This window comes from Uloborus diversus, chromosome 6 (assembly GCF_026930045.1).
Source record: "Uloborus diversus isolate 005 chromosome 6, Udiv.v.3.1, whole genome shotgun sequence".
Classification (NCBI taxonomy): Eukaryota; Metazoa; Arthropoda; class Arachnida; order Araneae; family Uloboridae; genus Uloborus; species Uloborus diversus.
The window spans coordinates 122,285,178-122,429,356 of NC_072736.1; the positions used below are offsets into that span (position 1 = coordinate 122,285,178).

Sequence of the window (144,179 nt, forward strand, 5' to 3'; positions counted from 1 at the left end):
TTTCCCTTTGAAAAAAAACGTGGTTTTTCATAAGAAAAAAATCCTGTTTTTTAATGTAAAATCTGCTTGAATTAAGCCTTGAATGTTTCGCGATGGAAACGAAAATTAATCTCTCTAAATATATAGTAAAAACAACAAGCTAGATTTATTCTCGTCGTCATGGTAATCTGAAAAATCAGAGCAACATCAAAAACGGTCAGATGAGGTAAATAAGCAATCCTCACTATTCTATTTAAAAAATCTAATCACAGTAACAAAATAATAACTGTAATAATAATAAAAAACAATGATGGAATTATGGGGGAGGGGATAGCTTAAATTAACACATTTCCCTAATTTTAATTGTGCATGCGGTCTTACTTATTGTTACATGTTTGTCTCCCTCACTTCTATCTTTCAACTGAATGAAAATTAATCGTCGAATTTTCGATTTTCCGGACGATACTTCAATTACGTTATCTGCCCATAACCAGGCACAGAATATTTATTTTGTCCCTATCAATTGACAGCGAGTAAAAACAGAAATGTATATTCCCAGATCCCTTCAATTGACTTCTCTTGTCGCGATGAATGATTACTATTGCAAGAAGTAGCAAATCAATATTTATCTAAGATGGATCTTTTTTCTCCTTCTGAATGGGATGTTGTTAGTCTACTGCATTCAAGATCTTTTACCTTTGTTTTCCCCCCATCAGCAGACTACATGATACTTTGTCGCAATCCAACCTCAGTTACGAAAGCAAAAGAAGGCAAAACATTTTCGCACATTCAAATTTATGAATAAAGAAAATAACATATTGCGTATCCCCAAATAACCGCAATGATCGGGATAGGATTGTCTTTGGTTAATTGAAATTTCTCGATAAAAGATGAATACTTACAAGCAAAGACAAAATTAAAAATTTTAAAAACTCCCGACTGAGTTGCAACTGTAGAATCAAGAGGAAAATTGAAAATCCTTAAGCCTTATATTATTAAAAAATGTCAAGTATTTTATTTGCTATTAAATAGAAACTTGCAACAGATGAAAATTTTAAATAATTGCTTTTAATTTCCTTGTCGGCCAACAATGAATTCGGTTACCAATTGCGTGAATAAAGGCGTAGCCGTTATTAAAATCTGCTTTAAAAAAAGTATAATTCGAATTGTATGAAACATGGAAGATCCAAACACATTCTATCAGACGCGAAAAAAAATTATCATTATTTTGGTATTAAATTTAAAAAATTTTATTTATGTCTTCACTGCAAAAATCGCGAAAAACCTTTTAGAGGTTTTTAATTAATACCTTCGTTAATTAATGTCATCCAAAGATGCAACCTAGCTAAGAAACCTCTCAATCAACTCTCCTTTCGAACATTTTTTTTTTTTTTTCGATTTCAACTTGTGTTGTTATTTTTTTGAGCGTATCTTTACTAATAGCATCTCTAGATGGTAAATCGCATTGCGTCAGAGAGCTCATAACCTAACTTTGCCCCCGAACCTTGAGGTCCTTTTGGTTCAGTGGTTAAAGCGCTGGGTTTGCATCACGAAGGTCCGTCGTTCTAATCCCGACCACGGACCAATCATCGTCCACGTCATGATAATCCATACGCCACAGCAGTAAGTACATTATACATAATTTCTCAATGGTGTCTTTTGTGGGTACACCGTAACTTCCAAAATACTTCGTCAAATTTCATAACTAAAAGAATCATTTTTAAGTTTTTTCCTCCGCTGTCAGTGAAAAACAAACAAACTAGTCCCTGGTGTTTGAAAAATGACAATGAAAAAATTTGATTTTTGAATTCTAAAAATGAAGCGCGAATGCTCCTCGCGGGTCATTTGTTCAATAAATGTCACGCAAATCAAAAAATGCAGTGTACATTTAATAGATATATTATAGTTAACTTAGACATATAATCTTTATTGTGGCATCAAGACCGCAGTTTTTTGGTCTTTGATTTCAAGAAGAAATAATCACTGAATGCAGCAATACTTTACTTATAAATTCGAATTTCATTGAATTTTACAGCATTTTAAACTTTTTTTTTTTAAATTATGCCCACCATCGTTCTTTCAAACATAAGGCGTCTTGCTGTCCAGTATAACAATGAAGTGGCCTCAAAGGGTGTTAGGGCCTGGAAGTCATCACAATTATGAATATCATGAAAAGAGGAGCAACTATAAATATGCTCCCCTGTCATTGGAGAAGTCCCCTCACAGAGCACACAGAGAGGTGAATCTGCCAGGATGATTTTATGTAAATGGGCCTGTAGATAGTCATGTCCAGTAATGGTTCAGAAAGAGGCAACTCCCAGGGCTCTGGGAAGGAGAGAAAGGAACGTACGCTGTTCATCATCCAGAAGGCAAGCCCAGGGCTTTCCGTCAGCTTTATTCCTCAGGGCAGAGACTGTAACATGTTGGATTTTGCTTGCGAGAAGTTGCTTAGCGTTTCTAAGTGGAACCGAGCGAGAAGGCGGATGCAGGGACGCAGCCTCTTTAGCCAAGATGTCCGCTCGTTAATTTCCATAGATGCCACAATAGCCTGGAATCCACTGGAAGACAACCTCTCTTCCGGAACGCAAAAGAGAGTCGATGGATTTTTTAGACTTAAGCTCAAGTTCTGAAGGATATAGATTGTAATCAGTAATGGTCTGAATCGCAGCCTGAGAATCAACAAAGAGAACAATATTTTGTTCAGCTGGTTCTCCAATAGATCTGATGGCCATAAATTGCGTTCATTTCTCCATCGAAGTTATCCGCCCAAGTGTCAAGAGGCTCCTGAAGACTAAAATGTTTGGAGTAGGCACCGGCACCTGCTCCACCAGCTGAAGGAGTGGCCGATCCGGCATTTTAAAAACCAGAATTATTTATTGTTCAAGAAATTTACTAGTGGGCTTGGTAAAAGGTAGGGAGGGGGTAGAGAAGTTATTTACAGAAATTCGGTTTATTTAATAGAAATGTTCACCTCAGGCGACATTGAAGTGATATTGTTTACTTACGAAAAAATAAATTTAAAACTGAATTCTGTTAAACGATGCTTCGTTTTAAAGAGTTTCAGTTAATTTTAGGACCTTCAGTGCTTTCTTTTGGGACATAAGCTCTGATAGGACTAGATATAAGTATTAGGATAATTGTAGAAATATTTCCTTTTTTCTTTTATTCATTAAGTTAAAAAATAGCAGTTATATACTATGTAAAATAATCAGTGAAAAGCTTTGTACAATGAAATGAATAAAAATATGACAACGTGTGTACATGTACAAATAAAAGCATTTAAAAATAGTTAAAAAAGACTCCGCAAACAGCTGTTTCGAGGTTATTATAAGAAACCCCTTTATCAGTGCATAAAAGAACGATGGTACATTAAGTCCGACAACGGATAAGTGAACCCACGTATACATACAACTACAAGTGATCCCATGTATATAAACGATGGACAGGTTGGTTCACATGTCCGTCGTCGACTTGTGTACCATTGTTTTTTTATGCACTGATGAAGGGGTATGTTTTTATAACCTCGAAACAGCTGTTTGCGGAGGTTTTTTTTTTTTAAACTCTTTTTAAACGTTTTTAGTTGTACATGTATACACGTTGTCCTATTTTTACTCAATTATATCTCTACAAAGTATAAAATGAAGTCTCCAAAAAGCGTCTGTGTGTTTGAACTCGCAAAACTCGAGAACTACCCGGCCGATTTTGCTGAAATTTTCACAGTTTGTTCCTTTAAGTAAGAGAAGGTTTGCAAACCAGTTCGATAACAATTCGATAAATAGTTCTTTTTTTATTCCAATTTAGACCCGATTTTCACATGAATTCCCGAATATGGGGGTGAAAAATTACTCACAAATAGTAATATTATTTATCGTTGTAAAGGGAAGAATTTTCTGTGTTCTACGCAATTTGTTCCAATGCTGTAACTTAATTGCGACGGGAGTTTTTTACGTTTTTAGCTCCAATTTTTTTTAGGCTTAGCTGAAATTTAGGCACTACTTTCTTCATTAAATCCATTAATAAAAAGTGAAGGAATTGTCCCACAGTTTTCTTTTTGACAGCATTGGAAAGATCTGGTTTTTTTTACTCCAGATCTAACTCGACCTAAGGTCTCAAGTTTAACCCTCTATCTCTATTAGAAAAAAAGTTACAAGCATATTAAATGAAGCTTAAAAATCTGTTCTCTATTCAAGTTTTTAACCATTTTATTTTGCGTTTCCACGGTAACGCTTTCTGAATAAATTGTTTATTTCCATCTTTCTCATTTTCAATTCTTAAACTTATTTTATTTTGTGTTTACATGGTTACGCCTTTTAAATCCATCTTTCTCATTTTATTTTAATTTCTTAAAAGTATTTTAGTATCTGTCGTCATTGTTTTGCAAAAAAAAATTTGCATGATGGTTTTTTTTTTCTTTCATTTAATCCTGGTTATTGAAGATACTTCACTTGACGCAATGGTTTTTTTCAAGGTCGACCGGGCAAAGCCGGGCAACGCAGCTAGTGCTAGTTAAATGTGCAATTGGGCTAGATGACTCAAGTTTTGATTGAAATGAAGTTCTTAATAGAGCTATATATTAATATTAAGTTCGCCACATTTTATTTATGTTTAACATCGCTACAAACGAGCTTCACGGTTTGAAAATTGAAAATTACTTTAAAAAAATCAGTAGAGAGCGTTTAAAAAAAATATCTAGCACATGTAAATTGGGGAGAAAAGCAATTGGAATTTCAAAACACATTGCATTTGGCTGTTTTTATTTCCCTTTTCCCCCTAATTTAATATGTCAAACATCATAAACATTAAAAATTAAGATCGGACATATCTTCTTGCCCTACCATCTTCTACTTATATATATGTATGTATACATATTATTTTAATCACATATATTTCTGCTATCATATTTAATTTTTGCAAATCCTTCACTCCTGCAAAATATATTACACAGCTATAAAAAAAAATGTCAAGTATTATTTTCAAGTCTTAAAAAATTCTTAGCTCAATATCTGCTTATACTATGTCCCAAATCAAACTCTTCTATGGTTCAATATGTATCAGTATTTTAATTGGACATCTGTTGATGTTTCTGAATTATTCACATGTCTTTTAAAATAAAAGGAACCCACATATTGTAATAAAGTTTCATCTGAAAATCGTTTCAAAGTCCTTTAATTTAAAAAACACTTATAACTACGAATGATACTTAATTCAACAAATCTCATCATCAATTGAAAAGAATTTATACATTGAAGATGTTTAAATAATACCATACAAAATGAATTTATTCCGATTTTATTTTGCACTGAACTTCAAATAACTGATCTTGAATTAAAGTTTTAAAATGATACGAAGTGAATTCAATCTACTTTAATGAGTTTCGCAACAGATGTTTCTCAATATTGAAGGTTGTGAAACAGCGACTTTATGTTTCTTTGAAAATTATTAATATGCTTTTCTTCCAAGAACGTGTATGTAATATATTATTTAATAAGAATTTGATTTCGTAATTTAAAAAAGAATTAAACAATATAATGCATTTTTTCAGCGAAATGATTTATTTACGTAGTGCAAAACCGATTTGATATTACTGAATAACAACTTAAGTTGTTTTTGACTATCCCATTCGTTTAGTTTTAGTAACAGGAAACTTTTAACTTGTTCTTGCTTTTTTTTTTTTTTTTAATACTAGGGAGTTCCATCTATTACTTACTACCGTTCGTTTCCCACGAAAGATAGAACGTCTGTTAGAAAGCTTATAAGCGTAAAGAATTTAAATTGTGGATTTAGTTTGGCCTAGGACTTTTGCTAAATTCGAAACGATAACTCTTGTTATAACGAACTTGGTTGGCAATGTGAACGATTGGGGACACCGTGCCTACGAAAGAAGTTCATGTAAAAACTCTTTTGACAGTAAAATATGTCTAAAGTTTTGTTCGAATAGAGTAACCAGTTGTACCGGTCAGTTGAAATGATGACGTCCGTGTTAGCACGATGTAGAACCACTATGTAAATAGGATAGCAACTAATACAGGGTAACCAGTAATCAACGCGTTGAAAATAAATGTCAAATTTTCGAAAACTGTTTCAATCTCGTATCAAGTCCGAACTTGGTGGTTAGATTCGGTGCGTTGACGGATTTTTTTTTTTTTTTTTTTTTTTTCGCAATTTCATTCAGTTGGTTTTTGTTGTTTATTTTTCAGTGAAAATGTCGATACATAGTTTTTTCTCAGAGCATTTTCATAGTTCGAACGCATTATTCGAACAACAGTAGCCCAAATTTGTCTCAAAGAAAGTTTTCGACAGAGTTTAAGCTTAAGACAAACAGACTCACTTCTGAACGATACGTGGAGCTGTTGAGAAATCAGTTCATCCCAGCAAGTCAAAGTTAGCCGGATTTCGATTGCACTTTGTCCATGCAAAACGGCGCACCACCTCATCGTACTAATGAAGTGTTTGATCTTCTTGAAGAACACTTTAATGAGAGGATTTTGGCTTGAGAGTACTCAAAATCGAAAAATATGGGATCTATTGAGCAACATTGTCCTGACCTGAACCCCTGCGATTAATTTTTGTTGGGCTATATCAAAGACAACGTTTATCCAGGAACCACCAAGAGCATCGAAGACCTGAAAACTGCGATTCAAGCAGTTATTGAAAGCATTCAAACTTCGACCCTTCAGCGAGTTATAATTTAAATATTTTTTTTAAACAGTAGTTTTCGAGAAATTAATTTTTAATATCAACGCGTTAATTACTGGTCACCCTGTATATATGTGATCCTTAGTGCGATGTTTTCATTAGTTTTCATTATCTAATTGAACGCGTTTGGTTAGCCACCGGTTAACCACATTTAACCAGTTACTCTATTCGAACATACCCCTAGATGACCAATTATGCCCACTCATGGTGTTTTTTCCATTACATTTCAAAAACTTCAATGACTTTCTTCGGAAAGGTTGAAACCCGATAAACCAATAAAATTGTAGATGCGAGGGCTAATAGTATGCCACATCATGTCTTTCTCATAGTAAAAAAATAAGGATTTAAGACCTTGGTATATTCAGTAAATTACCGCCCAACTGGCTTCCTTAAGAGGTTTTCCATCTCTAGCTCAGTCACTTTCCTATGTCGGGCTGATGGGTGCTAATAAGCACGAAACTGCAGTCCTCGGCTGGAAATGACTCAGCTGGCGGTGTATTTCATGTATTTAAGAACTTGCTCTGCTTCATTCAGGGTTAAGGGAATGTTGCTGACGCGTGGATGACTTATGCAACGCGTTTGCTTATATATTTCAGTAACATTTTACATTGCTTTCAATCATGTTTTTTGCTTTCACAAACACCAAATGCCTTTAAGAGCAAACGATGGAAGTTCCTCTAAAGTATCTATAAAACAGCAGTGCAAAATTTAAATGATTTTTTTTTCTCAAAGTAGAATAGTACTTTTAAACATATTCTATTCGTATGAATAGGCATAAAAAGAAAAGATAAAAGAGGAATACATATGAGGACGCATAATATTTAACTGAAAAACCCTATTAACCTAATTCCATCAGTACTTAATTTCAAAGAAAAAAACTGGTGTCTAATATATATTTAAAAGGGGAGGGGACAACCGTAAATAAAGAAAAGTAACGGTCCTTTTTTTAGGTTTTATTATAAACAAATATATAAATACATATTAAACTTCAAAAACTTTTTTTGGCATTTCTCATTCAATAATATGCTAATGACGCTTGTTCTAGGATAATGTTATTGCGATTATTATCCAAAGCAGCCATTCTGTCATCTGCGGATGGGAACCTGCAAGAAGCATGAATTATAACTATTTTTAGCAGAAATTAAATTAGAAAATCATAAATTATTTTAGTAACACAACGATAAATCTTTGAGGGAAAATACATGCATACGTAACTATAGAATATACAAGAACGTATCCATCTCAAAATGGAAGTTGGGTCTTTTGGCGGATCTGGGAACTTTACCCCAGATGGTACTGCATGGTAAAACATTTATTATGATTATTCGTGTTTCTTCAACCACATTTATTTTTATTCACTTTTGCTCTGATAAATTTAACGGATTAATTATTTTTTTGTCATGGATATGGGGGCCATATGCGAATGTAGTAGAAAATATTTGGTGCTCCACTGTATTATTTTATTTTTTAACATTGCATATTATTCTGGTATCATTTTTTAAAGAGCATTCTAGAACAAGTGAAGCAATGACAGCTTAGCATCGAAAAAATGTGTATTGTAATTTGTTTTTCTTTGTAGTTTACTCAGGGTCCGACTAACTAGAAGTGAGGCCGAAGGCCCATAATAATTTTTAGGCCTCCCTATCTAGTCCACCACTTGAAATTTTACGCAGTGTTGGTGAAAAGCCCCTGCGGGGGCCCTTATATGTACGGCCTCGAGGCCCTGTACAGTTGTACTGTTTCACACGCCTAGCACCTCCACTGCGTTTTTATATCTATTTCACAACTTGATACTGTTGTAGCACAGTTAAATAGGAAAGAGTATATTTCCCCTCCCTCCACACTCTCTCATTCATGTATTCAAAAGAAAAAATAGGCCATTTACCAAATAATTCCTTTTTCAGAGTTTTTTTAGATTCATTAGTCAGTTTATTTATGGAAAAAAATAGTAACTATACCTAATTTTGCTTGAACTCTCAATAAATAAGACTTTTTTACTCGGAAAAAATCATCTAAATAAGAAAAGTATTGATAAACTATCAACGGAATCTTTTGTAGTTAATAACTCATTGATCTTTGATTATTTTCTTGAAAATGCATGATTTTTTAAAACTATTCAGTTTTTTAAAATTAGTAGCCCCTTAGAAAGGTAGGACCCAGACCTAGTTGGCCTGTGTGGTAATCAGGCCCTGAGTTTACTTGTAATTAAATCGTGCCTTACGATTGAACTTTGCATTGCTCCTTTAGTTGTCGATATTTTCTTTGCACATTTTAAATGTGATTTCAACATACCCTTAGGATCACTATGCTCCAAAATCACAATCTCATATCACAAGCTACAATTTTGAAATTTTAAAGCCATACAAAGAGTTAAATTTTTTGTTATAAAAATTTTACTTAATGTGTACTACAAATAAAAGTAAAGTACAAAATTTTAAAAAAGCAACCAGAAAATTTTTAAATATCGTCAAAGCTTAACTATGGCTGCCTTAGCTCACTTCACTTACCCTATGCCTTCACAATTACTCTGCATTACTTGTTTCACTTTTTAAATTTTTTTTGCTAAATCTAAGTGAATATGGTATAACTTTTTAGATTTTATATTTCAATACATGAAGGGTACAGGTAGAAAACGCCGTCAGTTGGTTTTTACAAGGAAACGAAATAATGATGCTGTCTATTGGTAGCTACAGTGCACTTTTCGAATCGTCTATCATCTTTTGGCGAAACTCTGTAAGTCAATTGAAATATTTGGTCTAAAATAGGTGACATAAGGGGAAAAGCCCATCAATGGGTAAAAGGCCCTTTGGCTCAAATGAGTTTTTGTCAAAAGTAGCTTTTATTGACTGACCGGGGTTTTACCCCATACCCTTCGCATATTTTAAGGTCATTTTGAACTTAGAGGCATATCACACAGTCAAGTCTGATATTAATTAGACAACAATTAATAAGCTAAAGATGAGTAATCATAAAACGTAAGTACAATACCCAGTGATATTTTTTAAAAAAATGAAATAAAAAAGCGTAACAACTAACAAGGGACGAGTGTGAACATAGTCCAGTGTTGGCAATTTTCGAAAACAAATTACGAATTCTAAATCGTAAAATAGCATTGAAATTTCGTCCAAAAACTTTTTTTTTCATTTATTTTTTAATTTAATCCAAATACTTTTCATTAACTTCAATACATTTCATTCACGACAAGTAAAAATGCGAGGCGCGTTAAAGTTTTCAGAAGACTGTTGTGCGGTTTGCCGGAACAATGGTTTAGAAAATTCTCGTTAGTTACTGTCTGTCTATCACGAGAAAAGTTCCCGCCGTCAAGTCTGAGCCAGTCTACTGCCATAGAAATGAACTTCGTTCATTTTCTGAAAGGGTTAGCAGGAAGGCTTTTTGGAGCCATTTCGCCACTTGTCTGCTCGCTTTTGTGCAGTCGTACGGTTTTCCCAACACTAAGCTTCCCTTGGAAAAATGACTCACCTCGTTGCTATAGCAGTAGACAGGCGCAGACATTTCGGCGGTGGTTTTTCTCGTGATGGTCGGACAGTACTTACAATTTCAAGGAATTGTCACGATAATAAAAACTCTTGTCTAGTCAGAAAACTTGCAAAATAGTTCGGAAAAATTTTATGGGAAAGTATGACAGCATAAAAAGCGCAAGGAAAGCAAAAACAAAAATTTAAAAGGAGGAATTATGGAAACCCATATGATAGCTGAAAGAATGAAATCAAATAAATATATATTTTTTAGAAAACACACACACACAAGTAAATATTACCAGCGGCTCTAATTTCTTTGATTGTAACTGCATGCATGTGATTAATTGTGGCAACACACTTTAGAGTCACTTTTCCATCATGAAGAACTTCTGGCTTCAGCCTAAATCGCAATGCTAAACTTGTACTTTCTAGCTGGTCAGGATAAACAATTGTTTCTTGATCTGATAATTCGGAATGGGCCTACAAAACAGGAAAGTAAAACATATTATCATTTCATAACCACTAAACTCTAACGGCATTTCTTACTATCAGAAATACAACCAAATACAATTTATCTGTCTATAAATGGTCTAACAAAATTTGATGGTTATGGTTTCATAAAATACTAAAGATGTATTTAAATTAATAACAGTTATGTAAGTAAAAGTATAAGCAAAGCTGAACTTTTATTTTCCAGTTTATCAGGATAAACATTTGTTAATTGATTTGATTATTTGGAATTGAATTAAGAAGTAAAAGCTGTTATTTCAGAATGATCCAAACACTTGCCTCGCTTATTAGTATCTAAAAAATATAAGGATATCTGTAAATTGTTTAGCAGAATGAAATATAAAACTGCAGAATAGAAAATTACGAAAATACAAAATACGTCAAACAAAAACAGATTAGTGTGCTAATTCGCCTTTTATTTATACAGTACGTCCATCTAACTGGCTGTCTGGGTTAAATGAAATCCGGTTTAATAAGGTTCTGATCAATAAAATTTGCTGTGTTACCATTGAAAACTATGTACCTAGTTCAAAGGGATTCTGCCAAGTTGGGTCGCAGTGGGTAACTTTACCTCAGTGTTTGCACCATTTAAATACAAAACTTATTTTTTCTACATTTGACAAACGCTCAGTCACTAATTTGGCTTCTTTTCCCTCTGTTTTATTTACTTTTCGTGCTATATTTCTTTCTTTCTTTCTGGTTTTTTTTTTTTTTTTTTTTTTTTTTTGGAAAGACGCGATCCTCAAGCAATTGCGTAATCAATTATTTCCAATAAAAGATCTCCCTATCTTTGACTTGAAATGCATATTGCTGTCAAAAACTCGATAAAAATTACTGAAATAAGGGACAGCAAATGCATTACACGTTGGACAGGTCTCCGATAAAAGACAACGATTTGTTTGCTCTCTTAAGGGATGTGGAACGTGTTTCTCAAGATAACATGCTATTGATTCGTAATGGACTCCCCCAAGAAGCTTAATTTTTGCTCTGAATCAATAAGCAGTATAGATTTCGTTTTTCTTAACCGCACTTTATTTCACAAGAAAATGTACGGCGCTCGAACGACTATGGAGGCATCAGGCAGTTTGATGACGTTAATATTTGTTTGTACATTTTTACTTCCTTTTACAAAAAAAGGAAGTATTGTATTCGCGGAAAAATTTTCACTCAAAAATCGACCTTAATTTCCATTTTGCTCACCCCCGAATGAATACTGAGTTTTTTTTTTTTTTTTCGACTCGACCACACGTGGATAAGTGCCTAAGAACGTATAGACGCGCGAAATATCCATTTTGACGATTCCTGAGTTAAATACAACGAGTTTTCACGTGACGTCTGTATGTGCGATTGTGCGTATGTGTGTCGCATAACTCAAGAATGAAATGTTGTAGAAAGTTCAAACTTGGTACTTAAACTCCTAGTGGGGTCTGGTTGTGCACCTTCTTTTTTGGTTGCATTCGGATGTTTCTAAAGGGATCTTTTGCCCCTTTTGGGGGGGGGGGGAATCATTGTTAATTTCAATGTAAACTCAAGTGGTATAATTTGGCGGACACTTGGTGATATTTCGCCAGTCTTTTGGTTCTTTTAATCTGATTTCAATTTGGCTACTGTTGGTGATATTTAGAGAGTAAACAATTGAATCACATTAAAATTGCCAATAATTGGGAAAGGACATTAAACTGGAGTAAAAGGAAGTCATGTAATGCACACATTCAGATCGTTGAATTTGCATTCAAAACAGAATGTTTTGTGAAACCAAATGCAGCTTTTAAGGTATTTAAATGTAGTGTTAACTGTTTCAATGAATGTATTTCGAGATTGATGATGCTTTCACAAGTTTAATAAAATTATTTCAGATTAAATGACTGGAATATGATTTTTACTTTCTTCTATATCTAATATATAGCAGAAAGTATTGGATTCGTGCAAATTTTCGAATTTCGAATTTTGACGGATTCGATTGTTTTGAGGTGTGCTGAGTCCATTTCGACTATTTTTGGAAAATGTCTGTCTGTCTGTGTGTGTGTGTATGTGTGTGTGTATGTGTGTGTGTATGTGTGTGTGTCACGTCTGTGTGTCACGTCTGTGTGTGACCAGTTTTTTGTGGCCGCTCTACAGCAAAAACTACCGCATGAAATCGAACGAAATTTGCTACACATATGTGCCGCTATGTGAACTTGTGCCCATTGGTTTTTGGCGCGAATTCCTCCAAGGGGGGTGGAGCAATGGGACGTTTTTTGAGTTACGAGTGCTTGCTATTCCTCAGGAAGTAACTGGCAGAATCAAACAAAATTTGGTCCATATGTTGCCATTAACAGGAACAGATGCTGATTCAATTTTGGTGTCAATAACTCAAACGGGGGTTGAGCTATAGAACGTTTTTTTGTCGTCAATTGTGACTGCTGTATCGCAAGAAATAATGAACGGAATGAAAGAAAAATTTATCGGCAAGTAGCCCTTAGTGGGTATAAGAGCTGATTTTATTTTGGTGTCAACAGCTAAAAAGGGAGTAGCGCAATCGCCCGTTCTTTTTTTCCATTGTGAGTGCCCTATCTCAAGAAGTAATGCTACGCTCTGGTTGAAATTTGGAATATATGTGAATCCATACGTAAACAGGCTTTGGTTCAATTTTGACGCCAATCACTCTAAGAGGTGCTGATTCTTTTTTTTTTTTTTTGCGAATAAAAATAGCTTTATTAATGCAACAATAAGAAAGATAAATCGTAATAGATTGTCGTCTGCGTATTTCTCGTGATTTTAATAGTATGGAAATGATCGGAAATATTATCTCAATGATTTAAAATTTTTAACTGTTGCCATCTTATGTTTGTTAACAAATAAAATATTTGTAATTAATTCAAGCAAGGCTTTTAAAATAACTTTCAATTTTCGCTCTTTGCTTTGCTTTTGCAATAATTCAGACATCGGGATGGTCGTCAAGTTTTTGCATATGTAATTTTGTTTTTTTTTTGGAATATTGCTTCCTCATCAAGCATGGGGAGGGATCAGATAAAAAAAGAAAAATATAGAAGAAAGTTTCGTGATGGCCACAACATACTAGTTATTTTTGCTTTCAGTTAATGAATATTTCATTGATGTTTTCTTGCTCGTATTGCTGTTTCACTTACTAGACCTAAAATATTGTTATAAGCACTTTAGATTTAGCTAGATATTGTTTGTAAAGGAACTATCATTTGGTAGGACTAAAAACCAATTTTAAAAGAAAGCGAAGTATGCAAAATAAGATACTGCAGACACGTGTTTCGGCGTTACTAGGAACGTCTTGCTCAATGCAAAAAAAAAATGAGCATATGGATGAAAAGACATCCGACAAAAGATTGGATTTTGCTTGGCTAGTTACTCTTTGATTAAGAGCCAAACACATCTAGAAATATACAGAAGACAAAAGGGCAATGCACATTTACAGATTCCTTGATTAAAGAGAATTTTACAATCGGCTATTCCTAAATTAAAGAGCAACGTTTATCTAAATATTCCTGAGTTAAAGAGCAACGCAAATATCTTTATTCTTATATTAAAGAGCATGAAACATTATTTTCTAGAATTAAAAATAATGCACAATTAGCTTTTACTATATTAAAATGCTTAGGACATATATTCAAATGTTAAAAAGCTATGCGCATCTTCTTCCTACACTAAAGAGCATAAAACAACTATTCCTAGATTAAAAAACATTGCACAACTAGCTATATTCTTAGTTTAAAGAGCATGAAACACCTATTACAGGATCTAAGAGCAATGCTCATCTAGCCATTCCTACATTAAAGAGCAACGCACTTCTTGTTGAACCTACATTAAAGAGCAATGAGCATTTAGTTATTCCTAAGTTTACATCTTTCCCTAGATTTAAACGAGCTGATCTGTGCTTCACACGACTTTTACTCCAATTTAATGTCATTTTCCCATTATTGGTAATTTTAATGTCATTCAATAGTTTACTTTCTAAATATCACCAGCAGTGGTCAAATTAAAACCAGATTTTCATTTAAAAAAAATCGCCAAATTTGTCGCTAATTTGGCGACAAAACTTGGCGACCAAAGACATCGCCAAGTGTCCGCCAAATTGTAACACCATTTAATTTTACATCGAAATTAACAATAATCCCCCCCCCCAAAAAAAAGGGACAAAAGACCCCCTTAAAAACACCCGAATGCAACCAAAAGGGGAGGCGCACAACTAGATCCCACTAGGAATCTACGTACAAAATTTCAACTTTCTAGCACATACAGTTCTTGAGTTATGCGACATACATACGCACATACATACAGACGTCACGAGAAAACTCGTTGTAATTAACTCGGGAATTGTCAAAATGGATATTTCGCGTGTCTATACATTATTAGGCACTTATCCACGTGTGGTCGAGTCGAAAAAAGAAACTCAACATTCATTCGGGGGGTAAGCAAAATGGAAATTATGGTCGATTTTTAAGTGAAAAGTTTTTCGCGAATACAGTACTTCCTTTTTTGTAAAAGGAAGTAAAAATGTGCACAATTAGCTTTTTCTACATTTAAAATTTTAAATATGTATTCCCATATTAAAAAGCTTCGTGCATCTCATTGTTCCTAAATTAAAGAACATGAAACAACTATTCCTAGATTAAAAAGCAACGAACAGTTAGCTGTCCCTACTTCCAAGATCGTGAAAGGCTTATTTCTTGATGAAACAGCAATGCTCATCTAATCATTCCAATATTAAAGAGCAACACACTTCTTGTTGCTTCTAGATTAAAGAGCAATGAACATTTAGTTATTCCTTAGTTAAAGAGCATGAAAATTTATATTCCTAGATTAAAGAGCATACACACTGAAAAAAAAGAAATTATCTAGTTACATTCTTGCATATACATGCTTATAATATTTGTACATATGCTTTGTGGATGTTTCTGTGCTCATTTTAATGCTAAAACCCCTATAGGTATTTCTTCACTTGAACAAAACTTATAAGAAGATGACCTTTTTTAACTTCTTTTCTAATTTTATTTGCAGTTCCATTTGTCTTTTGGCAAGTTCCTTAATTTTTTATAAAGATCTTGAGGGAAATAAAGTAGCTGAATCCTCTTTTGAAATGTATCCAAAAAAAAAAAAGGTTTAATGTTCTCAGTATTATGTGCAGTAAAGCGCGTAAGCGCGAGTTCGCGTTAATCCTCAGCATTTACCTTAACAAAATAACAAAATAAATCCCGCACTTCATCAGATACCCAGAGAACAGAGCGGAAACTTCTTTCTCAGATGTTAATTTTATTCGTCTTCCTGTTTTAATTAGTCGAAAGCCAATTAAGCGAGCCAAAATGTAGCTTAAGCCAAGAATGAAAAAGATTAAATAAATCAAAAGGGAAAAAGTTAACCGAAATTGCAAATTTGTGAGTTAATTAAGAAACGCTTATGAGTCGCATTTTAAGCAGTTTGGTATAAAATTCATGTTCTTGTTTATTTTTTTCGAGCTCCCTGAAATTAAACACGAGGTATGTAGTGCAAGGTAAAATGGCATTATGTTTTAAGTATATTATTTCGCTAAAATTAGTTAAATCTTTCCAAATTTTAATTAAAATATTTGTTTCGATTTCAAATGTTTCGCTTCTCTAATTGCATTTTATGTGAGAACTGATATTTGTTTTCGTTCATGTGTGTAATTTTGTAAAGAGTAAAAGAGCATAAATAGAAAATATTAATGTATAGTGATTATTGCATATCTGAAGATATTTTTAATTTGAACTTTTTAGTTGTTTAACAAATAATTAATGATTTAAAAAGAATATTTTGCTACAAAAAAGTGTTAAAGTAAAAATCATTTAACGTGCAACTGATACTTGAGAGTGATGTACTAAACTCTAACGGCATTTCTTACTATCGGAAATACAACCTGTCTGTCTATAAATGGTCTAACAAAATTTGATAGTTATGGTTTCATAAAATACGAAAGATGTATTTAAATTATTAACAGTTATGTCAGTAAAAGTACAAGCAAAGCAAAACTTTTATTTTGCAGTTTATCAGGATAAACATTTGTTCCTTGATTTGACAATTCGGAATTGAATTAAGAAGTAAAAGCTGTTGTTTCAGAATGATCCAAACACTTGCCTTATTTATTAGTATCTAAACGAGCTGATGTGTGCATCACATGACTTCCTTTTACTCCAATTTAATGTCATTTCCCTATCATTGGCAATTTTAATGTGATTCAGTTGTTTACTCTCTAAATATCACCAACAGTGGCCAAATTAAAATCAAATTTAAAATTTAAAAAAAGTCGCCAAATTTGTCGCCGTTGGCGACAAAGCTTGGCGACCTAAATGGCGATATATCGCCAAGTGTCTGACAAATTATAACAGCACTTGAGTTTACATCGAAATTAACAATGATTTCCCCCCAAAAAGGAGCAAAAGACCCCCTTAGAAGCATCCGAATGCAACTAAAATTGAAGGTGCACAGCTAGGTCCCACTAGGAGTCTACGTACCCAATTTCAACTTTCTAGGACATACCGTTTTTGAGTTATGCGAGATACATACACACATACGCACATACATACGTACATACGGACGTCACGAGAAAATTCGTTGTAATTAACTCGGGGGTTGTCAAAACGGATATTTCAGGTGTCTGTAGGTTCCTAGGCATTTATCTACGTGTGATCGGGTCGAAAAAAAAAACTCAACATTCATTCGGGAGTGAGAAAAATGGAAGTTAAGGCCGATTTTTCAGTGAAAAATTTTTCACGAATACAATACTTTCTTTTTTGGAAAAGGAAGTAAAAATATAAGGATATCGGTAAATTGTTTAGCAGAATGAAATATAAAACTGCAGAAGAGAAAATTACGAAAATACAAAATACGTCAAACAAAAAACATTGGTGTGCTAACTCCCCTTTTATTTATACAGTACGTGCCTCTAACTGGCTGCTTGGATTAAATGAAATCCGGTTTAATAGGGTTCAGATCAATGAGGGTTTGCTGTGTTGTAAAGTTCATGAGATTTTGTGATGTTAATTTCATGAGATTAATGAGCGTACACTGGAGATAGAGCGCTGTAGGTAATGTTATTTTCATGTTTTGTTATATCAGTTAATGTTTAAGCTCATGGGAGTAAAGAACATACAGCATAGATGGAGCACCAAATTTTATCAATTAATGTTTAAGATCATGGGAGTAAAGAACATACAGTACGGATGGAGTACAAAATTTTATCAGTTAATGTTTAAGCTCATGGGAGTAAAGAACATACAGTACAGATGGAGCACAAAATTTTATCAGTTAATGTTTAAGCTCATGGGAGTAAAGAACATACTGTACAGATGGAGCACAAAATTTTATCAGTTAATGTGTTAAGTTTATTCTAATGAGTGGCAGCGATTTGGAGAGGCGAGGAGGCAATCCCCCTATCCACTTTTTATGGAAAATACATTTATTTTATTTTTCAATTTAGGAAAAAAACTAGAAATTTTAAAAAAACAAAAATGCCAAAATTCTCAGAACAAAATTATTTGCTTTACTTTGTATATCTGTTTACAAAACCTTATTAAGCACAAGCAATAACTTTTAGTTTATGTATTCATTGTTTAGACAATACGTTATCAAATGTTTTACTTAAACAAGCCATACTTTTTTAATAAAATTATTACCAAGTGTTTGTGACAACTCAAAATACTTCAGGGTAAAAAATGCAAGTCTAATTCATTTCTATTTTTTTTTTTTTTTTTTTTTTTTTTTTTTTTTTTTGCGAAAGTTATTGCGTACAAAATTGATCAAAATTTTAAGAAAAACGTAAGCTAAATTGTTACACTTACATCAATTTCCACTTAACTGTTTCAATGTTCTCAAATCTCAAAACCAGCCCTGACAAAATGTTGTACTTTTTTTTTTTCATTTTTTACCGCCGCTAAAATTCCCACGGCTTTTAATTGTCTTCCCCCCCCCTCACACACCCATTTATAAGAACGAATCGCTACCACTGATGCTAATTTGTATCAGTTAAAGTTACGTTTCATCTTATATCTTTAAACGAGCAATTCTTGTGGGTATGTATATATATTTATGTTTCTTATCTCGGAAACGGCTCTAACGATTTGGATAAAATTTTGGACTTAATTGTATTTTTGCATTCCAAGTTCATCTACATCAGTTTTTTCTGTAAAAACGCGATTTTTTACAAAAAAAAACAGTTTTTTTAATATAAAGTCTAATTAAGTTAAGCCTTGAAAAAAAAACTGAATTGACACATCAGGCAGACGATTTGCAACCATAACAATGAAAATTTGTCTCTTCTCGCATTAAAATTTTAAACTTGCTTAGGGTTGCCAGGTTTGGCTGATATTAGCCACTTTGGCTAATTTCAATCATACTTGGCTAAAAACAAATTCAAAGGCATTATGTAAGTCGATGTAAGGCTTTTCTTTCCAGCAAAACTATTGCTTGACCGTCTTATTTTATTTTATTTACTTATTTTCTTTTTTACTCTTCAAGCAGTTTTATATGTTTTTTAAAAATCATGCATCTAAATTTTGTTTCGGAAAAACATATGACTTGAGAGTGAATAAAATATGACAACGTATATAAAGTACAAATTCAAAATGAAAAAAGGTTAAAAAACCAGCAAACAGCTGTTTCGGCACTCTAAAATACAAGTGCCATCATCAGTGCAATTAAAAACGAAGACAGGTTCAACCCGACTAAAACACAGTCGAGGCGAACATTGGAATGAGAGACGAGTTGTAAAAGATATGAGAGCAGTACCGGAAACGATGACGTCAAGGTTACGTCAGAACTACAGAGGACAGTTGCACTCAGGAGAAAACGTCAGGGACAAAAAATAAATCAAATAACAGACTTCCAAACATTAGGAAAAGGGGGAGTGCTAGACAAATCATTGACGATTAAATTAGCATTTTTCCATATGTAATATGACTCCCAAAAATCTAAATCATGAATGGACGAACACTCGTGACGTCATTCTTTCCGGTACTGCTCTCATATCTTTTACAACTCGTCTCTCATTCCAATGTTCGCCTCGACTGTATTTTAGTCGGGTTGAACCTGTCTTCGTTTTTAATTACACTGATGATGGCACTTGTATTTTAGAGTGCCGAAACAGCTGTTTGCTGGTTTTTTAACCTTTTTTCATTTTGAATTTGTACTTTATATACGTTGTCATATTTTATTCACTATGCAGTACAAAGTTTTCGACTACTTTTTATGTATATGACGTGAGACTTTATATTTTGTTGTTATAATTTGTTGGAATGGTTTGTGGATCATCGGTTTTTATGGATAGCATGCTTTATGTAGCATTTTCTGGCGTAAAGTGACCAACTACTCTAAAAGTACTTATTCCGAATGAAAATCTCGATTGGGATAAAATCGTTATTCGCAACTCTTTTGATAAATGACAAGAAAATTGTATAGTGGAAACGAAAAAGTAACAGATAGTTTAAAGCAAAATGTTGATTTAATTGCATTCAGAATCTTTTTTGTTTGGTACTTTAATGTTATAAGAAGGTCGCGGCACATTTTCAATCCAATTTTTCATATTTGTTGTCGCCATGTTTGGTCTTAGAAACTGCTTTTTTGTCAATACCGTGCGTTAAATATTTATACGCAACCAGCTCAGAAATTCCCTTGGTGGGTGTCTGTGGGAGAGAGGAGGCCTATATTTAGCTGAAATGATTATAATGCTGATGAAGTGTTTACATGTATATCTCTCATTTCTCGGAAGCATATCCAACGACTGGCGAGAGCCTTAATATTTCGTTAAAGTGATGCTTTTCAAGTATATTTGAAAAAGTATCGAACCTTAAAAAAAAAAACAAGCTAACAAAAAATAATTTTTTTAGGACGAACGAGCGAGGTTTGGTCGTCCAGGTACTGTTAATTTATGTCAGTTAATATTATTTCATGTTAATTTACATCAGTTAATGTTGAAGTTCATGGGAATAAGGAGCATACGCTACAGGTAGAGCATAAAGTTTTATTAATTAATGTTATGTTCTTGTTATGTTACATCAGTTAATGTTAAAGTTCATGGGGGCGCATACGCTGCAGATAGAGAGTATAATTATCAGTTAATGTTGTGCACAAATTGAATAGATACACGACACCAATCGATAAACTGTCATCAGTCATTATAACAGCCCTCATGAAATGTGAAGCATAATATGCTTGAAAGCAGTGGCAGACTCACCATTTCAAAAATTTCGTACTTACGAGGGACCCCCGTGACATAAAGGCCCCCAAAAGGACTCCAAAATGGCACTTGAAAAAAAATTTCACAGTTAAGTTCATCTCTAAGATGAGCCTCAAAACCTCTAAATCTCCTACTGCTGGCAGTAATGGGGGTACTCAGGAGAGAATTTTAGTGTAGTAATGGCTTGAGTTCAAATGTCCTCAGAAATATTTCCCACCCTTACCATATACACATAAAGTGATAGGGAGAGATTTTCAGAAAATAGTCCGACTGTGTTAGTACCCTATAAAATGTATAAATTTGCCACAATTCAAAAACTTTCCCGTTTCCATTTCTTTCTTCAGTATAATTCAGGGGTGCCCACAGGGGGGTATTATGGCGCAAGTTGCGCCATCAAAATTTTTGGGGGGGGGGATTTTTTTCCAGAAGTTTTTTTTTTTTTCTTTAGAAAATGAATTTTTGAACTTTGGAATGAAAAAATGTTTTAACTCATTCAGCAAGAAATAGATGCATTAATAATACTTTTTTCACGTACTCTTCAGGGCCATCGCCGTAGCACCCCCCCCCCCCCCCCCATTTTTTCAGAAGTGGGGCCGCAAATTTCATTTTAGCGATGCAACTAACGAAAAAAAAGAAAAACTCTTCGTTGTTTTTTAAAATTAAAATAGTTATTATAAATGAACAATCGAAATAATAGTGACAAAAAGTATTTTTGTAAAATTTGAATAGAAAATGTAATCTTAAAATACAATTTAGGAACATCCATGATTCTCTTTTATTAAGAGTATCTAAGTAAGGACCGCGGAAATGTAAGCTTCAAAAACTTTTACTAACGCAAAAAAAAAAAAAAAAATTCTGTGCAGTACACTTGACTACGCCGCAGAGTGGGTATGTCTGTCTAGTCGGAAAGTATGGGCTCGACTCAAAGTATTGTACATAGAGTAAAATTAGCAAAATGGGAGGGAGGACCGGTGACAAAACTAACATGGTGCACGCCTTGTCTCTCGGCGGCCCTGGTTATACAAAACCATGCTTCATATAGTTCTTCAGCTTAAAGAGAGAGACAGAGGGGAAAAAAACCATAAATAGGGCAGCTTCATTAGGGCAGCCCATAGGATAGGGGTCGCCGAAACATTCCCATATGTTTTTTTTTTTCTTTTGAAGAAAAATGTTGTCCGGAAAATAATTGCTAAGTGGAGAAAAATGTATAGGTCGCCGAAATAAATTTGAAATAAAGAGAGAGAGAAACAGTTAAATGCAAAGAGAGAGATTCAAGGTATTATAATGAATACTCACACACACCAAAAATTCTAAATGTTTGAATGTAAAAATCGTAAGTAAATCAAAGCTTGATCAAGAGATGCAGGAGGCACATTTAAAATAAGATGAAGTGGAATAGAGACCTAAGGTATTGCTGAAAATTACCACTTCCGTTCAAAACGTTAAAAGTCCTTTTTCTAAGGTCACAAACGTTTGTATTGCAGGTAAACAAAAATATTAGGCGAGAAATTGAAAACTTTATTATGGAAAATCCAAGCAAATAACCATGTTTGGCAAAGAAAAATTGGATCAATAATTAATATTTACAATGAAGATAGGAGGGACGTAGCCAAACTGAAAGGAAAAGTGGGGAACTCCAAACCCTTCTTTTTACGTCCCCAAAGCTGGGCTGGAAGTGAGTTTTTAAAACTTAGGCTTTAAAAAAATCCCGGGAAAACGTTCTCAAACCCCATCTCTTACCATAACGTCATTAAAGATGGCCTCCACCTGAGTATTTAGGACTGCAATTTCGAAAAACCGTGAGAGTGCTTGCTCCCAACTTAACCTTCGAGAAACACACTCTCATTAATCATTAATCATCATTCAAGGCCGAATAAATTTCGTCTTTTGGGCAGTAATGTTAAAAAAAACTCCCTTAGGTTTCTCACAACTATCGTCCTCCAAATATTACCGAAGATCCTCAAAAATTTCATTGTTAAGGTTTCAATTCAGAAAATTTTTCGGAGGAGATCTCCAAAACCTTCTACAGTATTTAAAATCGTCTACGATTGCGTTAATTGAATTTCAATTTTTTGAACATTTGACAGGGGAGGACACCGAATCTCTCCACCCATTAACATTACCTAAAATTTTTAAAACTGCGGTTTCAACAGATCGAAAATTTTTCGAGATAATGCCCCCACCCCCCTCTCTCCCTTCAACATCATCGAAAAACATCTTAAATCTCGCTTTTAGTGCTTCAATCACGAAACATTTCCGATCGCGAGCCCTTTCAACCCCCCCCCCCCTTTCCTTTCATCGATGGTTAGCTTAAATTACGTTTTCGGAGCTTTACTTTTCGGGGGGGGGGCATCTCTCTTTTCCTTAATATCACCATAGATGGTCTAAAATTGCATTTTTTGAACTACAATTTTCAAATTTTTCCCGGAAATGAGCCCCCGGCCCCCCTTTACTTGTCATAATCAGAAATAATTCACAATTGGGAATGCGTCATTGAAGTTTACATTTTGAAAAATTATTGAACGATGACCCGATCTTCCTTCCTTAACATCACCATAGACTGTCTAAAACTGTTTTTCAAATAAGAATCTTGAAAATTCGAGGGGGGCAGCCCCCCGGACTCCCTCTTATGAACATAAATATAACGTGCGATTGTGTTGGGAACTTAAATCTGGAAAAAATTTCGGGAGAGGCTATCCTGGACCTCCTCTCCCCTTCCCCCCAAACTTAAAATATAGTCTAAAACTGCGTTTTTATGTCTTCAATTTCAAAATAATGCAAGAAGGTAGCGCTCCAACACCCCCTAATTCTGACTGAATATTATTCTTACGATTAAATTTTTATTGCTAGCACTAAAAGGTCTAGTAATATGACTATATCTGCTAAACCAGAAGCCAAATCATCTCTCTCTGCGTATTGGAAAATGCGTTGGAAACAAGGGGCCGCCAAAATCGTATCCCCCCTCCAGTTTTTTTTTTTTTTTTTTTTTTTTTTTTTTTTTTTTTGACTAGCGACGACTCTGGTACTCTTTCCAAAATTTAATGACCGTGTCTCTTTTTCAATGAGGGGAACATCACAGACGATATGGAGTTGGTGTCCGTTTCAAAACTGAATCAGACAATTTGATTTCTTTTCAGTTTTTCATAAATTTTCTGGAAGAAGCACAATTTTGCATGATGAATACGTGTGACAGTGATGAGCGGGAGAATGGTCTAAAATGTTTTATTGTTTGTAATAATTCTAACCAGTATGCTCTAGTCTTTCATTGATTCATTTAACAATTGTTATGAACTAGTTTTGAAGTTTGCGGAAAACACATTTTTTCTCCCTCCAATCGACAATTAATATATTTTCTTCATTAACTAGCTTAAGCTTATGAAGAATTTTTCACACACACATTTCACTTTTACTCCCATCTTCTCTACCATTTTTAAACTGACTGTTTCAATTTATCATTAGATGATTTTTATTAAAACTTTCAGTGATGTTGGTTTTTGTTGATAGAAGTAGAACAGTCTGTTCCTAAGGTGTTTAAATTATTTTTCGTAATTCATATTTACTTTCTTCTATATCTAATACGTGTAGAAGGATATTGGATTCGTTAAAACTCTCGAGCTCTGGTTTTCGATGTGTGCTCAATAGCTGAATCCATTTTTGAGGATTTCCGAAAAATATCTGTCACGGTGTGTGTGATCCATCTTTTTTGGCTATGCGACTTCAATTTTGGAAAACTGTAACAGCCCGTACTGTAATGCCAGAATAACACCCTCTTTATCATCAGTCATCTAAAACTGAGTTTTTAGTACTGCAATTTTGAAAAATTTATAGGAGAGAGCCCCTGATTCCCCCCTCTTTCTTTAACACGATCAAACACTAGCCTAGAAATGCGTTTTTGGAGTATCAATTTCAAAAAATTGCCGGGGGAATGGCACCGAAATGCTATTTCCACTAACATTATCAAGATTTATCAAAACTGCGTTTTTAAAGTGGAGCACCCCTCTCCCGACCCCCCTCCCCCACTTTCATCAACATTATTGAAAAATCGTCTTAAAATTGGTTTTCAGGGCTTCAATTTCGAGAAAATTTCGGCAGAGCTTCCGAAAACTTTTTTTTTTTTAACATCACAAAGGTCGGCTATGATTGCGATTTTAGAGCTTCAATTTCAGAAAACCGCTTTTCCCCCAACCATAGATAGCGTTTTTAAGACTTTTAATTTTAAAAATTTCCCTGGGGCAAGCCCTAGGATATCTTCTTTCCTTAACATTACCACAGATAGTCTAAAACTGCGTTCGTAGAACTAAAACTTTAAAACAAAGTAGAGCCCTCCTTAACACAACGTTGACTATCTACAGTTGCGCTTTTAAAGTTTCAATATTGGAAAATTACTGGGAAGGGAACACCAAACCACATATCCCCCTAACATCACCAGAGATCGTCTAAAACTAGTTTTAAAACTACAATTTCGAAAATTTTCCGGGGGAGAAACCTCCGGACCTCCTATCAAAGTGGCAATAAATTTCCGTTTCAAGATTCATATTGTATAATGCTAGTAATGACTCCATCCCAAGCCAGCAAATTGAATCCACTCTCCCTGTAACGATTCATACGTTAAAAAAAAAAAAAAAAAGGTGTAGCAAAATTCAAGGGTACCTAAAATTTGTTTACACAAGGACTACGTTGTAAAATTTGGGAAGGCAAGGTGGGTCACACAATCCAACAATATTTCAGTTTGTTAGCGCTCCCCCCCCCCCCTGAATTTGACTACAAATTACACAATCTAAAAACTGTTATGTATCACCCCATTCGAAAGCGGGAAAATTTTTGGTGGGGGGGGGGAATTTGCGCCATTGAGCTTGGGGGGGATGGGCACCCCTGGTATAATTTAAATAGAAGAACATTAAAATTAACATGGACTTGCTCATAAGCAAACTTTTATGTGCAAAAGTATTTAATTTCTAAACGGGTTTTTAAAAATTCACCGATTTTTTTTTCTTTTTTATAAGTGCACACGCATTTTTTACCTTCTGTACCAAAAAAAAAAAGGAAATTCCAGGAAGCTATTAAACTTATTAGATCCAAGTTTCTAAGAGCACTTATACAAAATAATCAATAAGTATTCGATAAAAAAAATCTTTAAAATAATCTTAAATAATTTTGAAATATCAATTGCTAGAAGTATTAAAAATGCAAAATACTATTGAAGGACAATACAAAATATGTTGTTAACTAGAGAATAAAATGTTCTTAAAACCTTTTGAATAGTCTCCTATACGTATAACTAATATCATTTGAAGCTCATAAGCTAACAACAGCATGTAAAATAATTTGTTGCAAATAAATAAATATCATTTACCAGTTGATCGTTGATGTACCACTTCAGCTCTGGCGCTGGCTTAGACTTTCCAGAGTTACAAAGTATTGAAACGTTGTCTCCAAGCTCGTAGTCAGATTTTTCTTCCATCAACACCGGGCCGTCTGATGGAGGAACTGCGGGAACATTTTTCATTACTTTTAACGAAAAATACAGTATACATTTTTGGTGAATCAACGAAAAAAATGCATGAACAATAAATATTTCAACTCAAGGGAAAAAAATAGCGGATTCAGTAAGGTTTGGAACCAAGTGCTTTACTACGTTCTAAGAATAACTATTAAATGGATTGTCATTAAAAAAAATGAATGAAAATTAAAACTCCATGCTCGTAGCGCAATTTTGATAAGCTACCTTAATAAAGATAATAAAAACTAAACTCTTGAGCGGATTCAATCCAAATTTGTTTATTACTTGTGTTACAGAACTGATGATCACGATTTTTATGACTTATTCTTAGTCTTATCTATACTGATATGTAAAGAGAAAGAGCAGATTTTTGATTTTTGTATGTTTATATGTTCGAACTAATTTCCGAAACCACTACAACTATTTGAAAAATTCCTTCACCACATGACAGGTGCATTCTTACTCAGTGACATAGGCTATAAATTATGCATATATGTCTTTAGACTATTTTTTAAAACTAATAAGTTCTCTTCGCTACCAGTTTATGTTTTGTACTGTTTTTTTCTTATATACCTAAAAACGAACCCAGATAGCTACGTAACCGCAATAACAAATGATTAAAGAGTTTTCCTTCAAACTGAATGCTGAGGGATGGGCACATGTGAAATGTAAAAATATCACAATGCCAGCAGGAGAATCGCCAAAATTTATTCATGTATTTGAGACTGCAGAAGATAGGGTACACTGTTAAAACTACAAGTTGCATTTGGCTCCTTTCAAAGGTGAGAAGCTTGTTCACCAGCGGCACCCTATACGGTTCCGAAATTGCACCCTTATGACGTGTGAAAAACTGGCACCCTTCACCCAGCGTGCACGGCGGTGAAAAATGGAACCGTATGGCAGAACATTGGCACCCTTTTTGTTTCCTGTTACTGACCATCCCCCCCCCCTCGTGCTGTGTGCATTTTAGGATACGATTGTGTAAATTATTATTTATCGTTTTGAGTAATAAAAAATAGTGTTTGTACATTTTCCACATTAAATAACTCTGAAAATGATTAAAACTTGTAATTTAAGGCATTTGATCACATTTCAACTTTCAACATAGTTTAGAAGTGTCCATCACTTTAATTTGTCTGTTCGTGCATTAATTTTCATACATCCACTTGGATTTCTCAGTAATTTTAATATGTTGTTGACTTTAACTGCAGCACGAAATGAAGAGCGTAGGTATTTGTAAATCATTTACAGGAACAACCAAGAAATGTTCAATTGTATTGCAATCATGGAAAAATAAAATCGTTTCATAAACGTTCAAAATTTTAATCAAGAGCCACATATCAAGATCCGTACGAAAACATGATTCGACATTTGAATATCCGTACAGATGATAAATAAGCACTTTTTTTCAATGTGAAGTTTTTCGACAGATTAAAAATCCAAACAAATTCTAACGATCTATTTACTCTTACTAGAGTAAATAGAGTAACTACTTACTAGAGTAAAAGCTCAGCCATTCGCTTCATGAAATAACGCCAACGGAAGATAGTTACCTTATTACACACGAGATAATAAATTTAAAAAAAATTGAAACGGAGAAGGAATTTCTTTTTCAACCCGCTTTTTTTTTTTTTTTTTTTTTTTTTTTTTTTGTGCTTTCTGTTTTGTTATATGCTGCACCGTTAGAATTTCAGTTCACTTACTGATTGCATCACACTGTTAACAATAAATATCTTAGTTAAAATCCAGAAGCAAGTAAAACCATATATTCAAAATTAATGGTTGAATTAACTTTTCAAATATCATCTAATTTAAGCGTTTTGATTATTAAATGTTACTTATCCAGTACTGATAGCTATTTTAGGTAAAATTTATGCATGATAGAAATAGAAAATGTACATAACGGCAAACTGAACAATCAACGTACCTTTGAAACACTTGTAAATATGTTCGAATGCCTTAAAAGCTACATTATGATCAAATGCCTGTACTTACGCAAAATTTTGAAGAGTAAATCGCAGAAACTTTTGAGTTTTAATCCAATTTCGTACTTCATTCAATGGGAAAGTGCATCTACGTAGTTACTTCCTATGTCCGCCATTGATTGTGGTTGAACGATGTCAAAGAGCGCATGCGCCAACGTTTCACTCTTATTTTTAGGAGGTCTGTCTTCCCATTGATTAGCTTCATTGACCTTGATCACATTTCCTAGCCTCCATTGAATCCTGAAACACCGTGTTTTCACCCCAGGGAACCAAATAGCTTTCCAAAGGTACCCGTAGTTTTGACAGTGTATGTAGCATTCCATTAGCCTATTACACTGAAAACCATATATAATGTTCACGCTTCAAAATTTAATTAAATGAAATGCAATTGCTATTCGTTTCTGGAAAATTAGTTTTTGATTTTAACCAGGATATATAGACGATAATAATCAAATAATCAGTATTTCTGAAAATTGCATGCATCCAATTAAGTTCGTTTATTTTAGAAAATTCTTAACTGAAAGAGTAATGTCACACAATTACCATATTCCAAAATTAAAAGTTAAAACTACAACGAACAAAAAACAGTGGATAGGAAAGAATTTGACAAAGAGGAAAAATTAATTAAAAAATTTTTGCGGAACCATTCCTCATGATGACCATGTTAAGGCACTTTAAAACGATATAATAAACTAATATAGCTCACAAATATCCTATCAAAAGGAAATTGCAAAAAAAAGTTGGTATTTGAAAAAAGCAAGTTTCCCGAAGAAAACGAGTACAACACGTTAAAAAGCATCCCGGGATTAAGAAAGATTCACCTCTTAGTAGAATAAGCAATATTCGTTCGAATAGCTAATCTGAATTCGGTCACATAAGAATTCATTTAGAACATTTTCGTGGTCTTACATATTTACAAAGTCGATTAACAGTTAAAGATCCTGCCAACCTATCAAGCAACATTTAATGAGCTTGGTCTTATAGACGGCGACATACCTTGGAAAATAACCTTAGTTTATACATGTAACTTTCTGACTCCGCTCCTATACTCAGATAATTGTTTACAACTATTTCAACATTTCTTTTAAACCCTATTGCTTTGTGGCCAATATTATAAAAAGATCTTTTAGACGACATATTGCAAGGAGAGCGGCAGCCAAAATACTATGATTGTCGTTCAATGTCAAGCGATATAAATATTGAAGGCAAAATTTGTGAATGCAGCGGGCACTCTACAGGGAACTTTTGTTTGCCATCACAGCAGAGAATCAACGAAAAAATTCTGTTAAAACATAATTGGTACATGAAAACCAGGAACGTAAATTAATGTTGATCAGCTTACCCGGTGGAACTGGAAAAAAATTAATCAATTCAACTCTAAAACATCAAATCACTTCAAAAATCAACCAATAGGCTTTGGCGATGTTTTTTTGCGGAACTGCTGGGACTTCACAGGTATAAAACGGACCATTCCACAATTAAACTACTTTGAATGTCTCCTCGAGAAAGACTCCGTATGTTTAACAAGAAAAAACGGGCAGTTGGGAGAATTTCTTCAATAGGGTACTCCCATGGACCCTATTGAAGCTTCATGCTTCTAAAACTAAATGCGATATCCCAATAATGTTATTGCACAACTTTAATTTGTCCAATAAATTCAATGGAATTGGACACCAATTCAATTCACTGCAGAATAATATGTTTTCGAGTATTGGTCTTACAGCACCAGAAGCATATCAGTTGGCTCTTAATCCTCGCATCCACATGGCCCCTGTATATTTAATTTTCCGATTTAAGTGATTATAATATCCAATGAAAATTTCTCATGCCATCACCATCATCAAACGTGTAACTGTACGATACGTAGTGCAACCTTACATACGGGAAAATTGTATTGTTCAGTGGGAATTATATGTTGGTCTGTCTGTCTTGATATGAAAATGAGGTAAATCAATATGCTTCAATCCTCATAAAAGCGAAACAAAAAAAAAATATTGCTTAGAATAAATTTTCAAATTAAAAAGTAGGGGAGACCGGGGCAAGATGACTATGCTAACAGTTTTTGTTGTTTATTAATTTATTTTTAAGGATAGTAAAATTTCCTTTACATAAGCTGTTAGAGTGATCCTTTGTAGTATTAAATATAGTACCAATTCATTTTTCAAATGAAATAAATGAAGGATATTTTTATTTTTTCATAACCTTAACAAATCGTCATCTTGCCCCAGTACTGGGGCAAGATGACTTTGGCCTCGGGGCAAGATGACAACATTGAAAAAGGTTGAACACAATTTATTTTTTGAATATATTACATATTTTAAAATTTTTTTACTGTATTTTTACATCTCACAAAGCATTAAATTAAGCGTAATGAATTGCAAAGTTACGTTGAAGTGCTTAATTGTGCAGTTAACAATAGTCACAAATAAAAAGGCAATTTTCATAATTGGAACATTCTTCACACCACCACTTCTGGCATTGCAGCACTAGAACCATTCTTCCATTGGAGTGTCAAAATTTTCCTCTTTATAAAAAGAACTTGTAAAGAAGAACTATTGTCATCTTGCCCCGTGTTTCGGCCCGTCATCGTGCCCCGGATTGCCTGTTTGAAAGGATTCGTCTTCATTGCCATAAAGGAAGGCGATTCATTGACGTTTATTCATGGCAATAAGCAGTATATAACCTAATTTACTTATAAATACTAAAGAGAAACAATCTATCGTTCCTGTATCTTTAGCAGAGCTTATTTACACATGCATAAAAGTTATAACGTAGCAGCGGTAAACAATCAGAGCTTCAGAACTAACACAAATATGATAATTTCAGTGTCTATATACTACTGCTGAACGACCAGCCGATAAAAGAACCAGTAGTATCCAGTAAAGTAAGACAAAACAACGTTAGAAGAAGCACAAATTTGTAAATTACAGCCATTCATTCATTTTCCCATTCATTTTTATCGATCTTCCTTTGTTTCTTTTTACCTTTTTGTCTTGATTGACACTCCCCCCTCCCCCCCCAATTTTCTTCTATTTATCTTTATTTTTCCTTTTTTCGAATATTTTTTGTTTCTGTTTATTTTATTTCATGGTTTTCCATTCAGCTTTTCCTTTCTTGCGGTTCACGGTTACTGACAATTTCTTTTCTTTTTGTTTAAGCTTCGGCTTAATCTTTGTCCAATTGAATTCTTTCTTTCTGGGTTCGTACCTATGAGAAAGCTCTTGGCCTTTTCTTGCATTCCTATTGGTTCCTGATCGGTTTATAACTTTGTCATTGGTGTTTGGCTAATCCGCTGTTTTTATCTTTTAAGCTGCATGCTTATCTGCTCTTGGCTTTTGTCGGATGTCTTTTCATCCATAAGCTCATTATTTTTTGCATTGAAAAAGGCGTTCCCTGTAACGCCGAAACACGTGTCTGCTGTAATTTACAAATTTGTGCTTCTTCTAACGTTGTTTTGTCTTACTTTACTGTTCAGCACAAAGGTATTTATTTATCTCAGTAGTATCCAGTTGATGCTGTTTCCTAGAAGAAAACGCAAAAATTAAGACATTCGTCATCTTGCCTGGCTCGTCATCTTGCCCCGGTCTCCCCTACCTTTATAATATTTATTTAAGATAGGTATTTTTTTTTATCCCTAAGTAGGACGGGCTTCTAGTTCATGTAATATTTATAATGTTCCCAGTCTTAAATCACGCCGTGAACTTTTGTGTCTTCTTTTTTTTCGATAAGGTACTAAATAATTTAATGAACTGCTCTGATATTGTTAATTCGATCCAAATTGCTGGCCCAAATAGGACTCTAAAGGAGTCGTTCTTGTTTTAAAAATTGTTTTACCAGACTTAACTATGTTAATAATTTTTGTCTTTTTAAATTTTACAAAATTTTTAACATTCATTGTCGTAATTTAGACATTTTTGACAAGTCATTTTACAATTTTAAATCCACATGTTTTAATGTTTTAAAAGTATGATTTGTTTTAATTGCTATTTTTATACTATTTTTGCCACTGTAATTTGATTTTTTCTGTAGTGTGCAATACTTTTAATAAATAAAATAAAATAAAATAAAAAACAAAGGAGAACGAAAAATTATGTGAAATTAGAAGGCAACTTCAATTTGAATACATTTCCCTCTGCTTCACAAATAACATTGTGAAAAGTTTACTATTTGGCACCAAGACCAATCAACGCATGTTTATCTAATAAATGTTTGATAATATTAAGGTTTAATAAAACTAATAGTATAAATGATTTTTATTCATTGCATGCTAAATGAGATTGAACTTCCAACATTTCTGTTGGCAAAAGTTAATCTAGAAGAATACTCTTCTTTTTATGTAAAATTAGTACGCATTCGGTTGCATTTAAATGAGTAAAAACCGTAGCAAAAGCATTGTAATTCTTGAAACACATGCATCTGAAACGAAGTAAGACATATTATACAAAAATTGTTGGGGAATGTAATTTTTTTATAGGACAAAGGGCGAAAAAAAATTTTTTTCCTCCTGAAGTATTTTCTATTTGTTATTAAAATATTTTTTATTACGTGGATGAAGAATGAATAAATGAATGGAAAATAAAACAATAAAATTCATAAATAGCTTAGTAAGGAATAAATTCATTAATAACTTAATATGTGAGACATAATAAATAGAAAATAATACATGAGTAAACAAATCAAAAAATAAGTTAATGAAAGATGATGAAATTTTGAAATTTATTAACAAACAAAATACACATACATAACAGTAAGCAAAATTAAAAAAAGTAAAATTAAAAAAAAACTTACAAATTATAAAACATAAATTACAAACTTCATAACAAAACATTAAGAAAATCTTGACTATAGTTCAACACGAATTAGTATTAAATTCAACACTAAAGAACGCCAAAGGCACTGTCCGCAGTGTTTTTTAATTGGTTTATATGAAGTACAAACACAAATATGTATTGACAGAAATATTTACAAATTAATTTTACACAAGTAGTAAAAATTTTACACAGAACAATTATTGGACTGTTTGACTCCAGAAAAAAAAAAAACACAATAACTCGCATTGAAACATTCAATAGTATAAAAATTACAATCCAAATCGAATGAATAGAAACGAATGAATAAGTACATTAACAAATGAAGGAATGTAAATTAGCTAATTAATGAATAAATGCATCACAGTGATTTAATAAATGAATAAATAAGTAGACGATATGAACCATTTCCTTTTACCCTTCCACTTTATCCCGCATGCACTTGACTAATTGTACAGAATATTTAACACAAAAATTAATTTAATATTAAATAAATTAACAATGCACCGAATCTTAGTGAGTTGCAATTTATATTTAAAACGTTGAAAATAAGAAATTTATTATTTTATAATAGCCAAAATAATTTTGGACTTGCAACAAGATAATTCAATATGAGCATTGCAAAACTGCTTGTATTGTTACGTGCTATTATCTTTTGAGGTAAAATTTTCACGACTTGAATAAACTACATTCGTTACTACTAGGGATTGCAATACCGGGCCGAAAATTCAATACCAGTATTCGGTATTTTTAAAGCGTAATACCGGAATGCCGGTATTAATACCGGTACTTGAAATTTTTTCAATGCTTGAAAACATATTGTTTTGTTGCCACACTTCATAATTTTGTACAAAAATTGTAATATTTATGAAAACGTATTGTGAACAAATATGAAATGAAGGAACTAATGTCATAATAAAAAAAATCAATAACAATAAAAAAAACGATAATGCATTCATTGAATTTTCTAAACCTTGAACTCATTTTAGTGCTCAACTTTCCTACAGTTGAAAGTACTCTTTCTGAATTCACGCAGGTGGGTGATACTGTTAACAATGTGCGATTCATCTCCTCCAGTTGTCTAGCATTCCTTCACCTTCAAATAATTCAATATTTTGCCTGTTAGTTTTGGATAAATGCCTTTGTTTGTGTGTATTTTTCTTTTGTATTGTGTGTATTATTATTATTTAAATATATAGAGCTAGTTGTAGTTTCTTTCCGAGAGACGATACGTTATCAATATTAACATCATTATCTCTTGAACAGGAGAAGTTTGTGTTTGCTTTTTATTAGCAGTTTGGTTTTGAAATTTGCGATAAAATTGACTAAATTTGATCTGATTAGTTTCTCTTATTCGTTTTCCCTTTTTTTCCATCAACATTCTTTAACCATTATAATTGTGTAAACATCTCAAAGTATGTTTCAATTGATTAAGCATTACCCCTATGCAAAATTTAAGGCACTATATAATTTCAAAATATTATCTTTCAAGTGTAAAGCCAAACAGCGAGACAGGACAACAAACCAATACTGATGACAACAAATTATAATTTTCTATGCTTTCAAGAAAAGTTTTTGTTAAAATTTAGTAGAGTTAAGACAAATATATTTTTAAAAAATCAAAGTATTACTTCAATATGGATGGAATAAATTTTTTACAGGACAAATGCATTCAAAACTGCACTCGAATTTAACTTTCACAAAAGGGAAAGTGAGTGATCAGGGAAATGAAAAAAAAAAAAAAAAAACTTGGTGCTCAAAAGCGCACGAAAATACGATTCATTCACCATCTAGTAATGACAACATCATTTTGCAATCTTTCCGCTACTTTTGTTTAATGATATTCTATTAGTTCGTGCTTTTGAAGCAAAATTTTTACATCAATAGATTGCTTTTGGTTCTGTATCATGGAAAAAGAAATATACATTTAAAATACAAGTAGATATTTAGTAAATTTAAATGAAAAATCTTTAATTTAAACAATTTATTATTTTCAGCTAATACCGAAAATACCGGTATTTTGCCTCAACAAATACCGGTATTACGAAATTGCAAAGTTGCTCAAAATACCGGTATTCGGTAAAACCAGTATACCGGAATTGCAATCCCTAGTTACTACATAGTGAAAATATTAACAGATATGCGACACGACAGAGTAAATATTTCACCATTTCACTTTTCCTTACTATTTCAAACCCCCCCCCCCCCCCATTTCCCTACTTTGTTATCTTTTTTTTTATAGTTTTTTCTGAGTGAAAAACTAATAGTTCAAATTTTATTTTTATTTTTAATTCAGGTGAGTAATTCAGAATACAAACCAACAACTTCAAGCTGCTTCGTAGTTTGGACACATCTGAAAAAGGGTTTATCTGTAGATACTTGACATGTGTAATTTCCAAAACTTTCAAGGCTGAGATTTCGCAAATATACAGTACTTTTGTCCGATTTTGACATCTGAAAATTAAAAAAAAATGAATTAAAATGCACTTATTTGGTTAAGAAATAATGTAGAAATATTTCTTAAAAAGTAACAATGAAAAAATCTTCCTGTTTATTAGAAATGTATTACCTTTAGCAATTATATAGTGTAACATTGCAGAAACCCGTCAGCGTAAGAAATGTCGCCAGGGGGAGAGAAAGAGCTAGAGATATTGCTGCTACATGTGGCGCAGTATACAAAGTGTTTACAGCCTGAGTAAAAAGTTTAAGGCCAGTATAGTTTTCTTTGAAAAAAAGGAAAATGAAATTAAAGGGATTTTAATATTATTGTATTATAAATTATTAATGTTCATTGGTAAGAAATAACGCAACAGACAGGATTTGTAAAGCATGCAATAACCAGAAAAGCAGTGATTTATTCAAAGTTAGCATTTCAGCTTAAGTAAAAACTTTAAGGCTACTAGTATTTTTAAAGAAACTGCAAGTACTTATCTTTACTAATATTATAAAGAGAGAGGGCGGATTTTTGTGTGTTTATATGTTCGAGGTAATCTCCGGAACCACTGCACCTATTTGAAAAATTCTTTCACTATATGAAAGGTGCTTTCTTACTGAGTAACATAGGCTATAATTCGAAAAAATCCGATAAATAGTTCTTTTTTTAAATTCAAATTCAGGTCCAAATTTCACGTAAATTGCCTATTATTGGCTATTAAAGGGGTAAAAAATTACTTGCACATATTAATATTATATATCGTTAAAAAGGGTAGATTTTTCTGCGTTCTAAACAATTTATTTCAATGCTCTAACTTAATTACGGCGGGAGTAATAATCGTTTTTAGCTCGAACTTTTTTAGGCTTAGCTGAAATTTATGTACTACTTTCTTCATTAAATCTGTCAATAAAAAGTGAAGGAATTGTCCCACAGTTTTCTTTTTGGCAGCATTGGAAAAAGCGAGATTTTTTACTCCAGATCTTTCTCGACCTGTGGTCGAAAAAATTAGCTTCTATCTTCAAAGGAAAAAAGTTACAAGCGTTTTTAAATCAATTTCGAAATATGTCATTTTCATTCAGGTTGTCAACCATTTTATTTTCGCGTTTCCATGGTTACGCTTTTTGAATCCAAATCCATTTTGCATCTGATTTCTTAAACTTATTTTATTTCATGTTTCCATGGTTACGCTTTTAAAATCCATCGTTCGCATTTTAATTTCTTAAAAGTATTTTAATATCCGTCGTCATTGTTTAAAAGGGTAATTTTGCATGGTGTTTTTTTTCTTTTATTTTAGTTGTTCTTTAAGTTATTAAATTATTCTTTTAATTAATTGTTGAATATATGTCACTTACCACAATTTTTGTTCTCAAGGTAGACCGAGCAACGCAGCTCTTAATATATAAAGATTTGAAAGCTATTGTTAATGTAATTTTATACCCTTTTGTTTGTTTGGCAAAACATTTAGGTATATTTCGATAATTGGGAATCTAGTCCGATCGTCTCATTTTTGGCGTAAATAATTTTATTTTGGTAACCCTGCTGATTTATAGTAACCCTACATGAATAGATGTTTCCGATCTCTTTGTTTTGATTTGTAAAGAAAAATACAATATAACTTTGATAACCCCCCCCCCCCCCAAAAAAAAAAATTACACGCCAAATCTGGCACTCCCTACGGACTTTTTAGGGTTGCTGATTCTTATTTTGCTGTTGCCAAATTTAGTATTTTCTTGCATTTTGTACCATTTTTTGAGTTTTTTTCTTAAAGTTTTGTGGCAACAATTTTTGGAAGTCGCCAAATTTCCGATTTGAGGGGGTATATCAAAGTAGTTCCAAAAATACTTCTCGCGCAGGCGCTGGAACCAAAAATTAACGCCAATGAAGAAAGATCACCAGATTCCTAATTAACGAAATATCCCCAAACATTTATTACTGCCAAAGAAAAAACATCCGCTTCACTCGCAAAAGGGCTGGATTCCGGCAGCGTGGTCGCTTGGCACGTTAGGCGCTGAGCAGGGGGTTCAGTTTCGGATTATTGTTTTAAGGCAACCGTTAATATAATTCATTGTTTTGGCGATTTGTTTTGAAATAAAAGAAACTTTTGATTTGTTGTTATCCGAGTAAAATGTACGACATTTTCTTCTTTTTTTCTGACGATGATTTTTAAATGTTCCACGGGATGTTTTTTTTTTTTTTTCGTTAGACCGATGGATTTTGATAGCGTGGTTGCTGGGCAAGTTTGGCGATAAACAATAGAGTTGCGGAATTATTTTTACATTTGAAAGATATTATTCAATGTATTTTTTTGTTCATTTGGCGAAATATTTTAAATTGCAGTAAAAACCGCTTCACTCGCTAAATAGTTTTAAAGCAACTGTAAATCTAATTTAATGATTTAACGAAAAGTTTTAAATTCCAAAGAAACTTAAATAGTTGTTTTTTTTTTAAAAAAAAAGGTGTGTACGCATTTTATACAAAGAAAAACGATCATTTCACATCAGAGGAGGAGGGGGCGTCATTTTTTTTTTTTATTATTATTCAACGGATTCCCATTAAATTTTTTGCACGGGCATCGCTGTACGGGTACGCCTAGTACTGTAATAAATGTCACCTCAGTTAACAAGATTTTGGAAACCCTTCAACTTGCAGTTTTGTGATTAATTTCTTTAAAGTCTTTGTCCTACTTGTGACGATATCGTAAGGTAAAAATTTAACTGTTCGAAAAAGAGGGCAGATTGAAGCTTTTTCTTCAACAAGGATAAGTTGGCGTACTATTGCGAAAAAATAGAAAGATCGAAGACTGAAGTCAACATTTTTGTATGATTTAAACAAAATTTGGGTAAAAAGAAAACCCGGGAAAATTTAAAGCTTTGTCCTCGCTTCATGGAAGAAGAGTTCGGAAATTATTACATTACCTGAAAAGTACTCAACCAGGAAACTTATTCAGACGATAGGTTTAAATGTTTGTCAAAAACAATATATAACACAATTAGGAGGTGTGGAAGTTTTATCAATACTGCAAAATTGCTTAAACCTCATTTATTGAAAATGCACAATATAGAGTGTTTCAACTTTAGCTATTAAATCATGACCTGGGATAGCCAATGAATACAAATAATTTTTTCTAACGAAAAGAAATGGAGTTTGGATGGACCAAATGGACGGAAGTACTATTGGCATGTTTTACGAAATGAAAAAGAAATATTGTACAAGCACCAATTAGATGGAGGCTCTGTCAGAACTTGAGAGTGCTTTGCTTATAATGTTGTGTGCTCAGTTGCGTTTGTTTCAGATAAAATGAACTCACAAGCATATCAAAATGTCCTCCCAAGTCATCTTTTACCAAATGCTGAATTTATTGCTGGAGAAAATTGAAAATATCAGCAGAACAATGCATCTATCCATCCGAGTAACAGTGCAAAACATAGTCTCCAAGTAAACAATGTTGAAACTTTGAGATAACCAACTAAGTCTCAAGATCTTAACCCAATAGAGAACTTACTGGGTGACTTAGCACGAAGAGTTTATGTAAAAGAGACATTTTCCTTCATCAATAGAGCTGAAATCTACCATCGAAGATGAATGGTTAAAAATACATCTCGAATTTTGTCAAAAACTAGTTTCATTCATGAAAACAAGAATATTTGAAGGAATGGCTGACACACAAGCTTATAAATATTTGAATTTTTGTCCTCATATGCTTTTTTCTATGTTGGCCTTAAAGATTTTACTCAGGTTCAAATATTGATCTGTAATATTTTCTGATAATGAAACATTTATAATGCAATGTTTTTGTCTTTTTTACTTGTATTTAAGGTTAATAATTATCACTCATATGACTTTTTGATCCTAAGATTAAGGTGTGTCCAATTTTTCAAAAAAGTGCACTGGACTTAAAGTTTTTACACAGACTGTATAAAGTCCTAAACTGATAAAGAAGATTCATTAAACAAACTTAACGATGGGTTATATGATCGGCTTTGATATTTTTACCCACATTTTTTTATATAACTTATGTGGAAACTCGATGAGGGTAAATTACTCATTTTTGGGCACCATTTAGTCCCTGCCAAATCCTGGTTAAGGACCGGAAAAAGGTAGGCAACCCTAATTTAACGTTTTCTTCACAGCTTTTACATTTCATTAATGACAACCATTTCCGGAAACTCGATGAGGGGTAAATTATCTCCCTTATTGAAAAAATTTTATCCCCTGACAACCCTGCTTAGGCACCGGAAAAGGAGAGGCTACCTAAGTTTAGCGTTTTATTTCCATCTTTTACTCTTCATTTATGATACCGATTTTCGGAAACTCGATGAGGGCAAATTACTGGTTTTTAGGCATCTTTCAACCAGTGGCAACCCTGATTAGGTTACGTGAAAGAGGTAGAAATTCTTATACTTTCATGTTTTATTTGCAACTTTTACTCTTCATCTATGGTAACAATTTTAGGCAACTCGATGAGGGTAGGTCAAGCCTAGTGGGATCTCGTAATGTAAGTGCAATTTTATTCGGTTGATAATCGAAATATTTCTTAAAAATCTAGTAAAAAATATGTTTTGATTACTTAATATTCTACAAGCAAAAAATCAAGAAAAAATATACATATTCATTACCTAATATTCTATAAATAAAATAAATGCCTTCATTAGCCGAATTCATGAACACTTTTTGCAAGTCACAACGGTTGGTATCACGGTTTGGAAAGCAATGAAAAAATATCATTTACGTTCGTGCAATTTTATTCAGCTGTTGATCGAAATATTTCTTGAAAATCAAGTAAAAAAATATGTTTCCCGAAACGACAGAATGGATGAAATTCTTTAATGTTTTTCAATGAAATACATTTTCTCATAAGAATCTCTTGCCAGAAAAGAAATTTCAAATAATGAAACTTGTACCTCTTATGTCTGCCACTCCAGGGCGCTTGAATAATCTTTTCAAACACTTATCAGAGTTTAGATCCTCAATACCATTTTCCACTAGAGTATATTGTTGCACATTTCGTTCCTTGATATGAAATCAAGGTGAAAACGAAAAAAGAATTTTATACAAAGAATAATAGAAGCGAAAGATTAAGCCTTGGAATAAAATATCGTTGGAAGAAAAAAAAAAGGTGGGAAAAATGTTGCGAAAAAGTTCCAAGTTGAAAGTAAATAGATTGTATTGAATAGGGAATCAAAGGGAAAGTGAAAAAAAATATCGTGGGATTCAATTGTTAGTTTTAGATTGCGTTGAAAAAGTTTCAGATGTTTTCTATTTTTACGGAAGCGAACGAAAACTAACTAAAAACACTCAGGAATTAGAAAGAAAAATCCTGTTTTAAAAACAGAACGATCAGGAGTATTTTACAAGAGTTAAGTGTTCGGCTTCAGGATTCTTTTCTGAACAAAGAAATCTTTTCTGGGATTTTCGAGGGTAATGTTTAATTATAGGTTAAATTTGTTTACATTATGAAATGTTCCGCTTTGAGTAATTAAAAATTGAAGCAAATATTTAACATTGCTTTAACCATTAACTGCTGAGGTAGGGTGCCTTTTATCCAGAGGAATTTCACTTTCGCATTTCAGGTAGGCGAACATCCTAAATATTTTTTTCTTCAATATTTACTGAACCTTTCTAAAACTTTACACAACTATTAAATATGACATAAATAACGCATTTTGACTACTGATTTGGTGAAAAAAAACTTGCTACAGTTTGTTTTTAATTTTTAAAAAAGTCATATTTTTAGCAAAAAAAACACCATTTCCTTATTACTTCCAGTGCATTCACTTTATCATAATTTGTAACACTTTTTGAGTCTATCTCTTCGTTAGATACCAGAGAGCGATATGATCTTCCGATTTGGAAATAATTAACTAAAAACAGGTTTTAGAAGCAAATGTTTGAAAAATCCCCCCGAAAAACGTATTTGCTCCCCTAAGTTTGATTGATCATTATTTCAAAACCGCAGATTGCATGTGCATTAACTTTTTGAGGTTTCTATCACAGTTATATGTTCAATTACCATTTTAGCAAAGTTTCAAATCTTTTAATATACTTTTTTCGCTAGAGCTGTTGGCGTAAATAAAAACTTTTAAAACGTTGTTTGGTTAATGAGGCTTTAGCTCGCTCACGGAGCTTTTTTGCTTCTGTATCTTCCATACCAAAGTCAGCGGCTTTTTCTAATTCCATAAAAATTCCAATTTTTTTCAGACACCCCACCGGTGCCTCCAATTATATGTACGTTGCGCCAGAGGAAAAATTTCAACGTACACAAAAACTAACCGTGATTCTAAAAATGTAAAAACAAACCACACAACATCATTGAGTTTTCCAGTCAAAACTGCCATTTTTATTATCGTTCCCATGGAACAGGACAAAAACTGCGCCCTCTATAAATTAAAGTAGACGTTATGAATTAAAGTAGAAGTAATTAAAATTGGATTTTCCCATGTTCTTCAATTCATTTAGAAAACAATTTTTTACTTTCGTTGATAATGGATTTTAAACTTGCGGCAAGTTCTAGTCATCGCTATTTTTTTTTCAAACTTGCCAAGTATTAAATCCATTATCAAAGAAAGTGAAAAATTGTTTTCTAAATAAATTGAAGAACATGGGAAAATCCAACATCTATGTGGAACTGCTATGGAACTTGGTAACAGTTTAGATCTGAACTATTTTTTGTCGGGGACACAGTCTACCTCGAACCTTATTTCGACCGAACTTGGCTTCTTTTTCACATTTGTTGTGATATCATTACTTTTGAAAAGCTAAATCAAAGGTTATGTTCTAATTCAGACGATTATAAATGCAAAAGCGTATGGAACTATATGATTTCCTTTTTTTTCCCCTGCTTTTACGGTTCATTGGTTTGCGGTTTCTCTTTATTAGAAGTTTTGAAGATATTTCGATAGCTGGGGACTTGGTGCGATCGCCAATTTTAGGCAGTAATCGTCTGTTTTTCCCATTTATCAGCAAGGCCAAAGTACATTAGTTCTTGGTCTTTGACGTCCTCCGATTTGTCGACAATTAGGAAAATTGCTGACTCATCTCAAAATCTGTCTGGAATTTATTGTTCAGGGGGATAATCATAACGTAGATCGTAAAATATGCAGAATTGGCGAAAATATTTCTCAGTTGGTGAAATTATTGCTGCCATTTTTGCTCCACCTGTAAAATTTTGAATTTAATTGAGATCTAAAGATTTTATAAATTTTAAAGCTGGTTATTTTTGATTTTAAAGGCTTAGCTCTAGATTTGTAATTTTAATTATTTGATGGATCATTTTTCATTTTAGCGGAATTTAAAGTATTGTTTAAAGCCCCATTTTTGTTAGAAATTTAATTGTTAATTTAAAACATCAACAACCTTGTTTTGGCAACGTTTGACGAGCCCTTTTGTTTTGATTTATTTGGCGAAATATTTTGCAATCGCGCGGTAAAGTGATTACGCCGTGATGCTCATAAAAATGGCGTAATTTTTGCTACTTTAATTTAGTTTTTTTGACTTTTTAGATTTTTCCTTTTACATATGCATGAAAATTTATCTTTATGCCAAATTTCAAGTATGTGATACACTTGGAAATTCGTAAACATTTTGATGAGTGAGTGAGTGAGTCAGTGTTAAAAATAACACTTTTCAGATCTTAATAATTCCATAACTATAAGAGGTACACTCATGAAATTTAGGATTATAGGTCTACTATGCAGCTCTATTAGACATACAAAATTCCAAGCACGTGGATTTAATAGTTTTTGAGAAATGAGGAGGTCAAAAGTAGCTTGAAATGGTTCGTGTAAGATACACACTGGCAGATGTGTTGCCTGATTTCCGAACTTGGCTGACACATTGCCGTGTGTCTAAATAAATAGCACAAAAATCATTGGAAAATTTCCTACTTTAATTTGCTAACTATTGTAGATTGTGGGGTGCAAGTGAAATATAATATGTTGGTGTTTTCCTCATTCCGTCTTACCATTTACGCTGCAAAAAAAAGAAAATCACCTCGCTAATTAAGGGTTTAGTCTACTTTGCTTGAAATATTTATTGAATGTTATTAAAATTAATTCAAAAATTATGAAAAAAAAGTACTTGGTTTTAAACTACTACTATTTAAAAAATGGAGTAGTAATTAGAATTTAGCGAAAAGTAATGATTAATCGATTTGGGAGAATACATTTGATGTCGTTTTTCAAATTAAAAAGGTTTTTTTTTTGAGCAATAACGATTGCTTATTGTTCTCACTTGACTGTTTTTGGCGTTCCTATGATTTTATTTTCCCACCACCTCCCTCTGCCAGAACCACCGTCGCGTCGATCGGCCTCACGATGCTGCTCCTCTTGCGAAAACCGTCTCCAGGTTGCGTCCATATCCTATACACAATCGCCTACACACACATACACACTCATGCCTGCGCACAGACACAAACACACTCCTACACACACAGCACTGCATACACACACACACTCACCCACACATGCGCCTACACAAACACACACGCGCATTCATACACACACACGCTCGTGATTGCGAAAAACATTATTTGAATTCAAGATGCCAAAAATTCAAATTAATATATATATATATATATATATATATATATTTACGTGGTTTATATAAGGCAGTAAAAAGCAAAGGGATGTAAGTGGCAAAATTAAAAACTTGGAGATAACCAGTACACATGGTAGGTGAACCTCTCCTCTCTTGGGGCAAGAGATGGTACTAGTAGTCCTGGTAGGTGCTGTTGTACAGTATGATTTTGAAAAATATTTCAATGAAAGCCTACCTAGGACTGCAATTTTAAACGTGATTTACTCAAAACTTGAAAACGTCCAGGGCCATTCCATGTGACGGAATGGGACATTTTGAGTAGTTTTGACACGAGATTTTGTTTCATATGTACAAATAATACAAGCTAGAAATTTTATTTTTGATAGCAACAGTAAAGATTTGCCATAAAAACTATGTAGTTCTTTATGTTTATTGAACTTCATGTTTATTGTGCACTCCACAAAGTTGAGCAAATAAAAGTCGAAAAATGAACATGTATTTTTGAATTTTTTATTTATATTAATACAACTGGCGTCAATTTAGGCATCATTTTTCATTCACTTTACTATCATATCAGACTTCGTGTTGACAATAAAAGATAGTTATGGGTCTTTCCTACGAGACAGTTGTAGTTCCCTCTAAAAAGCCCAGGTAGCACAAACCATCGGATTTACGTTGGAGAAAGGTTGAAAATGCATCGCAATGGTTGGAAATATGTTTTGGTTAGATATTGTTTTTTTCATACGCTCATTCGATCATTCAAAGCATCGGAGGATGGTTTAAAACCAACCTATATCCGACTAAACGCATTCCCAACTTATTTCTAACCTTCAAACCTGTTTCACATTTATGCCCATTCATTGCAAGCTCGTTGCTGATTTGCGCGTTCTGCGAAGCGTGCGTAAATGCGTCCCATAAGCCCCTCCCCCCCCCCGCCTCTGCAGTCTTGTTGAGACCCAGGATTTGAAAGGGGTGAGGGAGGAGTGCGCATAGCTATTTTCTTTTCATTCCAGGGTCACATACACATTCACACGTGTCGTACTTGCTCACTGCGAATGTTCAATCCTCGCAAGTTCAAGTCTTCCAAAGTAAATCAATTCATTTTTCCAACTGTTTTTCTTTCTTTCAATAAATTTTCTCTTTTTTTAACGGGGGGGGGGACTCCCGATTTGGGGGGTCTCCGATGAATCGAAATTCTTAAAAAATTTTGCGCATTCGAACTGTTTTTTTTTTTTTTTTTTTTTTTGATAGATGCTTTAACTAGTTTTCTAGAGAATTTTGTGAATGCTTTGAATTTGTTTCAGAATTTCGTGTCGTTCCTTTGCTTAGCCTTGAAGGTAATTTTAAACGCACAATATTTAAAAACAGTTTGCTAGTCATACAAATTACACGTGCAATTTACCATAGAAATAAAATTGTGTCTTTGAATGAACTTTTCTCGTTGATGGATAAAATACATTAAAATTCCTTCCATAATAATAAAATGAAAAAAAAAAAAATCAATGAACATGAACTTTTGAATGAAATGGGAGAGTATAATATAGTTCGGCAAAACAATAAAATAAGTACTTTTCATGATATTCAAGTTTAACCTACGTCATTTTAATTGTTATGAAGATTTACTAACTGAACGTGTATGCGTATGATTTTTTTTTTTTTTTTTTTTTAATTTTTATTCTTATTTCAGGTCAAAGCAAAATTGAACCTTCAAACAAGCTAGGTTATTTTTCATGGCAGAATTTTAAAGTCAAAGATTTTATTCTGTCTTAAGAATAACCTTGCTGGTAATTAATATTTCCTGAAAAAGAAAAAAGAAACTAATGTATGCTTATGAAGATAATTTTCGAGTAATTATTCAGAAAAATAAAAGGTAAGAAATATAAATATCTTAATTTTTCTTCATATTTTATTGAAACGTTTGTAAATGATAGAGAAATGATAAATTGCATTTTTTTTTTTTTTTTTTTTTTTTTTTTTTTTTTTTTTTTTTACTCTTTGAAACAATATATTAAAGTAATGAGTGAAAATAGTAAAAACTTTAAATGAAACAGGTTTGAGAACAATCAGAGGTAGCAATAAAGGTTATGATGTCACAAAGGGCAAAAAGTCACATAAATTATAGGTACTATACATGACGCAACTATTTATCTACTATATTTTAATTTATTTTAGCATATAAGAATTTTCATGCTTCAGCATATTTTTTTAATTTTTAGTATTTCTATTTCTACGCTTGTAAAATAATAATGATTTGATATATATTTGGTAAAGTATATTGATTTGATGAGGGGAAAATAATAAAAAATTCAAATGAAATAGGCTGGAAAGCAATCTGAGGTAGCACACTATTAAGGTTGCGCATATTAAATTTCAATAACATTGGGAAATAGTTACTTAAATGTTGATTTTTCATCAGAATAGCGTCGGAAAATAATCAGTCTAACGTTGCAGCTAACGTTGGAAAATTGTTGGATAAGCGTCGAAATTTATATTGGGATAATGTTAAGAAGTGTAGTTTAACTGTTGTAATTTACATTGGAATAACGTTTGGAATTGGTTGGTTCACCGTTGCATTTTACGTAGGAACAGCGCTGGAAAAATGCTGAGATAACGTTGGAAACCAATCGTTGGATAACCGTTTTCCGACGGTGCACTTTAACGTATGTTCTAACGTAAGAGGCCGACATAAGTCTAACGTAATAAGCTAACGTTGGCCGAATGTTCGTGTGCTAGCTGGGAGAGACATGGTGGGGGGAAATTTTCAGTTTTCAAAAAATATTCGATTTTCAAAGTAAATATCTCCGTGCCTGTACAAGAAACGAAAAAAAATTAAATAGATAAAACACCTTTTTAAGAAGTTTCATGCTAATTAACTTATTGATGAATAATTTTGCTTAAGAATAAATAATTTTTGAGTTTTTTTGACACATCTCGCATGGCAACACAAAATTCATTCCCATCATCAGGCATTTTCAGTTTGTTCATCAGGAGCTCTTAGTGTCAGAGGTGTCTCCTCCATACATACGTAAGAGCACGCGCTCCCACAAGGAAAGCAGAGGAATCTATACTATTAAAACCTGCACGCGTCTGTCTGTGTGTCTCTAACTCTTTCTCATCTCTGGACTGGCAATATCTACCAAGTGAATACTGGTGCCGTTAAATACGGGGCATCCAGCGGAAGCTATTTCACAGTCTCACTCCTCTGAACCTTAAAGGGCGGATATATAGTCCTGAGGATATCCTGAGGAGAGCCAGGGATATCAGGATCTCGAGGGACAAAAGCATTAAAGTCATTGTCACCCGCTACAGGGGGCATTGAGTCACCAAAGGTGGCGAATGTTGGTGAACAAAGCGAGCATGGGCTGGAGCCCCTAGTACATTCATAAAAATTGAAATGAAATCTAATCAAATACACATCCGGTTTTTATTGTGTTCATTTCCGTGAATGATCTCGCCTTTTTTTTTTATTTATATTTTTTGTTAATACTCTAATACTAAAGAGCAGAAGTAAATGGGCTAATTTTAACTTAGGGGCCATTCATTAATTACGTAAGGGTAGCAGGGTTGGCAAAAACCCGGGGTTTTTTTAAAAAGCCCATGGACCCAGGGTTTTTCGGATTTTTTTAAATAAAACCCAAACAAAACCAACTAAGGCTGAGTTTTTTTAAAAGAAATGTGCGTTTTTTTGTCTTTTTTTAGGGAAAATGTGGGATACATGTAGCATATTGTAGCGTAAGTATAAAGACAAAGGGCAAAAATTGTCTTGGGGTAAAAAAAAGCTGGAAAACTAGTTAAAATTCAGCATTTTCTGAAGAAACGTATAAACGACGACGAAACCCAAGAATGGTGAAGTTTCAGATTTTTTAGTTTCCATGATTACCAACAGTTAAGGCAAAGTTACTTCTCGAGTGATAAAACCGATTGTTTGTTTTTAATTACATGTTTTTTTTTTTTGCATTTTACTTTATTGTATTTCATTTTGTTATGCAAAACTACTGTAGAACCTCAAGTAGTTTAAATCAAGTAGTTCAATTCGTTTTCCCGTGTTTACTGAATTCCTGCTTAATCAAGACACTTCTTTGAATTTTATAATGCCTGTTTTTCTATTTCTGTGTACAGAGTAACAAATATTAAACTTTTTCATAAGATAATGAAAATACTGTACATCCTATTCTGTTTTCTGTCCGACCGTTTGTAAACCTGTTAATTTCTAAAAAATATACCTTGTTTATTTGAGATTTGTGAAGTGTTGGTATGCAGAATATAATTCATATGAAAGCTAGAGTATTTTACTCTGGACAAGCTACAAATATTGAGAAAATCACACGTGACAGGACTTAGTCAAGATAATTTGAGTTATTTATTGACCAGTTATTCAAAGATGTTAAATATATTTATTTAAAATCTTTAAAGTATTTTTTAATGCCGTTAAAGTTCAAAATTCATTTTTTATGTCCATTGTCTGTGGTGAAGACCAAATAAAAAAGAAGTTTAAATTGTAAGAGTATTTAAATTAATTAATTTTTTTTTTAAACTTCTCAGAAAATTTTAAAAAACCCAAAAGTGGGCTAAATAATGGGGTTTTTTTAAATGGGTTTTTCAAAAAACCCATTGGGTCCAACCAAATTGGGTCCAATCCGGCCAACCCTGATGGGTAGCGAGGAGGAGGGGGGTTGGAAAAATCTCTACATGTCCTTACTTGGGGGAGGGAGGAGTCAGACCCATTCTTAAGTCATCTTTTCCAAGTCGATATTTTATACTAGAAATCGCGCGGTCAAGTGGTTTAGCAGGAATCATATTTCATTTGCTTCTGGAAAGTAAAAAACGTAATAGGCACTGTGTGTGGCATCTCTTATTTTTAATTAATGTCGCATCATATACAAAAAATATTTGTCGAAAAAACATTCAGTCTCAAGTAAGTCTCTTTTAGTAAATTTTTCTTTACAAAAAATGGTTTTTCAAAAAAAAAAATTAAAAATGTGAATTTAATAACAATTCCAGTGATGTAAGATTCGTTATTTTATTGTTTTGAAAAATGAAATGGAATCTTACGTAAACAGGGGAGGAGGGGTGAAAAATCTTACTTACCCTTACATGTTGGGAGAAGGGTCAAAATTTGCCAAAATCATCCTTACGTAATTGATGAACGGCCCCTTAACACTTAAAATATTGTTACTCGTTAGAAGCTCTTGTAACTTCCTAAATCGCACGTGCGAAAGTGGAAAAGAGTTGCTTGAGAAACAGCTTATGGGAACAAGTGTGGACGAGAAGCAAGAGTAATGAAGCACACCACTCAATATTATTCCGTTCGCTCATTTTCCTTGTGCTGTTGAGGATGAAATATTGCCATAATTGGCTACTCATCAAAATTCTTTGATAATTTGTTCTCTGCGTATGTCTTCCACACTCGTCACGACCACTAGTAACTGTGGGATTTCTTGAAAAAAAAACAAGACTGGACACAAACATTCCTAGGATGTGGTCAAGAAAACCCAAGTTCATGTAATTAAAAAAAATTGAAATGTATCCACTTTTCTTTGCAATTGCAACTGTTGTAGCTAGTTAGTAGTTAATCTTAAAAATTGCAAATTAAAAAATACTAAAATTGATCTATAAATAAGTATTTATTTGGAACAGTTTCTTTAATCACCTGCAAAAAAAAAAGGGTTTTGTTAATGTACTGGTGCAATTATGCAGATCGTACAGGACACGATTCGCACTATCGAAGAAAGATTTACAGAATAGAAAAATTACACCCAGGGCTAGGGTTATGCTCCTCCCCCCCCCCCCCTAGTTCCCAACAGAATCTTTTTATACCTACTCATCACGTGCATAAACGAAAATTCCATTGTATATCGTTTTCTAAAAATTATGATTTAGAGGAAATATTATGTTTATCGCTAAAATATTTAATAAAAGTATCTTTTTCATCAATAAAGCCCGAAACTCACTAACTTTAAACAAAATCCCCTTAAACCAAGACCTCTATTGAAAACATAAGATCTTGGAGGGAAACCAAAGCTTTGGCATCCCTGATCACTAGAGCATGTAGTTATATGCATAGTAAATGAATTCAGCTGACATATGAGTTATAAGACTCTTATATTGGTTCATTTTTACTTTCTTCTATATCTAATATATAGAAGAAAGTATTGGATTCGTGCAAATTTTCGAATTTCGAATTTTGACGGATTCGAACGTTTTGAGGTGTGCTGAGTCCATTTCGACCATTTTTGGAAAATGTCTGTCTGTCTGTGTGTGTGTGTGTATGTGTGTGTGTATGTATGTATGTGTGTGTGTATGTATGTGTGTCACGTCTGTGTGTGACCAGTTTTTTGTGGCCGCTCTACAACAAAAACTACCGCATGAAATCGAACGAAATTTAGTACACATATGTGCCCCTATGTGAACTTGTGCCCATTAGTTTTTGGCGCGAATTCCTCCAAGGGGGATGGAGCAATGGGACGTTTTTCGAGTGACGCGTGCTTGCTATTCCTCAGGAAGTTACTGGCGGAATCAAACAAAATTTGGTCCATATGTTGGTATTAACAGGAACAGGTGCTGATTCAATTTTGGTGTCAATAACTCAAACGGGGGTTGAGCTATAGAACGTTTTTTGTCGTCAATTGTGACTGCTGTATCTCAAGAAATAATGAACGGAATGAAAGAAAAATTTATCGGCAAGTAGCCCTTAGTGGGTATAAGAACTGATTTTATTTTTGTGTCAACAGCTAAAAAGGGGGCAGCGCAATCACCCGTTCTTTTTTTCCATTTTGAGTGCCCTATCTCAAGAATTAATGCTACGTTCTGGTTGAAATTTGGAATATATGTGAATCCATATGTAAACAGGCTTTGGTTCTATTTTGACGCCGATCGCTCCAAGAGGTGTTGATTTTTTTTTTTTTTTTTGCGAATAAAAATATTTTTATTAATGCAACAATAAGAAAGATAAATCGTAATAGATTGTCGTCTGCGTATTTCTCGTGATTTTAATTGTATGGAAATGATAGGAAATATTATCTCAATGATTTAAAATTTTTAACTGTTGCCATCTTATGTTTGTTAAGAAATAAAATATTTGTAATTAATTCAAGCAAGGCTTTTAAAATAACTTTCAATTTTCGCTCTTTGCTTTGCTTTTGCAATAATTCAGACATTGGGATGGTCGTCAAGTTTTTGCATGTGTCATTTTGTTTTTGTTGGGAATATTGCTTCCTCGTCAAGCATGGGGAGGGATCAGAAAAAAAAATATAGAAGAAAGTTTCGTGATGGCCACAACATACTAGTTGAGTTTTATTATTCGTACATGAAATACGTTAAAGCATTATTTTTAGAAGCACTATGGAATAAAGCGAGGCAAACTAAGCGCTCTAACTGTGCTCTAAATTGAAAAAGCATGATAAATGACGCGCTACTCAAATGCAGGGTGAATGTTATTGATTTGTTTGAATAAAAATATATCAAATAAATATGTTGAAGAAATAATAAATAAATAAATAAAGTGAATAAAAGAAAGAATAACCTAATGAAGTGAATAAATGAATAAATCAATAAAGTTTATTAATTAATTAATTAAATAATTAAAATAAAATATAAATACATAAATAATAACATAAAGTTTTAAAAAAACAAAAAAAAAGAGAATAAAAAAATATAATGAAATAAAATAAATAACTTGCTAGTAGCGTTATGTAAGCATACTTAATTTTCTAAATTTGTTTAGCGAATCACCATTTAAATAACTCACAAATTGCCACTGTTTATTGTACATGGGGCATTCCAAGGTATTTTTGACATTTATGTAGAGTCCGTAACGTGGCCTTTTTTGCCATAACTTTTTAATTTACTGTTTGATTAGCATATTATTTTATTTTGATCTTTTCCTACCAACACACCAGCTCAAATTAAAATAATTTGCAAATCAAACGGTAAATTAAAAAGTTATGACAAAAAAGGTCCTGTTACGGACTCTACACAAATGTCAAAAATACCGTGGAATGCCCCACATGCATAGTAGTTTTTAAAAAATACATGCTTGTTTTTTCTTCTCCCCAACACTTTACTCACCCTATTACACTCTACATTACTAATCTACTCTTTAATATTCAAACAAGTGCTCTGCCTGAAGTTTTAAGATTTCCTGCAATCTGAAAACATCCTTTTAGGAATAAAATGGGCTTGAATCGAAAGGCATGCAACCTCCATTTTTTTAACGACAGGAAAATATCCAATCATTTTATTTTCGTAAACTCAGCTGGTTTTAAAGGAATTCTCAATTTCTTTTCACGCATAAAAAATCTCTTTCATAAATCTTTCCAACAAAAATCCTTTCAATTGAATTTGAAGCTCCGAATAAAACATATTCTCAGTGCATTCCTTTTGTTTTCATTCTGGAATATTTTCCAATTCTTCAGATATTTTTTCTTGTTTTTTTTCTCCCAGTTTATTGCTAGAGCCTTATACCTTTTTTTTCGATTATTTCTCTCTCGTGATTATTTTGGAGGTTTTATTAAAACTGCGATAGAAAAGCGATGGAAAGTTTTAACATTGGGCAAAAAATACGATCTTCTAGTGGGTTCTCACGTTTTCTTCTACCGCTGTATTTGTTAGCGCTGATTCGTAAATTAAGTAGAGTTGCAGAGACAGATATACGTTATCTTGAAGAAAAAACGAGCTGATGTGTGCATGACATGACTTCCTTTTACTCCAATTTAATGACATTTCTTCATTATTGGCAGTTTTAATGTGATTCAATAGTTTACTCTCTAAATATCACCAACAGCGGCATAATTGAAACCAGATAAAAAAAAACGCCAAATTTGTCGCCAAGTTGGCGACAAAATTTGGCGACCGAAAGATTGGCGATATATCACCAAGTGTCCGCCAAATTATAACACCACTTGAGTTTACATCGGAATTAACAATGATTTCCCTCAAAAAAGGGGCAAAAGACCCTTTTTAGAGCATCCGAGGGAGGTGCACAACTAGACCCTACTAGGAGTCTAAGTACCAAATTTCAACTTTCTAGGACATTCCGTTCTTGAGTTATGCGACATATATACACACATACACACATACGCATATACGCACGTACATACAGATGTCACGAGAAAACTCGTTATAAATAACTCGGGGATCGTCAAAATAAATATTTCGAGTGTCTGTACGGTCCTAGACATATATCCACGTGTGGTCGGGTTGAAAAACAAACTCAACATTCATTCGAGGGTGAGCAAAACGGAAATTAAGCCCGATTTTTGAGTGAAAATTTTTTCGCGAATACAATACTTCCTTTTTTGTAAAAGGAAGTAAAAATACATTTAAAAAAAACATTGAAATTTTCTAAATGAAGGATAGTAATACATTGTGAACCCAGGTTCTCTCTCTCCGTCGAGCAGAATCAGCAACCTACTGTCACATTCAAATTACGAAAGTAACATTTTTTCATTTTATTTCCACTCTGCTTTGTTCTAATGAAAAAAGAAAAAAAATCTCTCTCACCTTCTAAATTTCAGGATATTCGTTGGAAGAGTAGCTGAACCAGCAATTAACTAGACTCCTTCTCTATTCGTTGACAGTTATCAGAAACCTACAGTATTTTCCCTTTTAAAGCACAGAAGCAACACTTTATTTCTATATTTTATTTTTGCTTTGCTCCAAATTAAAGTCTCTCACTCTCCCTCTCCTAATTTTGTGAATTTCATTGGCAAGTTAACAGAATCAGCTATCTCTACTGTCTATCTCTCAATTTTCAGGATTTCCGCACACTGCAAAAAATAATTGTTGTTTTTAAAGTAATATACTGTATTTTCCTACAGTTTAATACTGCTTTGCTAAATAACAGAGAAAAACTGTAAAACTGTTTCAAATAAATAAATCAATTCGTTTCTTGATCGTATTTAAAGTTATTAGAACATTAGACTTTGTTTACGATTATATTTTGTGTTATATAGGATGTGAGTACTTAAAATTTAAATTCTTATGTTTTCTAGTAAATTTTTAGCGTATCGCGATTGACTTCTTTCTTCTTTTTTTCTTTTTCTTTCTTATGTTCAGTTTTAAATTCTTCAACAGTTTGCATTTAAATATTTTATTGATAAACTTTACGCTATAGCGTAAGTAACTTTTATATCCTGTACATAATTCGATGAATAAAATATAAATAAATAAAATAACAACGTAACCGAGAGACATGTAAACAGTATCAAGTTTACTGATGTTTTTTGTTGAAGAATTTGCCCCTCTGGAAATGCAATACTCTGATGTCTGAACGACTCAAAATTCTCTGAAATCTGGAGCCAGCTTTCATACTTATCGAACAAAACTAAAATAACAATAATTAAAAAACTCATCAATGAAGCACTCAAAAAAAATAAATAAATAAATAAAAAGCATTTTTAGATACAAACACGAAACCCTTGTGTTTTAAAAGTTTTATATTTGCGTCAGTAGGAAATTAAAGTTTTACTTCAGGAAAAATGCACTAGTACCATTGAAACTTGTGAACCTAAAAATAATTTTAGAAAATATATTCAAAGGCACTCGATGGGAGGTCATGGGAAGTCTCTATTCCCTCCCCAAAATTGCCATATTGGGAAAATTTTGTCTGGCGATTCGGCAAATTTGGATACAATTGTAATGTTGCAATTTTTGAATTTTGGAATGTCCAAAATTTATTACATATTGTACTTAACTGTGCGTACTTAATGTGTGCATGCACCATTATTTTATTAATCGCAAGTATGTAAGTTCCGTTCGACAAATTGAGATTATACGCCTTCCAATATATTTAGTTCAGTCCGTGCCTGGCTATATTTATAATTTTAAGCTTTTCATTTCTGATCTGGCGGTGTTGCGTTCTCGTCAAAATTACAGTTTTTTAATTTAAAATAGAAAATTTACATTATTATGCATTGTTTGTCATAGTTTGACATCATCTACTTTTCTGAATGAGCATGAAGGACATGCTCATTGAGAAAAGTAGATTCTCGAGAACTACAGTAGAATTTGAAACACTTGTAACCTTGAACTCGTCACTTTCCTTACATTTTAACTTTAAGAACCCTTTGAGTCTTAAAGTTTGGCGTCAACGTGTTTATGCTGAAGAAAAAACTATATTATAAATACTGAAAAGTGTGATTCTGTACTTCACTGTCTTTCACTGCATATAAAAAGTAAAAATATGTCAGAGTGTTATCCGTGTAAAATGGAAAAATCGGGGAATTTCGTTTAAACCTGTAACGGAGATTCAAGCCAAAGTCGGGTAAGATCTTTTGCATTTAAATGCAATGAATTCCTTAGCAGTTGAGTTCTTTAGAGGGAGGAGGATTATTTTCACAATAATAGACGATTTTTCAAAAAAGTGAGGTTTTCGAATATTTTGTCAGGTTTCAAAAAAAGAACAGAGATTTGCGGGAATGATCCGATTACGGAAAGGAAATTCTGAACTCCCGGTTTGAAACCTTACCGGTTTGGACCTTAGCGACCAAAGCATAAGAATCGAAAAAACCAACGAGTCCTCCAGTTAACAAAGTAGCGTCATAGAACACTATAACTCAACATTAATGAATGGAATTAGGACACTTTAAAATGAATCGGGTTTGCCTAAGCAGTTTTGAGCCGAAGCAGCTATGTGCTTCCACTATTTACGGACTAGAACGGTTTTAAAAAGAAAAACCAAAACCTTTTTTGAGCTATTTGAGGGAAGAAAGCCATCTATTAAACACTCCCGTGTTTTTTGGCTGTATTTCGTATATTGGAATTCCAAAACAGAAAATAAACAAATTGGATATGAAAGCTAAACAGGTAGTCATGGTAGGATATGCGTTTCATACGAAAAGTTATAGAATTTGGGATCCCGAAAATAGCGAAGTGATAGAAACTCTGAATGTTTAATTCGATGAAAATGAATTCTGAGCGGGGAAAAAAAACAGGAACGGGAAACAGAGATATACAGTTTTATTTCACTTTTGAGTAAATCTGAAATAGAAGAAGAATATCTTGAAAATCATAAAAAAAGCATGTTGTGAGAATTAAATGGGTTAAAGAAATACCAAGGCAAAGTATATATTGACACGACGGTTCTAAAGTCCGAATCGCGAAGTCGAGGTTTATTGTTCTGAAAATAACATTGAATATGACCCAAAATATTTTGATTTCACTTGTGATGATAATTCAAGAAAAGTATCAGATTCTTATGAAGATAGGGGGGATAATTCAAGTAAGCTAGAAGCTAACATTTCCAAAGATGTAATTCCTTCAAATTTGAAACAAAGTTTGAGAACGCCAGAAAGTGAAGATTGGCAAAGCGCAACAGAACAGATGAGAAGAACGAAATAATGCGTTTCAAGGCCAGACTGGTAATTTTAGGTAACCACCAGCTATGGGGGGGGGGGATACTTTTCGCAAGTGTTCTCTCCAGTAATTTCCTTTTCTTTGGTTGAGGCTTTCTTTTCAATTTTTGTGTATAAGTTACATTGGGTCTATTTCCAAGCAGATGTTTGCAATGCGTATCTATATGCGGATTTAAAGGAGATTTGTGAGACAACCGAGGGGTTTGACGATCCCTGAAATCTAAATTTTGTCTGTAAATTGAATAAATCATTGTTATTCTGATACAGATTACGCCTCAAATCACGACAACCGGATTCCAATGGCGGGGGGGGGGGGGGCGCTTGTAGTGTTTTTGGATAGGGTACGAATAATATGGTGTACATTCAAACAAAAATGCGTAGCACTGTCAACGATGGAAGAGGAGTATATTTCAATTAGTGAACAGTCTAAGGAAGTTATGTGGATCAAAAAATTTCTCATTAGATTGATTAATAGTACTCTGCACTGTGACTATCTAGTTGCGATCGATTTTTCTAGTTCTGTAATAGAAAATTGCAGAACTAAGCAGAATAATGTGGGGTACCATTTCCTAAGGAATTCGATTGACAAAAATTAATTTGAAATAAAATTTGTTGAGAAACTAAAAATAATTTAGCTGATTGTTTCACAAAACCTTTCTGTAGGGAAAATTTACGTAAAGCTTAAATTGCAATGACATATTTTTCTGGAGGGGTTTTTTTTTTTTTTTTTCTGAAATGTTTCAATTATTTCATTATGTTTAAGCTATAATTTGTGCACACAATCGGATGGCCTATAATATATTTTCTATTCATTTCTTATAGTATTTCATTTTTTGCGTGTGCTGGCTTGCCAAGAAGGGGGTATTTGCTAGCGAATATTTTGTTCCTGTCACGGAAAAAAAAACAATTGTAGTTGATTTCGCCCGGTGATATGGTTGCGGTTAGGTATTTCGGAAAAATTTAAACTATAAATTTCATTCTAGCCGCCTGAATTTACTTCATTTAAATTTATTCACTAATGCAATATCATTTCTTTCAGTTTAGTGGTGTGCAAATGTAAAGAACTACGTAAATGTAAAGAATTGAATGGCAGTCTTTATCAAGATGGCAGTTCGCATTTGTGTTCCGCTTGAAATTTCAAAGACGCCTCTAGTCTGAATGATGTTGCGATGATTCACTTTGTGACATGAATGCCTGCAACGGAAAACGGAAGTTTTTAAGTATGTCTTTTCATTTATATTTTTGTGTTTTCGGATGTAATTTGTAATCACCAATGCTTTTGAGTTTTAGAGCGTTCTTAGCCACTGAAGCCTATCTTACGGTCTGCGTGCCGTATTGGGCCCCTGAAGCTCATTTTTGTCGTCCGTTGTCAGGATCTATGTTACAATCAAGAACTATGTATTGGAACAAGATAAACTAAATTTTATTTTGTTTTGATTGAGATGTGATCGGTCATACATTATTTAAATGTGATGAATCATACAATTCATTTAAGTCTGAATTTTTTTAATTTGTAATTTAATAAATTTTACGGGTAGTTGAATATTATCGTTTCACGAATCACCGGAATATAGAAATTTCTGTTGCTATAGCTAAATTCGATGTACATTTCTTTCATTATTTTTTTTAAATTTTGCAGTAAATTTTGAAACACTGATTCCTTGTTTTTGCATGTTATTAAAATCGAAGGAACTAAAACAGCATGCTAAAATTACGATGTATTACAGCGTATGAAACTTTCTTCGCATATTCAGACTTGTGTGACACTTATAAAACAAAATTATAGATTATTTTTATTGTAATATAAATAAAAAGCAGTTACTTTGTAAATGTGAGCATGTTTAAATCTACATTTAAAAGTGGTGCGGTCTTCTGGCAAAGCATTTTCAAGAAGGGTAGCATTGTTTACAACAAAGACGACGGGCCAAATGTGGACTTAACAATTTCTCAATGATTAGAACTGGCCCTACCAGATTTACTCTTTTTTGACATGTTTGACGATTTATTATTTTGATAAAAACTTTCAACGTTTCTGACCGATTTTCATTTTTTACTGAATTGACTTTAACTAAACCATCTTAATTTTGGGAATATAGAATTGTTTCTTCCAGATTTCAGGTAAACTCTGAAAAACTTAAAGATAAATTGTCTAAATCCTCTCAAAAGAAGTGTCCCTTAAAAAAAAGTCGCTGGTGGCTTAGATGGGGACATCGATAGCTGTCCAAAAGGGGTTCGGAGCGGGGGGCGTCCCCATTTTGAAAGACATAGAATATAAATGAAACATTTTAAATTATGCTTAAATATTAAGAGATATATAAGATAGAATGTTCTTACGGTAATATTTTATTTCAACTCAAATGACTCTTTTATTTGATTCCTTAGTACTTAAGAAAAAAGCTCCAAAAAATTAAATTTTAATAATATAATAACACAATTATAAAATAAAATGTATGAAAAAAATATTTTAAAAATTTAGTAAAATATTTAACATAGGTACAGACAGAGTTCTAAATAATTATTTTACGTCACACTTTTTTCATATTCAGATTTCAATAATGGGCAGCTGTCAAAGAAAAAGAAGATGAAGCTGGTATCAGTTGAACATAGCTGGAGCTGTTAACAAGTGTTGGAAAGGAATATGGGTTACCAAAAAAAGAAAGAAAGAAAAACCATCTATATACGGTTTTCAGTGCTACTATAGCAACTCGGAGGGGGGGGGGGATTAAAAAAGGCTAGATACAGTATTCATTGTTTTAAATGAATACCTTAATATTTCTCAATTGGTTGTCCTAAACGTCGACCTTGCTCCATTTTCTAAAAAAATAATTCTCTACCTCATCCTAATTATTGTTTTGAAGTAAACATATTGCAATCCGATAATCTGGAGCCTATTATAAGAAGAAACTAGTTTCAAGTTTTATCATCCTTAAAACATTTTTATTTTTTTCTTTAGGCCAAGATGTTAGCTTTCCCATTTTGGACAACTTTCCGTTGCTTTTTTTTTTGGAATTCTTGACTTATAAAAGTAGTTATTCTCCCGATCACTTCAGTTAGCTGATTGAAAGAAATAAATATTATTCTTAATCAACAATCTCATATGTCATTACAAAATCCTTCAAAAATACCGAAAATTACAAGGATTTTTTTTTCTAATTGTATTTCAGAAACCAGTATGAGTGCATTTCTTTACATGGAAGAGAAAATGTAAGATATTATTATCTTTCTTTTTTGAGTTCTTATGTAAAGTATCCAGATTAGGTCTACTTTAATTACACATTAATAAACACCGTTACGCTTGCAAATTGCTGCCATAAAGTTTTTTTTTTTTCTCCTTAAAACAACATATTTTGCGCTCAACTAATTCCTGAAATAAACGGTTCAATTACAATTTAGGTATATGTTGAGCGGTTTCAAAATAAAAGCAACTCCCAAGGCAATTTCAAATCATTCATAGTCATAATTTTAATCATTTTAGGGCGTATTTTTATACCTACGTAATTTGATTTTTCCATGTATGTTTTTTGGTGTCTACAAGTTTTATGAGATTCTAACAATTTTTATTTTGACAGATACTTTCATAATATAAGTTTTAATGATGGCAACCAAGTCGGCAACGATGTCACAAAGAAGAATCAAGTTCGTGATGTAAAAATATTGATCTTGAAAAAATTAGCATTCCATTTGAAATGAATTTTTTCAATTCAACTGTAAAAATGACTAATCTATATTTATAGGTAATGTATACGAAATAAAATAATTTGGCAATTTTTAATGGTGTGAATGTTTCGTTTTTTCTCGTGAAAACAGTATAACAGAATATAAAGTTAAACAAAATATAAACCCTTACAGATTTTACTACACCGAGTGAAAAAGTGTTTCTGTTTAGTAGCTTTGGAAATTTGAACCGTCACATATTTATTGTTTTCATGTATTTAAACTTTAAATGTTAATAGGATAAATTATTATCTAATCTATAATAATCAGTTTACAATAATAACCATTTTGTTCATTCTAAATACTGAATACTGCTTATATGCTGTGAAATAAATTTTGTCGGTAGTACTTCTCAAATAAAGTATAGGTCCAAGTGCAACTTATAACATTAAAAAAAGAGGAAAATCATGAAAATAATCTGTTTTACCTGAAAAGAAAATAAATTCAAATAATTGCATGCATAAAGTTAAAAACTTAAAGGTATAAATGGATTGCATGCTGCAAAACATTTCCCACATTATACTGCACATTTTAGCAACACAATAATGCTGGAAGTGAAAAAAGTACTTTTCGTGAAGATACGATGTAGTATTTTCAGTTATATATAAAAAACCTCATTTTTACTACCTTCATTTATCAAAAAGTTTTGTTTTATGAAAAGGCAATAACTGTTCTTAAAATAAAGCTTCAGACCATATTTTGCAATTTCCTTCTTTTTGTAAATTTTTAAGTTTGCAGTAGAGCTAAAAGTTTTTGTAGAAATGAAAATGCGCCACTTTTTCTTATTTAACAGGTGTTTATAAAATATAGAGATTGGGGGAGGGGGCATTGATTTATTTTGTGTACAATGAAATTAATATCAATAAAACATAGATTTAGCAGCAGTTAACTATTTTTATGTAAAAGGCTTTTATATTTATTTACTTGTCGCTCTTCATAGCCTAAACCATTATTTTTGTTGTTGAAAAACTTTAGAAAAGGAACAGATTTCGTATGTAGGCTGATTTCTACAACGTACATACAGAATCGGTTGCTTTACTTTTCTATATTGTTCTTCAGCTGTAAAAGCAGTGATTTCGGCTATGAAAAGAGACAACGATACGTTTTGCATAAAAATTGATAACTATTTATTTTATGGTTTACTGCTGTTAATTTTACTGTACAAATCATTTATAAAACCGTATGCTACTGTTTTTGTGGTGCAATTCAGCTGATTTCGCAGCATAATACTGCTAACTTTACAGTTTGATACTGTTAATTTTGCAGGGCAATTCCGTTAAAAAACAGTATATTACTGTTAATTTTACATATTATCTCTGTTAAATTTACAGGTCAAGTAATTCCTTAAACAGTATATTACTGCTAATTTTACAGTTTGACACTGTAAGTTTTACAGGGCAGTTCCATTAAAAACCAGTATATTACTGCTAATTTTACAGTAAATCATTGTTAATTTCACAGGGCAATTCCATTGAAAGACAGTATATTACTGCTAATTTTACAGTTTAGCGCTGTAAATTTCACAATTAAAGTCTGTTATAAGACAGTATATTACTGCAAATTTTACAGTTTAGAACTGTAAATTTTACAGTTTTTCTTTGGAATGTGAGCTGCCAGTATTATACTGTAAAAACAACAGTTTATTTTTTGCAGTGCAGACAAGGTAGCATAATCAGTACTCTACTGTACATTAGTGATCTTCAATATTTTCAGGATTTTTGTTAACAAAGTAGCAAAACCAGAAAGTTCTACTCTTTATGTCTGAAAATAAAATTTTGGGATTTCGGTTGGGAGGTATATTTGAGAGTTTCGATGCGAATCAAGATTTTAACCTGTGACACTTCAGTACTCCATTTGAAGTCTTATTATTACCTTTTTGAAAAATTGCAGGCTAGAATCTTTATTTGTTTAATTAATTATTTATTTTTCAGAGCATGAGTATAAAATAACACTTTCACGGTTTCAGTAAAATTTGTACCGTCGTCTTGAACAGTTTCAGTGTTTTAAGCTAAAGTATTAAGTATTTTCCGCCAATAACTTTTCTAAACGTGAAAGTAAAACATAACTGTCTATCGGTATCATTAGTGCCATCATTTAGCAGAATAAGAGATCATGCGGTGGGACTTGAAGCAAAATAACAAGTGGCTTTACGCTTACAGAAAAGCGTCAGCCATTTACCCGTTCATTCGTGAACTAAAACCTATATTTAAACTATACAACTACATTTTAAAAAATCTTACTCTTCGTCCTAAAGTATGTCGAAAACTTTCATCCCAATTACTAGCTGCCTTTGAATACTGAAGTACTAAACATAGAAGCTGATTTTTGTTTTCATGTTTTATTTTAACTTTTTTGAGACATTTCTGGCTTCTAAGTTATCAATAAACAATACTCTCAACCAAGTATTTCCCAATTCCGTAGTTAAAACAGCTCCTTAAAGTTGCTTCAAAAATTCGGGGTTCGCACACTTTTAAGACATGCCTTTTTTTTGTAAACCCAGTTATCTTGTGCAACTATCTTCCGGAGAAATAGTTGTGAATTCATTAGAAACAAACTGGTATTTTTGGGTATACTTATCTCTAGCTATGACAACCACCTTTCAGCTCTTTGTCTTAAGTTTCACCATCCACAGTTCCTCATGGCTGGGAGTGGAGGTCAAATGTGGTCTACGGTTGAGGTGTTATACGCAAAGGAAGATCCCGCATCTGACACTACACTCCGTGACGTATGATATGTACTATACTTTGTTGTTGTGTCGTAGCTAACTTTTCTCGGATATACTGATGGTAGTGTACTTAAAAATGGGGCGTGGCTTAAGAGTGTCTTTAGATTTTTGAAGTCAACTCTCCATAGCTCGAAACTCCATGGGGACCAGCTAAAACTTTCGTGTTATAATCAGTTCGAGTTATGGGAAGTTCCCTTAGCCTTCTCAAGAGATTGGGACCCAATTTAAACTTCGAGAGAAAGAAATATTAGAGTTATAAGACTTCGAGCATTCGACAGATGATTGGTGTACTGATTTAAAGATGGAAGGAGGAAATGTTTGGTAGATGAATACTGTTAATTGATAACACATCACACAGAAATCTCTAAAATCTGCTGAAACAAAATCGTAAATAATCAGGACAAAAATATTCAAACGCAGCAAACAATCAGGACCGGAGATTATTTGCGCTCATCGCAGCAGTACATGCAAGTGGAGGGAATAAACACTAAAAGGCTGCACTAAATTTGGCAAGTATTTTTAAGTATAAGAAAAAGTCTTATGAATAAAATGCACTTACATCAACATCAATCCCGACTTGTGGGAACACTTTTAGAGGTGGGTCTGAAGCTGGAACGTATCTGAAAAACTCGCCCATATTCTTGTACCACTTGACGGCGTACAGGGTTTCATTGCCTAGCTCATAGCCACAGCGCAACAGAACGTTATCTCCTGTTACCACAGGCGTTGGTATGTGAAGCATGTTGATTCGAAGCGGCAAATGAATTTTAGAACCTGGAAAATAAACCACCATATTTGAATTTTCCTATACATTTCAGTGTTTGTATTCATTTCCTGAATTCCTTTGTTCAATAAATATTTTTAATGGTGTGGTTTTATTCACCCCTGATAAAGTTGACTTTGCCCAACAAAATATTTGAAGGAGTTTTCCTATGAAAAGTGTAAATGAGCAATGTCATCCCTTTTAGCAAGTAGACATTGTCGACCCGGTTTTTTATTTTTGTTTAAGTATATCAACTGAGTCAAAAATGAAATGCACTAGCGATCTCGACTCCTTTTGCTTTCCCCCAAGCCACAAAGTTTTCATTATTCCAATATTCTTGCAAGAAGTACAAAATAAATAAATAAATGAACTTGAAAATTGGACAACGTCACCTCGGTTTACGGTAACTTTATGATTCATCATCAAATTGCTCAAGAAATCCTATTCATTAATTAAAAGAATTATTTTTAAACAACGCATGTATCTATACATGACTAGTGCTAAAAATAGTTAAAAATGGTTAGACAATACTGATTTTTTGGAAGATAAACGATGTATCTTATACAATACGTTATTGTCATTTTATCCGTTATTTTCCCAAAGTTGATATTTTACCGATTTTTGCAATCAAAATGGTTCAAGTGCATAAGCAAATATAAAGGGATATCCTGTTAAATATTTGTTCGGTTACACTGAAAAAAAATGTTCTAAAAAAAGGACAGAACAATGATAAGTATTTGCTGAAGAGTTTTTAATGACGTGTTTAAACTAGTTTGATTGCATTAAAAGAAAGTTTGCTCCATTATATAAACAGACTTGCTGAATAAAATTGTAGAAAGATGTTTCCGTTTCAAAATGACGATCATTCAGTAATATTTTATGATTAAGTTAAACATTATTAAACGCATGCTTAATTCTAAAGCTTGAATTTATTATGAATAGTTTTCCTCATAACTAAAACAGAAACGAAATGATCTTAAGTTAACCACTTGCAAGTTTTACATGATATTAAATCAGAAAAAAAAAGTAGAAATTCTGTTTCATTGTTTTCTGAAGATTAATGTGACAATAGAATGAATTTTTGCTTAAGAATTCAATACAAAGATATGCAAACATATTTTGTTTGCGTCTTATACTGACATTAGGCACTTGAACGAAATGGATTTTTTTTTTTTTTCCCCAAGTTTAATCAGAGGTGGCTGTTTTTCCCCCTACCCCGCATTATCTGGCATGCCGGAAAAAAAGCGAGGTTCACCAGCGTGCCGGGAAATTCAAATTTTCCGGCATGCCGGATAATTCAAGGTTTATTTTGCAACAAAATGAAAGTAAATTTCCCCATTCAGTTCTAATCAGAAAGCAAACCACAGTAAGGAAAAGAAAAAATGAATCCCGAAAGTAACCTTCTTTCAAAAAAATATGTATTGCCTATTGTGCTTGTTATTTATGGTAGGTCATTATAAATGGACTTAATTATATACTAATAAAGTAATCAGTTCAAAAGCAATCATCGTCACTGCTATTTGTTTATATTTTTTAAATGAATTAGTTTAGGTTCCTTTTAGAGAGGTAAGTTTATTTTTTAGTAATTGAATAGCTATGATAAATTCTTTAGTGGGCGGTAAATTACTGCTTAAATGCTTGCTTACTTAGTTTTAATTTAACTAATTCTTATTAATATATTAACTAATTCTTTTAATTAATAATTATTCGTTATTAAACAATATTTTTCTTGTTAAAATAACAAATGACATTGTTAATAAATATTTTTACAAAATTAAAATGTTTATTAATACTAATAATTAAAATTCTTTCCTGAATTAATGAATATAAATATATGGCTTTATAACTCGCTGGTTTTAGGATATACCTATATCAGAATTGTAATTTACACTGGATAAATCCGGACTCCTTCAGTGCAATGAGAGACTCGGAGAAGGTGGGGGCGTGTTAAGGTATCGGCAAGTTCTAATTACACTTTGATAGACTACTCAGTTATAACTTGATGAAGGGGGATAGGTATTAAAAAAACACGATTAGTATCAAGTTGCATAAAACTTTTGGCAAAACAAGTCAGAACTGAAAATTTAAACAATGTTAAAGTATTAAAAATTCAAGTCACATTTTTTGAATATGATTTTCAAATCCGGACATTTTCCCAATCCGTTCATTAGTGTGGACGCGGGAATGAAACTCAGAAGGATCCGGGATCCTGTGTACACCTGGACCCTGGTAACATTAAGTCTATATATTTATTAGGAAGATCTATATAAGGGTCTTTTTTTTTTCAAAGAAATGTGCGTTTTTGCTTTAAAGGTGTACGCAAAAAAAAGTACCAAAAAACCAAGAGGGAAAAAAACTAGCATTGTTCATAAAAATAATTAGAGACAATAAGATAAATAAATACCTTTGTGCTGAATAGTAAAGTCAGAACAAACAACGTAAGTAGAAGCACAAATTTGTAAATTACAGCAGACACGTGTTTCGGCGTTACAGGGAACGCCTTTTTCAATGCAAAAAATAATGAGCTTATGGATGAAGCAGAATACTTCCGCAAATATCTTTTTAGTGTTTGTGTATGTTCCCCTAAGTATATAAATATTAAGGACGTTTTAGACCTTAAAAACGTATGCTACATATGCTCCCTATTTGATAAGCCACTACAAATCCTTAGCTTGAACAGAAACGGGAAAATATCACATCACGCATGAAAGCATTATTTGGCTGTGTGAAATATGTTTCTAAACATCGCAATGCACAGTTCTGAGCAAAACCAATAAGTTGTAAGTAGCTATAATGTTATTGTTATTAACGATTTTGGATGAACAACAATTAAGTTTTGTATTAAAAAAATCGTTTATGTATTATATCACATCGAACGATCTTTTTTTAATTTTTTAATTTCTAAATTAAATATACTGGCATTTTAATCAGCCATAAATGCCTTTTTCGTTTTTTTAAGTAAAGCTTGAATTTATTATTGCTATTTATTATTGTGATTTATATAAAAAATGGTTAAGCACTGCATTTTTTGCAGAAGAGTCTCACAGTTATTTTTTTACATTTGCTAAACGTTTTAAGTATCTATTCTTTTTCCACAATGCTTCTTATAAGTTAGTTATTATACATGACTAGCTGCGTTGTCCGGCTTTGCCCGGTCTATTTTGAAAACAAAAATTGTGTCAAGTGACGTATATTCAACAATCAGGCATAAATAAAAGAAAAAAAAAATCATCATGCAAAATTTCAACACCAAACAATGGCGACTGATATTAAAATACTTTTAAGAAATTAAAATAAAATGAGAAAGATGGATTTAAAAAGCGTAACTATGGAAACACAAAATAAAATAAGTTTCAGAGTTGAAAATGAGAAAGATAGAAACAATGAATTCAAAAAGCGTTACAGTGGAAACGCAAAATAAAATGGTTAAAAACTTGAATAGAGAACAGATTTTTGAACTTCCTTTAATTCGCTTGTAACTTTTTTTCTAATGGAGATAGAGAAACTTCCGACCATAGGTCGAGTTAGATCTGAAGTAAAAAAGGTAGCTCTTTTCAATGGTGTCAAAACGAAAACTGTAGGACAATTCCTTCACTTTTTATTGATGGATTTAATGAAGAAAGTATTGCCTAAATTTCAGCTAAGCCTAAACAAATTCGAGCTAAAAACGTTAATAACTCCCGCCGCAATTAAGTTAGAGCGTTGGAACAAATTGCGTAGAACGCGGAAAATTCTACCCTTTCCAACGATATGTAATATTACTAATTGCGAGTAATTTTTTACCCCCATATTCGGGAATTTATGCGAAAACTGGGCCTAAATTGGAATAAAAAAAGAACTATTCATCGAATTTTTTTTCGAACTGGTCTGCAAACCTTCTCAGGACTAAAAGGAACAAATTGTGAAAATTTCAGCGAAATCGGCCGGGTAGTTTTCGAGTTTTGCGAGTTCAAACAAACAGACGCTTTTTGGACACTTCATTTTATACTATGTAGAGATACTCTCAAACTATAACCATTATTAGTTACAACTTCTGGTAATGCTTCTTTTAATAATTTTTAATTTCGATAGGGGGAAACTTTAAAACACAGCATTTTAACAAAACCTCATAATTTTTCTTTTTACACAAACCAAAAAATTTAGTTTTAACATTTATTGAGAGCACAAGCAATGTTTGCACACATTAAAACGTGTAAGTTTCCACCCTTATTAAAATAAAGAAGTGCAAAATGAGGTAGGTAAATTGCAACGCACTTTTTGCATAAAAGACATGGAAAAGTTACAGTTACGTAGTCGGGGAAAGGTTTCAAAAATTACGGCTTTACAGCCATTCAAAAAATTCCATTAAAGTAAAAATTCCGTCGCTATCATTGGAAAAAAGTAAGGATCGATAAACGTAGAAAGTTCTATTAGAATTTAAAATAGTCGGCCGAATAAGAAAAACTTACCCTAAATAAACTTAAATTTCCATTAAACATAAAATGATCCTTTTACTAAATAAACAAGAATAAAAGCTTCTTTATTTTTCATTGATCTCGCCGAATGATCAAGTAATCGTTATTCATATCCCACATCGAAAAGCGTTGAAAATTACATTAGAGTTTTAAGATGTCGGCCCAATAAGAAAAACATACCCTAAATAAAGTTAAAGATTTCATTAAACAGAAAATGATTTGTCTAAAACATCAATAAGCATCAATAAAAGCTTCCTTATTTATCATCAATCTCCCTAAGTGATCAAATAGTCGTTATCTAAAAAGGGCAAAATTGGCAGCCACCGTCGGTCACAGGGCAACTAAATTAAAACAATGGTGATTAAAAAATCACCTGCCAATTACCACCAGATGATCAACTCATAAAGTAAGTTAATGACCGTTAAGTGTACACAAGGTATTAAGTAATTGGCAAAACCTTTTCCCCTAAAATCAAGAAGCAGCCGTAATGTTTTAATCCATTAAAACTGTATTACTTTTACTAAGTAATATATTTGGATAAATTAACTTTGATAAATTAAAGAAATACATCATTTTGAAATTTTATGACCACAACTTCATAAAAAAGTGGCTACTAATGAAATTGATGCTACCAGCCGATGACGACTAAAGAAATTTATACGTTTTGCCTTTTAGTAACCCAACCAAAGCGATTGACTACTCTTATCTGGATAAGCGAACATTTCCCACCGAAAACCTTTTCAATTCCACCACATCTTGAAAAGTATCCAATATTTTTAAAACATTCCCTCTCGTGCATTTAAATGCCGCAAAGCGATTGTTCATGTAAAAATCTTTTTAGCAATTTTTATCTCAAAAACTTTACTTGAGAACTGGAATAAAATATCAGCTTTCTTTCTAATTTAACACAATTTATTCCTCTCACACAACTGAAGTGAAGAGGTTTTCTAAAACTCCTCTCAACCATAAAGCACTTAAGAAGTGTAAATCAAAAAATAAGGTCTCAGTGATTAGTACTTTTAACTTGTGAAACTTGAGCAGAGGGAAAGCAGAAAAAAACTAAAGCTTTGGAAAAGAACGCGGGCGCTTCACACTGCCAACTAAAGTCATACGTGACGTCCAATTTAATGGCTGAAGTATTTCATAATTACGGATAATAGGCACTTGCAAGTTGAGTTCATTCATCAAAAGCTTTTTTCTTGACCTCAATATTTGCATCTACCTGGTAGCATTTTGAATAACATAAGTACTGAAACTTTATTTGAAACTAGTATTTTTGTCTTAGCAATCACAGCAACTCGATAACTTCGAACTTAAATTATAACTGGTTTTTAAATTTGAAAAGTTTTTGAACTTACATTTTTTTTAAATTCAAAAATGTTGCTTTTTATATGATACTTTTTGGTATATGTTCACTGCCACTTTTAAAATTATTAATAATAATAATCCTTTGCTGTTTGTGGCCTACTTTCCAATAAAACATAAAATAAATAAATGCATGAGGTGAATTACAGCGGTAACGGAGGGAGAGTTTTTACAAAAAAAAAATCGATGCATTTCTGTGAGCTTATCAAAATACATATTTATCAAAAACTGATGCATAGACGTTTATACACATCATGGTAAGCTGCTAAAAATGCCGAAGCCAAGAATTTTTTTTGTTAGTAACGGTTCTTTTTTTAAATCAAATACAAAAACCCAGTAACGGAAGCACATTTTTGCGACAAAAATGTCCTTCCGTTATCGTTATGTATTTTGATAAGCTCACAGACAGAAATGCATCGATTTTTTTGTAAAAACTCTCCTTCCGTTACCGCTGGAATTCACCATGAGCAAGGCTTCATGTATGGTAAAGATATCGCTAAATACAAAAAAAAATCCAAAATAAATTTAACAATTAAATACATTTTGGGGGAAAATGGATTTGTAGCTTTGTGGTTGAAGAGTCGATTTTCATGACGATGCGTTAGGTAGAAGAAAATAAGATTGCTCAAGAAACCTCAATGACAATTTTTTTATTTTTTTTTTTTTAATTTTTTTTTTTCGCCAAGGAAAAGCAGTTTTTGCCACTACTAGACAATTTTACGAATAAAAAATCAAACAACGGGAAAAAAAACTTGAAGTAATCTTTTTTTTTATTATTATTCAACTCATTATAAAAATGCAAAGTATCAACCATCAAAACTAAGAATTTTAATCTTTACAATTCGCAATTTAAATGAACTATAGGAGGCGCTGCCTTCTCTGATTAATGGCTGCTGAAAGAGGTAAAACAAATCCCAGTAACTTACAGCCTGCTCTTAAACTTAATGAAAGTTACAGTAATTTTTCTTCTTGGTTTTGGGGTTTCTCTTTTTATTCCTTTGAAATTACAAAACATCATAAACGTTTTGCCTCAAAGGAGGGACTAGTTGTAGTAATAGTCTTACCTCTTTGACTAATTTCTTAAATCCCCGCAAGGTGGCATATTTAAACATTAGACCTGCTCGCAGTTTTGAACACTAACTTTAATTTGCGAACGATAAACTAAAAGTGAATTGATATTTACTGTAATCTCATCTTTACTAATTATAAAGCTGAAAGTCTGGGTCTTTAGATGTCTGTATGTCTGAATGCCTGTTACGCGCATAGCGCCTAGACCGTTCGGCCGAATTTCATGAAATTTGGCACAGAATTAGTTCGTAACATAGGGGGGAGCACATCGAGACGATTTTTTGAAAATTCGTTTTTGCTCTTTTTCTAATCCAATTTTAAGAACATTTTACCGAGCAAATTATCATAACGTGGACGAACAAATTACCGTAACGTGGACTAGCAAACTACCATATGCGACCATGGGCGAGCAAATTAACATGGCAAATTGGCGAGAAATTTATTTTCCATTATTTATAAATATACAGGCGAACCAAATGACCTTTTAATTTTCTACTACACACAAAGCTGTGCGGGTACCACTAGTTGAAATTGTAACGAAATAAAATAAGAGTTACAGAAGATGGTTAAATTAATTAATTCATATTTTATGAACTTGTTAAAAGAGTTATCTAGCTTCATATCATCAAGATCTCGTAAATATGGCAAATAGCCGTTCCTCCATTATCGATTTCGGAGCAATGCAATCGTTTCTACCTACGTCACACATGATTGACGGATCCCATTTCGTCATGATAGAACTACATTTTTACATTTTGTTTAAGTTTGTTGGAATATTGCTTAATATTTCATCACCACGCCGTCATATAAAAAAAACATCCTTCACAAGTTCCATACCATATCGAACATTTATATCCCTACCTATGAAAAGTTTTCCCCATTTTATCACGACATAAATACTTTCTTAATAGCTTACGCTTTAAACTTCTAAACCAGCCATTTCCAAACTGGAACTTAAATATTCGCTACTAAACTAGTTACGTGCTGTAAGTTGGAACTATTACAGTAGCCCTTAATTACAGATAATAGGTACGGACAACTCTGACATTTATGGAAATAATAGTTCCCTACCTTTCCTGACTGCTTAAATAAAATATTGATTTCTAACATTTAGACACTCCTTATGATTTCTCAAGAGGCTATTTATTAGTAGTAAGGAATTATGCTTTGGGGAATTAAGATAATCGTTTCTTGGTAGAATAATCATTAGTTTTAGGAGCCAGTTAAGCTTGACTTTCGTGTTTTCTTTCATTTTGCTAGAGATATAATCTATTCTTGAAAAACGGTTTTTGAAGGAACCCTTTCAAAGTTTACTTGTTTCTCACGTAGCTGAGTTCTCATGTTGCTAGTTTTTAGAAATATATATTTTGTATTTTATTCAACAAAGAAATGTATTTCTTGAAACATGTTTTATTTATTTTTTTTCTTTTCAAAAAACAAAATGTGTGGCTGTTCAAAATGGTGTGTGTGCGTGTGTCAATATTTTTTGACCGTTCCCCCGCCCCTTTTTTCTATATCACAAAGGTTGCGTTGGACGGACCTAACCGGTCGACCGGTGGGTAGCCAGTTACTCACCGCAGCGTTCTATCATCTACCGGTTACCGCACCGGTTACTGTTTTAAGCTGTTGATGGATTGATTGAAGCACGTGATAACCGGTAGCTGCCGGTTGAGTTCGTCGAACGCAAGCAAAGTGTCACGCTTCACTTTATCCCCTACCTTCCTTTTGCCGCAAGGCAATCTACATAACAGACGTATACTCTAAAGGCACTTATTTTCGAGAGCCGTAATTTTTGCGGAAATGAAGATATCTCTGATTTCGTGAGCTGAAAATGTGTGTTAACAAAAGGAAAATTTTAACTGGAATACAAACCTGGACACCTTTAAACCTGGAATACAAATTATGTTTTTCGTAATCACGAGTGTCTGAGCGTGTGTATGCAGAGTTGAATTTAGCTTCACGTCGCCCCTTGGGAGATTTGAAATATGCCGCCCCCACTATCTATAAGGAGTAGCAAAATTTCCTTGACTCAAAAAACGTAAATAATAGTGTTCCCGAAATTGAAAGTGTCTAGCTCACGAAGAAATGGTGACGCATACACAGGGTCGCCTCGATGGGAGGTCAATGCGACCTCCCAAAATATCCCTTAGTCGCTAAATTTTGCTGATCATTCGAAAAATTTGGAGATAAAATAACAACATCGAAATTCTTTTTTCATTTTTAAAATTTCTAAAATTGGTTTGCAATGGCGCCTAATGTTCCTTTTCATTAGATGTTGTTTATGTTTGACAAGCGTGCATGCTCATATTTTACTACAATTTTTAAATACTAAGTACTAGTAATGCAACCTAAAACTAACACTAACTTAACTAAATACTAACACCTAACTATATATAATCAATTAAAAGAGAAAACTTGCGAAACCGAAATTGAATAAGTTTTAGTACGGCAGTAAAAATGTTAGTCAAACTCCAATTTCGTTGCGACTTCTGGCCAACTGCAATGACACCTGCTTTACTTCAATCGACACCGGCTTTTCATTCTTCGACTTACTGTTTTACACTAATCTATTTCCATGCTTGAAAAATATTTCATTTGCATTAGACTCGTAGAAGTAAGAAATATTAAATGACAAGAAAAACGAGCTGATGTGTGCATCACATGACTTCCTTTTACTCCAGTTTTAATGTCATTTTCCCGTTATTGGCCATTTTAATGTGATTCAATTGTTTACTCTCTAAATATCACCATCTGTGACCAAATTGAAACCAGATTTCAAAAAAAAAAAAAAATTGCTACATTTGTCGCCAACTTGGCGACCAAAAGATTGGCGATATATCGCCAAGTGTCCGACAAATTATAACACCACTTGTGTATACATCAAAACTAACAATGATTTACCCCAAAAGGGGGCAAAAGACCACTTTAGAGAGACTCGAATGACATCAAAAAGGGAGGTGCACAACTACACCCCACTAGGAGTCTACGCACCCAATTTCAACTTTCTAGGACATACCGTTCAAGAATTATGCGACATACATACGCACATCCGCACATACATACGTACATACGGACGTCACGAGAAAAATTGTTGTAATTAATGCAACATTCAAACAGCGCCCGCACATCACGTTCACCACGTCAAACGAACACACTTACGTTTTCCGAACAGGGGGAAGCGTTCATACATTCGAACGCGCGTAAAGCACATGTCAATACTCTCATCCAATAGCGAGAGTGCGTTCATCTCGTGGAGACCAATGAAATGCGACTCCCAACTCTACGGACGTCATAGCCGTCAGATATCTGGCTTCTAGGCACGCTGACGGATCCCGCACAATACGGCTTGCTGTCATGGCAAAGCCGGCCGAAAACTGGTTTTTGGGAGAAAAGTATACGTCGGTGACGGATGTGCGGACGCAATGTGAATGTTGCATAACTCGGGGAATGTCAAAATGGATATTTCGAGTGTTTATACGTTCTTAGGCACTTATCCGCGTGTGGTAGGGTTGAAAAAAAAAAACTCAACATTCATTCGGGTGTGAGCAAAATGAAAATTAAGGCCGAATTTTGAGTGAAAATTTTTTCGCGAATACAATACTTCCTTTTTTGTTAAAATTAAGTAAAAATATCGCTAATGGAAATGAAAGAATGCTTATATTTCACTTTTAAGAACAATAATTTGATAAATGTTTGATGGAAGCACAATTTGCCGCCCTAGGCCTACTCTACCTATTAGGAAATTTGGCCCTGTGTGTGTGTGTGCGCCCTAAATTTCAATATCGCATGTATATTAATCAGTCTTCTAATAATAACAACTTCACTTTTGCGTGCATGCAAAAAATAAACAAATCTTAAGCTAAGTAGTACTTATTGCCGTGAATATTTTATAAAGAAGTTGACATACATACCCATAACTGGAAGCGACGTCACAATTAGAATGAAAAGATTCTCAAGAATGGAAGCAGTGAAAGGAGGCTCCGTAATCATTTCTTGCGTTGTTAAACCATGAGAGTACTCGTTACTTCTGTTCGCTAGATCTTCATTTTGTGGTGATCCAAAAGATTAGACTGCTCTGAAATGAGAGGGGAAAATATTCAGATAGCGAGCGTTTATTGGCGCATGCAATGCAATTATACAGTCTACTCCCTTATAGCGAGCTTAAAGGGACCGCGATACTTGTTCGTTATAACCGAGTGCTCGTTAAAAGTAAGTTTGCGAAAAAAACTCATAAAAATTCATCAGGGTCATTCCACCGTAACGTGCGGGACAAAAATACGCTAAAATTTCATTAACATTTCGTCATATCTCTTAATATTTTAATGAAACAGGGGTAAGCGTTTTTTTTAATCTTTACATTTGATACAAAGAATACTCCTGACACAATTATATTTTTATTACGCAATTTTGTTATTTAAAATAAAATGTATTTACATGCGTCACGTGCGGGACATGCAAATTCAACCTCTGGTAACTTGCTTATGAATAAGCTAATATTTTTGCTCCATCAATACTGCAATGATGAAACAAATAGTAGATTTTGAAAGCTATGGTTCCATCCTAAAGGAAACATATCTCATTATTTTGGAAATAATTGTTTAAACCATTGAAAAAAAATATGTATTAGCCCATTCCATTGAAAATGGTCATTCTGTCCTACACGTGACGGTTCCTATGTTTCATAAATACAAATCATTTTTGAAGAAAAGTTTTGCTTAAGAAGTCATACATGCGTTTGTGATTTCTTAAACAACAAAATTTTTTTCATCATCCTTTTCAATAATTATTTTTTATCAAAAATATGAAGCGTCAAGTGCGGGACAAAATTACCGTTTTCCGTGGAATGGCCCATTATATAGTTGATTTTTTTCTTCTTTTTAATCTCTGTATAGTACCAAAGAAGTTGGTTAATTTGCTTTGAACTGTCTGAATGTCTCTTTCTTGTGTCAGTGTTTTTGAGGAACACACTGCATTCAAATATAATTTTTAAATGCTTCTTTACTCCACAAACTAAAAGAAAAAAAATATATCACTTCTTATCAGGATTTATTACTCATCGCTGAATTTCAGTTGACTTCAGAACATTAAAGGATTTTCCGAGAGAAGCTGAAACTCAATATAAATTTTATGAATCACAGAAATATTGCTCGTCTTAAGCGGGGTTTGCTCGTTAAAAGCGAATTATACTCCCATAGGCTTAACATTGTACCAAATGTTTCCAATTTCCTTGCTAAATCCGGGTTCTCGTTAAATCAGGGCTCGCTATAAGCGAGTTAGGCTTTCCTACATTTTACTTTCAGTAGATTTCTTCTTTAAAGTATTAATAGAGGAATGTGGGGTAAAGGGCCGTGGTAGCCCGATCGGTAGAGTGTCGAATTCGGGGCCGGAGGGCCCTGGGTTCGAACCTCGATGGTCGAAGACCCACCGTCGTCATTAAAGGGGACTGGGCGACGTTAAATATGCTCGTGGTCTCAATGTCCTCCAAGTGAAACGATACCTCTGGGGGTGCTAGTACTAGGTAGCTATTAGCTCCTGGACTAGTTCTAAAGTCTCATTAAATGTTCGATCCGGTGATGGTGCTGCCATCCATCGGTATATAAAATAATGGAGGCAAGGCACTTAGTATGCAGTCCTCGACATAAATGCAGTTGTAGTCAGTTATGTGGGGTAAAGTGAATAGCGGGCGTAAAGAAAAAGAGTAAATTATCTTCACAGGTTTGAAACGTTACCTATCCAGCAATGTTTTAACTATTCGTATATTCTTGCACATACAGTTGATTCCATTCAAAAAATAAATAGCTCATATCAAGTTATACAGGGTCAACTCTGAAGAAACTACAAAAAAAGACAATCAAACTTTTTTTTAAAATAGAAAATTCCTTACTGCCAATATAAAAGCATATTTAATTGCATTCGATAAACTCAAAAAGATTGTCAAGAACTCCATATTTATTTTAATTGAGACGAGAAAAATTAAATCACCCTATTCAGGGCACTAATAAGTCGTTATTTTATATTTTTTTGGTCCCTCCTACGCACAATTCGTGCAAATACGAGTATGTGCATCATATGCAGCCTTGGATCATATCCTCGACACAGGAGTCCTAATACTGCCAATCACGGCCTTATTGGGCTACAGTCTAATTTTCTAGGGTTATCAAATGACAAAAAAAAATGGTGATACACAGCGACATTTTCCTTTTTTACTTCATCACTACATATAAATAACTTGTCGACTTTCTAGAACAAATAACAACCTTTTTATACCAGAGTTCATTGATTTAAATCAGCTTGATTTAAATCATGATTTAAATCAATTGATTTTTTTAAAAATCATTGATTTAAAGCAATTGATTTGAATCAAGTGATTTTTTATTAAAATCCTTAATCAAAATCAGTTCATTTTATTATTGTAAATTAATTTTGCATGTTTAGAATGTGTTGCTCTAAATTTAACTACACTGCATTATACAATCATAACTTCAAAATGCAAAACTACATAGATTCCTCTTGATGTGTGTGAAACAGATTTTCCTTCTTGCAATATTGCTTTTACTCCAAAATTGCAGTTCAATTGAGTATAGAACCAAATAAAATTTTTCAGTTTTTCTCATACATCATCACCGATATAATTAAGAAAAGTAATTGCTCAACATATTCTTTTGCACTAAAACGTACATGATGATGGAAACAATATTTTTAAGCAAAGAATAAAGCCAAATCACTTCTTATCAAAGCATTATAATGTATTTATAAATCTTAAAAATGTATTGAATAGTTAGAGAACTTATCTTCGTTTGAAAAGTAAGCTGAATAGAGTCATCTACTGTATGAAATATATTATGTTTATAAATGTAAAGTAAATTTAATAAAAATTTAAAAAATCTAATTTAATTTTTGTTTTAAATCCGCCTTTTTTTATTTTTTATTTTTTTTAATAAAAAAAAATCACGAACTCTGTTTTACACTAATTAACTCAAGTGAACAGAGAAGAAATAAAATTTACCATAAAATAAGATCAGGCAATTTTGAAACGACACTTTTCTCATAACTGTTGCTACACTTTTTCCTGTTAATAACAAACTGCTTTTGATAACGCTTCATTATAAGTTGGGCTTTCTGATCACAAAAAGTCACGATTTAGGGGATGTTTTTCGTTCTCCGTAGACAACTGGTTTTTGGCCTTCGTTGGTCTACATGGAATTATTTGCCGCACTCACCTTACGCTGAGTTATAGAAACGTTGCGATAATGCAAAATAAAAATGAGGAGTTTTAAACCTTTTGCAGATTTTATTTCTCTGGTTTAAATTGGCATAACTTACTAAAATAATTAATCTTATACCCTATTTCTTACGTTGTTCAAGGTTATCCTAAGTGGCGGATTGACCGGGTTGATAATTCATTCGAAATGGTTTTCATTATTGTCACTTCATAATTCGTAATAAATATACAATACATGAAGAGTTTTTCTTCGAATTTATCACACTAGATTCAATAGCGCAATTAAAATATTACTGAGGTCGTTACAATAGAGAAATTGCGAATAAAAGTATTTTAAATGACTATCGCAAATCTTGCTGGTACCTTTATATTACAAATATAAGAGCAGTATACAAAGGAAACGAGCTGATGTGTGCGTCACATGACTTCCTTTTACACCAACTTAAAGTTATTTTCCCTTTATTGGCAGTTTTAATGTGATTCAATTAACTCTAAATATCATCAACAATGGCCAAATTTAAGCCAGATTTTTAAAAAAAAATCGCCAAATTCGCCAAATCGACAAAACTAGGCAACCAAAAGACTGGCGATATATCGACAAGTGTCCGACAAATTATAGCACCACTTGAGTTTGCATCGAAATTAACAATGACTTCCCTCTAAAAGGATCAAAAGACCCCTTTAGAAACACCCGAATGCAACCAAAAGGGGAGGTGCACAACTAGACCCCACTACGAGTCTACGTATCAAATTTCAACTTTCTAAGACATACCGTTCTTGAGTTATGCGACACACATACACACATCCGCACACACTCACATCCGCACATATATACATACGTACATACGGAATTCACGAGAAAACTCGTTGTAATTAACTCGGGAATTGTCAAAATTGATATTTCGAGGGTCTGTATGTTCTTAAGCACTTATCCACGTGTGGTCGAGTTGAAAAAAAAAACTCAACATTCATTCAGGGGTGAGCAAAATGGAAATTAAGGCCGATTTTTGAATGAAATTTTTTTCGCGAACACAATACTTTCTTTTTTGTAAAAGGAAGTAAAAAACTATATCCTTCAATTTTGTGCTAAGCTGCATAAAAGCTACAAGGAAAGTACGTATCAGATGTTGAGCCTTTATCTGTGAATTACACACATTTCTAATTATTCAGGATTTGTGTTGGAGGCCCAAAAGAAAAGCCACATTTGGACAGAAGAGAGAGAGCTTTTACATGTAAAGGTAATATCATTAAAGAAAGCTTTTTGTGGAACAATGTCGAACTTCATTAACTTCCTGATCCCAAATGAATCTGTCCATGCATTCCATTACTGTACATATCCGAACAAAAGGAAAAGGAGATAGCAGGAAAATAACACGAATATGTTCGGTTTCGTTGCGTTTCCAAAATGGTTACAGAGAACGATGCATGGAACACCCCTCGAAAAGTGTTTTATACATTCCTTTGGAGAAGCATCCGAGTTTCCTGATAGTTGCGCGTACAAAGCTAAAAGAACGTAAAGCAGTTAGTAGCGGAAATATTTAGGTGTCCATCAGCATTGGAGAAAAATTAATGACTACCTATTGAAAGAAATAATATTCTCACCAATTGCAGATTTAGTGGATTCGTAGTGTGGATATTCTGTATTTAAAGATAGATGTGAGTAGTTTTAGTATTCATGAGATCCTAGAAGAAGGAGCAGTGCCTCTTCAATAGAGAAACTATACTTCACGTTTCTTAAAATATTAAACTTTTTTTAACTAAAAATTAATAAAATAATATTATTAGTTAAAAGGCATGATTTTATACACAGGGGTCCCTCGTATAACACGGTTAATTCCGCCCGTGTAGTATCGAAACCGTGTTACACGAGACATTTTTACTTCTTTTTACGAAAAAGGAAGTATTCGCGAAAATATTTTCACTCAAAAATCGAACTTAATTTTCATTTTGCTCACCTCCTAATGAATGATGAGGTTTTTTTGGACTCGACCACACTTGGATAAGTGCCTAAGAACATATAGACACGCGAAATATCCATTTTGACGACTCCCGAGTTAATTGCAACGAGTTTTCTCGTGACATCTGTATGTACGTATGTGCGGATGTATGTCACATAACTCAAGAAAGGTATGCCGTAGAAAGTTGAAATTTGGTACGTAGACTCCTTGTGGGGTCTAATTGTGCACCTATCCTTTTGGTTGCATTTGGGTGTTTCTAAAGGGGTCTTTTGTCCCTTTTTAGGGGGAAATCATTGTTAATTTCGATTTAAACTCAAGTGGGGTTAAAATTTAGTGGACACTAGTGTAACACTTGGCGATATATCGGCAGTCTTTTGATCGCCAAATTTTGTCGCCAACTTGGCGACAAATTTGGCGATTTTTTTTCTGGTTTCAATTTGGCCACTGTTGGTCATATTTAAAGAGTAAACTATTGAATCACATTAAAATTGCCAATAATGGGAAAATGACATTAAATTGGAGTAAAATGAAATCATGTGATTCACACATCAGCTCGTTTTTTAATAATATTTTAGCAGTGTAATGAAAAAAATAAAATTTCATCTTTTTAAAATTCGTTTCATATCAATACCGGGAAGAGTTAAATTCAAGCTTTGTACTGTGTAATATCATATCCGAGTTATAATAGTCGCAAATTTCGTACCGTGTAATATCGAAACCGTGTTGCACAAGTAATGTTCTAGGGACGCCTGAATACTCTGAAACCTAAGCTCCGATTGAGTCCGGATTCATGATCATTTTAATGTGAAAAGATTTTTTTTTTCTAGAAAGGCAGTACCGGGAAGAACCAGTGGCAGATCCTAGAAGCGGTTTTGAGTGGGTAAAATGAACATTTACGCCGAGATTATAATCGTGGCTACAAAGTCTACATTACTTTGTAAAAGGAAAGGAAAAGAAATAACTATTTTTTTCTCTTGGAACCCGTACTGTCTTGATCTCTGTTACTCTTAAAATTTCTCAAACTTTAAATAAAATCCTCTGTATGCTTCCCCTATTTGTCACTGCACTAACCGTGGAAAATGTGAAGCAGAAACATTTCAGCGTTACAAAACGGTACCTGTAAAAGGCAGGGAAATGTCATTTTATGTTTATTTAACTGTAGGGAGCTACAGGTCCATTCCACGGAAAACGTTCATTCTGTCCCGCTCGTGACGCCTCATATATTTCATTAAATATAATACTTGAAAATATTAATGAACAATTTTTTTTGCTTAACAAATTATAAACTTATGTGTGATTTTTTTTTTTTTTTTTTTTTTTGTAAAAAATTTCGTCATAACCCTTTAAAATTATTACTTTTTTAATAAAATATATTTTTTCGTGGAATGGTCCTATACAGATAACTACGGCAATTCATCTACAGTCAAACCTATTCGTGTTTTATTATTCCTTACTATTGTAACGGTTCCGGCGAGACTTCCACTTTCTTGAAATGAAGACACAGTTCTTGATAAAAACACAGGAGCTTTATTTACACTATGTACAGGAGAAATGGTTAACAACTTCTAAATTAATCATCAGCAATTAAGCAATTATCACACAACACCGTAAACTCAACGTTTACACACGTATTTACTTCCAAATACGAAAACAACACAGCGAAATGCCTCGCAATAAACAGAGCTAATACACTCTCAGAACAAATTCTCAATCGAAACTAAAACTCCCTATCCAGCGTAACCGTTTATATACACACCGAAAAGAGAGATCTCAAATATTCCAGAAAATGCTACAACGTTCTACAACTACACTTTCATTGATAAAATCAGTGAATGAAATAAGAAAAAAAGAATAGGGGGTTGTATACTTTTGCCATATGTTAAGGGGTTGTATATTCATTACGGGAAATTATTTACAGGTTACGTTACTACAATAATTACTATTTACAGAATTTGTAACATTGCCCCCTTCCCAAGGACTGCACGTCCCGGGCAGTACAATCCCCAGAAAGGGTGCAAACACAAGTCTATCACAAGTTCACAAATACACACATTAAATAATAACCAATAATGCATAGGAGACACAATAATAACAAGAAATATTACTAAACATTAAAAGCAAAAAAATTATCTACAACTTTTATGTTATCAACCATGGTTGTTTACGTAATACTCATGAACTATGGCCATAGTATGGGGCTAACCGATCATAATGTACAACCCTAGGTTTTGCATTAGGTGATTTTTGGATCCTCACTGCGACGTCATTTAGTCGGTTAAGGACTTTGTAGGGTCCATCCCAATGCGACTGCAATTTGGGTGACAGACCTTTCCGTCGGATGGGATTCCATAACCAAACCTTGTCGCCTTCGTTGAATTCATGTCCAGGTGACCTTGTGTCGTATCGGGTCTTCATCTTCTCCGCCGCGATGTTGATTCGCTCTCGTGCGAAGTTATGAACGTCTTCCAACCGGGCCTGGAGATCCTGGATGTACTCCTCAGGCGATGCAGGCGCATCCGGAGGACGACCGAAGACGAGATCACAAGGTAGCCGAAGCTCTCGTCCGAAGAGCATCTGAGATGGGGCATATCCGGTAGTCTCGTGGACAGCACTACGGTAGGCCAGCAGGAACAAAGGTAGCTTCTTGTCCCAATCCTGTTGATTTCTGGAGACCATAAGTGAGAGATTATTCAGGATTGTGCGGTTAAATCTCTCCACCATGCCGTCCGATTGTGGGTGTAGTGGTGTTGTCCTAGTTTTCTCAATTCCGAAAATTTGACATAGGCCCTTAAACACAGCAGAGCTGAAATTCCTCCCTTGATCGGAATGAATCTGCAAAGGTGTTCCGTATCTCGAGATCCAATGTTGGACTAAAGTCTCTGCTACGGTGGTAGCTTCTTGATCTGGAATGGGATATGCTTCCGCCCATTTGGTGAAGTAGTCGATGGAAACAAGAATGTATTTGTTCCCATCAGCGGTCCTTTACGAGCAGCACAGGCGTCACAAGAATGGCACCACTTCTCCACGTCATCCTTCGCCTTGCTCCAGAAGAAGCGCTCCCGAACTTTATTGAGGGTTTTCAAGACACCAAAATGTCCTCCAGTCGCACTACTATGTATTTCTTTCACAACATCTGAAATCCTTGATCGGGGAAGTAGTAACTGCCACCTAGACGTTTTGCCGTCATCAGATTCCCATTTTCGGTGTAGCACGCCGTTCCGTAAATGGAGCGAGTTCCATAAAGCCCAGTATCTTTTTGTTGCAGGACTAAAGATGGAAACGTCCTGCCAGCTAGGTCGCCGACTGTCACTCTCCATGAACTCCAAAATTGGTTTTATGTCGGGGTCTTCATGTTGATCTTTTCGAACTTGGTCGTCACTCCATGGATCAGGTTCTGAAGATGTTGGAGTCACTGTCACCTGATAGACAATAGGGCTAGTCGTTCCATACTGTTTCTCGATTCGGGAACAATAATTGCAGTTCTCAGGACAGGGTCTCCTTGATAAAGCGTCTGCATTACCGTGAGACAAACCTTTTCGGTGCTTGATCTCCATGTCATATTCCTGGAGCCGCTGTATCCACCTGGCTATCTGGCCTTCTGGATTCCTGAAGTTCAAAAGCCAAGTTAACGAGGCATGATCTGTCCGAAGCAGAAACTTTCGGCCGTAGAGGTAATGATGGAAGTGTTCAACAGCTTTCACTATGGCCAGTAACTCCTTTCTGGTGACGCAGTAATTTCGCTCCGACTTTGATAAGCATTTGCTCCAGTAAGCGATGACATGTTCATTGCCGTCAATTTCTTGGGATAAAACAGCTCCGATGCCCTCGTGGCTCGCATCAGTGTCCAGGATGAAGGATTTTTTCAGGCTGAGGATAGGCGAGGATAGGCGTTGATGTTAAAGCCTCCTTCAGTCGTAGAAATGCATCTACGCATGCTTTGGACCATTCAAACTTTTGCTTGCTCTCCGTCAGCTTATGCAAAGGTCGTGCAATGTTGGAAAAACCCTTTACAAACTTCCTGTAGTACGTGCAGAGCCCCAGGAAACTTCGCAGCTGATGGATGTTTTCGGGACGACTCCAACTCTTGACTGCAGATACCTTTTCTGGATCGGTTTGTACACCTTCAGAAGAGATGATGTGACCAAGGTAGTTCACTTCCCGGCGGAACAAATTACATTTGGACGGGCTTAACTTCAGATTGGCTTCCTTAAGCTTCTGCAGCACCTTCCTAAGATTTGCCAGATGTTTTTCGAAACTGCGTCCCACGATGATGATATCGTCTAAGTAGACCAGACAGGATTCGTAGGAAAGTCCTCTTAACACTGTCTCCATAAGACGCTCGAACGTAGCTGGTGCATTGCAGAGGCCGAAGGGCATCACTTTGAACTGCCATAAGCCTTGTCCAGTTGTAAACGCTGTCTTCTCTCGGTCATCAGGGTGTATCTCAACCTGCCAGTAGCCGCTCTTCAAGTCCAGGGTCGAAAACCACTTGTGTCCGGAAAGAGTGTCCAAGGTGTCGTCTATCCGTGGAAGAGGGTAACTATCTTTCTTGGTGATTTCATTCAGCCGTCGGTAATCGACACAAAATCTGGTGGAGCCATCTTTCTTCGGACCAAGACGATGGGAGAGGCCCAAGGACTGGATGAGGGTTCGATTACATCATTCTCCTTCATCTCTTTCAGGAGGGTTTCGACCTCTTCCTTCTTAGCGAACGGTAGTCGTCTTGGATGCTGTTTAATAGGGGGATGTTCTCCAGTGTAAATCCTATGCTGCGTTAAATTCGTACGGCCAACATCCTCCGATGTAGAGGAAAACAGATGCTTGAAGTCGTCCACCAATTGTTCCGCAGCAGTTCTTTGATCTTTCGATAATGGCGCACTCCCAATTAACTTCGATGTCAAGGACTCAGAAGACACAGTTTCGAGGGAATTTATTCTTTAAATGATGCAGTTTACTGGAGTACAAGTCGCTAACACTTCACCTTTCCGAATATTCCTTGGCCTTTCACTCACGTTGGCGACTCTTACAGGAATTACATCCTTAGAAAGGTCCACAAGTGTAGATGCTACCAGCACTCCTTTTAGGTTATTGCTTAGGTTAGGGTATTCAATGAGTCCAAATCGAAAACTATTGCTTTCTTCAAGGGAGCCAGGTATTAATGATTCTGACCTTGAGGGAATCGATAAATCTGTTTGGGCTATTATTTGATGAGCGGATTTTACATCACTTTCTGCGGGGAAAACGGCTATGTCTTCTCTCATCGAGTGCAGCTCATTAGTCTTGAAGTCGAGGTTGAAGTCATACTTCTTTAAAAAGTCCAATCCGAGAATGAAGGGGTCCGTGATATCAGCAACGAATGCCGTATGATGGTAGGTGGCATTCCCAAACACTATTTCCAAGTCCACTTTACCCTCAATCTCAATTTTGTCACCTGTCACAGTCTGGAGACTTACGCGTGGCGATGTCCACAACAGTTTCAATCCAAATTCACCAGCCACATCTGTCCTAACGATTGTCACATTGGCTCCAGTGTCGACAATCAGTTTGCAAGGATTCCCATTTACATGTGCGTAAATGAAAAGTCCATCACTGCCACTACTAGTAGAGGAAATCTGCAGAGCTCTGGTGGAGGTGATCTCTTTCCCTCGCGTAGCTTGGCGAGCCGGACGACTCCTTCGCAGGTGTCCTTCACTACCGCATTTCCAGCACTTCTGCTCTTGTTTCTTTTGGGCTGTTATGCTGCTCAGATGTCTTGCCAAGTCACCGAGTTGTCTCTCAAGTTCAGCGAGGTGGGACGACCTGGAATCAGACTCATCAGCTTCCTGAGTCTGGATTAGATGGCGATCCACACGGGTTGCTTCTTGGGCGGCCTCGTATCTCATCGCATACACAACAGCAGAATTTCGTTCTTTGACATCCGCCATCCGTAGAGCTTTCTGGATTTCCGGATCTCGAACCCCGTCGATGTAGTAGTTGAGTGCCAGGTTGTCTCGAACATCCGCAGGGCAGTCGCAAAAAGCAAGATGAGACAATCTCTCGATGTCCGCCGCAAATTCTTGCAGGGTTTCCCCGGTTTTCTGGAAACGGGACTTCAACTGGAGTCGGCTGAAATCTTTCTGGCACTTCTCACCGAAGCGAAGCTCCAACACAGATGTGAGGGCGGCGAAATCCAGGCGCTGGCTGTCCGGAAGGGTCTGAAGAATGTCCGCTGCGTCACCGCTCAGGGATGCTGCAAGATGGCAGGCCCTTGGTAGCAGAGTCCCATCCGTTCGCTTCCGCCACTATCATGAATTGGGTCTTGAACGCCTGCCACGAACTTTTCCCATCAAATTTGGCCAGTTTAATGGACGGTTGAGCAACAGATGTGGGAGCGCCAAACTGTACAGAACTGCTTTCCGCGGTCGCCAATCTCCGTTCCATGTCTTTAATTATTTCTTCCTTAAATGAAGTAAATTTCTTGTCTTCTTCTTCCAACTTATTTTCCACATTGGCGATACGCTCTTCCACAGTATCAAATTTTTCTTCCAGAGCATCAACTTTATCTCCCATGGCGGTTAGTTGATTCTCCCTCATGGTTTTCATCGACGTTAGGTCACTTTTTATTTCATCTTGACTTGCAGTAATTTTAGCAGTTAAATCACTATTTAACTGTTCTTGGTTAGTCGCCATACTTTCGGTCAAGTCACTTTTCACAGCATTAATTGCTTCCAGAAGTTGTTTTAATTGTTCATCCATTGCGCGAGTAATCACCATAAAAATCAAGTCCAAATTTAAAAAGTCTTTATGAAAAAAATGTCCAAAGTCACACTTACTGCAAGAAAGTCCTGAAGTAGCCCCACGTTGGGCGCCAAATTGTAACGGTTCCGGCGAGACTTCCACTTTCTTGAAATGAAGACACAGTTCTTGATAAAAACACAGGAGCTTTATTTACACTATGTACGGGAGAAATCGTTAGCAACTTCTAAATTAATCATCAGCAGTTAAGCAATTATCACACAGCACCGTAAACTCAACGTTTACACACGTATTTACTTCCAAATACGAAAACAACACAGCGAAATGCCTCGCAATAAACAGAGCTAATACACTCTCAGAACAAATTCTCAATCGAAACTCAAACTCCCTATCTAGCGTAACCGTTTATATACACACCGAAAAGAGAGATCTCAAATATTCCAAAAAATATTACAACGTTCTACAACTACACTTTCATTGATAAAATCAGTGAATGAAATAAGAAAAAAAGAATAGGGGGTTGTATACTTTTGCCATATGTTAAGGGGTTGTATATTCATTACGGGAAATTATTTACAGGTTACGTTACTACAATAATTACTATTTACAGAATTTGTAACATTATTTTATCTGTTATTATTTTTGTTTGATTTAAGAAAAAAACTTGAAACATATGAAAAACAAAATTGTTGTATGAATTCTAGTTTCTAGATAAACTAAAATTTAACAATAAGAAAACTGTTGACATATTTATTATTAATGTGTGACTCACATATTATTAATGTCTTTACAGACTCATGCGATCATTTTGTGGACCATTACGCGTAGTAACCACTTCCCAAGAGGTTAGAATCGACGGCAGATTCCATTTATTTTCATCTCCGAAATTCATTGACTGTAAGATTTTTCTTGCACAAATTTTCTATTCGCTTCGCTGGAAGCAAGAAGCATCGAGTGAAAAGATACTTTAAACTAAAGCAAGATTTATTATTTATCTAAAGAGAGGCTATTAAATCTTTAAAAATGCATTTTGTATATTTAAAAAAATGAATCGACGGTTATGTTAGCAAATGGAGGATATTGGGTAATAGGACAGAATATTTTAGGGTTGTTTATTTTGTTATGAAAATGAAAAAAATGACATTTCGAAGAAAATGGCTTTTCCTGTCGATGTTAATTTTGTTTTCTTCAAAAACAGCAAAATGAGTAATTGTAGCGTAAGGTCATGTCATAAATGAACTTGCAACTATGCAGCTCATAATTGGTAACACTATTTGAAGAGCCGTATCAATTGTTGTGCAAAACAACCTTCAAAAACTCCAAATATGTGTGTGACCCTCTTGTTTGCATGAACTTTATGAAGAACGTGGAATCTGAGAGTGAACATATGTGCTAGAAAATTAAAAGAATATAAAAGAATATTTCAATGCACAAATTAGCAGGAGTCCTGCATACACGTGTTCTAGGGTTACGAGGAACCCCTTTTCAGCCTACTTTCGCGTAAAACTAAAATAAGGAAGAAATAAGCGTGAGAGAGGAGTGAATGCATCATTAAAATGTCGCTGAAAACAAAGAAAAAGTAAAAAATGAAAGTAACGATTTAAGAAATATTGAAAATTTGAAAATTGGAAAGTAAGGTTTTGAGATGAGGAAAAGGTATGTCTGTCGGTCGGTCTGCGTTGATTTTTCTTTTTAATTAAATCTTTTTTTATAAGTTTTTTTTATTATAAATTCGGGGGTTTTTTTTCTTTTTTTTTCCCTTCTTTTTTTTTCTTTTTTTTTTTGGAAAATCGATAAGAGATTTTTTACGGCATATTAACTGCATTGTTAAAAAGTGCTACTACTTTATTTGTTCGTTTATTTATTTTTTACGTATATATTTCATCAGATGAGTAAGGCTATTTTTTTTTCCAGAAGTCAGTTGAAAATGTTTAAAAGGTATGTTTGACATAATTTGCAACCTTAGCTAATTTAGAGAATATTGATTAAGGACTGGTTCGAAAATCACCACAAGTTTAGTCATATTTTTACTTTCTACCGTATTTTACCCTACAATCCTACAATTTTTTTAATTTTCTTTGAATAACTGGCATGTAGAAATGCAAAAGCAAATGTACTTTTTACTTCATTTCCAAGACATTTTCCCCCAGAAATCACTTCTTAAAATTTTGAGAATAGTATTTTTATAAATACTTAAAAATGACAAATTGCTCCAATAGAAAATGCCATTTAGTTCAGATCCATTAGTTTACAAAAACATCCAATTTAGCTTAATCAGTGGAGCCTCAACCAACACTAAATCATTTGTACATAATATTTGGGTCATACAAAAGAAAAGGCACAAAAACATTAGAGAAATCTATATTTGATAATGATCTTGTCTTCCCCAGCGCAGTTAATTCGCTTATCAAAAGTCGTCTCCATTGTCTGAAATCTCGTTTGGAATCTTCCCATCAACGTCACAAGACTTGATTCCTTTGTTATTAAGTTTCATTGTTTCTTTGGCATATTTGTGTCTTCCCAATAAAACTGGCTCTAATTATCTTCTGCAGTAACTAACAAAGCATTATTAATATTGAGCTGGAAAAATAATTCAAGAAATGTATGCACCACAATTGAATTAACTCCGTGTTTGTTTCTGAAGTTGGTAGATTATTTCTTCAAATAAGTGATGTTTAAAATATGATTCTTTTTCTCTGAATCTGGTTCGTTTCAGCATATTTTAGTCTTTTTCTAGTTAAAAACTTGAAAATGTCTACTTTCGTGTGCAGGTAAACGGTAGTATCTGTAGAAATGAGTTTTTGAGAAATTTGAAGAAACGAGTTTTGGATTAAATACTGACAATAGCAAAATGTTGGAATTTTACGTTTTTTCGCACTTTTTCCTGGGGATACCAAATAAGCAAGCTTGTACAATAAAGCAACCGTACAATACATGAAAAAACACAAGAAAATAAGAAAATGAAAATTTTGCAGTTACTGCATTTCACCTTCACACGGCAGTCTAGCGTTAGCAACGTAAGACGAGCCAGATACTACAACGACATCGCTATGAGCAATGCTTTAATAATATCTTAATACATCTTCGGTCTTCTAACGCAAAATTGCAGAGACAGACTTTCAGACTGTGCATTAGAGTTGAATAAGTATCATACTTAATAATTAAATACTTATATTTACCCTTACCAGTGGTACGTACAAAAAAATCTAAATTTATGTTTTCTCTATAATCGGAAACACAAACTTTGCTGTCCTTACCATCTGCAAGTAATCTTGAATGCACCTAGCATTCCGACGAGGAAAAACTGCTTAAACAGCTAGAGGCACAATCTCTGCAGTCCTTACCACTGGCAAGTAATCTGGAGTGCACCTAGTACTGCAACGGAGAAAAAACTGCATTAACAGTTAGAAGAACATTTTCTGCAGTCATTACCACCGGCAAGTAACCTGGAGTGAACCTAGTATTCCAACGGAGAAAATACGGCTTTAACAGTTTGATGCACATTCTCTGCAGTCATTACCACAGGCAAATAATCTGTAGAGTACCAAGTATTTCAACTGAGAAAAATCTGCATAGCAGTTATAAGCACATTCTCTGCAGTCATTACCATCACCAAGTAATCTGGAGTGCACCTAGCATTTCAATGGAGAAAAAACTGCATTAACAGTTGGAAGCACATTCTCTGCAGTCATTACCACCGGCAAATAATCTAGAGTGTGCACTGTATTCCAACTGAGAAAAACCTGAATTAGCAGTTAAAAACACATTCTCTGTGCAGTCATTACCATCACCAAGTAATCTGGAATGCACCTAGTGTTCCAACAGAGAAAAACTGCTAGTAGCACATTCTCTGCAGTTATTACCACCGACAAGTAATCTGGAGTGCACCTAGAATTTCAATGGATAAAAGACTGCATTAACAGTTAAAAGCATTCTTTGCAGTCCTTACCGACGGCAAGTATTGTGTAATGCGCTAAGTACCCCATTGAATTTCCTGACAACTTAAATTAGCTACCTAGTAACATAGAGCTGATTATCAACTAGTGTCTGGCATTACAGAACCCGTCTAGATCCTTCTAGTTTCTAAGAAATTAAGATGTCATGTGGCTAACGGATGTTATGGTAGACTCTTGAAAATCCGGACTAATGTGACGGATGATCGAATCACGAGGGACGCCAATTTTGTTTTTCAACATTGAAAGGTGCAAACTACATGTAATTCATCCAATGTGGTATAATCGCGTGGGGTTTACCTATTTTTATTTTTCATTAAAAATAATAATCGTTCTGGATTTCCTGGAGTCCGAATTTTTGCTATTCGGATTTGTGAGTTTCTACTGTACTTAAAAAACGGACTCCTGTGATTTCAAATGAAAAAACTTCTGGATGAAGAACAAGTCTTTGAGAATTCGATGATAAGTATTTTACTTTTAGGATGAAAACAATTCTTAAGTACGGCTCGATGTTGAATGTGTGGAGTAAGATTTTTTTTTTTTTACCACGTATTCCTAATGTAAAAAAGTTTAAATACTGAAATGTCTCCTGCAATTTCAAATTTTGTAGTAATCATTTTATATCGTATCATCTAAATAAAAGTTATGGGTGACAAAAAAGAGCATATTTTGCGTTTGAAATGTCCACCAGATCTTGCTACCAAATGGCAGGTTCAGTCTAATTGGTAAAAGTAGGGATTCGGGGGCATGGATGCTGAACTCAGAATAATTGTTTTTTTTTTTTACTGTGAAAATTATGCAAATTGGTTTCAAACCACCCTTTCTTTCGATAAGTCCCCCCCAGATCTGAAGAGGAGTTTCTCCAAATGTATCTCTTCCAACTACAGCACTGTAGAGTATCCAACTACAGCTTGGGGCGTGCTTATATTCATAAAAATGTCAATATTAGCGTTGACTCATTAATTTTAAACAATAAATGGTTTAATCGTCATATTTTTCTATGTCAATAACAACGAAACACCTTCCTAAAATGTCAGAAAAAATCTGAGATGGTGAAGATGAAAATGGTCTTTTCCTTCTTTTTCTGAATAGGCATAGAATGGACCCAGATTATACGCAAAGCGCTTTTCGTTTAATGTATTAAACGACGGCTGTGAAACAGTACATAAAAAAAGCGCACACGTAAAAGTTTCCTTTCTGCAAAAGACTTATAACGACTGTGACACAGTAAAACAAAGGCTCACATCCTAAAAAGTTCTAGGAATAAAAAAAAAATCCAATTTTTCTCTTTTTTGAAGACATGTGCTACTCTGAAATAAAAGTTTCACGTAATACCTTTTCTCTGAAGACATCCACGAAGAATAAAATAACCTGCAAATTAGATACTTATGCTAGCCTTACTAATGTCTTCGAATTTTCTATTGACATTTTTACAATGTTTTACATTAGCCTTACAAGAAATAGGGGTAGAGGTGTGCAAAGGGAAACAGTGCTAGTACCCGGGCTGTCGGTATTTGGCGTGTAAAGCTGACTTTGTTCTTGTAATGCTAGTTAAAAATATTTTTTTTTATGAAAACGTAATGAAATTGTATTTTTCATTCCAACATATTCCCACGTAAACAGACTTTCAAAATTCCAAAAATTAGATGCATTAAAACATATAACCATTTCTCTACCTTTTAAATATGTTAGCGAAAAACTAAATTTATTGACTTAATTCAGTATAATCGACACTTTTTATTTGATAAATAAATTTAAATGAAGTAAATTGCTTGTTAAAAAGAATTTAAAAGAATATATAATGTTTTGCATTTGCCTCACCCAAAATAAGTTATTTGGAGTGAAGAGAAACAGGGCTAGTAACAGGGCTGTCGGGTTTGGCATGTAAAGCTGAATTTGTCCTTTTTGATTCTTTTTAACAAACAATTTACTATAGTTAAATTAATTATCAAGTAAAAAGTGCCAATTGTAATAAATTAAATTAATAAAATTAGCTTTTCGCTGATATGGTTAAAGGGTACCGTGAAAAGGATATATGTTTTAATGCATCCAATTTTTGGAACTTTAAAAGTCTGTTTATGTGAGAATATGTTTGAAAGAAAAAATAAAATTGTATTATATATTCTTTAAAAAAAAAAAAAACTCTTTTTTAACTAAGCTTCTTTTTTATCACTCGAAAAACACTCGTAACTGAAATTATTTCTTACGTTTTTTACACTCATTGAATTTTCAAGCCAATATTTAAATCTACCAGTAACTTAAAAACTTTTCATACAGCTTTAAAAAAAAGACATTTCAATCTTTCAATCTTAAGTAAGTCATAAATATTTATGTCTGCAGTTACATAAACTGCAATTTTAACCTTTTTTATAAATCCCATTGCATTTCCTCCCCCACTTCTAAACTGCACGAGTAATGATACATGTATTGCTATACATCGCATTGCGTTTCTCTTTCTCCTTCGAAATGCCTGAAACGGAAATTTTTTCCAGAAAACAATGTCGAAATTCGTTAGCTTAACTGCTCAGTACGAAACTACCCCTGTGTTCCATTATTGGAGATGTTCTTAGGAACGAAAGCAGACCAGAGAGAAAATAACTTGGAACTGTTGCAACTTAATGGATTTCTAGGGAGACAAATGGAAGCCATTAGACGGAATATTCTTCAGACAAAACAAGAACTGGCTTTACTTAACGAAATAAGTTCATATGCCTATTGAAACGTAAAGGAAATTTAAGATGGAAAAAAGATAAAGAATTGATGTGCCTTACTATTAGTAGTTTTTTTTACTTATTTACTGACTTCAAAAGAAATGTCGATGGAAGATGAAGAGGAAATGGATAATGCAGTGAAAGACATTTATTTTGATTAAGAAACGAGTGTTTTTGTATTGAAATCATAAGTACTATATAAATGGCTTATCAATAACTAGAAATAAAAATGTTTATCACATGGTTATCAAATCGGAACGCAAGAGAAGTTTTCAAAACCAAAGATACAACAGTATGGTGAAAAATTAAGCTTTTAAAATGCTTTTTTGGATGACTTGAATCAAAGAAAATCGGATTATTTTTCCAGAGTTAAGTTTCAAAAGTCCATTAACGTGTTTTTTTTTAAAGTTAAGCAGCGAAATCAATTTGTTAACTTTATAAATAATTACCTTTATAATTGCTATTAATAATGTGTCAAAAGCCAGTTCCATCCATCTAAGACAGAGCAGCACTAGCGCAGCCAGAAATAGCTTCTGGAGGGGTTTTTTTGATGAAAAATACCTACTGGAGGGGTTTTTTGGTCAAAAAAAACCTTCTGAATGGGATACTTTGATCAACAATACCTTCTAAAAGAAATGTTTTGATCAAAACAGCCTTTTCATAAGCAAAAACTACTGCATTAGAATTTGCATTATTGTTAAAACCAATGCTTCTGGGGGGTGTTTTTACCCCTAAAACCCCCCTTCGCTGCGCCACTTCAGAACGAGCATAATAAAAGTATTTTCATGAAACACCTCGATCAGCAAAACGTAATACGAACTTCTTTTGCGTAAAAAATTCCAAGACATATTTTTAAAAGCAAAAAAAAAAAAAAAAAACTCATAAGGTAATTAGTATAGTAAATCCCTTTGCTACTGGCTAAAGTATTTTCTGCTTTCAAACAGTAATGCAAAGTGCCCTTTGAACAAAATAGTCCAGATACCCAACTTTTACTTGAAACTTTTTTACTTTTATTCATTGGTTTCTGTCTGATATACAATCTTTAGGATGGTTCCTTATTAAAACAGTTCTAAACAAAATATTTAAAGCTTTATACTCTTAAAAACTAAAGCAATAGATTAGAAGTCAAAGACTTTTTCAATGTAGCATCATGTTCTTGTTTTCAAGCTAAATTTTAGTTAGAGTAATTAGGTGGTAGAAAAAGATGCGAAAGAAAAGACGGCAAAATGCGTCCCCCAACCCTCGTGGTATAAGAGGGCTCTACTGTATTAGATTAAAAAACGGCAGCGACAAATTTCGTTGGTTGGTTGGTTTCATAGTAGAAATAAGCATTATCAAGAATGAGAATAATATCATTGTACCTTTTAATAGAAATAAATTCAGTCTGTAAGTATTTTGTTTGGTTATTTCCAACTAAAAGAGTTGGAATTTATTTGCGAGTAATTCATTTGCAGAAAAGCTGGAGTATTAAAGATTAATTTTTAAGTATATAACTTAACCAACTAAAAATTTAAATCAGTCAAGTATAGAAAAATCTTCATGTAACCAAAATATTTCTGGATTCCTATGGACTTTACAGCATAGATACGTGTTCTTCTTTGGCATTAAAAAATTTCACGAAAATAAATTAGCAAGCTACAGAATACTTCGTTTACTTAATGATTTATTAAAAATGAACGATAAATATATATATAATATACAAAAGTATAAACTCCCAAATTTAATCACGTTAAAAATGTTTTTAAAATTTTCAAATTCAACGTTTGAGAATGGATTATCTAGTTCAAATATTAAAACAAATATTTTCAAATGCTTAACGATTTTTTTATTGAAACATAATATCACACTAATTCTAAAGTACTAAAGCGAAATAATAATCCTTCTAGCACATTCAGCTAAATTTACTGCTCCAAGATTCTAATAGTGAACAAATAACTTCTGAAACGTGATGCTTTAATATCAGCTGAAACAGGAATTCTTTCTAATGGAACATGATCTCCTCTCTTCGTAATCCTCAAAGGAAGTATGCAGTTTGTTTATTATCGACTTAGAGGAACAGTAAATTCGTTTGGGAGTTTTAGAGTTTCAAAGGGTCTTTTACGCTAAAATGGATAATTATCTTCTCGTAAAATTCTACTGAAACCAGAGTTATGCTATTTTACGAAAGCTATCATAAAATAGTAAGATTTATCGTCTAAACTAAACGAGTCTACTTTCCTGTACACCAATCCAAGAGTGCCCATCCCCGCCAAGTTCAATGCGCAAATCCTCCCCTCCCCCTAAAATTTTCTCGACCCTGTTCCCTTTTTTTATTTTTTAGCTCCCTTTTTTAATTTTGTTTATTTTTTTTATTTACTTTTATATTTACTTACTTTTAATTATTATTATAATTATTATTTTAGTAGAAAAGTTTTGTGCTACGTTAATGACATTCCACCTACACACACACAAACTAAATAAATGAAATGAAATATGAAGAGAATAAAATGAAATAAAATAAACAATTAAAATTAAAAATATATCAATAAACAAATTTAAGTAATTGAATTTAAAAAATTAAAAATCCCCCCCATTTGGGTGATGCACCCCCCCTTCCCCCCACCAACATTGATTTTTTTTTATAGCATCAGATTGTTATTCGCACAGTTGAAAAGGATAGCATATTATTTCAAACTTACCTTTTTAACATGTATCATACTGAAAACTAAACATGCCTCTTTGGTGTAAAAAAAAAAAAAAAGCTTGAACTGAGAGAACTTATGAACAATGAATTCCTTCAAATTTTTAGGCAGTATGTTTCAGTAAATTTTAACCAATAAGAAGTTTCTTATACGGAACATTTTATGTTCAGCATTTTTTTCTAATATTTAAGCGTACAATTTTCCGAGAGGTCAATTAAAGAATAGCATTTTAAAAACATTTTTCCCTAGATAAAAATTCACATTTGTATCAGTAAAATATGAAAATCTGAAACTTTATTTGCAGTGCAAAAGCAACAAGTATTTTAGCTTTCCTTTAAAAAAAACTCTTCAGTATTGGTCGAAAAAAATTAAACTAAAAATGCAAAGGAAGTTTTTACCAAAAATAAAATTGTGTGCCGCTCTTTCTTTAGTTTAAAAAAGACTTGACTTTCAATTTTTACCGTTACCAAAAGTTTAAAAAAAATAGGTAATACTTAAGAATGAAAATTTAAAAAAAAAATATACATTAAAATAAAAAAAGTTGTATGAAAAATAATATCCCTTGCAGCTCATTGCTTCAAGTTAAAACTAAAGCACCTTGAACTCTATTTTTTTTACTGCCAAATTTATTTTAAAAAATCTAAATTTCAGTATGAAAATTTTAAAATAAACATCTCAACGATCATTTATGTTTCAATAAAATTCTTTGCACGTTGAATTTAGTTTGATTCAAAGCGTTTCAATTTCTATTACGTCTTACTTTTTATATCTGCAAGCAAAAACTAAAAATATGTTTCAGGTCTCCAGAATTTTTTACATTTTTCAGCGGCAAAAAAAATAGTTTTTAGCTTCATCGGTTTTTAGATGAAGAATTTTGAATTTCTTTGTAGAAATAAATGTTAAAGAAATTAAATTATTAAACGAATGTTTATTGAATAATTAAGTCAAAAACCTTTAAGATCATATTTTACGTCAAAAGCTCTTTGAAATAAAGTTCAGTTGATGCGAATACAGCTTTGAGTGCACGAGATATACCTGCCTTGATTTTTTCCCTTAGGCGCTAATGTTAAATTTTTGAACGGTTCAAAATCGAAAGGAAAGTTGCTCAAACCGAACAATGAAGTGTGGGAATTGGGAATGATGTGTCCTGACCGTAATTTTTTGAACGAAAGAAAAAAAAATTATTCCAATTTGTGTTTTTCCCTCAAGTATTATTGGAGAGGGGGAACGACAGAGCGACAGACACGAATTTTCTAATCTCAAAGCCAGACTTTCAAATTATTCATTTTTCAGTACTTTTTTAAAAAGTATTTACTTTATTTTTGACTTTTTTTTGTAATGATATGTATAACATACATTTAGCCTTTGTTCTTTATCAATTTAATAAAAAACGAAAAAAAATCTTCTCAGCAGTTATATAAATATGCAAGAAGCCGAAAATAGTATTTCAAGAAAACTTACGCCCTATATTTAAGTATAACAAATATTAATAGAAAAAAAAAACAAAAATACAGCATTGAGTTGGATCACTTATAATTGTCACTATTTAGATTAACACAAGAAAATCGCCCGTCAAGGTATAACGGGTGAAAACTGGTTCTACATTTGAACGAAGCAATTGCCTGTTTGGTGATAGTTTGATATTTGAAATTTCAACCCTAACTCCAGTTGATTAACCCTTAACTGTAGTAGATAGCGTTAATTGTTGACCCCTTTTTCATTCTCCTAAAATGACAGCCTTACCAGTAAAACAGTAAAGTTACCGGTTCATGTTCAGCTTTGTCAGAATAAAGCATTTCCGTGTATGTCAAACATTACTGAAAAAATCTTATTAAATTATCATGCGGCGCGAGTTTCATTGTTGGTGACGTCAGCGTTACTCGATCAATGAATTGTCTATTATATATATGAGGATTGCATATTTAGAGTGGACTGCCAAATCAATGTGGACATTCAAAGAAACTTTTTAACAAATCCATTAGAATTACTAAATTCTTAAGCTTTCCGAACTTTCCGAACATTAGCACTCAATATCATAAATTAGAAAATATTAACACAAAATAATAAAGTATACACAAGAATATTGTAATATTCTAATTTTAATAACGTTTAATGACGTCAGAGGTACTTACCAAGGTCAAAAATTGAAAATTGTGTGAGTTCCCATTATTTTGGTATCCCACTAGGTATAATCATTATTCATTAAAATTATAATTTGAATAAAAGCTTTTAAATTCTGAAGAGTATTAGAAAAAATCTTCAATATCATCCGAAATAAATGCGCCTCGGATATTCTTTTGACAATATTTTGATGTATAATGATATGAGAGCAATGTTTATGGCATAAAGTCAACATAAATAGCATGACAGAGCAGATTAAAAATTTTAAGCTTTAATACACAACTTAAGAATATGAAATTTAAAAACAAAAAATCGTTTCAGTGCTCACTAAAAAGTGTTTTAATGATCAAACCATTATTGAAAGATCTCTAATTTTAATGAGGCATGCCAAGATCTTGTTTTGAGGGACATTTCAATTATGTTTGAAGACGGCGGAGCATAAAATAATAAATCTGCAGTTACAGAAAGTTTGAACCCTCCCAATAAATCTAGTTATGTGGTGAAAGTAAACACAGCTTTGTTGGACAACGCGATTTCATCGTTACGGTTACGGAGACTAATGAATACGTAACGAAGAAAACGTGGATGTAACTGATTGCATAGCGAAAGTTCGGATCGTCTGACTTTTGATTAGAGAGATAACAAGCAAAGTTGAATTGAGGAAAAATTTTGGTAAAACTACGATTTTTGTTCTCCGTGACTTTAACGGTTGAGAATAAATAGATATTAGTGTACAGCTGAAATGATTCTTCAAAGTTTGTGCATAAATTCAAATCAATAATGAGTAGATATAATTAAGATATAAAATTACTTCTGAAATTTTATATTTAGAGAACTTCATCAATGTTGATTTCAAACGTTAAAAAAAGTTATTTCCTTTTTAACTTGTTTTTATTATTTTTACTGTTATTTAAGGGAAAAAAGCTCAATATTTCTAAAGCATTTTTTTTTTTTTTTTTTTTTTTTTTTTTTTTTTGAATCCCTTCACAAAACAAAGATTTGTTTCCTTCGATTTGTGTGATTTTCTATGTTGCTGACATGGAGCCTCATTAATATATTTACGAAATCTGGCTCATTAAGTAATTAAACTATATTTAACTCATACGTTATTTATGAATGTAAAACCGGAAAACACTTTTTTCTTTTAATTTATTTTCGTGTTTGAATTTATAATCCCTTTTTTACTTAAACATCCTTATTGTGTATCCTTTCATAAATTGTAAAAACCGGTATTTAAATTGCTACACAAGTTACATGAATTTTATGTGAACAATATTACTTATAACTAATACCGGGGGGTATAAAATCATATAAAATGCACCGTAAAAAATTGTATAAGGACACCTGTGCAAAGGGGGTAGCCTAACACGAATTCTGGTAAAAAAAAGTAACTCGTATCCCTTTTTATAAAATACTCTAATTGTCGAAGTAACCTTGTACTACAGTTTGTGTAAAGTCCCACCTGCATTCGAAATTGCTTTAAAAACTGAAAGGGAATTCAAAGTGCTTTCATAAAGATCAGTATCGACACACAGCTCATAAATTCTTATTAGTGAAACGAAGACGGTCCTCCTTGGTCGAGCGGCAAAAAAACTCTAGCTTTGCGAGCTGTCTGTAATACTGGTATTTTTGGTTCGATCCGACTGAAACTGTGTCCTGAGTGTTATTTGCTCATTTAGTGCAACAAAAATGTCTTATCTGTATGTTAAAATAAATTTCGAATTGGTGTAAAGTTGATTGGTGTATATTAATCGTGAAAAAGCACGAACTTGATAAACATTGAATAAACGAATGATTGAAAGCTAAAGAAGTAAAGAAGACAAAAAGCAAAGGGCTTTAGCATGAAATTGCTACACAGTTATAACGAAATTTTAAATTTTGTAAACTAATAATTTATTTTTATACTTCCAATAAAGAACGTATAGAAAGATATTATTACACGATCATTTAATATATTTGGATAATTTTATGGAATGGTTAATCTGAAGTACAAGTCAACTTTCACTTAAAAATGAGTAACCGTCCAAGAAAGTCAGATGAAAGCTTAATTTTTGCAAATGTGTAACCTTTCAAACAATTTCTCTGCAAGCATACAGAAAATTATGGTGTAACCTTACACAGAAATTTGTGAAACGTTATACCATAGATACATTACCATAGTGTAATCTTCCACAAGTGACGTGTAACTTTACTCCAGTTATGTCAGTTAACTTACTCCAGAGCAGCAGATGCAGCTATGATGCCACTGAAGTCAGGATACACAAAAATTTTTACAGTGTGCAAGCAAAATATTCTTATTGAACACTTTTTTGTATTACGCAATTTTAGAGAAACATTGCTAAAAATTTCAATAATTACTATAGTAGTTTCTCTAAGCTTCAAATTATGTTTGTACATCATAACCGCTAATTTAATGCATGTAATCTTGTTAGTTTGCTTAGAAACATTATGTTCCCTTAATATGAAGCTTTTAAACTTTCCTTGAAGATAAATACTGTCCCAGAATTTTTCGCACGATAACCCCAAAAGTCTTTTGCCTTGTGCAAAATATTTGGAAATGCAAAGTTGTTCATAATTACTCAATTCTCCATACCTCAAGTCTTAAAGATTTACGTACGTACTGGTACATCGGCTTTACATCACATATTATAAACAAGGTCTTTTGTCAAGGACAGTTTTAAACCGTGAAATATAGTTTAGTTTAACACAAGGTTATTGGTAATTATCGCAGCGCTTCGGAGTAAACTTCACACTTTTTAAGTAAAATTATTCTTCAAGACAAATTTTAGGAATTTAATTAGATTTATTTAATCCTCACAAAATTTAGTGAAGACAGTTAACTTAAATTTAGCTAGCTGAATTTTAAGAATGGACAGTATTTGAATTTGTTCACAGAATTTTTTTTCTTTTTTTTTTTTTTTTAATTGCTCTGCAAATTTATATTTTTCTTACTTCAAACTTTGAGCAATATTTCAAGACAAAAAAATACATTTAAACTAAAATAACCTTTAAACGGAGTTTTAGCTCAGTCAAAATATTTTCCCACGAACATTTATCTATTATTCGGTTTATTGTTTTAAGTCAAATGTGCCAAGTCTTTTACTACAAGAAGAATATATACAAAATATTTAGAATTTTCTAAATTTATAGCAAGCGAAACAATTTTAAAACTTGGTTCAACTTAACTTCAAGTTTACAGCAAGCAATCTTGAAACTTTTTATGATGTAAATTCTACAATTCCAATTTAAACGTTTGTCAACAATTTTCAGGAAGAGCAAGTTAATCTTTAACATTGCAGTTCTTTTGCAAACATTCGAAACTCGTCATAATTCAGTCAAAGTAATCTTCTGAAAATCTGTATGCAATTTCATCTTTTCCACACCTCAACTTTGAAAAAAGATTATTTTTCAAGCCCTCACTTTTAATTTTAGATACATAAAACCGCCTTTTATACATGGAAATAGTTTTTGAGTTTTGAAAATTTGTTTTTCAGTAGGAGTCATAAATCGCTGATTAACAACATTTTCCCTTATCTCAAAGATAAAAACATTACCACATTTTAAGCCCTTAAATAAGGTTTCAGAACTTTAACTTCATACCAAGAGCTTAATGCAAAAATTTTAGATACTAAATTTGAAAAATATACCAATCACATTATTACAATATTTCTCGGTTAAAACTGCTATTCTTTCCAATAGTCTACAATATATAAAATGAAACTTACGTTACTTAAGTTTTTTGCTTACATCTAATGTAAGAAACTTTTCCTCTTTCAAAGTCGTCTTAAAATTTAGAAATAACAATGGGGTCGTTTCCAAAATTTTAAAAGTAATTTTTTCTGAAAGAGCAAGCATGTTTAAAAACATAGGATCTGACCTTTTTTTAAATAAATTTGTTTAAGTTTAATATTTTTTAAAAATTACTTACATCGGTGCGCTTTCATTGTTTACGCTTCTGCCAGTGACATCACAAATGATGAAAAGCATTCAGTGTTGCCATTCACAGAGCAAAATACTTAATTCGCATCTTAACTCACGAGTATTGGCAACGATATGGTGGATAGCAAGCGTAGAGCGCAATATTTAATTCTCTTCTTGATTATCATAACGTGGAAATGTGGTAGAAAGATGAGACACAAAGAGCATCATTTGTGACGTCATCAAAACCACGCCTCGTTTGAAAAATCGGACATTTTAAAAAATTTAATAAAAAATAACTGTTGGGAAAATTAAAGTATTTTTTGGGTCCATGTTTTTTTTTTTTTTTTTTTTTTTCTTATTCTATCAATTTCAGTGATGAAAAGTACTACTTTTGACTGAAGGAAACAACCCCATTCCATCTCAAAATATGGTTACGTCTAACTAAAAGTAGTAACAATCTCTGCTATTCGTTCATAATCTTCAACATTATATATTCTTCAGCTTAAATTTTAGAATCTTATCAAAGTTCAAACCCTCACCTCAAAATATAATGAAAGTGCATGGATTTTCTCAAATCTTTGAAAATTTATGGTTATTTTTGCATCTAATGTGAAGAAATTTACCTGAATTCAATCCTTTATCTCTCAATTAATCTTCGCAATTTCCATTGCAAATTTTCTCCCTCTTCCTAGATTTAGGAACTTAATCACAAAATTCAAAAAGTGCAATTTAATTTTTGAATACTCTCCAGCCCACAACTTAAAGTATTTTTCAGTTCAAATTTGCTATTGGATGATTTTTTTTACTGTTATTGAAGTAATCCGTAATTATTTAAGTAATCATATTTACTTTTTCAGAGTCTTCGTTATTCCTATTGCAAGTCGTAGACTTTAGAACTTAAAATTAAAACTCAAAATGTAAAACTGACTTTTAACTACTCTCCAGCCAAAACCTTGAAATATTTGCCAATAGAAACATGCTGCTGATGCTTTTTTATGGTTTGTTAGTTGAATAAAGAAGGAATACGGATATAATTTATAAACGTTATGCAAATTGTTTATGTTATTTACTTTGGAATGCATACATTTAGAATCTTGAGTCAAGACAGTATTATATACCAACGACCAATTAGAAACAAATTGCAATAAATACTAGCTTCAGAACAAATATTGCAGTCAAAAAAACTTAAATGAAATAGCACTTTCCAAACTAATACACAGCCAGTATTTATCGTTGAATCTACTTCTGTCTTTAAATTTTAATTTGATAACCTTAGACTAACCTCACAAAACAGGCAATTAACGAAACAGTCGCCAGAGCATTTAACCAAAAAATTACATTCCAACACTAAACTTTAACGATCGTATTTAAAATGTCAATCTTTCGTTACAGTTACAGACAACATCTAGGGCATAATCATAAGCATTTATCGGTTAACAGCGATAAGTAAAATCGCTGTTAAAGGGAAATTACTGTTAAGAAGACAAAGGAATAGTTTTCGCCAGTGCATAACTTAGAAGAATTATGTCACAGCTGTTATAATTTCACTTCTGCCCATAAAAATCTTTTTCTTTAACAGTTTCAGGATGGAATGGAATTGCGTGATTATCTTAGATTTATAGATTCTGAAGGAATGCATTTTAGTGCTTTCGAAATCCTTTTTGGCTTAGCAGAAATAATGTGTTCCACTGAAAAGAAGGATATAAACTGCAAATAGTATCATCAGTAAAATAAAATTTGATCCTTAAAGTTCAACTCTATAGTAAATTGTTTAGAAGTTTCTATAATAGCTTTGCAAATCCATTGCGTCTTATTATCGTAGTTTTCTTTACTTTGGTGCCGTGAAATTCATTGAAATTATTAGACAGCATTTCGTTTGAATGCTCGGTACGGTAAAAGTATTTGTCCTACTTACCACTTTTTTTCGAACAATAATTATGGGTGATAATCTGTCTTCATAAAAATGTTAGACTAGCAAATGAAGCAAACTATTTTATATCATAGTACAACTGTTTAAACATCTGTTTCTGTTAATTATTAAAAATAAATTAAAGAAATTAAAAATAATATTTAAAAAAAAATTGTTTGAATTTTGAGATCTTAAATTCTCAAACTATGTTCATCGCAATCACAAATTGCGATCGAACCCTACTCGTTGGGTTTCTTGTTTCTACTAATGCTTTTATCGCAACCATAATTTTAATTCAAGACGTCAAAATCCAAATGAATCCCAGGGGCTGGGTGTGTTTTGGTTGGACGTGTACTGGAGACTGTTTTCGCGTAAAAAGGATTATGAAAAGTCGAGAAGATCGTTTATAAATAATTCGATTACGCACAGGAAAGTAAAATCAAAGGACATCAACGATTGTCAAGTGAAAACAATAAGCAATCGTGATTACTTTATGAAATTATGTCTAATCTTTAATGAATAAAAATGGCTGTTTGTATGTGTGTATGTGTTCCTTATGCAAATCCACAGGTTACGTCGGATATATGCCAAATTTGTCAGAGAGGTCTTTTGATGTCTTAGAATTCCAAGGGGGGGGGGAGGCATTCACTTAGGGAGCAGCAAATCAGTGAAACGGAATGTTTACACCTACTAATAACAATGACTGATTTTTGGAATTTTAAAAAATTCCAAAGAGGTCAAAATTTAAGAGCCATTGTCTGTAAGGATCAGGCAGGTTGTGATTGTTGACATTTTTAATTTTCTTTATTTTTGCAAATGTTGTTCCTTATCATGAATGTAATGTTTGTGCAAAATATGAGCTTTGTCTGCCTTACCGTTTTTGGGAAATTAAATTTTTAAATTTAGGGGGCGTGGCACATTTTTGCGTGTTTTTGAAATTTGCAGATTTTAAAGTTCTTGTTGCTTTAAGCGCCCCTATAATAACATGGATTTTTAAATTCTATACTATTATATGGTCTTCTTAGATACTATTACAGCTGTCAAATCGGTGTCACTACGAGGGCGACGGCCATGAACTCCGTTTAAAAATGACCGAAAATGATTTTTTTTCTATATTCAAGGCCACTTTTCTCAAAGCGCCTTCATGATGACACCAACATTTTTAGATCATTTTCTAGCCACACTTACATACATCAAAAATATGTATCATAATCGGTGTCACTATAAGGGCGCCAGAAGATATTGGAACTTTTATTCGATAAATTTCACAAAAACACAAATATTTAAAATCTAACTACAACTGTCGCCCTCATAGCAGAGATCTGATACTAAATTGGGCTGATAACCAACATGTTTGTCTAACATTTGCGCAAGAAAAATCGGTGTCACTCCTATTATTTTTGTAAATATAATCGTTCGAAGTTAGTACGTTATGGCGTTTTTTTATATTTATTTATTTAATCTTTTCACCCCCAGATAGTTTTTTTGAACAGATTTATTTTTAATTTAAACAAAAATGTGTATCTTTTAACATAAACAGCTTTGGACAGTAAGAGCGTCTTTTTCTTGAATAGAAAATGCCCGTTTTGATATAGGTACAGGCAGATGTATTGTGCATAATATGTCTAGATTATCATACCAATACTCATCTTGTTTTTTCGGCCAAACAAATCTATTTATTCCAATTGTTCTTGACATACATTTGACCTCAACTTGCAAATGGATTTTATACGAAAGATGTATAGAGAGAAGCTGTTACAAACATCTTATATAAATGCTTCAAATTTTCAACTAATAAATACCCCTGCATTGCCAAAAGTTCAATTTAATGAAATTGGATGGTCCCTATCTTTACGAGCTCAGTTCAAGTTCACTTCAAAGCAGAAGGAGTATTTATAAGAACAATTTACGATTAGTGAAAATACTGGGAAAAAACAACATCCCTGTCAAGTTGCACACTAGATGAGAAATGCAGTTCGTAACGGGGAAGAAACTGTTCGTTGCTTCAGAGTATTGTACTATGAAACAAATCCTATCCTTTTTTTTTCGATGGAAGAAACAAAAAAAAAACGAATGCATTCTCAATACATCAAATAAGAAAATTGAAGAAAACGAACATTCAGAATCTGAAACTGAATTTGAGGATAACGTAGACCAAAACGAAGAAAACATTAAGAATCAAGTCAAACCAATTTCAGAAAGACGGTCATCTCTTATTGAAAACTGCTAATTTTGTAGCACTAAAGCATGGGAAAACATGGTATCCCAGAAAAAGAGTAGAAGTTGACCATTTGCAAGTTTATGTCAAATGCATGTCAAGAACCATTGGAATAAATAAATTTGTTTGGCCGGAAAAAACAAGACGAGTATTAGTATAATAGTCTAGACATGTTATGCACAATAGATCCACCTGGTACCTATATCAAAACGGGCATTTTCTATTCAAGAAAAAGACTCTCTTGCTGCCCAAAGCTGTTTATGTTATAAGGTACACTTCTTTGTATTAAATTAAAAATAAATATGTACAAAAAAAATCTGGGTGTGAAAAAATTAAATAAATAAATATAAAAAAATGCCATAACGTACTAACTTGGAACGATTATATTTCGAAAAATAATAGGAGTGACACCGATTTTTTTTGTGCAAATGTTAGACAAACATGTTGGTTATCAACCTAATGTAGTATCAGATATCTGCTATGAGGGCGACAGTTGTAATTAGATTCTAAATATTTGTGTTTTTGTGAAATTTATTGAATAAAAGTTCCAATATCTACTGGCGCCCTTATAGTGACGCCGATTTTGATACATATTTTTGATGTATGTTAGTGTGGCTAGAAAATGATCTAAAAATGTTGGTGTCATCATGAAGGCGCTTTGAGAAAATTGGCCTTGAATATAGAAAAAAATTCATTTTCGGTCATTTTTAAACGGAGTTCATGGCCGTCGCCCTCGTAGTGTCACCGATTTGACAGCTGTAACAGTATCTAACAAGACCATATAGTAATATGGAATTAAAAAATCCATGTCATTATAAGGGCGCTTCAAGCAACAACCACATTAAAATCTGCAAATTTGAAAGACCGGCAAAAATGTGCCACGCCCCCTAAACAAAAAAAATTGTTTTCTCAAAAATGGTGAGTCAGACAAAGCTCAAATTTCGGATTTACATTACATTTATGATAAGGAACAACATATGTGAAAATAAAAAAAATTAAAAATGTCAACAATCACAAATGCTTTAAACTCCCGATTCTTACAGACAATGGCTCTTAAATGTTGAGTCATAAAAATAAATTAATATTATGACCAATATGATGTAATGTTTATTACATAAATAAAATGCTGTCGCTTTGTTAAAGTTATTCGTTTTCACAAACTGTTGAAACAAAATAGTCTTAGACATTTAAAAAAAAAGGATCGAAAATTTAAAAAATATACACATAAATCTTTCATGTATTATTAATACTAGTGAGTAAGTTGTATAGAAAAGTGTAATATTGCAATTTACAATGCTCCTGATAGAAAGCAAATAAATTTATGCATGGAAAGTCACAGAAATAACTTATGCAGTGTATTCGATCTTTGATATGTGAACTTAGTCATGAGAAGTAAAGAAATACATTTTTGATAAGAAGTAAAAGATAATATCTGTACGTCAGAGCCAGAGGAACGTAAGTCACATTATGATAATTTTACAGCAGAGAGGGAAAAACTTTTTTATGGGGCATGCAAAAGGACGGAATGCGCGCTGTTTTAAACCCTGGTAAAAAAATTTAAAAGGATTTTTTTTAAGAATGATGTTCTTATGGCTCGATGTGGAATTGGCTTCTACATACAATGCACTAATAAACAGAAAATCGCAATTTTTGTACTTATGTAATTCTGCTTCATAGGTACCGATATTACAACGATAAATTGCTTAAATTTGCAAGAAACTGCGGATACGATTTTCGGGGTTCCACTAGGGTGGTTCAAAAATACATGTAAAAAAAGTCTTTTCTAGATACCAGGACATCCCTCAATATTTTTAGACATGTGGATAGTAATATACTGGAAGAATTTTAGCTTCCTATTTCAACTGAAAGAGGGTGCTCAACCCACTCCCCCAAACTTCAAGCGTATGGGGAGAGAGGTTAAAAAAAATACATTGAACTGAAAAAACAATGCTACTTATTATGATATACACTAATAATATGCATATACATTGCAATAAAATAATTATTTACGACAAAACAGCTGGGGAAATCAAATGTTTCTAAATTTGTGGCATTTTCTATAGTACGGCTAATGTTAAATTAAGGGGTCATTGAGCACTTGAAATTTGAGTAAGAAGCTAAAACTTTTACAGCATAATACTATTAGTAAGTGTAAAAAAATGGGAGTGTCCTGGACTATAGCTGAAAAAATGTTTTTGTGAACCACCATAGGTTACACGGATGCAAAAAAGTGAGCTTTCGAATGAAACTACATTCTACCAAAGCAACCAAAGGGAGGGGAGTGAGTGGATATTCTTATATGGCCTTAGGACTTACATCATTTAACGTGTTTCAGATATTTTAACATGGTAGGGAAAAGAAATGTTCGGTTGCATTAACAGGGAGATACGTTACGACTGGGCATTCCAGCTGTTACCAGCTATTTTTTTCATTCTTCCTAATAAGTTCATTAATTATGTTAATGAGCTTTTCTTCGAGTATCTCAATGCTCTTTAAAGTGATTTCAAAAGCCTAGCCTAACATATTTACAATCAATTTTTGTTAACAAATAGAAAACGGCAAGCGGCAAAAATTTTAAATCGTTGAGATTTCCGCGGTCATTTGAGTGAAAATAAGTCACGCGAAAAGTTTTCTCGAGGAAATTGTAGGTGAAAACATTTTAATATGATTTATCTTTCACACTGGATTTAATTAAGCTGTATAACTCGCGCAAAAGATGACCAAAATTAACCCCTCTTGGAACGATTAGCGCAAAAATTGAATCAACGGCTTTTTCCGTGCAGGTATACTTATATTCCAAATTAAAACTAAATTGTAGCATTACTTCTAACGAAATAACAGTCGCAATAAACAAGAAAGAGCGTTCGATTGCACTACCCGTCTTGAAGCTATTGGCACTAAAATTGAGTCGACTTTTATACACTTTAAGCTGTACCCTTGGACTAATTTTTGATGGACTCCGCTCATTACTTTATATAGCAGTCACAGTAACGAGAAAGCAACGTTCGATTGCTTAACCCGCCATTGAGATATTGGCACCGAATTTGAACCAACAACTGTACCCTCTAGACTCTCCCTGTGAACCAATTTTTGTTTGATTCCGCCGTTACTTCCTGAGGTATATCAGGCCCGCATAATGAAGAAAACGCTCGATTGCTCCACCCCAATGGGAGAAATTGGTGCCAAAACCTGATGGGCACCAATTCACATGGAGATACATATTATCCACCAAATTTTATTTGATATTATGCAGCGGTTTTGCACTTAAGAGGACACACAAAAAGCGAGTCACGCACATACGGATACATAGACAGACAGACATTTTCCAAAAATGGTCAAAATGGATTTAGCATATCTCAAAATGTGAAAATACGACGAGTTTCGAAAGTTTTCGCGTCTTTTGCATATTAGATACAGAAGAAAATAAAAATTAATAATCTTTACTAATAATAAAGCTGAAAGTCTCTCTGTCTGTATCTCTCTCTGTCCGGATCTCTGTGACGCGCATAGCGCCTAGACCGTTCGACCGATTTTCATGAAATTGGGCGCAGAATTAGTTTGTAGCATGGGGGTGTGCACTTCGAAACGATTTTTCGAAAATTCGATTTTGTTCTTTTTCTATTCCAATTTCAAGAACATTTTCCGAGCAAAATTATCATAAGATGGACGAGTAAATTACCAAGTTATCATAACGTAGAACCGTAAACGTGGGCAAGCCAATTGGCGAGAAATTCATCGTACATTATTTGTAAATATACAGGCAAACCAAAAGATCTTTTAATTTTCTACTACGGGCAAAGCTGTGCGGTGCCACTAGTAGTGACTGTAAAGTTGAACTGTTAATAAACTTAAGGGAGCTCGGGACACATTTTGAAAAAGTTTTGTGAAACAGTTTGGAGTTTTGAAATTTTTTGCATTGATTCACCATCTATTTAATAAGCAAAATCATAGCATAAATATTAAACTTTTTTAATTTAAATTTATTTTTTTAAAATAAGGTTGCTTTAAATCGTTAAAACTCAAAATATTCTTGCTCAATTTAAATTTTTTTTTAATTTATAAATATATAAACTTTAATTTTTATTCTGCGATTTAAAATATTTTAATTCAATAAAAAAAAGAAAATATTTGAAGGAAAATTTCAAAAATTCGAAGATACCTTTTTTTTTAATCATATTTTTTGATTTAAACTTTTTTCACATTTGCCGAATAAAAATTAAAGTAAACTGTTTGAAAATGATATGCTCCAAATTTTTATCTTTATCAGTTCTTGATTTAAAAGAGTTTGAATGCAAGAAATCGGGAAAAATTGCATCACGGAAAAAAACGCGTTTAAAATTTTAAAGTTAAATATAATATTAGTAAAATGCTTGCAACAAAAGTAGTTATATCTTTCGTTATAACTAAGATAGAAACAATATTCAAACATCCTTTTAAGGGAAAAAACGGAATTTTTTTTTCATATAATAAAAAAAACTGCCAAATTTGAGGATTTTTTTTTCCGAACCCCTTAACAAATATATTTCAATGGAGAACAAAAGCACGCATATTTTAGTGGATTTTGAGCAATGGGGGGGGGGTTGTTTCCTTTAGGCAAAAGTATTACTTTTAATCACTGAAATTGATAGAATAAGCAAAAAAAAAAAAAAACTAACATGGACCCAGAAAATACTTTCATTTTCCCTACAGTTACTTTTTAATTAATTTTTTTAAATGTCCGATTTTTCAACCAAGGCGTGGTCTTGATCACGTCACAAATGATGCACTTTTCCGCATCTGTGTACTGCGTTTCCACGTACTGATAATCAAGAAGCGAATTATGTATCGCCTTCTACGCTTGCTATCAACCACATCGTTGCCAATACACGTGAGTAAAGATGCGAATGAAGTATTTTGCTCTGTGAATGGCAACATTGAATGGCTTTTTATCATTTGTGAGGTCATCGGCAGTTTTTGTAAACAATGAAAGCGCACCGATGTAAGTAATTTTTTTAAAATATTAAACTTGAACACTTTGTTTAAAAAATGGTCAGATCCTATGTTTTTAAACATGCTCTTTCAGAAAAAAATACTTTCAAAATTTTGGAAACGACCCCATTGAAAATTTTCAAGTAATCGAGGTTTAAGAGGCTTTATTAAATTTACGTCATTAGTTTAAAAGTCCTTTTCATTATATTGCTTGAAATATTACCTTACTTAATCTATATTGAATGAGTTTGTAGAACAAGCTTTCTAATCGACTCTAAAAAAGACAATAATAACAATTCACACCTTTAGAGTTTAATAGGCCACCTTGCGGTCATTGAAAATAATTAACCAAAGAAGTAAAATTTTTCAGTCCTCTTTCCAGGTTAATCATAGACTTCAGCAAGTTTGTATTTATATTAATGCAATTATGTATTTTTTGTGAAGTGAAAAAGCATATGGTGGATATACTATGTCGTAATTGCGACAAGGGGATCCAAAAAAGAACATGGAAAATATTTTACATCGTTCTGCTCTTCTCCAAAAGGCTCCAAAAATGAATTGCGACGATAAATTCGCCACTGGAAAAAACCAGTAAAATGCAGAAAAATTACTGCCATTCATTAAGCTTAAAAACAGGTTATAAGCTACTGGATTTGTTTTTTTTTTTTTTTTTCCCTGTTTCCGCAGCCATCAATCAGAAACTACAGCTCTCATTATAGTTTCTTTGAGTAGTGAATTCTAAAGTTAATTGTTTGAGTTAACTAATTAATTTAAAGGGTGAACTTAAGCAAGTATAAATTCATATGTAACTCGCAATTCAAATAAACCATAGTCTCGGACCATTGGCTGATATAAAAGGTAAGCAAAACCTCGCCCACTTAAGTTGGATATGACCTGTTCAGTTAGACATTTGCCTAGCCCATTTAGAATTGAAATGTGTTTCCTCTTTAGTTAATTTCTTAGATAATCATAAGGTGGCGCATTCAAAATCTAAAACTTCGAATATCTATTAAAACTTTATACACTTTGAAAATAATCCAAATCAAGCTTCCTCGATTCAAGTCACTTATCTATAATTGGAGCAAACCTAACCTGTTAGCCTCGTAATGCTGTGATTAGGATCTTCGTAGCCTTCCCAATGCTGCCACGTAACGTTTGACCCAACTATAAAAGCAATTTATGAATCTTCTTTTCACTATGCACTTCTTTCATTTTACTCATATTGCGAAATTATTCCATATTTTCAAGGTTAGAAACCAATCAGCAAAGAACCGAAGGAAACTACTTTGCAAACTAGAGGAAAATATTTTTCTTGGATTGAAAAAATCTCAGAAAAAAATACAGGAGATTAGTTTTCAGATTGAAATGAATCAACAAACACAAATTGCCCAACGAGTGTTTTTGGTCCAAGATAAACAAACTCTAACTGATTCAAAGGATTAAAATTTTGATAAAAATGAGTGGTGTTGAATCCTTTTAACCGCAAAACATTTTTCGTGCTACTTTTCTATTAGCGGTAGAAATGGTTCTTGTTTTGACGCCGTGAAAAATCTGTTTACTTCTGGGGAATCAATTTTTCCTTCTTTATTCTAGACTTTCTTTGAAATATTCGATAAAGTTCTTTACACGCCTACTCTTTCTTAGGCTTATTAAATATATGATAATCATATTGCATGGAACTGAACTTCCGCACCGAGTTCATTTGAACGTTAAAAAAGAAAAACAGTTTTCGAGATAAATTTAAAACTACTTTTACTTATATGTTTTAACCAAAAAAAAAACGGCTCTCACAGTATCTTTTTTTTTTTTTTTTTTGAACTTTCACTGTTTGAATATTATTGGTTTTTGAAGAAGAGTAAAACATTTCAAATCGTTGATGATATTTTAACTAATCAACAACAAATAAAACAACTGTAAATCCAAACATTTTTACCGTGTTTTTGTTAATTTGGTTTCGTTGGTGTCTGTTGGAATCTTGCAACTCAATTTTCAGTCACTTTCTGCGATCGAGTTCTTTTGAAATTTTGTATGTAACCTCAGATCCGGTGACAATGCAATATTCTATCATCAAACTAATTACTTAACCATTAATTATTGGTTTATTCCAATTTTAATCAACATTTTTGCCTAAATCCTTTGATATGAGGCCGAAAAATTGCTCGCACAAATTAAAATTAAATATCTACGAAACCTCTGATTTTTTTTGGATCGGATAAAAAATTTTCCCAGAATTCAAAGTTCTTTGAACGTGAATTATAATCGATTTTAGCTAATTTCATGCAAAAGCGTAGGAGGGAAAAAATACTCATTGTTGTTTATGGTCATTGTTAAACAAAGCTTTTATTAAAATTTTCCGAAAATGTTTAAAGCAAAAACATAAAAATAGCAATTTTTATGCTTCAAAAATCAATAATATTGAAACAATCAATATTTAAAAAAAGGTTCTGAGAAAGGGGTTTTTTATTTGTTGTTGATTAGTTAAAATATCATCAATTTTTTGAAGTAGTTCATTCTTCAAAGACCAACACTATTCTAACAATGAAAGTCCAAAAAAAAAAAAAAAAAAACTGTGAGAGGGAATTTTTTATTCATGGTTAAAACATATAAGTAAAAGCAGTTATAAAATTTTGGTCTAAAACATTTTTTCTTTTGTAATGTTCAAATGAACTCTGCACCAAAGTTTAGTTTTATACAATATGATTACCATACATTTAAGGAGCCTAAGAAAGAGTAGGCGTGTAAAGATTTTTATCAAATATTTCAAAGAAAGTACCGAATAAAGAAGGGAAAATTGATTCCCCAACAGTAACAAGTTTTTCACGGCGTCAAAACAAAAACCATTTCTGTCACTAACAGAAAAATAGTACGAAAAATGCCTTGTGGTTAAAAGCATTCAACAAAACTCATTTTTATTAAAGTTTTAATCCTTCCAGTTACTGTTACAGTTTGTTTATTTCGGACCGAAAATATTCGTTGGACAATTTGTTTTCGTTGATTCATTTTAATATGAAAGCTAATTCCCCCCCCCCCCCAAAGTTTTTTTTTCTATACATGAAAAACGTTTCCCACAAACATGCAAAATAGTTTCCTTTGGTTCTCTGTTCACTGGTTTCTGATTATGAAAATATGGACTAATTTTGCAACGTGAGTAAAATGAAACAAGTTTATGATGGATAAAAACTTTCAAAACTTATTCTAAAGTTGGGGGGGAAATTAACCTGGCAGCATTGTGAAGGCTACGCTGATCCTAGTCACTGTATTAGTCGAAGATCCTAGTCGAAGCTTCCAGGTTAGGTTTGCCCGAAACTATAGATAGATGACGTGAATCAAGGGAAGCCTCGAAAACTTGTATTATTTTCAAAGTATGAAAAGTTTTAAAACATGTTCGCAATTTTAGAGCTTGAATGCGTCATTTTATGGTGATGCAAGAAATTAACAAAAGAGGTAAAACATTTTAAATCTTCGCTGAGTAAGCAAATGTCTCATTTGGAAACTACATATCCAACGTAAGTGAGTAGATTCTTGTTTTACCTTTTTCAGGAGTCCAGAGACTGAAGCTCCTCCTATGGTTTATTTGAATGCCAAATTACCCAAAAATATACACTTGCTTAAGTTCAACAATTAATTTGTTAATTTTATTAGCAATTACGGCTGCTGAAAGAGGGAAAACATCAGGATCATCACGACGTATAAGGAAGTTAGAGGACTACATTACCAAAACTACATAGTAACCAAATTAAATAAGAAGTTCCCTCCAGAACTCAACGAGCCTACTTTCCCGTATACCAATATCGACTTTTAGTATGATCAATACTCTCAAAATTAGCTATAATGCCAAATTATTTTAAACATAACTTTTTAACATTTCAAGCTAATTTTTAGAAATAAAATATGCCTTACTCATGTTAAGAAAAAGATGCGTAAAAAATAAGTAAATGGACAAATAAAGTAGTAGCACGTTTTAAACAAAGTAGCTAATAAATAATTTTCAACTAAAAAAAATCTTTAATCGCTTTCAAGAAGAGTTAAATAAGAAATAAATTATATCAGAAAAAAATTGTTTGTTTTTTCCCCCGTTTCCAAAAAGTAATTTAAAAAAATAAAACTGCACTTTCAAAAATAAATTAAAAACAATAGAATATCTACTTAAAGAAATAACTTTCATTATTCCAAAAAAAAAATCGTCTGCTCTTATCTTTATGTAAAAACATAAAGGACTCCGAGTTTCTCCACCAAAAACTGGATGAATAAATTAAAACTTTAGAGTGAAAATAAAAATAAATCATATCAACAATAATTATTTAAAGTAAAGACCTGCATCAGCTGCGGAGTCAGAGTCAATCTCATTTTTGGATTAAGAAGTCAGAGTCGGAGGTTTTTAATTCAAAGACTCGGAGTTCGAATCGTTTCCTTTAAAGTCCGTAACTCTGTCAATGTTTGCGGAGTCGGAGTCGGACTATTTACAACAACATTTTTTGAAGCAAATCCGGCTTTAAGTTCGGGATCTACTTTGACTGTTAGTTTCTCCGTGGGCGCTAATGTTAAAGGATTTGAACTGTTCAAAATTGAACAGAAAATTGTTCAAATCAAGAAGATATTTTCTGTAAATATTTTTCATCAAGAGCTTTTCTTTCAAAGTTTGTTTGAAGTGAATTCGCCTCTAAGTGTGGGATTTATTTTTGCCTTGAATTTCCCGTAGGCGCTAATGTGTGTGTGTGCGTGTTTTTTTTTTGAGCAATCACGATTGCTTATTGTTCTTATTTGACCGTTTTTGGTGTCCGTGCCTTTTTCAACTTGGACCAGAAGCCTTTGCAGCACCGACGCCCACCGTCCTCTGCTGGCGGCGCGGCGCGGCTGCTCCGGTTTTGAGCTACCCGCTTCTCCTGGTCGGAGGCGTCCATGTCCTACACACACACACGACTTCACACACATACCCTCACACACGCCTACATGCATACACACAGGTCTATGCACACACACAACTATGCACACGTAACCGCCCAGGAGGAGAGGCAGGCTTGGGGGGGGGGGCAGGAGCCGTTTCTAGAAACAATAACTCCAATGAGTAGGGTCCTGTCTCAGTTCGTGATTGCGAAAAACATAATTTGAATTCAAAATTTCAGAATTCAAATTAATTTTCTTTTCTTTTTTTGAGCAATCACGATTGCTTATTGTTCTTATTTGACCGTTTTTGGCGTCCGTGCCTTTTTCAACTTGGACCAGAAGCCTTTGCAGCACCACCGCCCACCGTCCTCTGCTGGCGGCGCGGCGCGGCTGCTCCGGTTTTGAGCTATCCGATCTCCTGGTCGGAGGCGTCCATGTCCTACACACACGCACACACACGACTTCATACACATACACTCACACACGCCTACGTGCATACACACAGGTCTACGCACACACACAACTATGCACACATAACCGCCCAGGAGGAGAGGCAGACTTGGGGGGGACAGGAGCCGTTTCTAGAAACAATAACTCCAATGAGTAGGGTCCTGTCTCAGTTCGTGATTGCGAAAAACATAATTTGGATTCAAAATTTCAGAATTCAAATTAATTTTCTTTTCTTTTTTTGAGCAATCACGATTGCTTATTGTTCTCAGTTGATCGTTTTTGATGTCCGTGCCTTTTTCAACTTGGACTAGAAGCTTCTGCAGCTCCACCGCCCACCGTCCTCTGCTGGCGGCGCGGCGCGGCTGCTCCGGTTTTGAGCTATCCGCTTCTCCTTGTCGGAGGCGTCCATGTCCTACACACACGCACGTTCACAGGCATACACACACATGACTTCACACACATACACTCACACACGCCTACGTGCATACACACAATTCTACGCACACACACAACTATGCACAAATAACCGCCGAGGAGGAGAGGCAGACTTGGGGGGGACAGGAGCCGTTTCTAGAAACAATAACTCCAATGAGTAGGGTCCTGTCGCAGTTCGTGATTGCGAAAAACATAATTTGAATTCAAAATTTTATAATTAAAAGTTTTTTTTTTTTTTTTTTTTTTTTTGAGCTGCTTTGATGGAACACGGAAAGATGATCTTTTATGGAGTCCGATTTGTAAATTTGTTATTCTAAGTTGTAAATATTTTGTTAATATAGTGAGTTTTTCGTTAAGATCACGTTGTGCATTTTCTTTAGTCAATTTCAATAACTCTATAAGCAATTAAAGATGTAAGCGTCCAAAAAGATTCGGCAAACGGTAAGATTTTTACCTAAAATTTCAATTTAAGATACCGATTAGTACATTTTTTCGTTAACGCAAAACGTTTACGCTATTACGTTCACGCCAATACTGGCGTAGCAGTTCCAAATGAAATAAAAGTTACTGAAAACTGTGATCAAAAACTAATGCTAAAATAATGTATAACTAAAAGAAAAACAGTTACATCTCTGCACCTGGAAAAAAAAATTATAATGAAAATACATTACGTCTTAAAATACATGTCAAGTGCCAAACTATAGATAATGTTGCCATCTAGCAACCATGCTGCCAAAGTTTTCGCCAAGCCTTCCACCAGTCACATGATGTATCCATGAACCAATTTTTTCATCAGCAAGTCTGGGAAAGCTCGGTCTACTCTTATTATTAGTCTACGGTTCAAATAAAAAGTGAAATACTGGAATGGGGTGTCCTTTCTGATATCTTTCGAACAAAAAAAAAGTTTATTCCAATCGGACTATTCATTCAAAAGTTATTGGGGGAGGGGGGGCAGACAAACAGAGAGAGACCGACAGACATTTTTCCTCATCTCAATTCCCAACTTTCCAATTTTTGATTTTTCGATATTTATTTAATTATTTTATTTATTTATAACTTGTTTTTTGTTTTTCGCGATATGTGTAAGATGCATTATAAGCCTTCTTTCATACTTTATTCTTCTTTTTCTGACTTATACTATGAAAGTAAGCTGAAAACAAGTGAGCCGCTTTGAAAAGTTGGGAGTAATTTATTAAAAACTAAAGTTATATTGATTATTGTTTTTGCTTCGGATTCTAAAAGAATTCGACAGAGCCACTGACTGGAATCTTCTTCGGTAAAACTTAAAATGTCTAAGGGGAAAAACTCCTTTAAAATATGTCTATTTTTTAAACTGTTCAGAAGTTTAACATTTATACCGTTCGAAATTTGATGAACTTTACCCAATTTTTTTTTAAGTTTACAAGAAAATATTGATATTTAAGTGAATTTTTTTATGTATTAAAAACGTGCACAAAAATTAAAAATAAACACAAAATTACCGTTTTTAATATTATTTTACTTTTACATACGTTTTTAATACTATTTTAATTTCAGTCATTAATAACTGAGTTCTACGATTTTATAAAAGGGCCAAATATTAAATGCACGCTACATCTCATTCTTATTTTAAAAATGCTAATATGTACACACCGTTTTTTATATAATTTCTCTCTGGAATGACTGACGTTCATAAAATGTAATTTCTTTTCAAACCCATATTTTTCTTTCGTGTCTCCACGAAAGAAAAATAAATTAAATTTAAAAAAAGCCATTAATTTAAATTTAAAAAAAAGCCTAGAAAAGTTTTGAAATAAAATTTAGAAATTTCAAACATGTTTGAAATTTCTATCACATGCATGTGAATAAAGATAAGAAGCAATAAGCTACATCTGAACAATATATATCATACTTGTTTTTAAAAAGTTAACACATACTCATCAAAAAAAAAATTTTTTTTCATAATTTTTCTCTGGTATAGTTGACGCTGATAAAATTTTAATTCCTTTTTAAAAAAAACCCTATTTTCCTTTGAGGAGTCTTAAATTTAAATAATAAAAAATAGTCAAGAAAAGTCTCGAAACAAAATTTAGTAATTTCAAACATGTGAAAAAACTTAAGAAGCAAATCATTGCATTTGAACAAACTTAAATGCGTGCTATATATCATTCTGGTATGACTGACACTTATAATCTTTAAACTCTTTTAAAAACCAATATTTTTCTTTGCTACGCTTTTAATTTAACCAGTAAAAAATAAATAACAAAAACGTCAGAATAAATTTCAAAAGTTTTAAACAAGTGAAAAAATATAGGAAGCAGTAATTTACATGTGAACAAACTTAAATGCGTGCTATACATCATCCTTATTAAAAAAAAAACACATCCTCACCAAATCTTTCTAAACATAATTTCTCTTTGGTATGACTGACGTTGATAAACTTTAAACGCTAAGTATATCCAACGAGCTACAACTGACGTCGATAAACTTTAAACGCTAAGTATATCCAACGAGCAACGACTAACGCTGATAAACTCTTGAAACTATTTTTAAAGAAAAATACAATATTAATCTTTGCGACGCTTTTAATTTGACCATTACAAAATAGGAAAAAAAACTAAAGTTTAAAAATTTCAAGCACGTGAAAAAAGATAAGAAGCAATAAGCTACATCTGAACAAACTTAAATGCGAGCTATGCATCATGCTTGTTTTTTTTTTTTTTTTTTTTTTAACTAACACGTACTCACCAAATCTTTCTAAACATGATTTCTCTTTGGTATGAACGACGTTGATAAATATTTAACGCTAAGAACATCCAACGAGCTACGACTAACCAAATAGTGATTGTTGATAAACTTTAAACTCCTTTTAAAAACAATATTTGTCTTTGTGACGCTTTTAATGTAAACAATAAAATATAGTCAAGAGAAATTTGTAATAAAATTTAGAAATTTCAAACATGTGAAAAAAAGGTAAGAAGCAGTAAGTTACATTTGACCAAACTTAAATGAGTGCTATGCATCATCCTTATTTTTTAAAAAACTAGCACGTACTCACCAAATCTTTCTAAACATAATTTCTCTTTAGTATGACTGACGTTGATAAACTTTAAACGCTAAGAACATCCAACGAGATTCGGAAACACGTGAGAGAAAAAAAAAGATACCAAACACTGAAAGCGAAAGAGTACTTTAACTTCCACTTTGACTAAGAGGTAGAGAGAAAAGTTGATCCCTTCTCCAAATGCGTGTGTTCGCACTGGGGTTTATTTCAAGAGTTATATCCGAGCAAACGAAAGTTTATTGATTCGGCTGGGATCGTAACTAGCGCCACGCTTCAATTCCTCTGCGGACACTTTTTTGATTCATACTAGATTCATTCCTACTTAGCAAATTGCTCGCAAAGAATGGGAAGAAAATGTGAAAGCTTTAATACAACTACTTCTGTTCTAGATTAAGAATAGGCAACTGTCGGGAGAAAGCTGTGTGTGGTTAATTTTTTTAACAACGGCGGGAAATTAAACTGTCTAAAAACTAATGGCTCTGTACTTCGAAATGTTTTTTTTTTTTTTTACTTTTACGTAAAAGTAAACGAATTACACTTTTTCATATTTTCTTCAGGGCTTCAAACCGAAATTAAACCAAAAAAAACGAAAAAAAAAATCGCTGTTCGGAAAAAGAAATAAATCGAAAAAATATCGGTTTATTTCTAGTTGATACATATTTAGTTATTTTGTTACTGTAATTTATTTTCTCTAATTTAATTTCTACCATACACTTATCAACATTACACGCACATTACCACATTTATGATAAAATTATATTTTCAGTACAAATAAGAATTAACATAAAATAAAAACTCATTCGGCACTGAACTGGCTCTTTAAGACGGTAAAGCAACGTCTGAAAGAGCATTAAAATTATGTTAAACATAAAGAACTTGCTCTTACTTCCATTGTTTAGCATTGTTGGACTTCTGGCCACTGTTTTGGTTTTTCATCTGCTAGAATTATTTGAAAATGTTCTTCGGTCTATGACCCCGACTTTTGGAAAGTTAACTATATTTGGGGAAATTCTGTTTGTCGAGTCAATGATTCCAGTTCTCTATATTTTCTTGACAGTTGGAAGCATTTTTTATAATTTCTTGTTCGGTGTGTTCGTTTTCTCCCACTCATTTTGCGTCCTGACTTTTGATTGGTTTTCTTCCCACTTGCTGTGCGCCACGGGGCTGACTTGCAGTTCGCTGATTGGTTTGTTGCTCTTTTCGAGAATTTTTTCCGGTAGACCCATTTGGTATATATACCGGTGTCCACGTGGTGACGTTCAGTTCTCTCATTACTTTCTTGTTGCGTGGTGAATATTTTATAGTGATGAAGAGGCTCCATTGTAATCATGAAATAGCTATATGCTGCATTTTTTTTTTGACCATGTGCTTCACTTGCGTTGTTTAATCATATTGTAGTGCAAAACTTATCTGCACATTTTTCATTTAATTTCGTGAGTAGATTTGCTCGTACTTGAGATTTTGTGTAGCTTAAAAGCAACAGGGAAATTTTTAAAAATGATTTTTTCTTTCCGCTTATAAAGTACACTGCAATTCTTCAGACACTTTTTGAATACGGACACGTGTCCTCTTATTTCAGAGCACTTTGAAGCACACATTTCGGAACAGGTTTCAAAACACTTCTGAGAACACTTTTCAAAACAGTTATTTAGTACAAAACGCTTTTTTTTTTTTTTTTTTTTAATGCTTTTGGGGACGTAATTTAGAGCATTTTTTGAACACTGACAAATCTCTCTTCTTTTCGAACACTTTGTAACACAACTTTTGGGACATTCCTTTTGATTGTACAAACACTTTGTGCTGCTAATTTTACAGCACTCTCGCGGGACAACTGTGAAGCGCCACTGGGCAACGGACGGTCTTCAACCAGGGAAAGCACTTTTTTAGATGCTGTTTAGGACGCAATCCAACCGTGATTCATTGCAACAAAAATCCTCGTAGTATTGAACGATTCTATTGACTGGAAATAAAAGAAAGCTGATGAAATCATATTTGTGTACGAAAGAAAGCAATGATGTAAAAGTGTGCCTAAATGTGATCCCAATAATATGTTCTCTTATGTACCCCAATCTGTTCTTCGATGTATTCGCAATTTTAAATTTTACAAATATCCTGAGTAAAACACATTTGGAACAAATTTGGAGCACATATCAGTGGAATTTCTTTTTAATGTACCACATTCGGAACATAATTTAGTGCATATTCAGAAAATCGGAAGATTTTTTCGCAATTAAAGTGATTTGAGCGTAATTTCAATGTCTGCGGGGGGATTTGCTGTGCCCATGAATTCTGTTCCGCCCCTATTTACTCACTTTTAAGCCGCCCACACATGCACACAGTTTCAAATGACTACTTGAACTGAATAGTTCAATTGCACAGTTTAACCTCTACTTTTCTTTTTACATGACCAATCAAGAGATCTCAGTCCCAACTGATGGATTGGCAATCTTCTCTGACTCAAAAGCGGCCTTAGAAGCAATCAAAAACGGAGCAACCAACATCATCTCTGCCATAAATGCCCTACTCGAAGACTTGCACGGCAATGGAAAATCCTGCATGCTGCAATGGATACCGGCACACGTGAATATTGAAGGGAATGAGTGTGCGGATTCCCTAGCAAAAGAAGGCAGAAACATTGGCAAACCTTGCACCACCATCACGCTAGCAGACTCAAATGCTATCGCAAAACATAGACTTCTGCCACATACCTTTAAGAAGCCCCTCATCACCGACTTTGATTGCCCCAGAATCCTAACATCTACAATTGCAAGATTAAGAACAAACCACTATAAAGGGATGAAAATTCTTCCCGACAAAACGAGAACTTATATTCCCTGCAAGAACTGCACCGATGCCCAACTGACTCCGGATCACATTCTTGAGTGCCCGGCCCTTATCCCACATGTTCTGCAGTTTGGGTATGGTGCCACTGGCTTCAGAACTTCGAGAGGTCCTCTACAGCACAGATGCGTTGCAGCTAGCGGACGCAGTCTTGAAGACACACGGAGCCATTTAATTGTCCATGGACACGACAAAAAAAAAAAAAACCTCTACGTTTGTGGACATTTCAATCTCAGTTCAATTCAACTGTACAACTAAACTTAGAAAAATGAAATTTTTTGAACTGAAAGTTTAAGTTAATTGTTGCGTCTGTTAACTTGAGATACAATTAACAGACGTTGTGGCAAGCGAATATTGCCACGAACGCCCTTGTCTCTCACCCTATATTAAACTTCGCTACTTTCAAAAAATGAGAAGTATAAAAACAAGCTCCTAAGAAGTAAACCAAACTCATGTGAAACCTTTGCTTTGGTAATGATATTAACTGTATTTGCTAAGCTAAAATGAGAAACTTCAATAGTAATTAACAAACGAAAGTACACAAAAGGCATGAGTACGTTGTCGTTCTGAAATAAATACGGGCGCAAGAACCGCATTTTGTTAAATTATTTTAAAAGTACATTAATTTAGCACTTAATTAAAAGCTGAGAATAAATTCAGTTTTAAAAATATTAGAAAAAAAATTATGTAAATAAAAGAGAATTTTCAAAAGCAATTAAATATTTTTAAATCACAAGGTCTTTATGAAAAAACGCCCTCACAATGTTCAGCAAAGAAAACGTTTTTAATAAACAGTTCAAACAAAGGAGATAAATAAATACCTTTGTGCTGAACAGTAGAGTAAGAAGTAAGCAACGTCAGAAAAGCACAAATTCGGAGATTACTGCAGACACGTGTTTCAGCGTTACAAGGAACGCCTTTTTCAATGTAAAAAAGTAATGAGCTAATGGATGAAAAGACATCCGACAAAAGCCAAGAGCAGATAAGCATACAGCTTAAAAGATAAAAATAGTGGATTAGCCAAATGCCAATGACAAATCATGTTCAAACAAACTTTTGAATGGGATGCAGTTTTGGCGAAGAAGTGTTACCTCCAAGATTGTAGGAGATTTTGTTAAAATATACATATAATACTCCATATTTCGAGCAAATAGATGTACCATTTGAGAGAAATTGGTTTCTGTGTTTTTTAATAATAATTAATGTAATTGAAAATTTTCGTGTCTCACAGTGCGCACTCTTCCCCTATTTGGCAGTGTCATATACCGAGTGCGAAACACTCCGTTTCCAAGTTCAGCGTCTTATCCACTCGGCTACCCACGGCTCTCATACTTTCACTATTTACTGCTGATAAAAATCTATTGTATTTTAAATTCAATTTTGTTGCACGTGGATCTTTCAAACTGCGATCTTCTCTTATTTATTTTGTTGTTTCGCTTCTTAAACTAATTATTTTAAAATCAAGCAGTTTGTGATAAGTTTAGTAAGTTAATTCAATTACTATATAAGTCGTGAAATATCTGCTAAATAGAAATAGTCTTAACAAAATTGTACTAATTGAAATGAAAATATTCTTAACAAATAGTCGTAATAAGTGTAAAGTATTTTGTAGCGTGTTTCACTCCCATCCCAATGCTCATAACGCTCTCTTATTATTATTTTTTTTTTTTAATTTTATAGGTAGACAAAAACGCATCGTATTTCAAAACTAGTTTTAAAACCAATTCATGTGTACCTCACATCAATTCTTTTTACGCTAATTTAATAATAATAGTAGCTTAGAGTAAACATGGAAACACTTTAAATATCCCATCCCCTCCCCCCATTTTGTCGCAACCTGAAGTAAAAAAGTGTTTTACAGAAATTAATTTTCCCAATATCTGCAGTTTTAACGTGATTCGATGGTTAACACTCTAAATATTGCAAATAGCGTAGAATTGAAACCAGATTCGAAAAATATTTTTTTCGCCATATTTGTCGATAAGTTGGTGACAACATTTGGAGACCAAAAGCTTGGCGACTTTTTGGCAAGTGTTCGCCGAATGATAACATTTAACTTGAGTTTGCATTAAAATTAACACTGATTTTCCCCAAAAATGTGTAAAAGACCTCTTTTAGAACATTCAATTGCAGCCAAAAGGGGAGGTGCACAACTAGACATGACTAGAAGTCTACATAACAAATTTTAACTCTCTACGGCATACCGTTTTTGATTCAGGCGAGATACGTACATACATACATAAGAACATGCATACACTGTAAAAACTGAGGTGTAATAATACTCCGAGTTTGGTGTTAAGCAACTCCAAAAATTGTGCAAATCAACGCTTTATTTCAAGTCAACACCACATCTAGCTTTCCCATTCACCAAAAGTGGTGTAATTGAAACCAAACACCGATATTGGTGAATTCTTACACTTACGTCACATGTTCAAACACCATTTGAGGATCCGTTGACACCAACTTTGGTGTAAGATTTTAAAACAGCCGGTGGCAACCAAACATTAATCAGTCTCAAGCACGTTGCAACGTCGTCAACACACAATCGTCGTGTGCACAGGATATAAGTTTTCAAAAGGTATGTTAAATTTTATTTGTAATGAAATGTCAATTACCGTAAACCAAAGCTACTTTGCACCATTGTTAGAAAAGTCTTTAGTTCATCCGAAAGATAAACTAACGAATATATTATTTTATGAATGATCGTTACAACTTTAGCAGCCATTTTCAACATGGCTGCTTTACGGCTGGGTTTACGGTATATCAATTCACAATAAAATAACATGTTTGTGTGTGTATGTGTATGGCGGCGCTTTCCGGGAGAACGGTAAGGCCTAGTAAACACTTTTTTTTTTTTGTAATATAACTTTTTTTGAGGAGCGAGAAACTTTATCGTTATTGCATCGTGATTTTTGAAATTTTTAGATTCTGCTTGTTTTTGTAATTCGTTTTTATTTATACCAGACTTTTAAGACTGATGAAGAAATCTTCTTGAATAAATTTGATTGAAATCTTAAACTGTTCCATTTTTATGTTGTTTTTTGAAAAGTGTTAATTTTATTGTTCTAATATACAAAATTTTTAGTTTCCTTAAGTGTTTTTAAAAAATACTTATTTTGAACAACTTATACGCATAAATGTCCATTCCTCGTATTAAAAATAAAAAGTTGAGAATCTTCATGCACAAAATAGTTATATGTATTTGTGTTGTTAATAATCAGTTGGGAAATTAAAACTTGTATAATATGTTCACTGTAAAAACCATTTAGTGTATCTCAACACCAAAAATGGTGGCAACTACTTTACACAAAGTGTCGTGTAGTGAAACACCACATATTATTCTTGATGTTAGCAAACACCAAGAATTATGTGTGGTGTTTCACTACACGACACTTGGTGTAAAGTAGTTGCCACCATTTTTGGTGTTGACATACATTAAAAATTTTTACAGTGTACGTACGTACGTGCATATACACGCACATACAGACGTCACGAGAAAACTCGTGATAATTAACTCGAGGATCGTCAAAATGGATGTTACGGACTTCCATACGTTCTTAGGTACAGTGGCTCTCAAAAGTGTTCGTACACCTATGACATTCAATGAAATAGGCCTCTATCCATTGGTTAGAATATATATTTCAGAATAGGTATTTAATTACAAAATCTATGATCAATTTTCCACGAAATTACATAAAAAAATTTTAAAAAATATTAAAACTTATTTTTTTAAAAATCAAAAACCAAAAAGTACCGGAAATTTTACCTCACAAAAGTCTTTGTACACTTTAAAAATGTTTATATATTATTGAATAATCTAGCTTTTTATTAAGTTATTATTTAGTAGAATATCATGCAATATCAACAACACCTTTTAAATGTCTGGAAATAGATTCCATTCTTTTTTCTTTCTTTTTTTTTGCGTAATTTCAGAGTAAGTGTTCAACCACATTTCGATTCTTACTGTTTCTAGCTCTATTTTCGTTTCAAAGCCGTATATTCGTAATCTAGTCTCCAGATATCTCTAAATATGTTATATTAAGTTGAAATCTGGAGATTGAAGGGGTATTTTCTAAACTTTAGAACAATTTTTGAGTCACTAGACGCAAACGTTTAAAACCGTGTGCTTCTTATAGTTATCCTGATAAAAAGACAAAGTTGTTTCCGTTAACCAAATTTTCGGCTAAGAGTTTAAAACTTGTTTTTAAAATATTTAAATGAGCAGCATGATTCATTATTTCATCAAAAAATTCCAAACTACCAAGTCTTGGTGCTGATATGCACCCTCGCACAAGAACACCTTCACCGTCCTGATTAACTGCTCCAACTAAGTTGTTAAGATTAAGTTCCTATTTTTTTTCTTCTATTTACAATTATACAACAATTTAACCAAAAACGTTGAATTTATTTCTATTTATAAGTAAGACGTAATTCCAAAACGTTTTGAAATTATTTATCATTGATTTTGCGACGAAAAGCGAAAGCTTTCTGTTTTTAGCACGGCCAAGAAAATTTCTCGCGAAGAGGTCCCATTTAATCCAGCTAAACAGAGAACTTGGCGAACATTTTTAGGTAAAAATTAAGTGTAACATTTTTCATTTAACTCTGTAGAAACTTTTATTACAATCAAATGTGCAGTTTTCATAAATTTTTCAACTGTAAATCTTCGATCACGCTTTGTCAACTTTGCCGGTTGACCTTTTCTCACCTTGTTTTCGGTTCGATTCTTTTCTTTAAAGCATTTTATCAAGCACTTTACTATAGAATGGAATAAATTAACTAATTTGGAGACATTTTCAAACCAATTTACCGATACTGTGAGGAAAAAATTCAAATTTCGAATATTGTTTGTGGTGTTTTACGAATACGAGCCATTTTAAAGTAATGAGCACAATATTGAGGAATAAATAAACAAAGAGATTAAAGCCAAATGACGTTTAAGGGTCAACACAATGCAAAAATAATAAAAAAACGACATGTGATAAATTTTATTCATGAATTTATTCGAAAATATTTGAGTATACGAAGACTTTTGTGGCGTACTATTTCTCTGTCTTTTCGTTTTTTGACCCAATTCAAAAAGAAGATCTGTCAATATTTTGAAAAAACTACAGTGTTTTATTTGGAATGATATAGGAATGATGTGAAAAAATATTGTACTTCATATTCGAATTCAGTTTTGCGTTATTTCGATTTTACTAAAAAATTTCAAAGTGTACGAACACTTTTGGGAATCACTGTATATATGCACGTGCGGTCGGGACAAAAAAAAACTCAACATTCAGTCGGGATGAAAAAAAATGGAAATTTAAGCCGATATTTGAGTGAAAATTTTTTCGTGAATATAACATTTCCTTTAATGTGTAAAAGGAAGTAAAAAACCTTAACGTGACAAAAAAAAAAAAAACATTTCATCCATTCTTTCAACGTTGAAATTTCGTGAATGAAAAGTGAAAAAAAATGCGACAAAGTTCGGTTACAACTTTTAGAGCGAAAGGATTGCTTAGTTGTCGTGTCCGACCAAAAGGTTAAGAACAAATATACATGATAAACGGACTGGCAGACACCTTTTTCTCTCTTGATTCAATCCTCCTGACAAACTTTTTTTTTTTTTGGCCCAGTTTCAGCAAAAAGATCAGAAGACTTATTACATTTTTGGTAATAATACTGAAAGCAAAAAGTTAAAAATAAAAAACATATATATATATATATATATATATATATATATATATATTCAATAAATATATTTTAAAAGTAAACGATTAAAAACCAACAATTTATTTTCTAACGGAAAAGTTTGACTTTAACTGCATTTGTATCAAATAAAAAGTGTTTTTACTTCATTTGATTTTTTCTTTGTTTATTTATGAGCAATTTAGCTTCACAATATCATCGGAAAAACCTTTGCTGTAATTCAGTTCTATAATTTATTTCCTAATGCGTTATTGCTATTAAATACTGAAAAAAAATTGCATTGATTTAAAATGTTTCTGATAAAAACATTCAGATAAGGTTGCAATCATTGAAACAAACATAAAGCCTAACAGCGCGAGCGAATGAATTCAGTAATATTTTCAGTTTAACTGAAGTCTTTTTAACATAAAAGCAACGAAGTTGAATTTTAGAAAGAAGGATTTCAATATTTAAAAGGATTTTTTAATGCTCTTTACTTTTAGTCAATCAGTCAAAAAAATAAAATAAAAATAAGTAAGAGATTAAACGTATATTATAAAACTGACGAAAGTAGACTCGTTTAGTCCTGGATAACCGTCTTTTGCAAATGTAGAACTACAAATATATTTTTAAAAAAAATGATTTTTTTTTGGAACCAACAGCTTTTTATATGTTATAAAAATGCAAAACACAGTACAAAAAAAAATCAACAGTACAAAAAGAAAAGCAAAACAAAGAAACAAACATTGAAAACACATATTAGCTTTATACATGTGTCGTGTTTTCAAAGCGGAAAAGAAAATAACTCAATTTAGATGTACACAAGAGAAGATGAAATAAAAACGGCCACTTAATTTGTTGAGTAAATACATGCATAGAAAATATTCTCTTAGGAAATTGAAAGTGGAAATTAGCAGTAGACTAAAAAAACAGATTGAAATACAAATTACAATCTATACAGAACAAAGTAGTAAACGAACGAATTGGTTCTTGAAAAACAAATTTAATTTTAGAATCTTGATAAAATAATGTAGTACCTTCATAAATTAAAACATGTTCTAAATGTCAATGAAATATGAAACATACAATATAGAATAAAACATTATTTGAGGCATCAACTATCAAAACAAGTTAACCCTTTATTTTTCTTAATTTACTTGCTCGTAACTTGATACTTCTTGCTCACTTTTATCAAGATTAATTTTAAGGATATTTTTCTCGCTTGTAAGAATTTCATTTTACTCGTTAGACCACTTCAGGCTTTATTTCACATGTTTCAGTTTTAATTAAATCACTTGTAATGATTGCTTCTAGTAATTATGCTTTGATTTGCGACCTCAAATTTATTTACATAAAAAAGCTCAATTTTATAAACCTGACTTACCCTTAAAGTTTGCCTACGAATTTTGGAATCAACAAGCATTTTTTTTTTTTTTTAAATTCTGAGACTATACATTAGGACTCGAACGATCGCAATTTTTGGCCGATGTTTCAAAGACAGCCGATGGCCGATTATTTTCAGTTTCAAATGGCAGATGGCCGATGCCGTTGGAAAAACTTTTCTGAGGACGGCTGAATATAGATTTCAAGCATTTTTAAAAAACAAAAAAGTATTCAGTACGTTGTAGAAATCGATGGCAAGTCATAATTGAAAAAAATAAATGGATAAATAAATTTGATAGCAAAGGCGTCTCACACATTTATATTTCTTTTTTTTTAATAAACATGTAATGTCGAAAATCACAGCTAAATAGAGAAAAATACATGAGAAGCAGAAATATTTTTTCTAATTGAAGAAAAAATAAAAGAGAAAGAGAGGGATGTAAAGGGCTGTGATGAAGAGCCACACAATTACACTAGTAGTTAAAAGCTCAAAGATAAAAACGGAAGTAAAAGAAAACTTTAACTAGAGCTTTATGGCATTTCAATAAATAAAAATATAAAGATGGAAATCTAAAACATTACTAGCAAAAAACATAACTTTTAAATGTTTTTGGAAAAGAAAAACTTTAGGAAGTTTTCCCACAAAATTTTTTATTGAAAATAAATAAAAATAGGGCCGCAGCCAAGGAGGGCCCAAATAAACGGTTCTTGAACTCAATTCCTTCCTTAGTAGCAACAATATTGGTCTGAAATTACAGTTTTTTCATTCATTAAATCATCGGGAAAACACCGAGGTTTTTTATTTCTGTTCCGGAAGAAAAAATTTCGGAAATTTTGTTTCGCGATATTGGTTGATTCCCCAATATTGAGCCTCGTTTTTTGTTCTGAATTGTTCGACTAACATATTAGCTAATACGTACTGTCATTATTTCAATTTAAGAGTAGAAAATTCATAAAACTATGATCAAAGTGAGTGTGTGATAAGTGTCTGAAATAATGTGAAAATACCGGTAGTGATCCAAAACTCTACATACTTCCGAAGACCGAAAACTGGTGTTGACCTTGTTGCTGTTCGATTTCGGACCCTGTGCTGTACTTACTTTTAATCAAGTAGTATCTTTATCTTTTCTTTACTAATAATAAAGCTGAAAGTTTCTCTGTCTGTCAGGATCTCTCTCTGTTCGGATTTCTGTCTGTCTATCAGGATCTCTGTGACGCGCATATAGCGCCTAGACTGTTCGGTCGATTTTCATGAAATTTGGTACAAAGTCAATTTGTAGCATGGGGGTGTGCACCTAGAAGCGATTTTTCGAAAATACGAAGTGGTTCTTTTTCTATTCTAATTTTGAAAACAAAATTATCATAAGATGGACGAGTAAATTACGAAATTATCATAACGTGGAACCGTAACATGGGTACAAGCTAATTGGCTAGAAAATTCACCATACATTATTTGTAAATATACAGGCGAACCAGAGGACCTTTTCATTTTTCTATTACGGGCAAAGCCGTGCGAGTACTACTAGTAGATAAATAAAAGTTAGATTTTTTTTTTTCCCCTGAAAAATATCGGTGGTACATCGGCATTTAGATGGTTTTTAAAGACGATGGGCCGATGTATTATCCAAGGTAGCATTGGCGCCGCCGATGCCGATTTCTAAATTTTTGAACCATTGGCGACGATGCATCGACCTGGCCGATGCATCGGTCGAGTCCTACTACACTTTGGCGACTCGACTTTTCAGAGTAAAGGTCATTGAAGCATGTGAACTCTATCATTGCTCAAGTTGTGTCAACTATCAGTACTAATAACGGATTGAAAACACAATTTATCAATTTAATCCTTTAATTTTTGACGTTTTTTTTATTTTTTACGTGAAAAGGGAGGTGGAGCATATCGACGCATTAAGTCGTGTATGTAAACGTAAGAAAACGTTGGAATGTAAAAGTCCAGTTCCTCTGCTGTGTAAGATATTCCACCTTACTAGTTAAGGGTTCTGTTGCAATCTAATTGTGTACTTTGTGTCAAGAGCTTTGCAAGTGTAGCTAATGTCTTCTACAAAAGGCACTGTTGAGATCAATATTAAATTTTAGCGAATCTTACTAGCTTGACAGTTCTGGAACGTAAGACCTCCTTCACACGAGGCAACTTAGTACAACCAACTTTTAAACTGGCGGTTATTGGGAGTGTAACCAGGTGAAAAAGTGAAGGAATCGCCTGTCATCCTTCACATGTCAGTCAACTGTGCCGTTTCTATTCTCATCCCGATTACTTTAGTGTAAATGTTTCGATGCCTACACTAATCGGGACTTTTTTGTCGCCTGTAGGGTTGCTTATTTTACGTATCCTGACTCGCGTAAAAGGAATTTTCAGGTTTTGCAAAAACAGCAACCCATCACGAAACGAAGCAGTCTAGTGCTGCGTTTCTCAAACTTTTTTGACCTGTGGAGCGAAAAGACCTTTTTTCAAACTTCGCGGACCGTTTTTTTTTCCCCCTTTTCCTTTTTTTTTTTTTTTTTTTCTTCCGGGGTTTTTTTTGTTTCCAACGCTAAAGAAACCTCTTGTATTTGCCGGCCGTTAAAAACATGTGAATTTTGTTTATGAACCGGTAAGGTTTTTGCTTTTTTTATGAATTAATAAATAGTATATAAATAATATTTTACTTGGTGTTAAAGGAAAGTTACAAAAAATGTTTAAGTGTTAAGAATAAGATAAGTAATTATTGTAATAATTATATAGAAATAATAAACATTGCTGAAAAAGCTTTAAAAACTACGAAAGTTTATCACAAAATTCACATAAAAGATGTCGCATAGAATATTATTTATTTTCTTAGGTGTTTTTTGAGTAAGGAACGTTTTTTAGCGTGGACGAGCAAAAATCTCTTGGGGCCGGTCAAATTCTCCTACGAAACAATGCCGGTGGTTGAGAATCGCTAGTCTTGTGAATCATGCTTTAAATTGAGGCTCAATACTTCGGAGTTGAGGGGGGAAAGCACAGATAACCCACGGCAACGTATAATTCGTACATCATTAATTTTATTTTTTAACAGATAATCTGCGGATAATGGGCAGGAAATTATAAAAATTAAGACGTTTAGTATCAAAACCAGCTCAATCCATGATTTTTTTTTTTCTTTTTTTTTTTTTTTTTTTTTTTTTTTTTTTTTTTTTTTGTCATTGTCATGATTTGAAAAATTTAGTCGATACTATGCAGCCTAAAAGTTATAAAGCGACGTGAAGGAGCGGAAATTTTGGTCAAAAACCGGTGCCAAAGATCCGGTTTCCATCAAAATCAGCCTCAATCTATGCTTTTATTGCAGACCAATGTCTCACAATTTTCTGTACCAATACTTTAATCTAATAGAATTTGAAGCGAAAATTAAAAAAGAGAAAACCGATTTGATTGAAAACCAGATGGATCCTAACTATTTTTATGAGCAAATAATTAACTAATACTGAAAATTTAAAAACGAAAACAAGAATAACGTCGCACATCCGAAGTTTTTCAAAAGGGAAAAAATCTTTTGGAAAAATAAAAAGTGCAGAGGGTCTCTCTCTCTCCTCTCTCTCTCTCTCTCTCCATCTCTCTCTCTCTCTCTCTCTCTCTCTCCTCTCATCTCTCCTCCTCTCTCTCTCTCTCTCTCTCTCCTCTCTCTCTCTCTCTCTCTCTCTCTCTCTCTCCTCTCTCTCTCTCTCTCTCTCTCTCTCTCTCTCCTCCTCTCTCTCTCTCTCTCTCTCTCTCTCTCTCTCTTTTTTTTTTTTTTAATCTTCTTTTCAATCTTTCAAAATTTATAAAAATGGTATTGAGTTGGTTTTGATACTAACTGATTCTTATATTGCTAACAAAATCCGAATTTCCAAAAATGGCAAAAGAGAACGAATACAACATTGGAATAGTTTTCTGCCTGAAAAGAAATGAATCCATAGCAATGAGCGAAGTGTGTTAATTCAAGCAGATGGCATACATGAGGAGATAAATATTGACTGACAAACTCCCCATGCGCTAATCGTTCAAACTAATAGGAAAAGTCAATCAAAGATATCTGATAGGGCACTTTTCACCCCCCTTTAATTCAAGAGATAGGGGCAAAATGAACATTCGGTTGACAGAATCAAGTTTCAGAACAAAGAGCGAATTTTTGCAGCTGACAGTAATGAAAAGATTTTAAGAAGCTTATTTGTGGAAGGGAAAGGGGAATATAAATAAAAGTGAATTATTATGGGTCGCTAGAAAAACAGGAATCGGTGTTTGTCTTGCTCCAGATAATGATTTTTAGTTTAGGGATAGATAAAGGAGATTGTTCTTTATCAATGGGAGTAAATTATGTTTCAATATTTTGGCTTAAAAAATGACTGTCGCTGGACTGGTCGACAGAAGCTATGCTTTTGTTGAAGAAAACAAATGTTGAAGGGCAATCGAATAACATATCGTATTAACTTTCGGTTGATGCACTTAAATTTATCAATTTTAAGTAACCAACTTGAGCATTATAAGCAAACTAGAAAATCTCTCGTCAAGGTATGACGGGTGAAAATTGCTTCTACATTCAAACAAAGCCATTGCCTGTTTGATGATATTTTGATACTTGAAATTTTAACCCTAACTCTAAGAGGGGAATAAGGAAGTTAGGGACTAGAGTTAGGGAATAACCCTAAACTCCAGTAAATAGCGTTAACTGTTGACCACTTTTTCGTTTCTTAATTCCCATGAAAGGACGTAGTCTTGCTAGTAAAACAGTTAAGTTACCAGATCCAGCTCAGCCTTGTCACAATAAAGCATTTCCCTGCATGTTAAACATTACAAAAGTATTATCAAATTATCATGTCGTGGCCTCGAGTTTCATTGTTGATGACGTCAGGAGCGTTACTCGATCATTGACTATTACATATATATGACTATTCCTTTTCAATTTTTTACCAGGGTGAAAAGAGCGCGCGTCCCATTTAGAGTATCATAATGTGGCTTACAATCCTGTGGCTCTGAGGTAGATTTTGGCCTAAAAAGTGACAATCGCTGAACTGACCGACAGAAGCCACGCTTCCATCGAAGAATATAAGCTAAAAATGTTGGAGGCACGGTAAACTCCCGATTATCGGCGGTCGGATTATCCGCAGTTTGAAATATCCATGGATCATTTCCCATTTTTTTTTTTTAATTTTGGTATCGGTCATTAAAACATTTTTTTTAACTTATGATTGTGTTATGGTTCGTTCTTAACACGCTTTTATTAGCTTCACTTGTATGTTTGTGAGTAACTCTCCTTTGGACTAAGAGCTAGTGGCTTATTACTGTTAGTACATTCCACCACTTTATGAGCGTTCTTGGCAAAGCGGTCTAAGGCGCGGGTCTTCGCTGCCGTCCACCTCCGGGAATATTGGGTGTGCGTTCTAACCCCGTGTACACCGAAATTAAATTCATAATCTTGCAAATCAATTTTTGCCCACTTTTTGTGATCGGATTCTTTTAAAATTTGGAATGCAACCTCAGACCCGATGACAATGAAATATTCTATAATCGATTTACCTGTGGATAAGAAATGCTTACGTTTAGCAGACGACGAATTGGGACTCACACAAGGATGCGAAAAAGAAATAAATAAAATGATAGTTTAAGAAACTAAAAAACTCGCTTTTGTAGCAAAATGAACAAAAAGTTGAAAAATAATCTTTGGATGACAAGTATATAAAGTAACTGACCAAACACTTAATTTACTGTAAATAGGCAGCTCCCCCCCCCCCCCCACGCTTTTTTTCCAATTACAGTAAAATTAAGTGTTTGTTGAATTACTTTATATACTTGTCATCCAAAGATTATTTTAAACTTTTTAGTTCATTTTGCTACTAAAGCGTGTTTTTTTTTAGTTTTTTAAACTATTATTAGCTTTTACGTATGCATATTTTTTTACATTGAATGTTAGTAGATGCAGTGTAGCAATGTTTTTAACTATAATCTGAATGTATGTATGTGAGTGTTATTCACATTTTTTGGCTATTGTATACAGTGGTATCGTGTGTTTTTTAATCGATTATTTGGATTATCCACGGCTACCGCGCCACCTAATTCCGCGGATAATTGAGAACAACAAATCGTATACATTTATTTTTTTTTCAATCAACGTTACCAACTTCAACACTATAAGCTTATGGTATTCAATAAAAGCATAGCTTCTGTCGTCCAGTCCTGTGACTGCTATTTGTAGGCATTTTTAGTATTAGGGAAAGGCCGTAACAGCAAACCTCAAAGGACTGCAAAATTTTTTCGTTGTAACAGGAATTTCGCTGTAGTGGAATTCAAGTAATGTACAGTAAAACCCCTCTAAAGTGAACACTTGCGGGACAGACATTTTTGTTCGTAACAGAGGAGTGTCCTCAGGAGAGAGGTTTTACAATTTTATTTGTTTACTTATTTTACATTATTCATTTTTTACTCTCAACTTAAATATATTTCTAACATACACTTTAATGTCTCTATAACTTTTTAATTAATTATTTTTTGAATATATATAATATGTAATAAATCAACGCTATTTTATCATATTACGTTACATCAAGTTGCGTTTCTGAACCAACTGGAAGCATTAACGAATGAAAACTTTTGGATTCATCATTGTCACAAAATTTTCTAATATGACATATATCCTTTTCTAAATTTAACGCGATGAAAGCAACTTACTATTGTTTCAGTTTTAACCCATCTGCTTTTCAGAAGACAACAGGTTTTAATTTTGTGCCATCCATGGTGCTCTGAAAAAAATTTGTTAAACGTCTTTAAAAAATTTCTCACCAGAGCCGTTTTTTGTCCATTAAAATAGGGTTTTATCCTACCGAACTCTGAAGAAGAAATGGGTTTTATCAACTTTATAAATATAACAAATTTTGCAATGTTTAATTATTTTACTCTCGCGAAATTTATTTTTTTTTCTTCCCGAATTTAGTTGTCCGCAAAAAAAAAGAAAGACAAAGCCATGTAAACGGCTTCCAAAGTAGTGCCCGTGTCCGTATTTGAGCGTGTCCGTACGACAGGGGTTTTTATTATGTTAGGCTCAATGCCTTACTGCCGGGGAATTAAAAACTGTCCGCATTTGAGGAATGTCTGTTAGGAGGGCTTTACTGTAATTATAAATAAAATCGGGACTAACATTTATTTCTTTGAAACGGATATTTTTCTTTTAATGGTATTTGTTGTAACGGGATTTCATTGCTTTTTTGAAAAACAAAATTCCTCACCCGGGTGGGCTTGGACCACCAACCCTTCGGTTATCAGTCGATTTCGCCAGGGGTGTTTCGAAACATTTGATTCGTCAAACAACTTTATATAAACAAAACCCTGCGTATATGCTTTACAAAGGTAGAATGTAGAACACCTTTTCCTGTCTTTTTTTCTTCTTCTTGTTTACTGTGGCCAACGACATCTCACAAGAAGCATAGCTTCAAAATCATCCCTCAGGAATTGCATTGAAAATCTTCAGACAGTTTTCGAGCACGGATGCTTTTCCCCCTTTTTTTTTAACATTTTAAAGCGCACTTTTTGGAAGTTTTTGAAAACACTTCTGAGAATACGTTTCAAGACACTCATTTGTCTCAACTTTTTAAAAACTTTTGGGAACTCATTTGAGAACATTTTTTAAACACTGACACATGCAACTTATTTTAGAACACTTTGTAGCAAACTTTTCGGTACAATTTTTAAAGCAGTTATGGAACACTCTTTTGATTATACCAACGTGTTTTTTTCTGATAATTTTACAGCAACCTCGCGGTATAATTGTCAAACGCCCCCGGGCAATCGACCGTCTTCAACTAGGGAGGATTGGCTTTTCGATACCATTCGCGACACCATCCGCTGATGATTCATTGCAAAATATTTCTTTTTTTTTTTAATCTTTTTACTTTTCTTTTTCTTTACGATGTCGTAAAAATTGATAAACCTGTGAAGTAATATGGCGCAAACTGCATATTAATATTGACGCGATAATTTGTTGTTTTATGAATTTTTAAAACGTGTCGAGAACTTTTCGAACACCCTGTACAGAGGGTGGCCAAATTATACTCAAACATACTGTTCTGTAGTTTTATTGTTTTTGATTGTTGTTAATTGTTAGTTTCATTATTTGAACACATTTTACAGTTTATTTAAAAGTTTAAAGTTTGTTCTGGCAACACTTTAGTTTTTTTTTCTTAATATTTTAAATGTGATAGACGTTAATGTCTGTGTCCGTTAAAATTTCAAGTTACAATCTTTATATAAATATTTATAATTTTACATACAATACTAGGCAACTCATATCTATATCATGCATTGAAAGCATGCCACGCCGCATCCAAGCCATGGTAGCAGCAAAAGGCAGAGTTACTAAATATTAAATATTTATTTTTTTACCTATTTATAGTATCGATCAGAAGGTACTTTACGTTTAATTTGTTTAATGCATATTTTAAATATACTTGAAAATGCGCCCAAATAATAAAACTATGCAACAACAAAAATACAGAAAAGTTGGTTTGAGTATAATACTTTGACCACCCTCTGTATACTCGATTAATATTATTTCACTATTGAGCAGCTTTATTTTCAGCAATACTTAGAAACAGGGTTAGCCGATATATATCACGGAAAACATCCGATGTTTATTTTGAAAATATCACGATATTTTTATATTTTCGGTATTTATTTTTTGAACTATGGTATTTTCAATATAAAAAGTATATTAATCATAGTAATATTGTTCATTTAGTATTAAAAATAACCAAAAAGTTATGTACTATACTTTTATGATGTACAGTACATCATTAACATAACAAAGCACTATAATATTCCTTTTTTACTTATATTTTATATTCGTAAAATTAGTAGTAATAAAACAATTTTAATTCATATTAAAAGTGCCTAATGAAATTTTAAACATTGTTCAGAAAAAAAGAAACTATCTTGGGACTGCGCACTGACTAATGCATATTATTTATTTCTGAATCATATAACTGTAAAAGTACACTGTTAAAATTCAGGAAGATTTTCTGGATTTACTGTGAAATGGTGGACTTACAGCATCGCAGATTTTTACGGTAATTTATACCGGAGAAATAAGTGATCCGAGCTCCAATTGGTTGCTGTGGTCTACCGAGGATACCGTAAAATTTTACAGTAACATTTTGATTTTTACGGTAATAGATAGTGGCAGCATGGCTGCCAGTAACAATTACCGTAAATTTTCCATAAAATTTTTAACTCCATTAAAATTGATAGAAATTTAAAATGAAATATTAGATATAAATAATAAAAGAAACATTAATTTTATGTCTACATATTGCAATTATAATGTTAGAAAATAAAGAGTGATTTGAGGATGAATTTACTATTTTGAAGACTTAGTTTGCGCTAATTGAAAATATTGGATATATATATCAAAATGTCCGATATGCATCAAAATATCGAATATTTTTGATACTTTCGAAAATATCATAATACATTCGAACCCTGGTTAGAAAATATTCCCATGTGAAAAAAATCTTTCATCAAAACGTTTGCGCGATATTTCCGTTGCCATGTCCATCAAACAGCGCAACATATATTTCTGTTGCAGTTGAAACAAGTTCCCATCAACTAGTCACTGCGCACAAAGCGGAATACACATCAATTTATCCATATCGTTACCCAGGAAGAAAAGATTAATACTCTTCCCTCTCTCTCCTTCGTCGATGTCATTTATGTAACTAATGATTGGCGCCGAATACTAATATTCCACTGCATTAATCATTTGTTATTCCTAACACACGTGCTTTGATTCATGGAGGGTGGGGAGATAAATTTAGAACCCTTTTCAATGTCGTAATTTGAAGAGAATTTGTCACAGGTGGCAAATTATTAATACAGATCGTCGTGTTCCATACAAAGAGCTGTAATGGAATTTCAGCGAAATGTGTGTACAGACTTTCAACCTGGTGCTTAGTAAATGTTTGCAAATCCAACACGGAAGAGAAGTTTTGACTGTAGAACATTCTGGCTTTGAACTGCGTTATATATTTGCACCTGCAATTTCCGAAGAACAACTATTAGGTCATGATTTCTTTTGTTAAAAATGGAGCGATACATTTTTTTTTAATATTTAGAAAGCAAGAACTAATGTTCTAAAAGTGAAGACAAGGACGGATGCAAGGGAGGGGCGATGGGGGTCGTTGCCCCTCCCCTTCCCCTTGAGGGACCCTGCAGAGTCAATTTTTCCGAATTGAGGTGTTAAAACGAAAATCTTGGCCATCTTTAATGTGACGTTATGGAAAGGAATCGGGTTAAAATCTCCTTTCTGGAAACTTTTCGGAATTGAAGTTGAAAAACGAGAGTTTTACATGATCTTTGGTGATTTTAGGAGACCTTCCACATTCTTAGGGCATTTTTAAGAATTTTAGTCTTAAAGACGCGATTGGAGACATCTTAATAATATTGAAATGAATGGGTTCAGTGACTTTCCTCCAGTAATTTTTTCGAAACTAAAAATCTAAAAAAGCCATTCCCCTGGAATTATTACGAAGTTAAATTTCTAAAACTCTATTTTAGAATACCTTTATCAACTGAAAAGGAAAGGAATATGTTAGGGGATCGCCTTGGCTAAACCTCTATAGTTTATTTGTTTTAAAGGAAAATGATATTGCAGCCCCCCTTCCCTCCCCCTCAGAGCAAGTATAACTCAAATACGCAATAAGAGGTAAGATTAAAAAAAATCGCCACCTCCTTGAAAATTTTCTGGATCCGTCCTTGAATGAAGAATAGTATTGAGTTTAATTTTTTTCTGTGTTAATAAACTGTTGCACGTAGATGGTTAATATCCCTGTAGCAGAAACATCACGAAGTTGCAACGTATCGCAGATTCTTTGCAGACTATTTCTTTGTTGGGGGAGAAAATACTAAATTTTTTAACGAAATAAGAATTTCAGCTAATAAAAATTTGTACCGTAATTTCTGAGATATAATCCACTGGTAGCATGTGTTTGTATTACCATCGTATTTTTAAGCATTTCTCGGTGTTGTTTTAAATTTTACGTTAATGTTGATGCTGGTTATCGTGCAGACTATTTTTTTATTTTTCATCAGCGTCGCAGAGAGTTGAAAACAAAATCTGCTACCGAGGTTAATGTCTATACATAACAAGGTTAAATTGTGAAATTTTCCAGTTCCGCCAAATCGTTACTGCAATGATAAGAAAAGAAATCAGGGTTAAAACGGTCGAATATGTAAAACACTAAATGATATCGAACCAGTTATTAAAAATATATCATGTGAAAAAGAAACAAAACTAAAAAGTCACACTTAATTAAAAAGAAACAAAAAGTCACCATTCTTTCTGATTCAAAAAGAAAAAACAAATGAAACTTGATTAAAAATTGAGCAGAAACACCCCAAAACGACCGCCAACAAACAAGAAAAAACAATGCAATCTCAATTTTCTCATTCTTTAAAAGTTATTTGCGGAAATTTTAATCAACTTAAAAAGTTTGAACAAACATCATTTTACGTTAAAAAATCAGAGCTTTAGATTAGTATGAAAATCAATGGAGTGCGGGGATTTCCTTCATCCAATTCAGGAATTTTGTGTACAAATTACGATTAATTTGGAATAAAAAAAAAGAAAATATTTGATTTTTTTTTTAATATTACTTTAATGTGCACATCTGCGGTTCAATGCAATTCAAATGACATAAATTTCGAACCTCCTCTTATAATTAATACTTAAAAAGGGGAGGAATGTTTTTCAATGTTGACACATTAAACATTTATTGATTTCAATTAATTTGAGATAAACAGAGAGAAGAATCTTCTTTTCCCTCTCTTTAAAATCAGTTTTTTTTTTCATTTGTGGCTTAAAGAAAATAGTGTCGCATACTCGAATCAATGCAGACATTATAAATATTTGCTCGACTTAAATACTAGTCAATATATTTGTAACGTTTCATCATCATGGCATTAAATTCAGCACTCAGTGACAATAACCAATATACATCAATCAATCTCAGCATCATTATGATATCAAATAACGAGATATGCAAATCCATAACTCTCATCCGTAGTCATGACATTTACAGCGTCGCTTTAGCCTTGTGCCTTCCAGTTTCGCAACTAGGCAGCTTATGCATTCAATAAAAACAGGGATGCGGAGTCGGAGCGAAAAAGGCCGACTCCCGCTTTGACTCCGACTCCTTTACTCCAAACTCAGTCTGACCGCGACTCCGACTCCACAAACACTGACATAGAGGCTGACTTTGTGGGAAAATGATTGGCTCCGACTCCTTGACTCCAAAATCAGTCCGGCTCCGACTCTTCGACTTCGATTCCACAGCCGCTGTATGACGTATGTCTTTGTGTATAGACTAAAAACACTGATGGCACAGAAATGATATTTATTTTGTGGTTAGGAGACGAGCTAAGAGTGAAGTCTAAAAGGAAGTTTCTTATAGTTTTGTTATTTTGTAATCCTCACATATATAACAACCAATGATCGATTAACACTCCTGACGTCATCAACAATAAAACTCGGGCCACGACATGATAATTTGATAATGTGTATTGGTAATGTTTAGCATGCAAGGAAATGCTTTATTGTGACAAGGCTGAACTCGATCTGGTAACTTAACTGTTTTACTGGTAAGACTGTGTCATTTCAGGGGAATGAAGAAACGAAAAAACGGCCAACTACGAACGCTATCTACTGGAGTTTAGGATTAATCCACTGAAGTTGGGGTTAAAACTTACACAATCAAAATATCATTAAAGTGATTAAAGTGTCAAATCAAAATATCACCAAACAGGAAATGGCTTCGATCAGATGTAGAAGTAGTTTTCACCCTTCATATCTAGACGGGCGATTTTCTTGAACTATAAGGCATTCGAACCAGCCACAGTCTCTTAGGCAATTTTTATTACTGTACAATGTATATTTATTCGTCATAAAGCATTTTTCTACAAAAAAAATTAACCTTAGGCATTCGTTTGTTTTTCTATAACTGCAATTTGACGGTGAATCGAAAAAAACACTCTATTTGTTCAGGGGTGGACACAGACTATCATTTTAGGGGATCAGGCTGAAGAATGACACCCACCAAAGTTGTGCTTCTCAAAGTATTGACATGGTTCTTTTTGAGTAGTTGACTCTTAATCTCGATTTTTCCCTTCGAACGTAAACTTTAGACATTATAAGTACTATATCCAGGTGTAACCCGTGATCTTTTACATTGATCGTCCCAAAGTACAGCTCGATTTATTATTTTATATCAAACTGAGCTGAATTTTTATAAAATGTACTATATACCTACATTTATGTAATATACATTATGTAAATATAGCATAATACATTTTTATAAAATGTAATAATCATGTTTTTACCCGACTGCGCGTGCGCGACGCAAAGGAGGGTAATGTGTTTATCAGTCTATGTATGTATGTCTGTTCCTGTGTGGCGTTCTACTGGCTAAACGCCTTGGCCAATTTTGGTAATTCTTACGTCAATCGATTTGTCTTAACCTTGGGAGTGTCACTAAACACATGACAGTAATCAAAAGTACCATTTCAAAAACCAGTGACCGTTTTGTCAGTTTGGGATCGGCGCACGCTGGGTGTCGCACACTGTATCGCACGCTACCTGCGTGCGATAAATGCACTTAGTTTTCACTGCCTGATTTTTTTTGTTTACTAAGTCTGCTAATTGGGGTCTCAGTGGCCGAGTGGTCTAAGCGATTGCTTCTCCCGCTTGAGGCAATGGATCAAAACACCCTCGCTCCGGATGTACTTTCCCCTCTTTCTGATGTAAATTCTTTCATGTGTTCTTTATATGAACTCTGTACTGTAATAAAAAATAAATGATGCATAACGAAGGCAAGACACTCAGATTGTAGTCCTCATCAAAATAAACCCGTGCAATAACAACCAAAAGAAAGAAAGTCTACTAATTCGATTTTCATCTCTAACATGTAACATTTGTATTTGTCTTGATTCAAAGGACTGAGTTTCGTGACGTGTACTTTCTTGACAGGCTATTTTAGTTTTGCGAGAAAGATTTGATTGACGGGGGGAGAGGGGGGGCTCAGTGGCCGAGCGGCACACTTGAGGCGGTGGGTTCGACTCCCACTCTCGCTCCGGTTGTACTTTCCCTTCTCTGTGATGCAAATTCTTTAATGTGTTGTTTATATGTGTAATAAAAAAAAATTTTGAAAAGAAAATAGAACCGACTTCAAAATTGCTCTAAAAAGTGAAAAATAATTTATTTTTTAAACGCCATCGATAATACTTTTAAACATAACTTTTGAAGTTGGCGCAAAAACAAAAAGTAAAATCCAGAGTAACGATGCTTCGTTCATATTTTTTTCAGAAAATCATCCAAAGTTAGGAACGAAACATTTATATCGTTACTCAAATATGCTGTTATCAGTGCATAATGTATGTGGTAGCGAAGAAACTAGGCCTGGTTAAACTTATAGTTGTAGTTGAGTTATGGCTGTGAATGATCTTATCTATCGTTTTT

The 144,179-nt window shown here is 33.3% G+C and overlaps 1 protein-coding gene across 1 annotated transcript; it reads right to left on the reverse strand.

Moving 5' to 3' along the window:
• Positions 1-7,631: 7,631 nt before the first annotated feature.
• LOC129224475 (endothelial cell-selective adhesion molecule-like) lies at positions 7,632-119,916 on the reverse strand. The gene is made up of 7 exons (XM_054858928.1): positions 119,770-119,916; positions 74,478-74,641; positions 63,476-63,690; positions 35,474-35,609; positions 26,216-26,349; positions 10,454-10,634; positions 7,632-7,778 (listed from the first exon to the last, which is right to left on the reverse strand). The coding sequence occupies exons 2-7, from the start codon at positions 74,554-74,556 to the stop codon at positions 7,717-7,719; spliced, it is 807 nt and encodes a 268-aa protein (XP_054714903.1). The 5' UTR covers positions 74,557-74,641; positions 119,770-119,916; the 3' UTR covers positions 7,632-7,716.
• Positions 119,917-144,179: the final 24,263 nt, after the last annotated feature.

What these genes read in the sequence shown, in the direction of transcription:
- LOC129224475 (XM_054858928.1), bottom strand. Translation starts at nt 74,556, where the DNA reads ATGATTACGGAGCCTCCTTTCACTGCTTCCATTCTTGAGAATCTTTTC. An exon ending in GACGTCGCTTCCAGTTATGG is followed by an intron (nt 63,691 to 74,477) that starts GTATGTATGTCA and finishes TTTATTTTCCAG; the next exon opens with GTTCTAAAATTCATTTGCCG. An exon ending in GAAGCAGCTTGAAGTTGTTG is followed by an intron (nt 26,350 to 35,473) that starts GTTTGTATTCTG and finishes ATGTTCCCGCAG; the next exon opens with TTCCTCCATCAGACGGCCCG.